The 143,627-nt window shown below is 48.7% G+C and overlaps 2 protein-coding genes, 1 long non-coding RNA gene and 1 other non-coding gene across 4 annotated transcripts; 3 read left to right on the forward strand and 1 right to left on the reverse strand.

Moving 5' to 3' along the window:
• Positions 1-7,883: 7,883 nt before the first annotated feature.
• Positions 7,884-65,523, reverse strand: UBE2QL1 (ubiquitin conjugating enzyme E2 Q family like 1). Its single transcript, XM_055554650.1, has 2 exons — positions 64,729-65,523; positions 7,884-9,326 (listed from the first exon to the last, which is right to left on the reverse strand). Exons 1-2 carry the CDS (start codon positions 65,521-65,523, stop codon positions 9,195-9,197), a joined length of 927 nt encoding a protein of 308 aa, XP_055410625.1. The 3' UTR covers positions 7,884-9,194.
• On the forward strand, positions 61,522-61,594 carry TRNAC-ACA (transfer RNA cysteine (anticodon ACA)). Its single transcript has one exon. It is a non-coding gene; the product is annotated as a tRNA-Cys (tRNA).
• A 19,297-nt stretch (positions 65,524-84,820) lies between the features above and the next one.
• LOC129632853 (uncharacterized) lies at positions 84,821-92,079 on the forward strand. Its single transcript, XR_008704697.1, has 4 exons — positions 84,821-85,024; positions 86,183-86,227; positions 86,428-86,582; positions 91,758-92,079. It is a non-coding gene; the product is annotated as an uncharacterized LOC129632853 (long non-coding RNA).
• Positions 92,080-133,106: 41,027 nt separating this feature from the next.
• Positions 133,107-141,737, forward strand: MED10 (mediator complex subunit 10). The gene is made up of 4 exons (XM_055554485.1): positions 133,107-133,327; positions 134,348-134,431; positions 138,545-138,647; positions 141,120-141,737. Exons 1-4 carry the CDS (start codon positions 133,206-133,208, stop codon positions 141,216-141,218), a joined length of 408 nt encoding a protein of 135 aa, XP_055410460.1. The 5' UTR covers positions 133,107-133,205; the 3' UTR covers positions 141,219-141,737.
• Positions 141,738-143,627: the final 1,890 nt, after the last annotated feature.

A 143,627-nucleotide genomic window follows, 5' to 3' on the forward strand; every position in this document is an offset into this window, starting at 1 on the left:
TGAGACATCAGGGAAGCACCAGATATATCTTTACATCTAGGAAAACATGACCAGAATAACCAGGCTCCCATCTCTGGTCCCAGCTTCTTAATGTATTGGATGAGAACCGTGGACTCTGAATTTAATTTAAAATGAGCTTCGCTGGTGGCTCAGATGGTAAAGCGTCTGCCTGCAATGCGGGAGACCTGGGTTCGATCCCTGGGCCAGGAAGATCCCCTGGACAAGGAAATGGCACCCCACTCCAGTATTCTTACTTGGAAAATCCCATGGACAGAGGAGCCTGTTAGGCTACAGTCCATGGGGTCACAGAGAGTTGGATATGACTGAGCAACTTCACTTTTTTTCTATGGCTAAGAAACATCCTTCTGAAAAGTGAGGTCTTTAGGTTACACTTCTTATGTTGCAGAGTCCTTTCATAATGAGAAGTCACTGGGACAGACTAGTTTCAAAACCCCCATGTGATGGGAACAGGCTCTAGGCTGAGGACTTCCCCTGGGGCAGACTGAACCAAATTAAATGACCGGGTCATTCATTTCCAGTGACCGCTGAGGCCCTTTCCAGTTTGTTTATTAAATAAACACTTGGCATGAAGATTTGAAGTCAGAGCCTTTGCTTTTATTTCCAACACTAACTTTCTGGAGTAAATTTGAGCAAGCTCCATGCGATCACTTGCTAAGAATGGTTTCTATTCCTACCATTTGAATGTGGGAAAGGTGGACCCTGGATGCTGTTGAAGTCCCGGGCTCTGAGGATGATGGAAAGAGGACACAAGCCCCCAGCAAGTGAGAAGGGAGACCCTGGGAGCCTCCAGGTCCTAGAAGAGATTATCTGTAAGAGATTATCTGCAAAATTATCTGTATTATTTAAAATTGGTAGACTTTGGACCATTGTAGCTAGAAGTATCCTTTGAAGTTAGAGATTTAAAAGGCATTTTAGGATCTACATAATGTAAAGCTTAAGTGACACAGGGCAATAATTGACCACGTTTAAGTGAAATCAGATTAGAAAAATCAATGAAGCTTTCAACTTCTGCTTTCTATCTTCAACCTCAGCATGGTACTGCTCATGAGTCCACCTCAAAACGCTGCTCATGGAGATGACATGAGAAAGTAGTTCTAAAAGGTCTTCAAGAAATTAAAAATGTTGCCAATGTGGACTAACAGGAAGAAAAAAAAAAAAAGGAATAGTTCCCTATGGGAAGGTTCATTCATGTTACTTACAGTTACGTGATTGGATTTGACAGAGGATGAGATGGTTGGATGGCATCACCAATTTAATGGGCAGGAATTTGAGCAAACTCTGGGAGATAGTGGAGGACAGAGGAGCCTGGTGTGCTGCAGTCCATGGGGTCGTGAAGAGTCCGACAGGACTTAGCGACCGAACAACAACAATCTTCAAAATACTTATTAAAAAACCTTTCATGACTCGAAAAAAAAATCTTTACCAAACTTCCCTGGGATAAATTTAAACAACAAAATATGCTTTGCTTTCAAAACTCACCGTGTTCTGACCCTGTTGCTTCTATAAGGACCAATCCCTGCCGGATTATACACAGTCCCTACACTTGGAGGCTGAGCAGACTAAACACAGTTTATTTAAACTTCATTTTTGCAAACAGATGGTGTACACATCTACCTCCATATCTCTACTTTATCCTTGTGTTTAAGTAAAAGTAACTTGTTTTGATTAACAGGAAACAGTTATTCTAGCATGGAAATAGAACTCAAGATAAACACCTAAGTGACAAACACAGCAGAGGCCCAGGGCGTGAATCTTACGTAGTCTTGATCCGTCCGGGTACAGACGTAGACCGCACGTCTTAGGTTAGGGGTCAGCTGCAGTCCCGTTGGGCCTTTAACTTTTGCCTTAAGGAAGAAATGTCCCCGGACACAGGCTACCCAGGCCACCGCATCAACTCCCCCACCAGCTGGACTTGGATACGCTTCAGGGAAGAGTGTAGGACTGGACCCACGTCCCTCTCCATCGCCTGAGAGAAAGGCAGAGCCAACGCCCAGCTGATGGAGGACCTTCCCTGCCTTTGCTCACAGGAAAGGGTGTGAGTTCACCTGGAAGGAAATGAACAGCTTAAAGTAGATTCTAACAGCCAAGTCAAGCTGTCAGCTTGACCATTCCAGGTCAGTCTCATTGTTATTTCCCCCAAATGCTCTGAGTGCCAGTTGCATGCCAGGGAGGGGGTGCCCTGCTCCCTGCTTAGTGCTGGTCTTGTTGCAGCAAACTCCACTGTAAATGGTCACTTCCTAACTTTCATTCAGAAAGTGGAGACCACGTCTGGGAGGCTAAATTCCTTATTCACATGTGATGAGAGGTAGAGGGGATTCAAGGCTGTTTAATTCCAAAGCCTTCGCCTGTTAATACGAAATCACATTTAGAGATTTTTTTTTTTTTTTAAGAAAAATGTGCTCTTGATTGGGAAACAGTCTCAAATACTGACACCAGGGCTGAGAAGCTTCTCTGATAAACAATTTAAAACTAAAAGCCAACTTATATACTGGTGTGAAAAGTTGGCTGAAGTATCTTTTAAATAAAGTGAGCTCGTGAGCTCAGTGGCTCAGTTGTTCGACTCTGTGACCCTGCGGCCTGTAGCCCACCATACTCTTCTGTCCTTGGGGTTTTCCAAGCAAGAATACTGGAGTGGGTTGCCATTTCCTCCTCCGGGGCATCTTCCCAATCCGTGGATCATCTCCTGTGTCTCCTGCAGTGACAGGCAGATTCTTTACAAAACTGAGCCACCAGGGAAGCGCCCAAAGTGAGCTCGTGTTACATGAAAACTGTCACTTTCCAGAATTACCACTCCATAAGAGTTTTCTAGAGACGTATCTCTGTGCTTTGGTATTAGTTTAGGCGACACTATTGTGCCAAGCACACAATGTCAATTATGTTGAGAAACTTTAATGGGGATCCTTGGCAAACCTGTTTATAATGCATATGACAACTGAAGGAGAAATGTAAATCACACAAATGCTTAGATTTGGTTCACATTTCATCGATTTTTATAGAGAATACCTGAGACATGCTTCAGAGTTTTCATTTGGCAAACCACAAATAAAGCACAAGAGCACCAGCAGACACTACACAACAGAGCTGCCCACAGCAGACCACAGAGGATAAGGTCCGTGGAAGTTCAGAGGAGTCCAGGCAAATGTGGATGCACAGCAAGTAAGGGCGCAGCAGACGTTCCACGGAGAGACATTTATTGATGTTAGAGTCTTTTCAGAATCACGATTTTCCCTCTTAGGACCTGGCCTCTAGACTATGTGACTCGGGCATTCAACCTCTTCTAACAGTCAACATTTCTTTCCTATTTATTTTATGGCACACGCAATTTCCCCTCTCTCATTTGCGGATCCCAGACTAGGACAACCTTGGAAGAAGTATACAGTGAAGCCTCAGCGTGCATCGTGATAATAGTCGGAAAGCGTCCAAGAGCCCACAGCTGTAGATGGCATTCTACCGTGGTCACCATAGTGACAGTGTTCAAGAGATAAAATGTCGTCAGTAAAAAGGACGAGCAGGACACGAAACCCAGCACTTCGGGCCACAGCAGCTCTAGTGTAGCTCTAGGCGTATCATCAGCAGTGATTCCCAAGACCTAGACGTACGAAGTGACTGTGTGTCTTAATTTACCTCCAGCAGAAGAAATGGGGAAGCGCCTCCTTGTTGGACCTCGGCAGGAAATAGTGGTGAGTCTGCAGTGAGAAGGGGTACAGCGTTTATCTCCTCACCACATACTGCCTTCCTGACCCACGAGGAGGGCCTTGGAGCCGCCTCCCCCTCCCCCGTCCACTCTCCTATTTACTTAGCCCTATTACGACCTGGTGATAAACACTGGTACTTTCGGATCTGCGTTCTCTTTAAACATTCTGCCTTGATCTTGTGTCTTTGGCCAGCACACTGGGCGCCTGTGTTTCTTCTGGAGCCGAGCTGACAGTGCTTACTGCCGGCCCTGATGACAACAGCGTGTGCGTGGCTGTCCCAGTTCATTGGTTGGTCATATCTTACAGGTCAGATGGGCCCTGGGATCCAGGGATACTCAATACTATGTAAACTGGAGGCGGCAAAAATCAAACAGATGAGTCAGACCATAGCGTCACAGCTGAAAGTTAAGGAGTGAAGCTGTCTATTATTTTAACGTCTTGGGAGGGGAAGAAAAGTACTGTGGCCGCGTGGACTGAGCTCCAAGCCCCTCACCACGGCTTCCCAAAACAGGAGGGAGTACAGACTGTCTTTTGCAGCAACTTGCTTTCAACGCAGAGTGGATGACTTTGGGTGATTTCCACCCAGCTCTGGAAGGTCTGTGGCTCTTTGGACCCAACAGTGAAATAAAAGGCGTGCTCTGGGATGGGGGTCGTGTGAACTGCCGAATGGTCTGTGGGAAGCACCATGGATCAGAAAGCACCACCAAGACAGTGGCCTCGGTGTCACCTCTGTGGTTGACTTGGAAAAGCCACGCTGGGCTTGGTGCCTCCACAGTAGGGTGTATCAAGCTAGACTTAAGTTCCTCCTAGATTCAGTGGATCCGCCCTCACTGCAGTTGGGATCAGCTCTGCTTCTCTAGCAAGCACATTCTGTGAAAATTCTGCATGCTTTTGGGAGGGTTCAGATGAAATGTGGGAATCCAGTTGTTAGGGAAGGGGGCAGCCCCAGAGGCCAATAGGCTGTCCTGCCTCCAGAAATCAGATCCACAGACAGGGTCCCTGCAGGGAGAAGGGACAAGTGGCTGCCCAGTGCCCCGTCCTGGGCCAGGGTGGATGGAGACCCTGCCCCATCCTGGCCTTCCCTCTTCCGCAGACATAGCTCAAGGCTGACTCACTCCGAAATCTTCCCCGGTGATTGGCCAGGACCCCTCTGAGCCACAAATGCTGCGATGCCGTGCAGCATTAGCTATCTGTGTGCTATTCTCGTCTGCTGAAGGCCTCCAGGAGGAGCCGCGTCTTTAACTTCTACTTTCCGTGTATCGAGTGGGTGCAGACATGCTCACTGAATGTGCTTGACTGACTTAAAGGAAGGGGCTGAGGACAGAAAGCCAGCGTAGGATTCCAAGCTGATTGCATCCGAGCCATTGTAACCGCTCAATCTGAGCCCACATCCAAGTGCCTTGTAATATACCTTTCCTCGCCTCCAGGAGGAGCCGCGTCTTTAACTTCTACTTTCCGTGTATCGAGTGGGTGCAGACATGCTCACTGAATGTGCTTGACTGACTTAAAGGAAGGGGCTGAGGACAGAAAGCCAGCGTAGGATTCCAAGCTGATTGCATCCGAGCCATTGTAACCGCTCAATCTGAGCCCACATCCAAGTGCCTTGTAATATACCTTTCCTCGTACTCTAAAAATGACACTTCAAGTTCAGGTGACAGTTTTTTGCTTCCCAAGCATTTTCCCTCATTGTTCACGTCCATTCTCATGCCAACCTGGTAGGAGGTTACAGCCCAGAAAACTGAGGCTCAAACAGGTGGTGTGACTCGCCAGTCACACAGACACTGTGGGCGTTTGTGTATCGGGTCTTTTTCATGAGGCCAAAGTTCCCTCTCATGGAATAAGGTTGTGTCAAATCACTCAGTCCTGTCCAACTCTTTGAGACCCCATGGACTGTAGCCCACCAGGCTCCTCTGTCCATGGAATTCTCCAGGCTAGAATACTGGCATGGGTAGCCTTTCCCTTCTCCAGGGGATCTTCCCAACCCAGGGATCAAACCCAGGTCTCCCGCACTGCAGGCGGGTTCTTTACCATCTGAGCCACCAGGGAAGCTCAAGAATACTGGAGTGGGTAGCCTACGCCTTCTCCACAGGATCTTCCCAACCCTATGATGGAGCTATGAGGGAAGCTGCAGCCCAGGGAACAGAGGCTCAAACAGCTGACGTGACTCGCCAGTCACACAGACACTGCAGGCGTTTGTCTTTCTGTTCCGGGCCTTTTTCATGAGACCCAAGTTTCCTCTCACGAAATAAGGTTGAATTGTGATAAATGGAATGAAGTTGGGGGCTGAAAAATTGAGGTCTAAACCCTGTTTTTTTTTTTTTCTGAGTAATGAATTTAAGAAATTGTTAGTCTTCCAGAGACTCTCTGTGTGTGTGGAACCTTACTGATCACAGAGAACTTACTGAAAGTAAAAGTGTTAGTCACTCAGTCACGTCTGGCTCTTTGTGACCCCATGGACTGTAACCCAGCAGGCTCCTCTGTCCATGGGATTGTCAAGGCAGGAATACTGGAGTGGGTGGCCATTCAATTTTTCAGGGGGTTCTTCCTGACCCGGGAATTGAATCTTGGTCTCCTGCATGGCAGACAGATTCTTTACCATCTGAGACACCACAGAAGCCAAAGAACTTCCTCAGCAGCAGTCGTTCTTGATCTTCAGAAAGACCGTAAGCTACACGCAGGTCCCACGCACAGCCCCTGGCCTGCTGTGGAGGGGACACCCAGGGGCTCGGGCAGTCAGTCCAGGAAAAGTGCTGGCTGGAAAGGAGGCACATGGGGGTTTGCTTTTTACTCCCTTGGTTCTGTGGGCACCGGCTGGATTCAAGTTCCTGTCCGTGAGCAGGGGTGTGGAGATGGCAGGCCTTGAACACGTGCTGGCCCGTCCAATTCCTGCCTGCTGTCCACCTGCAGAGGGATGAGCTTCTTGGCCCGTGTGGGAACGAGCCCTGCCAGCCCGACCCAGAGGGCAGGAAGGACCCACACGCAGGGTCATCACGGAACAGTCCCTCCGGCCTCTGCTGTTTGGCCAACTCTGCCATATTTCCCTCCAGCCCCCAGAAAGGGCAATTCTTGCTTCTAAGAGTCAAAGCAATAGTTGAGTTTTAAATTATTCCCTGCTGCTTTTTAAAATAAAAAAGTCTTCCCAATTTAAGTGAAGACTAGCATTTTTTTTTTAAACAAAGAGGTATTTCTTCTATAATTTCCGGTTTCTAACAAACCTAATGGAAACGCCATGCACAGGAAGTCTAGGATGTACAGGTTGGAATGGAGCCAAGCCAATGGTCTCCCTCCCCGTTGCTGTTGGCAGTTACCTTGCCCACCACCTGGCCGCACCTGAACCAACCGTGGCCAAGCTGTTCCATCAGTTAATGAGCAGCACTCAAGTGACCCAGGTTTGGGTCAAATATGTACCTACGTTCCTAGTAGAAAGTTACTTTTATTTTACAATTGGAAGAGAGGACTTCTGGAAAGAAAGAAACCGAGGTGCTCTCCCTGACCAGTGCTTCTGCCCTAGGCCCTCACTCTCCCACGTGTGATTCCATTATAGACTGGAGCCCAGGGGCCCAGGGACCGGAGGCTGGATGTCACGTTTCCAGGATGGAGAATTCTGCCGTGGAGGATCAGGTGAACGGATGCCTTAAGTTCACTGTCATCGAATTTCATGACTACTCTTACTCAGAGGGAACTTGAACAAGAGGTCAAGCATCTTAGCTGCACAGAACTGCGTGTGTATTCGGGGCCGTAAGAACATGGTTAAAATAATTAAAGTAGCAATAAAGAGTAGATTCGGGTAAGGACAAACCCTATTGGGAGGAGCTGGCCCTTGGCTTTAAGGTTTGGTGTCTGAGAGCTCTGACCAACTGGGACAGGTGCACGGGACGCCGAGCACCTGAAACTGCCTGAAGGATTTAACATAGTGAGCAGAGACGTTTCCTCTTCCTTCACGGTGCTAAACTGGGACTGGCAGCATCCGGGTTCGGCCAAATAACCCATCAGTCCTTCCAGCCAGTGTCCTATTGTCTTTCTGGCTGCTTCTGGGGACCGTTCCAATCCACTGGATTTTTGAAAAGACCATTGGTTCCTGAGACTCCTTTCCTGCAACTCGTGGCAGGAATGCCTTCCTGGCACGTGTAGTATCTGAACTATGAACCCAGGAATCGAACCTGTGCCTCTGGTGTCTCCTGCATTGGCAGGTGGATTCCTTACCACTAGCGCCACCTGGAAAGCCCGAAAATAAATACTTTCAGTGGAAGAAGAGCCCACAATGACCGGATTCAGGTATGCGTGATTTTATTTAAAATGTGTCCAATAAGATTTTTCCACTTGGAATGAACATTTTACCTCTTTTCCGCATATGATAAGAAACAGTGGTTTCCTCATTTCATGGAACTTCTTGGAAAGGTCTAAGTAACTTAACAGAAGAGAAAACTGAAATTGTGGGGAGATTAAATAACAGGAGTTTATATCCAAGTGAGGGTGCTCACGCATCGCGGCCTCGGGGACACACGAGTGACTACTGGGCCATGCAAATTGTCCTACCGTCACCTCCGAAGGCAGTTCTGGCATTCCCCGCCACGCGCACACAGGACACGGGTCAGGTGGCTTCAGCGGATGGGAGACTGTCTTTTGCTTTCGGCGGTGGGTCGACCAGCAGAGAGGAGACAGGAACAGGAACGTCGTAGGAGCGTCTGAGGATGTCGGAAGAGACCCCTTCCGCAACCCGACACCATTGCTCTGAGTGCCCCCCACCCCGGCGTCTGCACCTGTGTGCCCCGTGGTGGCCACAGCACCCCGCCTTCACCCACGGGCGTGGGCTGAGCTGCAGACCGCACATGCTTCAGCATCGGCCTTGGGAGCACGGTCTAGCCAAGAGGGCGGTTGCTGTTTTCCATCCCGAGAACCTGGCCACATTAAATTTTTTTTGTTCTCATGAACCAGCGGTCATAGAGCACAAACGAGGTCTACATGTCATGACACGGGGCCACAGAAAGATGTGTCTTCAAGTTACGATGTTGACCTGCCGGGGAGAGAAAGAGACACGGGGCACAGCATACGGGGACTGGACGGGGCGTGGCGTTCCTAGGGGCGTGTCAACGGGGCGAGCGAGGGGAGCTGAGTTTCCTGACTGCTCTTTGAAGCTGCTGTCAGGAGAAGAAGCTAGAGGCCCAGTGATGGGGTGGGGGCGGGGCGGGGAGGGCAGGCGGGCGGGGGAACATCACCATCTCGACGTGTGATCTAAAGTGACCTAGAGATGATCATTCATTCATCATCGAAATCTAATCCCGAACAGCGTTGGCTCCCCCTCCTTCTCTCTGTAAACACATCTGATCATAAATAACTTAAGCGTCTCCTTGGCATTCAGGATTCCGTTCCGAAGGCTGGAGTTATAAAAAGGATGAAGGGTGCTCAGCGTGGAGAGGAGATGTCAGGTGTGTGTGTGTGTGGAGAGGCAGCTTAAGCGTCTAGTGCACGGCGCGAACATCAGCCGTCAGAGACGGGCGGGGTGACCCAGCCGTACTTTTCATGAGTCTTCACCAAACTCTTAAAGGTGGCTTCGGCTTCCTTGCGACTGAAGGACTTTTTCGACTTGCCAGCTTTTCTACAGATCCGCCCCTGGGTGAGAGGGAAAAGATAAAAAGCAGGTTAGAGCCCAGCAGCGATCCCGATTACCGCCCTCTTTGTGAAGAACACTCACAGAGGCGGGGATTTCTGAAGTCTGCGATGAAAGGAGAGATAGGGAACATCACGGCTTTGGTAACCCAGCGGCAGGCAAACTTTTGGGGGAGGGAGAGACACGCATGCTGCTGGCGTCCTTGGAAGACGCTCATCCTTGGATGCAGGCAGGCGGTCTCTGGGAGGACCAGCTTTATCAAAAGAGCATCCATGCAGAACGCAGCGCCTTGCCCTGGAGGCAAAAATGCTATTCTAACTTCTCTTCCCTCCCACCTCAGGGTGCCTTTAATTACAACTTAGAGATAATGCGTTTATGTATAATCTGTGTATTTATACATTCACACACACATGCACACTTGAACACTCTGAATTTTCACATTCAAGCTCAGGAGTAATAATCGACTTTCTTGTATTTCATGCTGTGAGGGAACAAGCTCCTGAGAAGACAGAGGGGCCATTGACACGAGGGCAGAAGCCTGGCCCTGAGTGTTCCCAGGGAGGGGTTCAGGTGAGGCCAGCGCTTCCCCTACGCAGTCCCTGGTGGTGGGGAGCGAGGGGAGAGGTTTGCCCAGCTCTCAGTGCCCGGGCAGGCCGTGGTCTGAAGGACGGGGCATGTGGGGCTGCAGTGAATAGAGGGTCTGGTTCATCTCGGCATGGCCACAGGCTCTAGACCATGAGAAGGAACCAGGAAACCCCACCGAGTGGCCAGGACTCAGGCCATCACTCCCCTCGGGGAGCCCTAGGGAGGGGGTTTAACTTGGCGGTGGTGGGGATGGGCGGACGAAGGACCACAGGAGCGGGGCGGGGCCGGACTCCCCGTCAGATGAGCTGTTGCTGTTCTTACTGCCCCCGCTCAGCCAGTTCCCATGTGACAGCCCATCAGCGGAAACGCTGTGTGAGCCTCTCGGGCACACGTCCTTGCACCCGACCTCCCTTCGCTTGCCTGTCCTGGCAGATCCGCTTCTCATCCTGAGGATCTCACACACACGTTTTGTAGGTGGGATGCAAACACCCGCAATTTCACCCACTAGTGAACACACGCATGCTGTTCTCAACAGGCGAACCTTCACTAACGATGCGCTCTGGGCAGGCTCTCTGCATTCCTGACATGTGATGCACAACACGGGCGTGCACACCTGTGTAAGGGGACCCGGACGGAACCAGACTCACCCCCAGGGCCTCACCGCATACCTGTCCCCCCGCAAAGGCAGCCCCCTAGGTCTGTGTGGCTGGGTGCGTGACATCCCCCATCCGAGCTCTGATAACCCACTGACAAGTCTCCTGGGTAGACACCTGAATCCAAGGGGGAAATGGCACCGATCCCTACGAACTGAGAATGGGAGGGTGTGTCACACATTTAAATTCAGGGCTTCTAGTTCCTTTTCAACACGTGTTGTCTTTCCAACAGGGGAGACTCAGAGCCACGCCCAGCCGAGGAGTCAGCCACTGGAGCCCGTTTTGCTGTGTCTCCTCTGGCCATCTCTCTGGCTGAACTTTTCCCCCTGCCAGTCAAGGGCAAGACCACCTCTTCTAATTAGCTGCTTCGTGCTCACGCTCAGTCACTTCAGTCGTATCCGACTTTCTGCAACCCCATGGACCATGGCCCGCCAGGCTCCTCTGTCCATAGGATTCTCCAGGCAAGAATACTGGAGTGGGTTGCCGTTTCCTTCTCCAGTGATAAAGTATGAAGTGAATGAAGTGAACTCACTCAAGTCATGTCTGACTCTTTGCGACCCCATGGACTGTAGCCTAACAGGCTCCTCCGTCCACGGGATTTTCCAGGCAAGAGTCCTGGAGTGGGTGCCATTGCCTTCTCCAATTAGCTGTTTGGTCCACATCAAATAGGAGATCAAAGCAGTTGATCTCCTGCTAAAGGAAATCAACCCTGACTATTCATCGAAAGGGCTGATACTGAAACTCCAATACCTTGGCCACCTGATGCTGACTCAATGGAAAAGACCCTGATTCTGGGAAAGGCAAGAGGAGAAAGGGGCAAAAGAGGACGAGATGGTTGGATGGCATCACCGACTCAATAGACATGAGTCTGAGCAAACTCCAGGAGATGCTGAGACAGGGAAGCCTGGCGTGCTGCAGCCCATGGAGTCAAAAAGACTCAGACACGACAGGGTGACTGAACAACAGCCATGTCAAATAAGCTGCTAAATGATGAAGGAAAATGGGAAAAGAAGACAGGAAACCACCATTTACTGACTTCTAGAAATGTCCCCGTGCCTCTCTTGCTTTGCTTATGGGATGTAGTTATACTAGATACAAAGGGACCACGAGAAGCTAAGACATTTATAATCGTCACTGTGTGAGCCAAGATCAAAGTCCAGCATTATTTCATTAAACACAGGCAAATGTATCTTTGCAGGGATGTCAGTATCAATTTCTACATAAGTGGGAGCAAGTATCAAGAGCTAATTTCTTTTGCATAAAACACCACCAGTTCTAACCATGTCTATCATTCTTTTCTATGATACTGAAAATTTATGGTGTGACTTGAGAATTCTGAACTAAGAGCAGCCGGACAAATACCAGCTCACAATACCCTTGGAGTGTTCCTGTGCTCTTGGCATGAACGTATACTTGGCTCATTCTTTGTGAAAGTCCCAATTGTTACAGAAAATAACAGACAAAACCCTGAACAGACCAGTCTTTGTGGCCTCTTCTCCCCGAGAAGAATTATGAACATGGAACACCAGCACCCAGTCAATTCAGCAGCTGGGAGACAGAGCCTGTGGGAGACAGAGCGTGTGTGTGGCAGCCGGGGTCTCAGCATCTCCACTGCGCTCAGCTGGCCTCCAGCACCTCCCCTCTCGCCTCGCGCCGAGTTTGCAGCTAAGATATCTCTGCTTAGACCGCCTGTCCTCCTCTGATTGGCTACTTAAGCATCGCCCAGTAACACACTGGGCTTGAAAACCAGGGTGGCTGAGCTACGCTTGCTGAAATGTCCGTGAGGAGCCCACTGCGCCGGGAAGGTAAGGGGCACTCTGTCCACCCCGGGCCCCTTGATGGTCCAGGTCACTCAGACGTTGAACCAACTCCCATTCTTTTTTTTTTTTTTTGACAGTGCCATGTGGCTTGTGGGATCTTAGTTTTCCAAAAAGGGATTGAACCCAGGCCAAGGCAGTGACAGCAATGAGCCCTAACCACTAGACTGCCAGGGAACGTCTTTAGTTTTTTAATCGAAGTATAGCTGATTAACAACGCTGTATGAGTTTCAGGTGTACGCAAAGTGATTCAGTTACATATGCACATACACACATATATATGTGCACACACATTTATGCTAGTTCTCTGAATACATGCATTATGGACATATATTTTCCCATTTTATGTTATTACCAGATATTGAGTACAGTTCCCTGTGCTATGCAGTAGGTTCGTGTTTATTATGTATTTCATATATAGTAGCGTGTGTACGTGGAGAAGGTGAGGGCACCCACTCCAGTATTCTTGCCTGGAAAATTCCATGGATGGAGGAGCCTGGTGGGCTACAGTCCATGGGGTTGCAAAGAGTCAGACATGAGCGAAGTGCCTTAGCATGCACGCATGCACATATATTAATGTATATAATCTCCTTTATTCACTCACCTGTGCATGGAGACTTAGGTTGTCTCCATGTCTTGGCTACTGTGAACAGTGCTGCTATGAACATGGGAGTGCATGGATTAAAGAGTTTTTGAATTAGAGTTTGCTCCAGATATATGTCCAGGAATGAAATCGCTAGATCATATGGACGCTCAGTTTTTTAAGGAACCTCCTTACTGCTCCATGGGCTTCCCTGGTGGCTCAGACAGTAAAGAATCCACCTGCAATGTGGAAGACCTGGGTTTGATCCTTAGTTCGGGAACATCCCCTGGAGAACGGGCTACCCACTCCAGTATTCTGGCCTGGAGAATCCCATGGACTGCATATATAGCCCACGGGGTCGAAAAGAGTTGGATACGACTGACCTTCACTCACTCACTCACACTGCTCCATCGTGGCTGCGCCGGTTTGCATTCCCACCAGCAGTGTCTGAGGGCTCCCTTTTCCCCACACCCTCTCCAGCATTTGTTTGTAGACGCTCTCATGGTGGCCGTTGTGACCAGTGTGAGGTGACCCCTCACTGTGGTTTTGCTTTGTGTTTCTCTAACACTTGGTGATGCTGCGTCTCCCATTCTTCCTTCCAGGGAGCAGTCTCCTGGAGTCTGGACTCTGGGGAAAACTGCAGCCTAACTTCTCTGACCCTCTGTGTGTGCGTGCTTCGTCGCTTCAGGCGTGTCCAACTCTGTGCGACCCCATGGCCTGTAGCCCACCAGGCTCCCATCCATGGGACTTCCCAGGCAAGAAGACTGGGGTGGGTTGCCATTTCCTTCTCCCTGATCCTCTGTACTGCTGCTGCTGCTAAGTCGCTTCAGTCGTGTCCAACTCTGTGCAACCCCAGAGATGGCAGCCCACCAGGCTCCCCCGTCCCTGGGACTCTCCAGGCAAGAACACTGGAGTGGGTTGCCATTTCCTTCTCCAATGCAGGAAAGTGAAAAGTGAAAGTGAGGTCGCTCAGTCGTGTCCGACCCTCAGCGACCCCATGGACTGCAGCCTACCAGGCTCCTCCGTCCATGGGATTTTCCAGGCCAGTGTACTGGAGTGGGGTGCCATCGCCTTCTCTGTACCCTCTGTACGTCCCTCTATAAATCAGGGACAAAACCTACTTCACAGCAGCACTACGAACTTCAGATAAGATACTGAATTTCAAAACATGTTGAGAGTTTTAAGGTGTATACAACAAATTAAGAACAGTTTTTCTTATTTTCCTAACCTGATGGTTTCTCTTATCCGTTTCCATGTAACTAATACTCACAGTCTTTCCTGGAGATTTCCCTTCAAATAACTCTTGTTTTTCCCTAAAACACCTCCACTTTAATGCTAAAGGACCTGATCTGAGAGTTTACTCAGCCTACATGATAGCTCTGTGCTCTCACTAAGAGCTCAGAAAAGTACCCTCTCTCTCTTGATGACCATCAGCCTTGCTCCAGATTGTAAATGTACAGTTATACATAACCATAGGGTTCTGCCCCAATCACCTTAAAAAGCTCAAAATCTCACTGTAATATTGACACCAAGCAGTGCTTATAAGCACCCAGTTCCCTGGGGCTGCATCTGCCAAACATAGCCATTCGTTGGTGCTTGGTTTGATCTTTCTATTTTGCTCACGGATTTTTTTGTTTTGGGGGGTGTGTCAATCACAATGAACAACATGAGAACACTTCCACAGAGCTAATGAGTGACCCCAGCCTCATGTCCTTGCACCAGCTGTCGGGTCTGCTGCGGCTTCTGCTACCTGCAGCGTGCACGCTGGATTTCAGACTGTCTCCTACTCATCTCTCGTTCATTCATTCGCTCACTCAGTATGTTGAATCCTGGGTGTAGAAAGACAGGGACTGCGGCCCCTGCGGCAGGGCCTAAGATTCATCGCGGGGAGAGAACTGAAGTGTGTTGTCGGTGCTGAGACGGAAGGGGGTACGTCAGGGTTTCTCAGCCTCAGCACTAACTGACAATGTGGGCTGGGTGAGTCTTTGCTGGGGGGTGTCCCGTGCACAGGAGGATATTCAGCAGCGTCTGTGGAGATGCTAGCGGTATTACATGAGCTATGACATCCAAAGCGTCTCCAGATATCACCAGATGTCTCCTGAGAGATAAAATCACCCCCGAACGAGAGCCACTGGTGTATGGAATAAAGATGGCCCTGAGCAAGGGGAAGACGGTCCATCTCCATTCATTCAGCAAATGGTTGCCCCATGTCCTCCCGGAGTTACGAACTGGGCTGGTTACTGGGACTGCGTGCGTGTGTGCCAAGTCGCTTCAGTCGTGTCTGACTCTTTGTGATCCTGTGGAATGTAACCTGCCAGGCTCCTCTGTCCATGGGATTCTCCAGGCAAGAATACCGGAGTGGGTTGCCATTTCCTTCTGCAACTGGGACTGCAGGGTTTTCTAAATTGGAAACGCTTCTGATCCTCATGGAACTTATAGCTCAGCAGGGAGGGTGGGGTCTACCTTGGGGAGAGGGAAGGAGAAGAGGTAGGGTTCATTGTCTGTGGGTTCAGAAAGATTTCCACGTCTGAAGACACTTGAACTGAGCCTTGAAATACGGGTGGAAAGTGTTCGCCAGACCATGGTGGGTGAGGATAAGGGACCCCAAAGTGGAGGTTGAAAGACATGGCTGTATTCAGAAAAGGATGGGAAGACACTTGGTGAAGCTAGGGTGTGTGTATGTGTGTGTGTGTGTGTGTGTGTGTGTGTGTGTTCGTGCACGCGTATGCGCGCGCATGGTGAACAGGGGTGAAGAATTCAATACACCTGGCCTCAAAGCCCTGCTCCAATACCTCCTGGCTGTGTGACCTTGGATGTGTTAATTAACCTCTCTGAATTGCAACTTCCTCACCTGGAAAATAAGCATAATAACAGTACTATATGCCACTGAGGTTTTATAAGGACTTGCTGGTGGGCTGCCATCTATGGGGTCGCACAGAGTCGGACATGACTGAAGCGACTTAGCAGCAGCAGCGGCAGCAATGTATTAACAGGTGTAGGATGCTCAGCTCAGTGCCAGGCACAGGATGAACACAATAAATGGGGATTTTAATCTTTGAAATCATCACAGACGATCTTATCCCTATTCTTTGGCAAAGTTAGTTTCGTTCTGCCCTCCTGGAAAAAAAATGTGTGAATATTATGATGGCTTATCCGGTCACAAAAACATCTTCAGGCAAGTCCAGTATTTTGTATTTGTAGGGCTGCTTTCCTAGCCCTTTCAGTAACATCATTTTAACTGGTTGACATAAACATATTCATTTGACATTTCTCACTTGATTAGATTTTCTTCTATTTTTCTTCTTTGCAAACATACTTTCATGACATTTTCATGGTTCACTTGCCCATGAATTACAAGCTTTGCTCCTTTAAAACTAGAAGGAACTTACAGACTCTTCATGCAAAGTTTTGAGGCTCCTTCACTCATTTCGTGTGTTGAATTACAGAGAGGCTGTAATTTGTTTTTAAAGTCTTAGAACGTGTGACTGTTGGTCTAAAAGCACTCGCACACCCCAGCCCCTGATGTGGGTTTCAAGCGTGTGTAGTGCTCAGTGTAGACTCTCTCGAGGACGCCGCACGTGGAGGAGGTGCTCAGACCCGACCTGTGCTCGGCTTGAGGAAAACACAGGAACACGTGGATTTGGAAGGAGGTCCGCTTGGAAAGACGGCAGTGATCTCACCTCTCTTTGAAGCTCTGCCATTCAAAGCAGGTCGGCTTACAAGTTCTAGAGGACAGATAAGACTCTGCAGTGAACGAGACCACTTCAGAGCAATGCTTTCCCAAATTAAAGGGCGACTCTGAAACCGCTGACCAGCGAGGAAGGCACTCCTGCTGGATGTGGTCCAGTGAGGCATCAGGGAGAGGCTGATGTGGGCTGGAAACATGCCGAGTTGACTCCGCAGCCTTGACCATGGGTCTGAGAATGTGTGTGTGTGTGTGTGTATGCTACGTGTGCACGTGTACATGTACATACATATGCATGTATATACACGAACGCTCTCATGTGTGCTTGTATGTGCACATGTGTATGTGTGCGGCTACAGTGATGTTGTTTAAACTGCAGGAAGAGAAATGTGAAGGTCCCTGAGCTGATTGGAATCCAGGAGTCACCTGGAGGGAAACCTCAGGCCTCATACCTGGACTTGGAGGATGGTCAGTTTACAGGGGGAGCCCGCCGCCCGTCAGGGACCCCACCCAGCACCAGCCAAGGCAGGGGAGGGGGAGCAGAGGGGCTCAGAAGGGCAGGCAGTGAGGGGGCAGAATGATGCTGTGGGCACGTGCCGTGTGGCCACCTGAGCAGGTAACAAGCTGGTGCTGGAAATGGTTCTTTTTTTTCCCTTTGGCTGGACTGCATGGCTTGCAGGATCTTAGCTCCTGGACCAGGAATTGAACCTGAGCCCTTGGCAAAGAAAGCACGGAGTCCTAACCACTGGACTGCCAAGGTGTTGGGTTTTGACAGCCATGAAAGCCCCTGATTGCCCGTATGGCCCCTGTCCACAAGTGCAAAGGCATCCGCTCCGTGTCCGGCTCACGTCAGCTCCTGAGCTGCAGTGTTGGGGCCGCTTTCACACACTGCATCGCATTAACCCTCCAGACAACGCTTCACTTCAGCGTGGTGGTCAGGGCTGGTCAGTGGGCTTCCACTGACCGGCTGAACCTCCACCAGGCACAGCTGCTTCCCGCAGACCACCAGGTGAGGACCAGTGGGCCTGGGAGGGCATGGGACCAAGGGAGATGGCCCTGTGGCTGGGCCCGCGGGACATGCAGAGCCCGCCGGGAAAGGGCTTTGCCGGACCTGGGGGGCTCCCTCCCGGCAGCCAGCATGTCCGAGGACACAGAGGCTCAGCTCCCCTCCACGTCCTGTCCCTGTGCTGGGCATTCAGGTCCCTGTGCCCTCCTTTTGGGTTTTAACCAGAATTCATGCCCAGCATGGCTCCTGTCACATCATCCTCACACCCCACCCCAGCTATTTGTAATTTAGTCTCAGATCTTATTGGGAACATCTTTGGTGAGACACAAAAAACTAAAAATAGAACACTGTACAAATACACTCCTGGGTATTTATCAAAAAAAGAAAAAAAAACGCAAACCACTAATTCAAAAAGATACATGCACCCCAAAGTCCACAGCAGCGTTCCTCACAATTGCCAAGACGTGGAAACAATCTAAGTTTCCATCAACAGTTGAATGGATAAAGATGTGGTATACATAAACAATGGAATATTCAGTCAGTCAGTCACTTCAGTCGCTCAGTCGTGTCCTGCTCTTTGCGACCCCATGGACTGCAGCACGTCAGGCCTCCCTGTCCATCACCAACTCCCAGAGTTTACTTAAACTCACGTCCATTGGGTTGGTGATGCCATCCAAGCATCTCATCCTCTGTCATCCCCTTCTCCTCCCGCCTTCAATCTTTCCCAGCATCAGGGTCTTCAGCCATAAAAAGGAATGAAATTTTGCCATTTGCAGTAACATGGATGGACTTGGAAAACACTGTGCTAAGTGAAGTAAGTCAGACATAGAAAGATAAATACTGTATGGTATCACTTATGTGTGGAATCTAAAAAGCAAAACAAATTGGTATATTAAAAAAAAAACCAGACTCATAGATATAAGAGAACAAACCAGTGATTACCAGTGGGAAGAGAGGAGCGGGGGCAGTATAAGAGTGAAGGAGTAAGAGATACAAACTCCTAGGTATAAAATAAAGGAATACAGCCAATACTTTATAATAACTATAAATGAACTACACCTTCTAAAATTTGCAAATCACTATATTGTATGCCTATAACTTAAATAATATTTTACATCAAGTATACTTCAATTAAAAAATCAAGCCTCTATATCCTCATTGCAAAATACTATAAAGATTCTGCTGCTGCTAAGTTACTTTGGTCGTGTCTGACTCTTTGTGACCCCATGGACTGTAGCCTGCCAGGCTCCTCTGTCCATGGGATTCTCCAGGCAAGCATACTGGAGTGGGTTGCCATGCCCTCCTCCAGGGGATCTTCCCGACCCAGGGATCAAACCTGCATCTCTTATGTCTCTTGCATTAGCAGGCAGGTTCTTTACCATTAGTGCCACCTGGGAAGCCCATAAAAATTCTACGATATATTAAAGGTCTTATTTTTAAAATATAAACCACCAAAAAAAAAAAAAAAAAAAAAGACTGTAAGGCAGACTCTAGAAATGATCAACTCAAAACTTTCATCTCAGAAACAAAAAAGCTGTCTATTTTTGTGAAAGTTATGCCTTGAGGACACAAGGTCTGTCCTCTAATTCTGACGCTGGGTACTAATTCATAGTTAAGACACACAAAGCCTATTAGAAAAGCGCGTTTCACAGCAGGCCGCTAGACGATCCCGCTGGAACAGAGGACGCTGGGGGCAGTGCGCTCATGGTGCTGGACGGAATGGACCCGCCCTCAGTGGCTGTAGGTGGAAAGCCCAGGCTCCTCTGCTCAGGGAGCGGCATGAAGCTTTGTGTGGGTGCACTCGTGGCTACACCTTCCTCTGCAGAAAGGCGCTGTGGTCCCTCTACCGGAGACGTCCTCACAGAGCATCGCGGGGCTGCACGCGTCCACCTGAGGCAGGCAGAGCGCCAGCAGGTGATGCCGTGTCTAGGGAAGATAACCGGGCGAACTGGGGGACACCTGGGAGGAGGCCAGGGCTCTCTCCCCATCAGCACACAGCCTTTCACTGCACACACACCAGGAGCATCGCTCTTGCGGTCAACCCACCCTGAAAGACAGCAGTCCCCCACCTGTTTGGCACCAGGGACCAATTTCGGGGAAGACGATTTTCCCACGGACTGGGGTGGGGTACGGTTTCGGGATGCTTCAAGCGCATTCCATTTATTATGCCTTTTCTTTCTGTTATTAGGACATCAGTGCCACCTCAGACCATCAGGCATTAGATGCCGGACATTGAGAATCCCTGCTTAAAGACAGGCCTGGTCTATCAAAGTTGCTGATGTGCAAAGCAGTGTATTTCCCATAGATAAACTGTATTTCCCATAGATAAACAGAGCAGACCTTGTGCAGGTTGCTGGAGACACCAGGGAAGGGAGATGGCCAGGGCTTGGAACGGGCCTTGCGGGTGGCACACTGGGGATGTCTGGACAAGAGAATGCTCTGTGCTGTGCTTACTCGCTCAGTCGTGTCCAGCCCGCCAGGCTCCTCTGTCCATGGGATTCTCCAGGCAACAATACTGGAGTGGGTTGCCATGCCCTCCTCCAGGGGATCTTCCCCACCCAGGGATCGAACCCAGGTCTCCCACACTGCAGGCGGATTCTTTACTATCTGAGCCACCAGGGAAGCCCTGGAGGAGTGGATGCATGAATGCAATTGGCCAGACCCGCATGCCCTCCCTGGCAGGACCACAGGCCAGCTTTCCACAGCACTGACCCTCATCAGGGCCAAGGACGCGCGGCCACTGCCGTCAGGAAGGAAGGTTTTCTGGGCGGGAAGACTCTCCACTACAGTCTCTAAAGTGGTTTCCCAATTATTAAAAGACCAATGTTTTCAGATAGTCTCTCTTGATTTTTGTGAACTTCTCGGGATGACAAAGTCAGCATCACTTTTATATAAACCTGGATAATATTTAATAGAAATTAAAGTGAAGCCACGTTATTTAACCCAGTGGTGCCCCTTAGCTACTATTCCTCTTTCTGTGATTTCAGTTACCCTTATCAACTACAGTCCAAAAATACTAAATGGAAAATTCCAGAAATAAAACTTCACAAGTTTTAAATCACAGACTGTTCTGAACAGCAAGATAAAATCTCATGCCTGGGCAGATCTTGGATACACTGCAGGTTTGGTTCTAGGCCATTGAAATAAATCGAGTATCTTAAAGTGAGTCACACGAATATTCTGGTTTCCCAGTGCATAAAGGCTGTGTTTACACACCACTCTAGTAAATTAAGTGCACAATTGCATTGTGTGTAAAAAAACAATGGAAACATTTAAAAATCAGCATTAAGTGCAAAATGTTAGTCACTCAGTTGTGTCCGACTTTTTGTGACCCCATGGACTGTAGCCCCACAGTCTCCTCTGTCCATGGGATTCTCCAGGCAAGAACACAGGAGTGGGTCCCTATTTTCTTCTCCAGGGGATCTTCCCAACCCAGGGGTCGAACTCGGGTCTCCTGCATTGCAGGCAGATTCTTTACTGTCTGAGCCACCTGGGAAGCCCAAGTACAAAACAATGCTGTTGAAAAATTGGCACTGATAGACTTGCTTGATGAAAGGTTGCCATAACCTTGACTTTGTTAAAAAAAAAAAAAACAAAACCACATTATCTGCGGAGTACAGTGAAATGAGGTGTGCCTGACCATTGCCCGCAGTCCCACCCGGGCACCTGGGATGCGAACCCTCCCTGTCCAGCACTTCCACACAGAGAAGACACAGTGTAGTGTTCAGTACTATCCATGGTTTCCCGCGTCTGCTGGGGGGCTGAGTGTGTCCCCGCAGATAAGAAGGGACGACTCAATAACCGTTAAACCATCCTCAAGCCACTGGCAGCACCAAAGGCGCAGTTCATGGATATTTTTGATTCTTGCAAAACATAAGCATCTCTTTCTTCTACATTTTAAATAAAGTTCTAGCAATTATGGGATCTGTTTTAAGACAGATTGCATTTTCTTAGGAGAAGCAAACAGGGAAAAAGGAACGTGATGATCAGACTTTAAATTATGTAAGGTGATTGCTTCAGAATTATTTTTTTCCGGAGGCTCTGCCAATAGTTCTGCTTAAGCAACTGGGTCCCAGTGGGTTTCACCAGCTGTGTGGGACACAGGCAGTGGCAGCTGGACTTCACTCTTTAAAGGCAGTCATGGTGGCGGCGGCGGCTCGTCCCTGCTGTGCTGGGCACTGTCCTCAGGACCCGGCTTGCACAGACTCCTTAAGTGGGGTGGGGGGTGGTCCCCGGACCCCCACCAGGTGGGCTCTGCTATCGTCAGCCCATCAACCCTGATTCACAGGTGAGGAAACAGACACAGAGAAGCCAACCACATGCTCAAAATCACACCAGATCCCCCAGCTGAATGCCAGGCCAGGCCGGCTCTCAGAACACGGAACAGCTCCCAGGAGTCGGTGAGGGAGCCAGGTACTGACCCTTCGCTGCGCAGGACACTGGAGCCTGGCTGCTCTCGCTGGATGCAGGGTGCCGGGCTCCCTGAGCTCCTCCGTCCCCTCCCCTCTGCACCCTTCTTCCCACCTGGAGCTCACCCTACGTGCACGCTCTGAGCTGATCAGGGTGCCCAATCTGCCTTCGGCACCAAGCATCTGGCCCTCTGGCCACCGTTGTGGGGACCTCGGCTCCTGCCTGACTCTGGGGACCTTGGTCGGCCGGGCACCTTCACCCCCCAGGGGCCTTGTTCTCCGGGACGCCGGGCATCCGTGGTCTCCATCTGCTACACACAGGGCGTGGGAGGAGCTGCTGGCCACGGGCCAGTCGAGGACGGCGTGTTCCCGTCTCCAAGCTGGAGGGCCCGTTTAACACAGCACAGCTGCCGCTTCTGGGTCTGCTGCTTCTTAGTGGATCCTGGTGCCTGGAGAAGCTGGACAGCAGACTCTGCCCTGCTGGGAGATCCCTGCAGGGGATCTTCATCAGCTTGGTCACACTCCCCTTGACCTGGCTCCATCACAATAATCAGCCTTCTCACAGGGGCAGGTCCGCGTCCTGGTGAGTGAGTAGGGCTCGGGGGTGTTTTCCTACCCACCGGACCTCTCGGGTCAGGATCAGGCCAACCTTCTGCTCCTGCCCCCGACACATGACATCGCAAGATGAAGACTGTGGATTTCTTTATTCTTTACTCTATGTGTGTGTGTGCATGCTTAGTCACTTAGTCATGTCTGACTCTTTGCTACCCCAGGAACTCCAGCCCTCCAGGCTCCTCTGTCCATGGGATTGTCCAGGCAAGAATACCGGAGTGGGTTGCTATTTCCTCCTTCAGAGGATCTTCCCCACCCAGGGATCAAATCCAGGCTCCCACACGGCAGGTGGATGGATTCTTTACCATCTGAGCCATCAGGGAAGCCCAAGAATACTTCAGTGGGTGGCCTATCCCTTCTCCCGGGGATCTTCCCAACCTAGGAATTGAACTTGGGTCTCCTGCAAGGCAGGCAGATTCTCTACCACCTGAGCTACTCAGGAAGCCCTGTTCTTCACTACTTCACTGAATTTCAGGAAAGCGGTGGTGTTCCTACTGACGTGAAATTTCAATTCTGCCCACTGGAGAGACCCCACGCCTGCCTTTCACCTGCTTCCAGTGGGATGGGTCTGAGAAGGCAGGGTCTGCAGTCAGCTAGCTTCTCTTTCTCAAAGTGCTGGGTGAGGATGGAAGCCATCGAGATGGGGACATGATGAAGCCTCAGACAGCAGCCCAGAACACGGTTTGTCTTTGAAGAGCCACGCAGACTGCGTCTCCGTGCACACGTCCTGGTTCACACATCATGCCCTGAGCGAGAACCCTGGAGTCTGCAGCTCAGCCTCCCCCCGCCTCCCAGGTGCTGGCCACTTCCTGCTGGACACGGTCACCAGGGCGACCACTGCAGCCATTGCGTGGACACCGCGGGCATCCAACTTATCAACCTTCTGATCAGTTTTTCCATAACTTTCCCATTTTCTCTTAACTTTGTATTTCTACATAAGTTTAAAAGAATTTTTTATTGTTCATGCCATTTTAAAGGTTATTTTCCATTGATAGTTATTATGAAACATTGGCTATATTCCTTTCACAATACATTCCTGAGCTTATCTTACACCCAATAGTGTGTACCTCCCCACCTCCTATGTTGCACAAACCCCACCAACTTTCTGGTGCTTCTCTGGTGGCTCAGTCAGTAAAGAATCTGCCAGCAGTGAGAAGGCCTGAATTTGATCCCTGGAGAAGGGAATGACAACCCACTCCAGTGTTCTTGCCTGGGAAATACCATGGACAGAGGAACCTGCAGGGCTATGGTCTACGGGGTCATGAGTGTTGGACACGACTGAGGGACCAAACTACCAACTTTCTAGGCAGCTGTTTCTCAAAGTCTGGACCATCCCCCAAGAGTCCCTCGCTCAGCCAAGGAGGCCTGCTGGGCCAGCCCTTCTGGTTTTGAAGGTGGTGGGGGGGAGGTGAGTGGGGGCCAGGGCCCTCCTGTCCTGGGGGGAGAAAGTGGGGGATTCCTTGCAAGCTCCGCCCACCCCCCCCTCCCAGCCCAACACACCTGCAGGTCACCCCGAGTGAGGGCTGGGAGAAAGTGAAAATGGAGTCACTCAGTTCTGTCTGTCTCTACGACCCCATGGACTATAGCCCACCTGGCTCCTCCGTCCATGGGATTACCCAGGTAAGAATACTGGAGTGGGCTGCCATTTCCTTCTCCAGGGGATCTTCCTGACCCAGGGATGGAATCGGGTGGGTTTCCTGCATTGCAGGCAGATGTTTTACTGTCTGAGCCACCAGGGAAGCCCAGTGAGGGCTGGGAGCCGGGGCAGTGACCAAGAATCCCTAACAGGGCTGAAACCAGGAGCCCCTGAACTTGGCCTGGGATGCCGGCTCCCGCGACATTGCTTTGGCTTGGGGCAGGGGTCATGGCCTGAGTCGGGCTGTTTGTGAGGCTGCACTCTCCTGGAGGGTGCTCAGAGGTGGGGTGGTGGAGGGGAAGTCCAGGGGGTGGCAGAAGGAGACTCAGTCTGAGGCAGAAGGCTGTGGGGGCTGATCTGGGTCAGGGGCTGTGTGGGAGGGTCTGTCCTGCTGGCCCTGCCCCCTCATGAGACCATGGAGCTCCAGCACTGATGTGAGCTGGTGGTCCCCAGGCTCATAGGTAAGGCCACCCCTGAGGATGGGCATGGAGCGATTTCTGACCCCTCACCTCTCCCTACGCCAAGGCGGGTGGGGTGCTCCTGCCCCAGGAACGGCAACCATCATGGAGGCACCTAAGTCCAGTGAAGACAATGGTGCTTTGGTTTTAAAAACGGAAAATAAGGACACTCGTGGGCGGGTGGGCATCGCTAACAGGATGAGCCTTGAAACCCTGCTCCAGGTAACGGAAAGAGCCAGACAAGTGTCCCCAGGAACGCGTCACGCGCGGGGCACCTTTGCTTCTAGGCATGTCCGCACACACTGGCCGAGGTCTGGGCTGGGTTTTGCACCCTTTCAGGATGCACCTGTGTCTTTTTTGGGGGGTCCCAAGTTTCCGTTCCATCCCACAATGAGTCAACATGGGGGCCCTGGACAAACAGCCCTGTCCCACCTCCATGGCCTTAAAATGGGGTGTTTTGAAAATAGAGCCACAGACAGAAAACAAACTTATGTAGCCATAATTCAGATTCCACACATAAGCGATGTCACTTGGTATCTGTCTTTTTCTGACTTACCTCCCTCAGAAATGGACTTATCTACAAAATAGATACAGTTACAAATGGACTTATCTACAAAATACAGTTACAGATGTAGAAAATAAATTTATGGTTACTGGGGGGTAGGAGGGAGGGATAAACTGGGAGATTGGGACTGACATATACACCCTACTATACATAAAATATACAGCTAATAAAGACCTGCTGTAAAGCACAGGGAACTCTACTCAATTCTATGTAATGACCTAAATGGGAAAAGAATCTAAAAACGAGTGGATACAGGAATACGTACAACTGATTCACTTTGCTGTACACCTGAAACTAACACAACATCGTAAATCACCGACACTACACTAAAAACATCAAGAAAAACCAGTCTATGTTTACCAAAGGGGAAGGCAGGGTAGGGATAAATTAGGAGGATGGGATTAACAGATGCACACAACTGTATATAAAATAGATAACTAACAAGAGCCTATTGGATAGCACTCAGTATTTTGTAATAACCTATAAGGGGAAGAATCTGAAAAAGAATATATATATATAATTTACATATATATATATATATGAAATGTAGACTGCGTCACTGTGCGTACACCTGAATCTAACATTACATTGTAAATCAACCATATTTCAATATAAAAGAATGGGGAACTCTCTTTCCTGGGAAAAGTGGCCATCTATGTGTGAAAAACCTTGAGTAAGCAAGCAGCCTGTAGTAAACTTGAATCACGCCTGGTGTATTTGCCCGGAGAACTTGACCCTGACAGTTCTGTGTGCTGCTGATAATGAGGTGCTAATGAGGTGCAGTGCTGGAGGCAGAGGCAGAGGAAGGGAGGCTGGGAGGAAGGGAGGTGAGAGTGGGAGCAGCCCCCTGCCTTCCCTCCCCATCCAGACCCCCTCCCCGCTCCCCACCCAGACTGCAGACACCCCCCAGTACCCTACCGGGGCAGACATTTCCCCACCCTGACTTCCGAGGACCCCAGACTGTTCTGAGCCATGCCAGTGGTGCAAAGATATCCTAACATAGGAATCCTAGTGCACCTGACCTTAAAAACTAAGAGTGTTTCATCGGGTGTACTTTTTGGAGGGTCTTGGGGTGAAATACAGCACCCACCCGGGTGCAGCACCCATAGCCAGGGCAGGTGCTGCAAGCCTGTGCACTTCCGCCGGTGAGCGTCCATCGCAGGCCAGGGTCTCACTTCCACCGCCGGGGGCCTCTGCCCCTGCATTATGTCCTATGCCTCCCACCCCCCCCAGCCTGCCCCCCAGCTCCCTACACTGCCTTCCTCACGCTATTTTCTCATTAAATGAAGAAAGCACTAGGAGTATGAAGAGCCCTACTGCACAGCACTCAGTATTTTGGCCACGTGCTATGAACACCTGCATAAAGGTAAGGCTTGCAAACCATCAGGACTACATACTACCATCCAGCCATAGGCGGGTGTCACACAGGTGCTGGGTCCAGTGCGGGTGAAACCCAACACCTGCCTTTTCTGTTTGCAAGAAAATACAGGGCAAAAATAACAGATGAAATAGCTTACTCAGTGCTGAGAAGGAAGGGGTGGGCATCTTTCTAGAAAACACCATGTTCTGTCACCAGAAAACAGTCTCAAGATTGTAATCAAGAAAGGAAGTTGGTTCTAAACTCAAATTTCTAGTCTCTGCCTGAAAAGCTTAGGAAACTGACGGGCTGATTCTGGCTGACCTAATAAAAATTTAAAAAGTGATTTTCTATAAGCACCTGGGATGGCTATTATTGCTTTCAGGTCATTACTTCATTACTTTAGGGATGTTCTGATTTCAGCTCTTTATTTGTATAAGGGTGGTGCTACAGAATCTTTTCTTTTTGATTAAGTCAGAACTACAGTAAGTAGATAAATGAATTCAGTCAGTGATATTTATAAACATCACTGGGAATCTTCAACCAACACATGCTTTGTAATATAATAAGCATACAGATGCGAATACCAGACCACCTTACCTGGGTCCTGAGAAACCTGTATGCAGGACAAGAAGCAACAGTTAGAAGTGGACATGAAACAACAGACTGGTTCCAAACTGGAAAGGGAGTACCTAAAGGCGTGCACTGTCACCCTGCTTGTTTAGCATCTATGCAGATTACATCATGTGAAATGCTGGGCCAGATGACTCACAAGCTGGAATCAAGATTGCTGGGAGAATCATCAATAACCTCAGATATGCAGATGACACCACCCTTAGGGCAGAAAGTGAAGAGGAACCAAAAAGCCTTTTGATGAAAGTGAAAAAGGAGAGTGAAAAAGTTGGCTTAAAGCTCAACATTCAGAAAACTAAGATCATGGCATCCAGTCCTATTACTACATGACAAATAGATGGAGAAAAGTGGAAATAGTGTCAGATTTCATTTTCTTGGGCTCCAAAATCAATGAGGATGGTGACTGCAGCTACAAATATAAAAGACACTTGCTCCTTGGAAGGATCGCTATGATAAACCTAGACATTATTAAAAAGCAGAGACATCACTTTGCTGACGCTGGACTGGAAGAAACACAAGCTGGAATCAAGATTGCCGGGAGAAATATCAATAACCTCAGATATGCAAATGACACCACCCTTATGGCAGAAAGTGAAGAGGAACTAAAAAGCCTCTTGATGAAAGTGAAAGTGGAGAGTGAAAAAGTTGGTTTAAAGCTCAACATTCAGAAAACAAAGATCATGGCATCCTTTCCCACCACTTCATGGGAAATAGATGGGGAAACAGTGGAAACAGTGTCAGACTTTATTTTTCTGGGCTCCAAAATTACTACAGATGGTGACTGCAGCCATGAAATTAAAAGACACTTACTCCTTGGAAGCAAAGTTTTGACCAACCTAGATAGCATATTCAAAAGCAGAGACATTACTTTGCCAACAAAGTTCTGTCTAGTCAAAGCTATGGTTTTTCCTGTGGTCATGTATGGATGTGAGAGTTGGACTGTGAAAAAGGCTGAGTGCCGAAGAATTGATGCCTTTGAACTGTGGTGTTGGAGAAGACTCTTGAGAGTCCCTTGGACTGCAAGGAGATCCAACCAGTCCATTCTGAAGGAGATCAGCCCTGGGATTTCTTTGGAAGGAATGATGCTAAAGCTGAAACTCCAGTACTTTGGCTACCTCATGTGAAGAGTTGGCACATTGGAAAAGACTCTGATGCTGGGAGGGATTGGGGGCAGGAGGAGAAGGGGACGACAGAGGATGAGATGGCTGGATGGCATCACTGACTCGATGGATGTGAGTCTGGGTGAACTCCAGGAGTTGGTGATGGACAGGGGGACCTGGCGTGCTGCGATTCATGGGGTCGCAAAGAGTCAGACACGACTGAGCGACTGATCTGATCTGATCTGATCTGATGGTGTTTCCAGTAGTCATGTATGGAGTGTTGGACCATAAAGAAGGCTCAGCACTGAAGAATTGATGCTTTCAAACTGTGGTGTTGGAGAAGACTCTTGAGAGTCCCTTGTACTGCAAGGAGATCCAACCAGTCCTAAATCAACCAGGATTGGTCAACCCTGAATATTCATTGGAAGGACTGATGCTGAAGCTGAAGCTCCAATACTTTGGACACCTGATGCGAAAAGCTGACTCATTCAAAAACACTCAGATGCTGGGAAAGATTGAAGGCGGGAGGAGAAGAGGGTGGCAGAGGACAAGATGGTTGAATGGCATCACTGACTCGATGGACATGAGTTTGAGCAAACTCCAGGAGATGGTGGAGGACAGGGAAGCCTGGTGTGCTGCAGTTCATGGGTTGCAAAGAGTTGGGCATGACTGAGTGACTGAACAACGAACAACAACAACATAAAGCTTGGGCCGGTCACAGTTCTGACAGAGTGACATGGATCAACTCGCTTAATCCACACCATAGAGAGATCTCGATACCTGCCCTCATGAGGAGGAAATAGGCTCAGAGTTAAACAGCCTGTGGTCACACTGCAGGTGGAGCTGGAATCTGAATGCTCAGATGGTAACGAATCTTCCTGCAATGAGGGAGACCTGGGTTGGGTAGAGCCCCTGGAGGAGTAAATGGCAACCCACTCCAGTATTCCTGCCTGGAGAATCCCATGGACAGAGGAGCCTGGTGGGCTATGGTCCTTGGGGTTGCAGAGTCAGACATGACCGACTGGCTAACGTTCTCCCTTTCCCTGCCCACCATGGATCTGCTGTACCAGGTAGAGCAATCCTCACTGATGCAAACATAAAGACTGAGTGGCTCCCACCCACACATGCTGAGGTTATCAGCAGGTTTGCACAATATCGGTCCACTCTTTAATTGAGCAGTTTACAACTGTATTTAAATGTTAAATAGATTTCTAAAGGCAATAAACCCCGTTGCGCCAGTCCCTTTAACAGAAAGGATCGCTTTATTTCTTTATATCAGACTGTTGGATCCTTTCCTAGCCTCACACCCTCCTCTCACGGTAATCAGGGTTATACTTGTTTCCTTTCATTGTTTGCCCAAATTAATTTTCCTCTTTTGTACAAAGGGACTGAACTTTGGGGCCAGCGGAAGAAGTGTATCCCTCCCTCTAATCCCTCCCATGAGGACACGGGTCTGTTGTTACACATAGTGGGTAGGGGGCTTGTCTTTTCTCAAAACTTGTTGCAAGCTGAATCAGCAGACAAGGAACCTCCCCTCGCCTCCCCTCTAGGGACATGTGTGTATTATAAGCTGGCTGCCAGAGCATGCCGAAGGGCGGGCGTCGTGATGGAGACAGAGGTGCCAGGTTGACTGATGCCTGACCTGTGGGTACCTTCTACTTTATAATGTTGTGTAAACAAAACCTGTTCTACAAGTCGACAGCAATCCCTGCAAAGCCTACTATGGTTTCTACATCATTTTCAACCGACCTTTCTCATTTATGTCTTGCTCTTTGGCGTGGCAGAGACAACAACCATCACCTTCTACGGTAAAAGGTGGAAATGGATGCTGGTAGGTGGGGAGCCGGGCCACCCCGAAAGGAATGCAGAGTCACGACTGGAGCCGGGACCCCACTGATTTGTAAACATCCCTCCCGCATTATCTAAGTAAGCAGCAGCTTCCTAGATCTACCAAACCCCACAATGGGACCAAAAGGAGTCTCTGATTTATACATTATTAGTTACATAATCTCAATGTTAAGACTACACCATGGCAAGTCGAATTAATTTTGTTTTCTTTATAAAGATCAAGTTGGGTAACTATTTGGTCAATATAATTGTACACAATAACAATTGGTGTGGCCAAAAAAAAAAACCAAAAAACCAGAGGGAGCCACAGAGGGCAGAACACAATGGCACCCCACTCCAGTACTCTTGCCTGGAAAATCCCATGGATGGAGGAGCCTGGTGGGCTGCAGTCCATGGGGTCGCTAGGAGTCGGACACGACTGAGCGACTTCACTTTCACTTTTCACTTTCATGCATTGGAGAAGGAAATGGCAACCCACTCCAGTGTTCTTGCCTGGAGAATTCCAGGGACGGGGAAGCCTGGTGGGCTGCTGTCTATGGGGTCGCACAGAGTCGGACACGACTGAAGCAACTTAGCAGCAGCAGCAGCAGCATACAAACACAGTGGGCTTCCTGGGTGGCTCAGATAGTAAAGAAGCTGCCTGCAATGCAGGAGACTCGGGATCTATCCCTGGGTTGGGAAGATCCCCTGGAGAAGGGAATGGCTACCCACTCCAGTATTCTTGTCTGGAGAATTCCATGGATAGAGGAGACTGGCGGGCTATAGTCCATGGGGTGGTAAAGAGTTGGACATGACTGAGCCACTAACACTTTCATACTTTTCATAAAGACATAGCGTTTGAGGAAAAACAAATTCGACAGATAATGTTTGCACACCCAATGCAAACTGTGTTTTGCAGATACGTGAACTTTTTACTTGATAGACTTGCTATGAAGTCTAACAAAAACTATACAAATTGAACCCAAATATATTCTCAGGGCATCTAAAATGTAATACAAATTAAATAAGGTAATTCTTAAAGATTTCTGAGTAAACAACAGCATAATCAAATGTTCTGAAGAATCATCGTTTAAGTTTTTGGAACCAAGCAGGACCCGCCAAGAGTCGGACATGACTGAGCAACTGAACAAGATCAAGGACAGCGTGGGCCCCTCCCAGGGACAGGCTGTCTCCCACCCCTCTGGGTGTCCCCGCCTCTCGTCTGTAGAAAAACGTTAGTCTTCTTGGCCTTCTCAGAGTTCCAAAGAAGAAATTTAATCAGAGAAGTCAAACGATGAGGCCACAAAGGGAAACAGTCAAGTAAGACAGAACAATAATAGTTCAGCCATGAAACAGTCAAGGGCCTTGAGTTCCTCCCTGAGGATTGTAGAAAATATTCTGAGCTGTACCCTTGAGCTGTTTTTCAGATGCTAAACCCCCACCAGGTGGAAGAAGTTAACTGTACGCTTCCCACAAGCGTGGAGACCCTAGACCCACTGGAACCAGAAGGTTGATGAGGTTGACCCCCAATATTTGGTTATCTCACCAAGAGTCCGTTGGACAGCAAGGAGATCAAACCAGTCAATCCTGAAGGAAATCAGTCCTGAATATTCACTGGAAGGACTGATGCTGAAGCTGAAGCTCCAATCCTTTGGCCACCTGATGCGAAACCTGACTCATTAGAAAAGACCTTGATGCTGGGAAAGATTGAGGACAGGAGGAGAAGGGGATGACAGAGGATGAGATGGTTGGATGGCATCACTGACTCAATGGACATGAGTTTGAGCAAACTCTGGGAGACAGTGAAGGACAGGGAGGCCTGGCGTGCTGCAGTCCATGCGGTTGCAAAGAGCTGGGTACAACATAGCAACTGAACTACAACAACCACCTCACCACCAACCAATGAAAAAATAGGTTCATGAGCTGATCAGGCACCTTTGACCCTCATCCTAAACACTGTCTTTAAAACCCTTCCCTGAATGCCACTGGGGACTTTGGGTCTTTTGACCATGGGCTGCCCATTCTCCTTGCCCATGTTGGATGCCTCGCAAAAAGCACTGTGCTGTCCTTCACCACAACCTGGTGTCAGCAGACCGGCTTTACTCTTTGGTAACATTCGGTGGGAAGATGAGAAAGCCATGCTGGCTGTCAGGTGCTAGCGTACTGTAACTTAAGAGAATTGTATTTCCATTTTGGAAACTTAAGTTTCTAATGGGATTCTCTGGTGGCTGGGACCATAAAGAATCTTCCTGCAATGTGGGAGACCCCAGCTTCAGTGCCCAGGTTGGGAAGATCCCCTGGAGAAGGGAATGGCAACCCACTCCAGTATTCTTGTCTGGAGAATTCCATGGACAGAGGAGCCTGTTTATGTTTTGGCCACACCTCCCAGCATGTGGGATCTTAGTCCCATGACCAGGGATTGAACCCAGGGCTCCTGCAGTGGAAGCACAGAGCCTTAACCACTGGACCACCAGGGAAGTCCCCTGGATACCTAATTTAACCATAGATATAATGTATGGAGTTAGTCTGTATGGCAAGTTCAGGTCAGCTGTGATTATGTATTTTATGCCCACAGATATATTTTCATATACCTGTGAACACACAGCACAGACTGGAGGGGAACAAACCCCTTCTCACTGTGTGCTGGGAGGGACACGTGAGGCTGAGGCATCCCAGCTCACGGTCTCAGGTACCCAAGGCCTCCATGGAGGTATCACAGGACCATGTACCCAGTGCCCCGCTCATGGTCCAGCCACTTCCCGAGGGGGAAGCAGGGATCCGGGAGAGTCACCAGCACTGAAGCTGGTACAGGCTCCCTTGCGTCCCGGCCAGAACGCCAGAGCGAAGTGGGACGTGGGCTCCCCACGTGGCATCTCATACATCAGCTCATCTAATCCTCCCCTGGGAGGTGGACATGGTCGTAATTTTGCAAATGATCCCGTGGAGAATGAAGAGGCGAATCGCTTCTCTGTGTCAGCAGAGGTAGACAGGAGTTCGTCAGTGACCCAAAGGCTACAGTCCACGGGGTCGAAAAGGGGTGACCACCTGAGCAACTGAACATGCGCCCACAGCGACCCAAGCCAGCAGCTGGGATTAGACTCGGAGCTCACCGTGCCAAACGTGGCATCGTAGGACCCATGTGCGTCTCAGTTTTCACAAGAAATAGCACCGTATCATCAGCATAAGAAATTTAATGGCTCTGAGTAAGCCAGGATATACCAACCTTATCTGATGACAGAAGACCTTGTTCTCACCATACCACCCCCTGCCTGCTCTTGTCCTAAGTAACAGCCTAAGGACTAGTGCTCCTGCTGGAGGGGTCATCTCCATGGTGTCACAGATAGCGGTGGTGGACGGTCCCACCCAGACACTGTGAGCACAGACCAGCATCCTCTGAGCCCTGCAGTGAAGTGCTGGCCGCTCGGTCATGTCTGGCTTTTTGTGACCCCATGGACTTTAGCCCACCAGGCTCCTCTGTCCATGGGTTTCTCTAGACAAGAATACTGGAGTGGGTTGGCATTTCCTCCTCCAGGGGATCTTCCCAACCCAGGGATCGAACCCGGGTCTCCCTTATTGCAGGCAGATTCATTATTATCTGAGCCACCAGGGAAGCCCCTGAAGACTTAAAACCAACCAGCACACCAGTTCTGATCAGAGGTTTCCAATAAGCATCTTTAACAACGTCAACGCTTACAGAAGACAAATTTCTTCTTCCACTTTGACTGAAAATAGCTCATGCAATGGTTATGTTTACAGTCGACAATTTGGGATAGGGTTTATTTTGGAGGTGCTAATTAGATATCAAAGGGAGTGAAATAATTAAATTATCAAAACTGCCCTTTTCCTGGGAATGAGAAAGATAATCCCAGGTATGTTTTGCAGTGATATTTTAAATGTTACAGGGCAATTTTTCACAATTTCCTGGCTTTGTCATGTGATGTTCATGTTGGCTTGTGCTGTGATGCAAATATACAAAAATCAAGCTTGTTCGATCTTGATATTTGAAGTGGCAAAAAATGATCGTTTGGCTCCAGCTTTGTTTGCCTGCATCTCATGGTATTAAGAGTTTTTTCATGTCACTGGGATGCAATCACCTATTGACCTCGTTATTTGCAGATGATAGAATTGCCTACGCAGAAAATCCTAAAGGCTTAGCAATTTTTTTCAACCCCTGTGAGGCATGATTGACGGGCCAATGCAGTCTGTATTTAATGTGTACAACTTGCTGAGCCTGAGACGTGGCTGTTTTTGAGGAACTTGATGGGGTAGGCGGCATTCCTGCCCTGTGCTCCCCCACCTCTTGCACACTGAATGGTGGCCGTGTGGCTAGTTCTGGCCAGTGGACAGTGACAGGTTGGCACATCCATTGTGGGCGGGCCAGTAGGAGCTGCCATGCTCAGCCATCCTCGTCCTCCGTGGCTGGGAATCTGACAATGTGCCTGACATCCTCTCGATGGAGAAGACACACGGTGGGAAGTGGCGCCAGCCCCCATCAGACCATGTGCAGGAAATGCACACTCATCGTGGACACTGAGATTTCCAGGTGTGCTCTGTTGCAGCAATGAGAGCTCCCTACTGTGATAAAATTCTTGACAAACAGTTGAAAACAATTTACATGCAACATGAATGATCCACAGAGGGCTGAGAAGAGCAAAGAGGGGGTCTTGTCCTACCTGACGCTGGACAGAGTAGCAAGCTAGGAGGTTGTGTCCCTAAGACAGAATAATGTTCGTGCAGGAGCAGGGAGATGGGTGAGCAGAGCCCATGAGGACGCTATGTTTGTGGGGATTGTACATAATCATGAAGGCAAAAAAGTAAAGGGCAGTGGAGGACGGCCAGGTCCCTGCAGTACACAGAGAAGCTGGGCTTCTCATCACCCACAAAGCTGATGGACCACACGTGAAATGCAAAAGATAGACTTATGAAGCTACTGCAAGAGCACACGGGGGTGTATCCTGTGATGCAGGTGTGAGGAGACGGGTCTTCACACACAGTGCTTGCTGCGAAGAGACGAATGGACCGAACTGCTGCAACATCAGCATCTTTTCTTCAATAAAAGACGAGAGAGAGAAGGACGGGTGGGCCACGATTAACCCAATTCTCTCTGCCCGTGAGGCCAAAATAAAGAAGTCACAGTAAAAATGGGATGGAAATGGACATACATCTGTATGAATATATTATGGATATGTGAAAGTTTGACAGCTTTCCCATATGTCAACAATAACTGTTTAGAAAATGTAACGAAAACAAAGCCTTACTGACCAGATCAGCAAACATGGCCCATCCTGTAATGGGCAGCCTCTAGATCAGATCAGATCAGTCACTCAGTCGTGTCCGACTCTTTGAGACCCCATGAATAGCAGCACGCCAGGCCTCCCTGTCCATCACCAACTCCTGGAGTTCACCCAGACTCACATCCATCGAGTCAGTGATGCCATCCAGCCATCTCATCCTCTGTCGTCCCCTTCTCCTCTTGCCCCCAATCCCTCCCAGCATCAGAGTCTTTTCCAATGAGTCAGCTCTTTGCATGAAGTGGCCAAAGTACTGGAGTTTCAGCTTTAGCATCATTCCTTCCAAAGAAATCCCAGGGCTGATCTCCTTCAGAATGGACTGCTTGGATCTCCTTGCAGTCCAAGGGACTCTCAAGAGTCTTCTCCAACACCACAGTTCAAAAGCATCAATTCTTCGGTGCTCAGCCTTCTTCACAGTCCAAATCTCACATCCATACATGACCACAGGAAAAACCATAGCCTTGACTAGACGAACCTTTGTTGGCAAAGTAATGTCTCTGCTTTTGAATCTAGGTTGGTCATAACTTTGCTTCCAAGGAGTAAGTGTCTTTTAATTTCATGGCTGCAGTAACCATCTGTAGTGATTTTGGAGCCTCTAAGGTGGCCCCAAATCCCCGTTCCTGGGGTTCCCGCCCCTGGTGACCTGTGACATGAGTATGGCCAGGACCTGTCACTTGTCACATGAACAGATCACGGCAGAGCCGATGGGATGTCCCTTCTGGGACGGGGCCTCTGCTGTAGGCACACTCTCTTGCTCTCTCTCCAGTTCCCTCCAAGGGAGGCCAGATGCTCCCCAGAGAGCCCGGGGGATGGGGTGGCCCAGCCAGCAGCCGCCAGGGGCCAGAATGTAAGTGATCCAGGAAGCAGGTCCTTACCCCATCAGGTCTTCAGATCCTCAGCTGATCTCGGCCCTTATTTCTACTTAGAAATTTGGCCTTTAAAGTGGTAATTAAGGTTAATCAGGGCTTCCCTCATAGCTCAGTCGGTAAAGAGTCTGTCTGCAACACAAGAGACCCAGGTTTGATTCCTGGGTGGGGAAGATCCCTGGAGAAGGAAATGGCAACCCACCCCAGTATTCTTGCCTGGAGAATCCCATGGACAGAGGAGCCTGGCGGGCTACGGTCTACGGGGCCGCAAGAGTTGGACACGACTGAGCGACTAAGCACATGGCACGCACAAGGTTAATGAGGCCACTAGTGAGGTGTTAGGTGTTAGTCGCTCAGTGATGTCCAGCTCTCTGTGACCCCACGGGCTGTAGCCTGCCAGGCTCCTTTGTCCATGGGATTCTCCAGGCAAGAATACTGGAGTGGGTGCCATTTCCTTCTCCAGGGGATCTTCCTGACCCAGAGGTTGAACCTGCATCTCTTACATGTACCTGAATTGGCGGCAGGTTCTTTACCACTAGCACCACCTGGGGAGAATTGGCAAGTCCGAAGCAAGCCCTAGTCCTATAGGTCTGGGGTCCTTATAGGCAGAGGACATTAGGGTGCAGACAGGCACAGAGGGATGCCCACTTACAGGGAGAGACGCCTCAGCAGAAACTGACCCTGCCCACACCTTGATATTGAACTTGCAGCCTCCAGAACGATGGGAAAATAAATGCCGCCCAGTCTGTGGTACGTTGTTATGGCAGCCCTAGCAGACGAATACAGATGCTATACCTCAGTTTTACAAAAGAAATGTTTTTACAGGACCTAGAGATTTTCATACTTAATGAAGTCAGACAGAGAAAGACAAATATCATATAATATCCCTTAGATGTGGAAAAAAAAAAACAGATATCAATGAATGTATTTACAAAACAGAAATAGACTCACAGATATAGAAAAAGAATTATGGTTAGAAAAGGGGAAAAGGGAGAGTGGATAAATTAGGAGCTTGAGATGAACAAATACATACTTGATGCTGAAACTCCAACACTTTGGTCACGCGATGGGAAGAGCCTACTCATTGGAAAGGACCCTGATGCTTGGAAAGATTGAGGGCAGGAGGAGAAGGGGATGACGGAGGATAAGATGGTTGGATGGCATCACCGATTCCATGGATATGAGTTTGAGCAAACTCTGGGAGATAGTGAAGGATAGGAAAGTCTGGCGTGCTGCAGTCCACTGGGTGGAAAAGAGTTGGACACAACTGAGCAACAATATATAAAATAAACAACCAGGACCTAGTGTACAGCACAGGGGACTATATTCAATATTTTGCAATAGCCTATGAGGAAAAAGAACCTGAAAAGGAATGCACGTATGCATATATATGCAGAGCTGCATCCCTGTGCTATAACCTGAAACTAACACAGCATTGAAAATAAACCAGAACACGATTAAAAAAGACAAATACAGAGGCAGATAAACAAACAGGGAGGCAGTTCAGTGCAGGGTTTAAGAAACAACCAGATCTGTTTTGTCAGTGAGACCAGGAAGTACGCATTGGAATAACAAGCACAGGGGTGTGGAGAGGCGTCAAGCTCACGCTGTTGGTGGGATGCAGCCTAGAGTGGCCCTGATGACAGGCAATTTGACAACACTGTCCCATCCATACGTGTGCCCACCCCCTCGGATCCAGTGACCTGCTTCTGGGAGGGTCTTTCACGGTAACAGAAGCACAGGGGAGTGACTGTGATGCACAAGAACAATAAGAGAGAAGGCTGCTCTGTGGGCAGCTCCGGAGCCCACGACTCCACACCTGGGGTGCTTGGCAGCCTTGCAGAGCGACCTGCTCGGGCTCAGCGACCTAATGTTTAGACGTGCGTGGTGCACTGGTGAGAACAGACGTGCAGGCTTCAGACCATCACACACACAGCACGATGCCAGTACTGTGGAAGCTGTTACACTGGTGCAGCTGTGTGTGCGTGTGCGTGTGTGTGTGTGTGCATGTGTGTGAGCTCACGTGTGTATGTGTGGTGTGTGTGTGTGTAAAAAAATCATCATTTCTGGCAGGTAGAATTCTGGATCTGTTCATTCCCTATTTTGTACATTCTGCTATTGGATGGATTTTGTACAATAAGTATGTAATACTTTCTATAATCAGAAAAAAGCTCAGAATTTTACATGTTAGATAAAACAATGTATAACATTAAAATTTTGCGCATTATTGCAAAATCCATGCTTTTCCTGGCCCCTTCAGGAAATACTGAGCCCTTGATGTTCATGGTAAGAATAAAAAAAGAGATGATTAAAAACCGCAATAGCATCATATAAGTGTGCCATCAGAAGTCTTGCCTTGAGTGGACAAAGGCCACAGCTGGCCGCCCTCTGGGAAGGGCAGTCTTCTGAGAGGCCGTCTTTCAGGTAGGGGACAAAGGCATCAGGCTGTGTGCTACCTTGTAGGGACCTTCGAGCTTCTGGACTCAGCGCCGGGCACAGAAGCACGCCTGAGTCTTGGCTCCCCTTGGCAGCTTACTCACTGTTGACCTCTGATTGCCATGGACTGATTTGGGCTCTTGCCTGAGCATCATGAAACGTCTCCTGGAAGAAGGAACACACCTCTACTGTTGGTGGGATGCAAACCAGTGCAGCCGCTCTGGAGAACAGTCGGGGGTTCCTTAGAAACTAAAAAGGGGGTTCCTTAGAGGCTAAAAATGGAACTGCCATGCGATCCAGCAATACCGCTCTCTGGCACACACCCGGAAAAGAGGCAAACTCTAATGTGAAAAGATGCAAGCACCCCTATGCTCACAGAAGCACTGTTTATCACACCCAAGACATGGAAGCCACCTAAGTGCCCATCGGCAGATGAGTGGGTAAAGAAGAGGCTGTGCTGTGCAAGTCGCTTCAGTCGTGTCCGACTCTCTGTGACTGCATGGACTGTAGCCTGCCAGGCTCCTCTATCCACGGGATTCTCCAGGCAAGAACACTGGAATGGGTTGCCATGCCCTCCTCCAAAGGATCTGCCCAACTCAGGGATCGAACCCACATCTCTTATGTCTCCTCCATTGGCAGGTGGATTCTTTATCACTAGCACTGCCTGGGAAGCTTATTCATCCACAGGTGAATGGATAAAGAAAATGTGGCATGTATATACAATAAAATATTACTCGGCCATAAAAACAATAATGCCATTTGGAGTAACAAGGCTGGATCTAAAGATGGTCATACTAAATGAAGTAATTCAGACAGAGAATGACAAATACCATGATATCACCTATATGTGGGGTCTAAAGTGAAAGTCGCTCAGTTGTGTCCGACTCTTTGAGACACCATGGTCTGTATAGTCCATGGAATTCTCCAGGCCAGAATACTGGAGTGGGTAGTGTTTCCTTTTTCCAGGGGATCTTCCCAACCCAGGGATCAAACCCAGGTCTCCTGCATTACAGGCAGATTCTTTACCAGCTGAGCTACAAGGGAAGCCCAAGAACACTGGAGTGGGTAACCTATCCCTTCTCCAGTGTCTCTTCCCGACACAGAAACCCAACTGGGGTCTCCTGCATTGCAGGCGGGTTCTTTACTAACTGAGCTATCGGGGAAGCCCTATGGGATAAACACAACACAAATGAACTTATGTGTGAACCAGAAGCAGACTCACAGACAGAGAACAGACTTGTGGTTGAGAAAGGGGCGGAGGGGTGAGGGAGGGATGGGTTGGGGGATTGGGATTAGCAATTCAAACTAAAGTATGTATAGGGCGGATAAACAGCAAGGTCCTACGGTATCGCACAGGGAGCTATATTCAATGTCCTCTGATAAACCATAGAGGAAAGAATATGAAAAAGAATATACAAGCAGAATATATGTATATATATATGTAAATCACTGTGCTGTACAGCAGAAACTAGCACAACACTGTAAATCAACTATATTTCACTACAATAAATTAAAAATAAATTAAAAAAATAAAACATTCCCTGGTCCTACTTTAATCTCATAAGGGCATTTGACTCCAAGTCAATAACTGTTGTTAAATTGAACTGAATTAGAGCCATCTAACTTCTCTAATAAATCATGATATCATGGGGGAAGATCAAAGCCGGCTGCAACAGAGAACACCCATTTGTTGCTTTTCATTTAATTGGCTTTTTGTGGTTAACTGCATTAAGTGGAAGGAAAAAAAGCCCACAGATCATTTTAACTATGATCCTGTGAAAGTCAGCAATATCATTCCTAAATTAAAATGTAAATATCTAAGTGTATGCTGTTTGAGTAAGAAAATTACCGTAATACTTTAAACATGAATTTTTATTTTATAAGATGCCTTGGATTATATGTATTAAGGCTTCAGTCTCATGACATTTTGTTAGACTCTGATATTTGTTAAGTTTATGGAAAAATCCCTCTGCTTGTGTAACATCTGGGGTCAGTTGGTCTTGGCAATCAGTTGTGGAAAAGATGCTGCGTGTCCGTCATCTGCAAAGCATTTCATCTGGACACTCAGACGAACATAATTGTGATTGAGGAGATTCATTCAGGAAGAGTCTGTACAGTGTTCCTGACCTCTGTCAATGTTGGCCATGAAACCAAGCCCGCCTTGCCCTGCAGAGTTCCACATTCCAAGAGAACCAGAGATGGGAGGGCTTGTTTAGTCGGCCTGGAGCTGAACAAGGCATTCAGGACGCTGGAAGGAGAAGCATGGCTCTGTGTATAAATTATATTCACTTCTGCCAGGAGTTGTCACCAAGAAAGGCTGTCCTGGCCTGTTCTCAGGCTGGTAGAGATACTTGGGGATATTTTAATGAATTCCTCTACTTTTGAATAAAACAAGAATGCATTCATAGTGCAAATGGTTGGATAAACAGTTCTTCCTGATAAACCTTGCATCTGATGTATGCCCCCAAACTCTTAGGGGCTTGTTTCAGACACGATCAATAAATTTACCAATGAAGAATTGTTTTCTCATAGACTGAATGATATAATTACCATAAAAATGGAAATTAGGGTTTTCAGAAAGCATCCTACATCTAAGTTTGGTTAAGACATCTAGAACGATAAATATCGGTTTTAATTAAAAAAATGCAACAACTTGGGTGTATTAGCATAAAAATCAGTTTGATTAAAGCATACTCACTCTAATTTTGACCTCAATTGGTCCATTAATGTGGCCTTCCAGGATGGCTGACTCTCAAGCTGTAGTTTCAAATAAATTATCAGCCCATCAGCATCTCTCCCTTTTGGTCCACCCAGCATGTCCACACTGCCTTCCTGACAGCAAACCCTCTAGGGTCCTCTGCCTCTGCAGACCCCCCAACAGATGCACAGGGCACAGCACCCCTTTTCTGAGACACCTGCTTGCAGGGCTGATGGAGATGCTCAGAAGGAGAAGGAGGCACCTGGCCGAAGCGGAGGAGAGGAAACACCGACCCAGAGAGAAACAGAAGGGTGAGTGGCTGGTCCAGGGTGGATGGGGACATGGGAGGCAGTGATGGCTGGACAGCCAGGAGGGAGAAGCACATTCCAGTCAAGCAGGGACTAAGCAGAGGAGAGGGAGCCATGTGGGAGCAGGGGTGGGGAGATGTTCAAACGTCGTGGAAAGAAAAGGGGGGCAAAAGTCATGAGGTGAGGGAGAATAACAGGGGGCTGGGGTGAGCACCAGGGAGATGGCGGGCCCTCAATCCCTGGTTTGATAAAAAAGGGGGAGAAGGCCACAGCCCACAGGGCCAGAAAGAATCTTTCAGGAAGAGAAGAAAAGTATGAAAAAAAATCAAGGCAATTATAATCTTTAGGGAAAGCAAAAAAACAAGGCATTCTGAAAAAGCGAAGAAAACAGGAACCTCCTGCCAATGAGGAGGAACGTGTGCATGGGGTGCTGTGGGAGGAACAGGGCCTGTGAGACGAGAAACATCCAGACACTCGCTCCAGGGGCCTGGAGGCAGCCGTGGAGGAGGTGCTGGGGCCTCCGGACAACAACAGGAAGACGGGAAACCGGAAATCCAGGTCATGAGAGGAGAACAAGCGGCCAAAACCATACGGTGTGAAAGAAAGACTCTGTTACGGGCTCAGCCATGTCCCCCAACATTTGTATGTGGAAACCCTCACCCCTAGGATCTCAGAATGTGACTGTCTGCAGACAAGGTCTGTACAGAGGTAAGTAAGGTAAAGTGAGGTCATTGGAGGGGCCCTGATCCCACCTGACTGGTGTCCTGGTATTAGGTGGCTGCAAACGTAATCGCGGCTTTGCATTGCTGAACAGTGCCATTTGAAATTGGAATACATTCTTAAATAAACAGGGTTATGCCACAGAGGATGAGATGGCTGGATGGCATCACTGACTCAATGGACATGAGTTTGGGTAGACTCTGGGAGTTGGTGATGGACAGGGAGGCCTGGTGTGCTGCAGTCCATCGGGTCGACAAGAGTCGGACACGACTGAGCAACTGAACTGAACTGAACTGATGCCACTCCAGTATTCTTGGGCTTCCCTTGTGGCTCAGCTGGTAAAGAATCCACCTGCAATGTGGGAGATCTGGGTTCATATCCCTGGGTTGGGAAGATTCCCCTGGAGAAGGGAATGGCTACCCACTCCAGGATTCTGGCCTGGAGAATTCCAAGGACTGTATAGTCCATGGGGTCACAAAGAGTCGGATGTGACTGAGCGACTTTCCCTTTTCGTGCTGTATTACTAAGAGGAGGCGATCAGGACACACACAGGGACGGGCACGTGAGGACACTGAGGAGACGGCCATCTACACACTGAGAAGCGAAGCCTCCAAGGAGACCAGCCCTGTGGACACCGTGGTCTGACTTCCAGCCTCCAGGACTGTGGCAAATAAACGTCTGCTGCATAGCCACCCCGACTGTGGCGCTTGCTGGCTGCAGCAGCCCTCCCGTAATAATACAGCCCGGGGCAGGCTCGAGTCAGGAAAGTCACTGCTGAGAGGAAGGAGGGGGAGAGGACAGAATGAACTGATCTGGCCTCATCGAAACCCTAATCAGGCTAAGACCACAGAGAGACAGATGTTTACAGGGGAGCTCTTTCCCATTAAACTTACTTGACAAAATAAAGATCCAGCCCTCCGTGCAGACTGATCATCTGAGAACAGTGGACAGGACCCTCGCTCACTCTTTCCTGGACTGTAAATGCCAGCCTTCATGAGTGTCCCCGTGGTCTGTTTTCTGGCAAATTGAATGAGGACCCTTCAAGGGCACATGATTAAAAAGCTCATAAGAGGAATTCTCATTTACTAAGACACCAGGATCAGTACATTTGGTGTTTAGAGGAGAAACAAAAAATTCAGATCACCTGGGATGCTCACGTTGCAGGGGGTGAAATTATTTCAATACTCAGTGTCAACCAGAAACACCATCTTGATGGAGTGTCTGTTGCTAAAAATGTCCACTTTACTGACACTGTAATTACAGTGCACTCAACACCTTTAATCTTTCTTTGATGATTCACAGTGTTGGCTACTGGAAGGTTACGAGCTCAACTTCCTCCTATAATAGCTATGGGGTGTCTACTAGGCGGAAGGGCTGGTCTAGTCCCCATGGCCCCACAAGCCCCCTGGAAGCCGCACCAAAGTGCTCCCCCCGAGGGAAGGTACTCCTCCTCTAGGGAGATGCTCCCACTGCGGGGGTGCTAGTCTGACTCAGGGTGGCCTGAGGCTCGCGTGCACACTTGGGGCGGGGTCGCGCAGCCCAGCAGGAAGGCCTGCAAAGGCCGCCTTCGCTGACCCCAGAGCCTCCGAGCCCCCGGGGAGGGCTGGCAGGAGTTTGTTCTGACTTCCACATGACCAATCCTGTTCAGCTCTGACTAGGAAAGGCAGCCAGAATAGACAAGAACCCTCACATAGGAGACAGTGAAATCAGCTACTTCTGATAAAGGCCTTCGGAACCCTACAGACACATGAACAGTCTGCATGCTGAGCAGTCCTACAGGAACTGACCCTGGCGATTTCCCATTGAGGAGATGGCTCACCACCTTGACTTTGGAATTTCGTGAGATGCAGGATTTCGAGTCTCATAGCTTTAGCTCCTGTGCTTGTACCCTGTGCTTGGTTGTGTCTGACTCTTCGTGACCCCATGGACTGTAGCCCACCAGGCTCCTCTGTCCATGGGATTCTCCAGGCAAGAATACCGGAGTGGGCAGCCATTCCCTGCTCCACGGGATCTCCCCAAACCAGGGACTGAAGCTAGATCTCCTGCATGGCAGTTGAATTCTTTACCATCTGAGCCACCAGGGAAGCCCTTCAGTGTTCCCAGCACAGGACTTTAAACCATGCTATATTGGGGAGAGATTTGGTTGCATGCCAAGGAAATACCAAATGTCATCACAGCTCAGCAAGCGTCACTGAAATCTGGGTCTACAGGTGAATGTGTTTCCCCAGTTCTGCTTAATCCCGAGATTCCACAGAAAACTTAGAATCTTCTGGAACAAAATTTCAGTATAAAATCATAATACAAATGCTAACTAAGCCTACCTGGGTTTGAGGAGACCTTTGAATCGAGGCCTGGCACCCGGTTCCCCTGGCCGGGGCATGGCTTGAGACCAGTGCGGTGTCAGAACAGGTAACCCTGCAGTCCACACCAGCGCAAAGAGGGTTTCCAGGTGGCACTAGTGGCAAAAACCCCACGTGCCAATGCAGGACAGGTAACAGACACAGCTTCCATCCCTGGGTCGGGAAGATCCCCTGGAAGAGCAAATGGCAACCCACTCCGGTATTCTTGCCTGGAGAATCCCATGGACGGAGGAGTCTGGGGGGCTACAGTCCACAGGGTTGAAAAGAGTCAGACAGAACTGAGGCAACTTAGCGGCAACAGGCAGCATAAAGAACTGGAGGGGTGCCCCACCCAAGGCCCAGCATGGAGGAAACTCCACCCTCCTCTGCACTGGTGGTCTTTTCTCCTCTTCCAGTTGCTAGCAAACCCTTTCCCCAGACTGCTGCACATTCTTCTGGTTTGTACAACAGTAAAAGTTTTATTAAGTCAAAATAATACTGGAATCACTGTATGTTAAACTTAACATATGGCACCTGCTTAAGGTTTGCAAGGAATACGTTTTAAAGGGTTCAAAGGGTTCACTCAGCCAACCTCAGAGTGAAACCTTCTAGAGCATTCTGAAATATTTTCTAATATGCTGCTGTTGCTGCTAAGTCACTTCAGTCATGTCCGACTCTGTGCGACCCCATAGACGGCAGCCCACCAGGCTCCCCTGTCCCTGGGATTCTCCAGGCAAGAACACTGGAGTGGGTTGCCATTTCCCTCTCCAATGCATGAAAGTGAAAAGTGAAAGTGAAGTCACTCAGTCACGTCCAACTCTTAGCGACCCCATGGACTGCAGCCTTCCAGGCTCCTCCGTCCATGGGATTTTCCAGGCAAGAGTACTGGAGTGGGGTGCCATTGCTTTTTCCTTCTAATATGCTACCTCTCTGTAAATACTGTGACTTACTGACTTAAAAGCATCACTATGAACAAAGCTAGTGGAGGTGAGGGAATTCCAGTTGAGCTATTTCAAATCCTGAAAGATGATGCTGTGAAAGTGCTGCACTCAATATGCCAGCAAATTTGGAAAATTCAGCAGTGGCCGCAGGACTGGAAAAGGTCAGTTTTCATTCCAATCCCAAAGAAAGGCAATGCCAAAGAATGCTCAAACTACCACACAATTGCACTCATCTCACACGCTAGTTAAGTAATGCTCAAAATTCTCCAAGCTAGGCTTCAGCAATACGTGAACTGTGAACTTCCAGATGTTCAAGCTGGTTTTAGAAAAGGCAGAGGAATCAGAGATCAAATTGCCAACATCTGCTGGATCATGGAAAAAGCAAGAGAGTTCCAGAAAAACATCTATTTCTGCTTTATTGACCATCCCAAAGCCTTTGACTGTGTGGATCACAATAAACTGTGGAAAATTCTGAAAGAGATGGGAATACCAGACCACCTGACCTGCCTCTTGAGAAACCTATATGCAGGTCAGGAAGCAACAGTTAGAACTGGACATGGAGCAACAGACTGGTTCCAAATAGGAAAAGGAGTACGCCAAGGCTGTATATTGTCACCCTGCTTATTTAACTTATACGCAGAGTACATCATGAGAAATGCTGGGCTGGAAGAAGCACAAGCTGGAATCAAGATTGCCAGGAGAAACATCAATAACCTCAGATATGCAGATGACACCACCCTTATGGCAGAAAGTGAAGAGGAACTCAAAAGCCTCTTGATGAAAGTGAAAGAGGAGAGTGAAAAAGTTGGCTTAAAGTTCAACATTCAGAAAACGAAGATCATGGCATCTGGTTCCATCACTTCATGGGAAATAGATGAGGAAACAGTGGAAACAGTGTCAGACTTTATTTTGGGGGGCTCCAAAATCACTGCAGATGGTGATTGCAGCCATGAAATTAAAAGATGCTTACTCCTTGGAAGGAAAGTTATGACCAACCTAGATAGCATATTCAAAAGCAGAGATATTACTTTGCCAACAAAGGTCCGTCTAGTCAAGGCTACGGTTTTTCCTGTAGTCATGTTTGGATCTGAGAGTTTGACTGTGAAGAAAGCTGAGCACCGAAGAATTGATACTTTTGAACTGTGGTGCTGGAGAAGACTCTTGCAAGTTCCTTGGACTGCAAGGAGGTCCAGCCAGTCCATCCTAAAGGAGACCAGTCCTAGATGTTCATTGGAAGGACTGATGCTGAAGCTGAAACTCCAATACTTTGGCCACCTCATGCAAAGAGTTGACTCATTGGAAAAGACCCTGATGCTGGGAGGGATTGGGGGCAGGAGGAGAAGGGGACGACAGAGGATGAGATGGCTGGATGGCATCACCGACTCGATGTACATGAGTTTGGGTGAACTCTGGGAGTTGGTGATGGATAGGGAGACCTGGAGTGCTGCAATTCATGGGGTCGCAAAGAGTCGGACACAACTAAGTGACTGAACTGAACTGAACTGAACTGACTTAAAAGCCTGGCAGAGAGTAGTGGGATAAATGAGACTGGCAGGAAATGGGAAAAATGAAGATTGGGTACAATACACCAATATTCACTGTAATTATGTAGAGAAAATAACATGAAAAAGAAAGGAGCAAATAAATGGGTGATTTAGACATTCACACTTCTGAAAGATGACTTATGAAAAATTCTGTCACTCAAACTACACTTGACTTGTAAGATGAAAAATTCTATCACTCAAACTATGCTTGACTTGTAAGACTAGTTAATAACACTGCATTGTTCTTCTGAAGACCAAACAAATTATGAAATTCACCATAGGTTTAGAAAGCTGACATGTCAGAAGTGTTTCCTTGTGGCAAAAATCTTAAATTTTCCTTTAACTTTTTGGGTCGACTTAATTCAATGGCACAGAATGGAAGTTTCCATTAACTCCGGGGATTGCTCCACAGGAATTCTGGACAAGGCTTCTTCTGTCCTGAATGCACACTAGTAGGGTGGTCTTTTACCTCGAGGAGTCCTGTAACAAGTTCATTCTGTCCAGCCCTTCCTGGCAGACTGTCTTCTTCCTAATTGTTATTGTATTTGTTCAGTCACTAAGTTGTGTCTGACTCTTTGCAACCCGGTGGACTGCAGCACACCAGGCTTCCCTGTCCTCCACTGTCTCCCAGAATTTTCTCAAACTCATGTCCATCGAGTCAGTGATGCCATCCAACCATCTCATCCTCTGTTGTCCACTTCTCCTCCTGCCTTCAATCTTTCCCAGCATCAGTGTCACTTCCAATGAGTCAGCTCCTTGCATCAGGTGGCCAAAGGATTGGAGCTTCAGCTTCAGCATCAGTCCTTCCAGTGAATATTCAGGGTTGATTTCCTTTAGGATCGACTGGTTTGATCTCCTTGCAGTCCAAGGGACTCTCAAGAGTCTTCTCCAGCACCACAGGTCAAAAGCATCAATTCTTTGGTGCTCATCTTTCTTTATGGTCCAACTCATATCTGGATATGACTACTGGAAAACCCATAGCGTTGACTACATGAACCTTTGTAGGGAAAATGATGGCTCTGCTTTTTAATACGTTGTTTAGGTTTGTCACAGCTTGTTGGCCAAGAAGCAAGTGTGTTTTAATTGCATGGCTGCAGTCACAGCCTATAATGATTTTGGAGCCCAAGAAAATAAAATCTGTCACTGTTTCCACTTTTCCCTCACCTATTTGTTAAGAAGTGATCTTTCTAATTAGTAGCCCTCAAACTTGAATATTTGACAACACCTACTAAATGATGCTACAGAATGAGACAATAGGGAGAGAAAAATCCCTCTTGGAAATTATCACTAAGCCCCTAGTCCCCACTTGAGGAGTAATGGTCTGGTTCAATGACATTGCCCTTGGGAGCTCAATAAAACAGGCACTTACTGTACCCTTGGGTCTGTTAGTCTGCCCTGCTCCTTGGGCTGGCCTTCCTCTTATCTTGGATCCCCAGGAAGCCACAGGAGAAGTGCTCTGTCAGCAGCAATGCTGAATGCAAGCACTGCTCCAAGGTGGGGATCTGGCTTGTCCACGTCTATCAGAGCCCCTGCTGGCCAGCACGCTCACTCCTTCCTCCACGATCTGGCTTGTCCACTTCTATCAGAGCCACTGTTGGCCAGCACGCTCACTCCTTCCTCCACGATCTGGCTTGTCCACGTCTATCAGAGAGCCCTGCTGGCCAGCATGCTCACTCCTTCCTCCATGCAGACCTGTGGCTCTCACCTCCTGCCATTGGCTGCATCCTTCCTACACTTCCTTCCAGATTTGAGCTTAGAGTTCTGGGCTGTGGGTGTCTTTCTGGGTTGGGCGCTGATCAAGACCCAGCTCTGAAGACCCTGGGTTTCTCCTGGCCACAGAGATGGCATGAGACCATCTATCCCTTCTTCAAACACCCTGAAAAGGTTAAACAATGGTCATCTGTTCTTGTGAGGCATCCTAGCCCCAAGGGCAATCAAGTCAGGGGTTGCCCAACAGCTGCTAGGTGCCTCCTCATCTGAATGGGGTGATCAGCTGTCCTCTGAGACTTCTAAGTGGTACATGGTTGGGGCCAAGCTGCAGATTGAGGGCTATTGATATTTTTTCTTGGGGTGTGTGCTAAATTGCTTCAGTCATGTCCAATTCCTTGCAACCCTATGGACTGTAGCCCACCAGGCTCCTCTATCCATGGCATTCTCCAGGAAAGAATCCTGGAGTGGGTTTCCATTTCCTCCTCCAGGAGATGTCCCCAACCCAGGGACTGAACCCTCATCTCTTACATCTCCTGCATTGGCAGGCAGGTTCTTTACCACTAATGCCATCTGCGAAGCCTTTCTTAGGGTAGGGCAACTAAATGATCTCAACCAGAAGGTTCAATGACAGCCAAATAATGAGTTTACAGGAGGGGAAAAGAGACATAAATGCCTGTGAAATAAACAGTCTGAGCAGTGCTGGGTAGAACCATTTCTATTTGCTGACTACAGTGTTGAAAACATTACCAACCTACAGGGGTAGTTATGGCAACACCACCCAGGCCCACACACTGAGTTAGAGGTTGTTACAGACTCTCCTTCCACAAAGCAGCTCACACCCCTTCTTAGACTGATGCACCCTGCAAGCTGAGAGCCCCTGGGGATGGGAGGGGGCTTCATGTCTCTGGTGATCTCAGAGGTTGAATTTCAGATTTCAGTATTGCTAACCTTGTGGGAAACCAGTGGGAGTACAACAGAAACAACATAAACATCCTGGAGGACCAACGAACCATACACTATTCCCTCTCCTCGTGAGAATGCTGGTTCCATTCATCAGAGTCTTGAGAGCTGGAAAAAACCCCGAAGACATCTAGTCGCTCTTTTGTCAAATGCAGGACGCCTTACCCCAGTGTCCAGGCCAATGCTCAGAGCCTTAGCTGACTAAGCAATAAGAGAAGATTGGTGTTTGCTGTTTATTATCTTCCAATTATTGTAATATATTGTACACATAGGTAGGTTGAACATTTCAACTACACTTCTTATGAATTTCATTAAAGAAAGACTTTTCCTTGAGTTTGGGATTAGCATACATACCGCTACAACATATAAAACAGATAAAAAACAAGGATCTAACGTATAGCACAGGGAACTACAATCAATATTTTATAATAGCCAAAGAGGTACAAGAATGTATATACATGTGTGTGTGTATATATATATATACACCTATGTATACTTATTCATATATATATATAAATAAATATATATATACACAAATATACATGTATATACACTCTAAAAAAAAAAAAAGAAAGAAAGAAAAGACTTTCCCTAAAGGTTATCAGTCAGGCAAAGAACCACTAAGTGAAACTCTCTTTCAGTTGTACTGAGGCAATTTGTGTTCATTCTGTGTGATAACTACTGGAAACCACAGCATTTGAAAACATTTAAAATTTGATTTCTGACTCAGCTTTTCATCTTGAAACAAAATGGAAGCCCAAAAGTTTTCATGTGGACTTCAAATTCTGTAATAAAGAAAGCATCTCAACCAAGATGTGATTGAGAAGATAAATGTGTGAAATAATTATATTCTTCAATGTGATTTTCTAACTTAGCAGCAGAAGAAATTAAGGTAATTTAAATATACTGCTAACAAACAGGGTGCTTGGAGAGCAAGGCTGTAAAGCTGAAAAAGCTCTCAAATCTGTGCTTGGATAACATAATCATGGTTTGTATTAGAAATCAACTCTTAACAATATAAAATGACTTGATGATGGAGAGTCAGCAGGTGATGACAAGAGTCCACAAGGGTAGGTGACAGTTCTGAGAGAGCAAAGAGGGGGCTGCACTGTGGTTTTTGTGAATATTATAAAATTATGATCAAATAAAGAAAAATAATTGAACCAACTGAATGTCAGTATCACTCTGAAATACTAATACTTATGAAAGCAGATTGCTTCCTGTGATGGATATTGAATGGAAAACCAATTCTGGATCTTTGGTTGTACTTTTCTTATATATTTATTTCAATAAAATTCTACTTTTATAAGAAGGAGCATCTACTGATCACCTCCTGTATGCAAGGCACCTGCGGCCATCATTTCCTTTGAGCATCATAATACACCTGTGATGTGGGGTTATTTTCAGGTGAGGCAACTGAGGCTCAGGTGGAAAGCAGGCTTGGGAGGAGGGGTTGGGGTGCAGCCAGCCCCTGCTTGAGGTCCATGGCTTTATCCCAAGTCTACCCAACAAGACCATGACTGAGCTACATGCTGAGGTCCTGAACCTCATCCCCAGAGGTTCTGGCCATGAGCTGTGTGGTAAGACTTAAGTTCTTTCCCAAGACAGCTCTCAACACATAGAGCCATGGGCTCCAGGGGCCACGAATCCTCAAGGGAACATAAGCTTAGATGCAAAAGCTGTCTTTATTTTCATTAACTCCTAACTGCAGTTCAGCACTTCATTTAGTTGTGCTTGGAAGTAACAGAGCAGAGCAGATTTAGCATCGCTTTCATTTTGTTACCAAGAGAAATCCCAGACATTTAAAACTCACATCACAGTTGTAGATAGCTTGAAATGTCATCAGTTTCTATGTCCAGTTAGGACAGTAAATAGATTTCTTTTTAATATTTATTTTTATTTATTTTTTTGGCTGTGGAATCTAGCTCCCTGACCAGGGATGGAACTTGGGCCCCTGCATTGGGAGCATGGAGTCTTAGCCACTGGACCCCACTAACAAGGTCTTGATACTAAATGTGTCAATAAAGTCGTGCTTTTTAACTTCATGTTTTAGTTCATTTTAAAAAGGTGATAACTATATTTCTAAGTCTGTTTTCCTGTGAATTTTATTTTGTGTATTTGATGCATTGTTCTGAGGAGGGGTCTCCAGATGTCCACAGATGCTAAGGGTGGCCTTGTGGGATCTGAGGTTGTAGGAAGGGGCTCCTGGGGCCTCTGGTTCCTTCTCTGATCTGCAAGAATAACCAAAAGGCATCCATCTCTCTTGTCTATGAAAAGGCGGATGCCAGGATCTTTTAAATAAAATTACAGAAACAAAAATCACTGTAATTCAATCCAGTAGGGTTCAAAGTCACTTTTTATTAGATTAGTTTTAGTTATGAATTAAAATAATTTCCTTTACGCTTTATGTAATTTTACCAGTTGGCCCTTATAGAGAAACTTTGTCTTTTACTGGCTAAGATTACAATATTTCCTAATACGCATTATAAAAGTGATCAAAGGAAAAACAAGCAGTTCTGTGAGGGGAGGGACCACAAGGGCCACTACGGGCAGCTCATCTGTGTTAGCTTCAGGCATTCACGGGATGAAGGGCTTCCTGAGGACCCTAACCCACATATTTGCGGGGCTCTGCTGGAGAAGGCAATGGCACCCCACTCCAGTACTCTTGCCTGGAAAATCCCATGGATGGAGAAGTCTGGTGGGCTGCAGTCCATGGGGTTGCGAAGAGTCGGACACGACTGAGCGACTTCCCTTTCACTTTTCACTTTCATGCATTGGAGAAGGAAATGGCAACCCACTCCAGTGTTCTTGCCTGGAGAATCCCAGGGACGGGGAAGCCTGGAGGGCTGCCGTCTATGGGGTTGCACAGAGTCGGACACGACTGAAGTAACTTAGCAGCAGCAGCCTTCCCCAGGCCAAGCTGGAGGGGCTCCAACCTCAGGGGAGTGTGTCCCCTCACACGTGACCTACAGAGGAAGCTTCCCTGAGACTTAGTCCTCTTGTACAAACTGAGATTAAAGAAATCATGATTCATTTAGTATTCGGATGACTTTTAAAAGTTACATTGTAAAAGCGCATGTCATCTTGTTACAATTAATTTAAGCTTGTAACAAATTCAGTTTCAAGTTTCCTTCATGTTATTTCCACTGGCAGGGGAGCAGAGTAGGGTAGGGTATGCCTCTAATTGTGGAAGACCAACACAGGTTAATCCTCGCTGCAATGAAAGCTTATTTTGTACAGTTACATGCAATACCTAGCTGGTGTCTCTTGGGAAGCAAAACCGGCTCCCAGCCTGATAGTCAAAATCACTCTCATTCATATGTATTGGTAAGGAAAAGCAATTGTGTGTGTGTGTGCACAAAATGACCAATTTTGCAAAACAAGAATAGCTGCTTTTTATTATAATCACCATATAATAACATTTTGTAATTTCATATTCTGATGTTTGGAAATGTCTGATTTTCACCATCAAAAAATGGCAAGTACCCCCTTAACAATATTTTTCTGGGAAATTCCTCCTTCAATTCTCAAGTGAGCTGAATTGACTTTTAAAATGTAATCTGATCCACTAAAAGATAGGATTTCCTTCTCTCATCAAGAACTCTTAATAATAATAAAAAATCTTGGGGATACTTGCTAAATATTGATATGGAGAATTATTATTTTACAGAAACTATTTTTAAAATAGTAATTTCTTCAACCTGTGTGGCTTCACCAATGTAACCATTACCTTCAGAAAGCATTTCTTTCTCCAGGTATCTTCAGAATCTTTAAAATGTCTTTCCTTTTTGTGTATAGAAGAAATAATGCAGCAATAATTCTCTCTCTCCTATAGTTTGAAAGAATTAAAACTTTCTTCCATTTGACATAATTGATACAAGCTGCTGATGGTTGAATTTGGGCCAATACAGTTGTTCAAGTTTGTGGAAAATTCTGTACCATAAACTATGGAATTTTAGATTAGATTTGATGGCTACATCAAGTCCCACCCCTTGTGTATTAATTCTGAGTTGTAGCAAAATCAAGCATGTTATCCTTACAAAGCTATCCCTGAGGAGCGTGGGGACCCATGAGAACGACCAAGCTGCACGTGCTACGTGGTCAGGGTGGGGGGGGGGTGCCACCTGCCAATGTGACAGCCCACAGGACCAGGTGGCTCTGACAGACTGCCTGGTGACATCTCCGCTCTGCCCTTTTACCAGCCATCTGCCTCGGGCACAGATTCAACCTCAGCGAGCCTCAGTTTCCTCCTCTGTAAGATGGGGCTAACAACAGCACCTACCCCATAGGCTGTTGCAAAGATTTAATCAAATGACCCATTAAAGCATTTGCACAGCAGCCAGCCCACAGGAAGCACCTGGCAAATTCACAGTCTTACTTTATTTCAAATAGCTACGAGTGGAGGGGATGGAGTGTGTGCTCAGTTGAGCAAATTGGTAATGGACACATTTGTTCAGCACATATGATATGCTGGGTATTGGATGAGGGGAACATGAAACAGAGCTGCAGATAGGTAATGCAGTCTAGCAGGATGAGCGTAGAAATCAACATTGTCCAGACCACGTGGAGGTATTAGAGAATAGAGCCCTCGCGTTATTGGAGGAGTCATGGAGGAGTCTTCCTCGGGAGCTAAGGCATCTCGGCAGGGTTTTGGAGGATGGAAGGGGCTCAACTGATGAACAGGGGAGCTTTCCAGATCCAGATGTGCCTGTGAGCTCAGCAAAGGGGAAGACCTACGGTGTGCCCTGGGAGGGTGGGGCTGGTGGGAGAGGGACTTCCCGGGGGCCCTGGTGGGAAGAGCCACACCCCGGGTGGGTGCTGATTGGGGGTTTGGATGTATTCTATAATGGTCATGATCAAGGGCGTGAGAAGGCCAGGTGAGGGTTTAGAGGAACCAGAGCAATGCCAGCAGGGAGGATGGAAGGGGATGGAGCAGCTGGATGGGGCACCACAGGAAGCCAAGCAGGGACGACACACCTGTAGGGAGACAGCGGGGTGGGGCGGGGAGAAGCCAGGCTGGGAGGAGGAGGTAGACCATCCCAGACCCGCCAGGTGGGCAGCGGCACCTTCTGGCCACTTCCTCCCGCTCCCAGGTCCCACCCGGCCCTCCTCTCCTAACCAATGCCACCTGGTCGGTCCCAATTCTGTTTATTCCCCTGACGCTCTCCATCTGGGGTCCTTTGTCCAGTCCATCCTAAAGGAAAGCAGTCCTGAATATTCACTGGAAGGACTGATGCAGAAGCTGAAACTCCAATACTTTGGCCACCTGATGCAAAAAACTGACTCACTGGAAAAGACCCTGATTGAGAAAGATGGAGGGCAGGAGGAGAAGGGGGCAACAGAGGAGGATGAGATGGTTGGATGGCATCATGGACCTGATGGACATGAGTTTGAGCAAGCTCTGGGAGTTGGTGATGGACAGGGAAGCCTGGCATGCTGCAGTCCATGGGGTCACAAAGAGTTGGACACGACTGAGTGACTGAACCGAACTGAGCAGTGAAACAATACTCAGAAAAGCAGGCTAACCCTCAGTGTTACAGTCAGGTACCTGCAATAAGCGTTCCTGCTGGGATAGTCACGGAGAAGCTTGGAAAACCCTGCTGACCCCAGAACCCTGCCTCTCATAAGTCCCCAGTGCACACGCAGGCCATGGCCAGGTGTCCAGTCTGTACACACCAGTGAACGGGCCTTTTCTAAATACTAAGCAAGCAGTAACTGCAGGACTGCTGGACATATCATAGACACATGTGAGCGGGTTTCGCATCATCCCTACTAGATAATCATCTCTTTGCTGACAAAGGCCCATGTAGTCAAAGCTACAGTTTTTCCAGTAGTCATGTACAGACATGAGAGTAGGACCTTACAAAAGGCTCAGCACTGAAGAAGTGATGCTTTTAAACTGTGGTGCTGGAGAAGACTCTTGAGAGTCGCTTGGACAGCAAAGAGATCAAACCAGTCAATCCTTAAGGAAATAAACCCTGAATATTGATTGGAAGGACTGATGCTGAAGCTGAAACTCCAATACTTTGGCCACCTGAAGTAATGAGCCGACACATTGGAAAAGACCCTGATGCTGGGAAAGATTGAGGGCAGGAGGAGAAGAGGGTGGCAGAAGATGAGATGGTTGGATAGCACCTCCTTCTCAATGGACATGAGTTTGAGCAAACTCTGGGAGATAGTAAAGGACAGGGAAGCCTGGCATGCTGCAGTCCACATGGCTGCAAAGAGTCGGACATGATGGAGCAACTGAATAGCAATCACTAGATAGTTCTTTAGAGAAGGCGATGGCACCCCACTCCAGTACTCTTGCCTAGAAAATCCCATGGACAGAGGAGCCTGGTAGGCTGCAGTCCATGAGGTTGCTAGGAGTCGGACACGACTGAGCGACTTCACTTTCACTTTTCACTTTTATGCATTGGAGAAGGAAATGGCAACCCACTCCAGTGTTCTTGCCTGGAGAATCCTAGGGATGGGGGAGCCTGGTGGGCTGCCATCTATGGGGTCACACAGAGTCGGACACGACTGAGCGACTTCACTTTCACTTTTCACTTTCACGCATTGGAGAAGGAAATGGCAACCCACTCCAGTGTTCTCGCCTGGAGAATCCCAGGGACGGGGGAGCCTGGTGGGCTGCCGTCTATGGGGTCGCACAGAGTTGGACATGACTGAAGCAACTTAGCAGCAGCAGCAGCAGATAGTTCTTGGTGACCAGCACTTTCCACAAATTTTATTCCCTGTGTGCCCAGTGTGTGCCTGGCACAGAGGGCACTCAATGCCTACAGTGCATGAACCAGCTAGTTATCCACAGTTCTGGGTGATCCTGCACCTGAGCCCTTGGAGCTGTGTCTGATCTGAGGTGAGGACTCTTTTGACACTCACGCTCCCTTTTTGCAGCATTTTCACTCCTTAGTCCAGGGAGGCAGGCCTGGGTTATGTGACAGTCTCTTCTACACAAGCAGGGCTTCCAGAGGGCTGGTCAGGGTGGACACAGGACAGTGAGTTCAAGCAAGGTGGGAGGGGGGGCAGGTGAAGAGTTCATTACACCCACCACCGCCTGAAGCTCTGGCTGCTGGTGGGAGGAGGGACCACAGATGGTGGATGTGGAATAAATGAGCAGTTCTGGTCCAGCCCTGGTCATCCATTACAATCAAGTAGATTTTCCAGCAGGACTCTACTAGGGCCTGATCTTATCCATGAGAAATCTGAATCTTTGATGATGGGGACCTGGCATTGGAATAATGTGGGCTTCCCAAGTGGCACAGTGGTAAAGAATCTGCCTGCCAATGTAGGAGGTATGGGTTTGATCCCTGGGTTGGGAAGATGCCCTGGAGGAGCAAGTGGAAACCCATTCCAGTATTCTTGCCTGGGGAATTCCCATGGACGGAGGAGCCTGGTGGGCTACAGTCCATGGGGTTGCAAAGAGTCAGATACTACTCAGCAACTGAGCACACACGTGAGCACTGGAATAATTTAAAGGCTTCCCAGAGCATCTAATGGACCCAGGGCTGACCACCTCCAGCAGAGAGGATAGGAGTTACCCCTCCCCTATCCCATCCCATCTCCCCACTCCCTTGCATGCGTGGGTGTGCGAAGTCACCTCAGTCACGTTTGACTCTTTGCAACTCCATAGACTGTAGCCTGCCAGGGTTCTCCATCCATGGGATTCTCCAGGCAAGAGTACTGGAGTGGGTTGCCATGCCGTCCTCCAGGGGATCTTCCCCACCCAGGGATCGAACCTGTGTCACCTTCAGTTCCTGCATTGGCAGGCAGATTCTTTACCACTGAACCACCGGTGAAGCCCTTCCCACCATCTTATCCACCCAGTAAGAATCTAGGATTCAAGAGATTTGAAATGTGGCTCAGAGAACCCATTAGTAGTAGCTGTATTTTTTTTAAATTTTATCTTTTAAATGGACATGAAAGTCATTTGGTCCCTTTACTGCCCCCATAGAGGTACCACTGAGGCCGCTTTCCTTCTAAACCCGCACTCACACATGCCTGTTCCTGGGGGTGAGAAAGGGCAGGGCTCTGGGTTAAAACAAACTTCAACCTCTTAGTTGGTTTGGCATGTCCCACTGAAGACCAAAGAAAAGCCCCTAAACTCTCCTGACCCTGAAAACGGAAAGCAAACCTTTTACACCGTTTCCTATCAATCAGACAAGTAAACAGAAAGGCATTTGCATCCTCCTTCTGTATGTGCTGATCCTGAAAAGGCTACAACCAGGGTAAAGTGAATCACTACGGCTATGAACTGCACCGTCAGCCCGGGATGCGCAGCCTCGCTGCGGAGCCGGCGTGTGGGAGCTCGCCAAGTTGGCGTGGGACTATTTTAGGATGCAGAGGCCTGTCCGTGTCCTCCCGCCCGCCCTACTTGATAGCGGAACAAGCTATTTTTTCCTCCGAATCATCGAGCACACGGAGACCTAAAGCCGCAGAGTCATCAGGCATGGGTGATGACCTCTGTCACCTACACGTGGGCACAGGACACAATGGCAGAGTGACTCATAAGACACCCCCCACCCCCGCCCCGAAACACACAAATCTGCTCTCCTGGCTGAGTCACATGGCATGACCCACGCCCCGGCTGTCATTGTTTACACGCCTGCTTCTCTTAGCTTCCCTTTAAAGGGGCCACGGCCTCTGTTCCAAGCTGACCCCTCTGAGTGCGGTCCTGAGTGCACACAGGTGGGCTTCATTTATGTTACTCTGCAAACCAGCAACAGCCTCGAGAGAAAAGATGTTGAACTGGTTAAGAAATTCCTGTTTCGGCTCGTCATGGGGCTGTGCAGTGATCCCACTAAAACTCATAGCATGGAGTCCTACCCCCAAGCACCTCAGAAGGTAACTAACCATGTGTGGAGGGTCTTTGCAGAGGTGATCATGTCAAACTGAGGTCATTAGGGTGGGCCCTGATCCAGTAACAGAAGGGCTTCCCTCATAGCTCAGTTGGTAAAGAATCCGCCTGCAATGCTAGGAGACACCGGTTCAATTTCTGGGTCAGGAAGATCCCCTGGAGAAGGGATAGGCTACCCACTCCAGTATTCTTGGGCTTCCCTTGTGGCTCAGCTGGTAAAGAATCCGCCTGCAATGCAGGAGACCTGGGTTCGATCCCAGGGTTGGGAAGATCCCCTGGAGAAGGGAAAGGCTACCCACTCCAGTATTCTGGCCTGGAGAATTCCAGGGACTGTATAGTCCATGGGGTTACAAAGAGTCGGATGCGACTGGGCGACCTTCCCTTTCACTGACCCAGTAAGACCAGTGTCCTTACAAGAAGGGGAGGTGAGGACACAGAGACAGAAGGAAGGCCACGTGGGGACACAGAGAGCAGACGGCCGTCTACTAGCTGAGCAGGAGGCCTGAGAACATCCTCCTCCCCTCAGAAGAAGCCAAGCCTGCTGTCACCTTGGTCTCAGACTTCTGGCCTCCAGAAGGTGAGAAGTAAATGCCTGTTGTTTGAGCGCCCCAGACTGCGGTACTTTGGGTCAGAGACTTAGCAAACCCACACAGCGCTTTCAGAATGCTGTGTGAACTACAATAGCTCAGACGCCAGTATACTTTAGGAACCCACAGGGCTGTTCTTCGCTACTTTTTGAGATTGTGTTTGCTTGCTTCTAGTCGCCGAGTTGTGTTTGACTCATTTGCGACCCCCTGGACTGTAGCCCGCCAGGCTCATCTGTCCATGGGATTTCCCAGACAAGAATACTGGAGTGGGCTGCCATGCCCTCCTCCAGGGGATCTTTCCCACCCAGAGACTGAACCCGAGACTCCTGCACTGGCAGACGGGTTTTTTACAACTGAGCTACCTGGGAAGCCATGGAGATTGTGCAGTGACAAGTAAAAAGCTACTTCCAGGCCTAGTACTTTGGAAGAAATCCTGAAGATGGGCTGTGTGTGTGTGTGTGTGTGTGTGTGCCAGACTCAGGAACACGCATGACACAGAACCCTTGAAGCGCTAAAGCTGACCTCTGAGATGCACTTTATCATCAACCAAAGCTGATCTGCAGGGCTGCTCCTTCTTCATCATATGTTCACAAGCTTGGAAACCTGCCACTTTGCTGTGTTCCAAAATTCCAGAAAGGATTGCTGTCAGGAAACTCAACTGTCCCAGAATCGCTTACCTATTTCTAGTTCAAACACTGAGAACTGAAGGTGTTTCAGTCCGACTGTTCTCATTCTTCTCCTAACTGTGTCCCTGTCCTCTGTGGACACAAATGATGACCCCATAGGTCACCTGCAACCACCGGCTGGAGATAACAGGGTGGCTTGCGTGTGACTCTACCATCACGGACAACCACCACCACCATGGGCTGGTGCTCAGAGCCTCACAGTCATTGCTGGTATTAGCACACGAAGCTGCATTCACTTCCCCTGACGGCGTGGAGCTGAGGTTCCCTCACCTGTACAGTGACCACAGGAACAGCAGGGCCAGGTAAGCTGATCACCCTAATGCTCAGCTGCCCAGAGCTTGACACAGAGCCAACAGTACATGCTAGCGGCCACTGCTGCTAATGCATCCACCTCCTGCTGGGTTGAGTCCCGTGGTTGGCACCAAGGGGGCAGAGGAGGAGTAAGAAACTCTCTTTCAAGTGCCATCTGGTTCCCCTGCCCAGGGTGATATCTCACTAATTAAAAAGGAGACACTCAGGAGGCACACTGATGTGAAAATAGAACCCCGACTTAATGCACCCTCAAGCCACTATGACTCCTATACTGCTGAAGCTGAAGCTCCAATACTTTGGCCACTTGATGTGAAGAGCCAACTCGCTTGAAAAGACCCTGATGCTGGGAAAGATTGAGGGCAGGAGCAGAAAGGGATGACAGAGGATGAGACGGCTGGATGGCATCACTGACTCAATGGACATGAGGTTTAGTAAGCTCTGGGAGATGCTGAAGGACAGAGAAGTCTGATGTGCTGCATTCTATGGGGTCACAAAGAGTCGGACACAACTGAGCAACTGAACAACAGCAAGTCACTTTGGGGAGCCTTCTGCTCAGACAAGTGCAAGCAGAGGGCATCTGTAGAATCATCAATTATTCCGGGAGTGAGACCCAGTACGCACAGGGCATGGCCTAGGCAGGACCCTCCAAGGCATGGAGATTTCTCTTTTAATTTCACAAACGAAGAGTTAGCTAAAATGTCTCTTTGTATCCAGAAGAAGATTTGGTAATAAACAGGCAAGGTACGTATGTCACCATCTCTACACAGAATATATACAGAAGAAATATTTGGTAAGTTAATTTAAAACAGACAAAATTCCTAAAGTAGCACACCAGAGATGTTGATAACATGGGGCCCCCAAGAGTCAGGTAACGTGAAATGGCTGATCTGTCACACCGCAAGATAAACCCAAACATTTAATGCTCAACACAAAATGGTGAAGCAGATCTCTTCTTTATGTGACCATTTGATTAAGAAGACCAATCTCTTCTCAATATGACCCTTAAAAGTATTTTGTCTTCCCTGGTGGCTCAGATGGTAAAGCGTCTGCCTACAATGCAGGAGACCCAGGTTCAATCCCTGGGTCAGGAAGATCCCCTGGAGAAGGAAATGGAAACCCACTCCAGTATTCTTGCTTGGAAAATCCCAAGGATAGAGGAGCCTGGTAGGCTACAGTCCATGGAGTCGAAAAGAGTCGGACACGACAAGCGACTTCACTATGCTATGCTAAAAGTATTTTATGATGTGTCTAAAGGCAGAGAAACAAAATCAACTTTAGGGTATCCCCAATTCAGAAAGTTAAGCTTAGCAGTTGCGAAAGAGGAAATGGAGACTTTTCTAACTTTGTCGAGTAAGAAAAATGAATCCTAAAAAAAATGCCAACAGAGAGGGGAAGGTAACTAGAATGGAACCGTTCTGCCTTTTAAAGTAATTATTGGTTTGGTAGCATTCTTGGTTCTCTTTGAAAACCTCATCAGGTATTTTGATTGCTTTCCCAAAGCCTATTTATTACCTTTAACTATGGAAATAATTCGGTAACCAAGGTACGTGCGATGAACAACCTGTTAGGAAATTCACAAAAGCAGGAAAGGTGCCTAACACACAGGGCCCCCAAACTACCCGGACCCTGTCCCACACAGAAGCCTGAGACACTGGTGGGCGACCATTCCTCCGGTCCTTACCTGCATGTTGAGGGGTTTGTGTGTACCCTACACGGCTCTTTTGGATGCTGAAGTCAGCAGGAAAAGTGCAAAGGAACTGAATTGGTATTTTTAAAAATTTCTGAGTCCTCCTCTTCCTTTCAGATATTTCACATGCTAGACTTTAGAACAGGCTAAGTATAACACAATATGCTAGGTGGGGGAGGTGCTGAGTTCAACTAAGATTTTGAAACTAATAAATAAAAATGTTGATAATTACTTGCAACAATGAGGTCTCTATCTTGCCAACTGTATGAAGATTCTCAATTTGGAGTACGGAGAAAAGAAATATATACCCAAGGACTTGCCCAATTTAATAGAAGTGCCGAGGCACCAACAGAACGATCACTCACAGCACTGATGTGAACGTGGCAAATATTTATTAACAACTTACTAAGACAGATCTCTTCTTAGGGAAAAAAGTCCTTACTTGTCATTTGAAATCTTTATTTTCCTGCATCTTTCAAAATGCATGCTGAGGTCCATGTGACCTCTGGGATCGCTTCCAAACCTAAATGCTATGATTCTATGATTATAGGGCAGAATGATATTCCTTTGCCCCATGTCCTCAAAGTCATCCCCATGAAGGATAAAAGATGGTAAGAGAGTGTTCTAGAGAGTTCTGATTAGCAGAGCTGTCTGATACCAATAACAGATGCATTTCTGTAAAAAAGTCTTCCCCATCATTTGTACGAATCCTGATAATATAAACGGGACCCCCTCTGACCCCCGTGGCTTGTATTCCATCGCAGGCTCCCATCACATCAGAGCCAGCATGAAACCACAAGCTTCAGGGTGAATTTCTGATGTTAAAGCGTTAAACCTCGCCTTTCTAAAGCTGCCACATTCATGCTGTTTCGAACTGGAGAAACAAGCGGAAGCTAAACCCCAGGAAAGCTGGACTAGCAGGATAGTTACTTGGTGAAAACAGACCTCAGTCAAGAATTAAGTGCCAAGGCAATTGGCGTGGAATCCCAGGGGCTCCACCTCTAGTGAAACTGGCAGAACAAGCATTATTTGATTAGTGTGAAAGATCCTGAAGAGGCAGGTGACAGGGGACTGATGGCTTCTAAGATGCTGGCTGTAGAAAGATCACATCGAGGTCATTCGGGGTCTCCTAAACAAAACAGTGATTCTCCATAAACCTAAAACACACCCACATAAAACTATGTTGTTTTTTTTTTTTTTAAGTAATGCTCAATAGAACCACTCCAGTGTTCTTGCCTGGAGAATCCCAGGGACAGGGGAGCCTGGTGGGCTGCCGTCTCAGGGGTCGCACAGAGTCAGACACGACTGAAGCGACTTAGCAGCGGCAGCAGTAGCAGCAATGCTCAATAGAGATTTAGGAAAACATCAACCAACCTGAACATGATCAAGAGCATATAGCTTGGGAAGAGAAAAACCATCACACCTCTGCCTGCAGCTGCTGCTGCTGCTGCTGCTTCTAAGTCACTTCAGTCGTGTCCGACTCTGTGTGACCCCGTAGACGGCAGCCCACCAGGCTCCCCCGTCCCTGGGATTAGGGGAAGGGATTTCAGAAGATTCATTCATTCTCCCCTGTCAGGTTTTCTGGGGGTTCTTTACAGTAAAGCTGCCATCTGGGGCAGGAGGCGAGAAGACTCAGACATCAATCTTGCCCCTGATTTTAGTCGTCAAAAATCTTTAACCCTGATGATGGATTTAAGCCCTGGGGGCATGAGGAAACTGAAGGAAGTTCACAGGTCTGAGAGAGAGCTAGATCTCCCAGGAGCCGATGGTCCTGGTGAGAGGCAGGTCCCAGGCGTTTCCTGGGGGAGTCTGGCCTTGTCACTTACAGAACGACTCACACCACACCTCTGCCTCTCCAGTGAAATTTGTCAAGAGCAGAATTTTCACCTTGCACTAGATGCCCGTCAGGACGAAGCAGGGCCAGCGAGCAGATTCGGCAGCAGGCAGCTGGCCTCTGCAGAGACAACCCCCCCCCCCCCAACTCGCAGGGCATCCCTGAGCTATTTGGGGGTGGGGTAAACCTTTGTGTGTGTGGCGGGCGAGGGGGCGATAAACTGGGCTGCACATTTAGAAGATGAGATCCATATAAAGTTTCACCTTCGGGGAGATTATGGCTACAGGAGATGGGGAGGCCACGGAGGAGACCTGGGAGGGGGCGGGGGCGGGATGGGACGGGAGGGGAGGAGAGAGGGGGATTAGGGGGCAAAGAGGGAGGGAGGAGGCGGAGATGGTGGAGGGGCAAGGGGGAAAAAGGCATGAGCGGATGGAGGCAGCGGGTTTGAGGCGAGGACCGGAGGTGGACAGGCAGAGCCGGAGGGTCGATCGGCGAGAAGGACAGAGGAGGAGAGACAGGAGGGTGTGCGGGAGGGAGAACCCGAATTCTGGAGAGGCGGAGACCCGGAGCGACGGGATGGGAAAGCGGGCAAGGGAGAAAACGCTCAGGCAAGTCGAGCGGAGGCGCCCGGGGGACGTCTCCCCGTTGGAGGCAGGTTTCAAGGGCGCCCCGCGCGCCCCCCGAGCCGCCCGCCCGCCCGCTTACCTGGCCCTTGACCAGGCTGGCGGCGAACTGGCGCATGACGGCCTCCACCGTGTAGGCGCTGGACCAGCCGCGCGGCGTGAGCAGCTCCATGCAGATGGCGCCGCCGTCCAGCACGTAGCCGTTCTCTAGGCGCGGGCTGAGCACCCGCATGAAGGGCGGCGAGAAGGGGAAGTTGTCGGGGAAGGTGAGGTTGAGCAAAATGAACTCTGTGTTGGTCTCCTTCATGTCCTGCCACAGCACCGAGTCCTTGTCCACCTGGTGCAGCTTCACGTTCCAGTCGAACAGGCTCTCGTCCACCAGCTCCACGGAGATGAAGCGGTCGCTGAGGCGCGCGATGTCCCGCAGCTCCTTCATGAGGCGCCGGCTGCGCACCTGCGCGCAGTGCTGCTGGCGCGCCGCGGGCACCAGGCTGCCGCCCGCCGCCGCCGCCGCCGCCGCCGCCGGGCCCGGCCCCGCCCTGGCGCCCGCCGCCCGCTCTCGGGGGCCCCCGGCGCCCGGCGCCCCCGCCGCCACCGCCGCCGGCGGCGGCGCCTTGTCGCGCGGGGCCAGCTCCGCCGCGCGCTTGCCTTTGCCCTTGCCGGGCCCGGGGCTGGCGTCGCCCGCGCCCCCGGCCGGGTGCGGCTGCTGCAGGGGCTTGTGGCCGCCGCTCTTGGCGCCGCCCTTGCCGCGCAGCGCCGCGCTCTGCGGGCCGCCGCCGCCGCCGCCGGCGCGGTGGTTGTTGTGGTGGTGCTTGGGGTCCTCGGTGTCCCGGTTGTGCAGGCGGATGAGCCCGATTTTGCGGAGCAGCGTGGCCATCTTAGGCTCGGCGCGGGCGGGGGTCTCCCCTGGGCTCCTGCGCCCGGAGCCCGAGGGGCGCGCGGGGCGGCGACCGGCGACCACTCAGCGGGGCGCGGCGCAGGCCACCCCCGGCGCCGGCGGCCGTGGCGCAGGCGAGTGGGCAGCACGCGCTCTCGCCGGCCGCTGGGTCGCCGCTGTCATATGACGGGGCCGGCTCGGGCTAGGGCTCGGGCTCCGGCCGCCGGGGAAGCGGAGGCGTGGAGGGCGCGCGGCGCGGTGGTCCGTCCCCCCCGGCCGGTCCCCGGAGCCCGGCGTCCGCGGTCCTTTGTGCGCGGCCGCAGCCGGGGCTGGCTTCGAGTCCGAGCGCCGCGCCGGGGCGCGCAGAGCCGGCCGCCGCGCCCCGGAGGCAGCGAGGGGGGCCGCGGGCTCGGGCCGTGCGCGCCCGCCGGGCCGTGCAGTGCTGCGCGGGCAGCTACCGCGGGGCCCCGGCCGCTGCCGCTCGCGTCTCCGCCGCCGCCGCCGCCGCCGCTGCGGCTGCTGACATTGCAGAGGCGGCTGCTCCGTCTGAGCCGCGCGCGGCGCGGAGGGGGCGGTCCTGCCGGTCCGGGCGGGGGGGCGCGGGGCGGGGCCGTGGGCCTGCCTGCGCCGAGCCTCTCCGCTCCCCACCAGCCGCCCGCCCGGGTCGGGCGGCTATAAGCGCACGGCCGCTGGGGGGAGACAACGGCTCGCGCCGGCCACACCGGGAGCCCGGCTGCGGGGGCGCCGCGCGCGGAGCCCGGCAGACGCGAAACGAGGATGCGAAGTAGGGAGACAAGGGGCGTGTGTGGGCGCGCACTCGGGGTCTCGGAGGCCCCCAGCTTTTCCGCCCCGGGATCCAGGCTTGGCCGCCGGCCGGTGACCTACCTCCGACCTCGCTTCCCCTGGTTCGAACAATCCCGAGGGGAAGGGGACGTCGGGGAAAGGATGGAAAGCAACCTGTTTACTGATTCCCTCGTCCCAGATGGAGCCTGGAGTCCCACACGGCAATCCGGGACCTGGGTCTGCGGAACCAGCGCTTTCCCAAAGACCAATCAAAGAATCGGGGACTGGGAAGTAGGACTCAGGGAGCGAGAGCGCCGCAAGCCCTAAAGAATAGCCCCCGCCCCCCCGCCCCCACCACGCCTCGAGTCAGGACTTTAGAAGATGACCGTTTCATGAATTGACCCCTGCGTCCCGGCCCGGCTCCTCTCGTCCCCTCCACGCCACAGGGGTCCTGCGTTCCGAAAGGGGAAGGAAGGGACCTCTGAGCACTGGCTTTTGCGTCCGACGCTGGCGCCCGCGGGTGCTCGGGGCGGGCCCCGGACTCCGGTACCCGCGGGTGACCTCGGGACCGGCAGCGGAAAGGGTGAGAAGCCTCCCTCAACTTGGGCGCTTTCATCCCTCCCCCCTCTTTCTGCTTCGAACCCATTGACAAGTATTTTTATCTGGTGAAATTTCAAGCAAAAAGCCCCCAAAGCTGGACCAACCAGAGAAGCCGTGGAGGCAATGTTTGCAGCGATGGCGCTGCCCCGCGGGCCGGGTCTGGTGTGCGTGGCCCGGCTGCGCAATCGGGAACCGGGTGGGGCGGTGATGAGCACCGCGGTGTAGGAGGTGTGTGTGCGCCTAGTCGCTCCGTCGTGCCCAACTCTTGCCCGCCAGGCTCCTCTGTCCATGGGATTCTCCAGGCAAGGATACTGGAATGGGTTGCCATTTCCTGCTCCAGGGGATCTTCCCGACCCAGGAATCAAATCCATGTCTCCTGCATTACAGGCAGTCTCTTTACCGACTGAGCTATGAAAGTAGGAGGACTCCCCCCGAAAACCCAGATGGCTCAGGGCTGACTCCAGACTTCTCTGCTGTTTCTGGTTTGGCTTTCATCTATCTCGAGGACCCTCTAAATTCATCTGCCCAGCGTGTTCATTCTAATGTCATCATGATGATTGTTTCTAAATGACTCTACCATTTTCACTTTTTCCAAATTGTTAAAAATTTTCACTGTGAAAAGTAACTTTTCAGACCACCCCGGGACTAAGTACAGATCTGATGGTCTGCGGTTGGGTTTTCTGGGGTTGTCTCCAGCAGAGCAGGGTGCTGGCCAGTCCTCGCTGGCTTGTGGCAAGTGCATGCACCCTGGGACATGGTCCCTGGATCGGGGACGAGGTACAAAGGTGCGTCTCCGTGGAGGCTGTTTTTTCAGTGGATGGGACTGGGCAGAGCTTCTGCCCAAGCGAGATCAGTGGCTGGTGACCAAGTCTCGCTGTAACTGACTGCGATGTAGTTGTCCAGGTCTCCTGGACATTTTTGTGACCCCCATTCTATCCAGCTTTGATTTTTGAAGAGAAGTGGAGCAGGAAGATGACAGGGTCTGTCTGTAAATATGCTGAGTTCATTTAACCTGTGGGAAGATGGAATGTTAGAAGATCTGGTGGCGATGCTGGTGGGGACAGGCGAGCATTACATGTTTTATCATTTTACGGCCAGAGACGCCATCTCAGGCTTTATCTGACCCATTTTATTGATGAAGAAGCTGTTTCAAAGAAGCTGAGCAGCTGGCCCAGCTCAGCCCTGTGCTGGGCCTTGCACCCCGACCCCATGTCCCCGAGGCCTGTGCTGGGGTTGACCAGCTGCCCCAGACTGTATCTTGCACTACAAGGTTTCTGCTTGGGTTGAGTATTGGTCCTGCTCTGGAGCTGGAGGTGAGAAAGCTTCTGTAGATGTGACTGTCATCCCCACAGACTAGCGGGCCTTGGGGGAGGCCTCAGAGAAATGTTTCTTACCTGAATCAGGGGTGTCATCCCATGTGGTTTGGGAATGGTTTAACTGAAATCCCAGGCAGCTGTCTGTAAGGTCTTTATTTCTGGTTGGGAAGATTATTAGAGTGACCATATAATTTATTCTCTGAATGCAGCTTTTTTTGTTTTTGTTTTTAAGTAAAAGTTAAAATGAAAGAAAGTGAAGTCATTCAGTCATGTCCTCTGACTCTTTGTGACCCCATGGAGTGTAGCCCATCAGCTTCCTCCGGCCATGGGATTTCCCAGGCAATAATACTGGAGTGGGTTGCCATTTCCTTCTCCAGGAGATTTTCCAGACCCAGGGATTGAACCCAGGTCTCCCACACTGTAGGCAGACGCTTTACCATCTGAGCTACCTGGGATCTCATTTAATACTGATGCTGAAGCAAGAAGCCAAAGCAGGACTGACCAGCAGGTGAGACTGTGGTCATCTTACCTATTATACCTAATCCACTTGAGAGAATAGTATGCAGCAATAACCTTATAGCTATGGAGATTATATGGCAAAATGAAAATATTTATGATGAACTTAATAATTTCAAGTAAGAAAGCAGAGTGAAAAGGTATATCCACACTATAGCTACAGCTACATAAAGCTATGTGTAGGAAGAATGACTGAAGGAGGAAAATTGAAATAACAATTATTACATTAGTACAGGTAGGTATTCTCAATTTACTCTCCCCTCAACCCTCCAGTCCATGGACCCGGAGACTTGCTTCAGTGACTGCATGGTAAAGGCAGGAATGGGAAGAAGGACCTTTCCTTCTTATCCCAGGAGATTCTAGAAAGTTCTGTCTGAGAAGATTGACTGGGTAACTACCCAGCCTAGCAGTGTGTATAGGTTACACTTCGTGTTAAAATTTTTCTTGTTTATTTGATTTTCCAACACTCTGAAAAGGAATATGTTGCAGTTACAATGGAAAAAAAAGTTAACAAGTTTTTAAAAATTACCTTATTAGAGATTAAGTTTACACCATTAGGACAGTTGAATTATGAGCATTTCGCAAAAGAAAATAATCTCTAAGGACAACTGCGGGTCCTGAGTTCCTTCTCCCTTCGCAAGCAGTGATGGGATGGGGAGGAGGACAGCTAGGGAATCTCTGCAGAGAGAGCCGAGGCCTGTCTGCCTCGAAGGGAAGAAAGGGAGACAGGAAGGGAAGCTGGTTATCACCACCGTCATCAGTCGTCTGGGAAGTGCGCTGTACCCGCCAATGACACTCCCATGAGCATTCGAATCAGTGATGTCGGGGCCAGCTCTCTCCAGTGGCAGTTTTTATAAAGAGATGCAGAACTGGGTTTGACCATTTATTTTTTTTTTGTCTCAAAGGGCTGTATCGATTTTTTCCAGCTGGTCCTATTTCTTTTGGAGTCCAGTCTCAAAAAGGCATCAACCAGACCAGCTCAGAATGTCAGCGCCCGAATCGTGCACATTGTTTATTCCCTTCAACAGAGGTGTTGAGATCATGACCAAAATTCAAAGACATTTTTTCACTAAAAGAATTCACTGCAAGGCAGCATAGTGTTGATCTCTGATGTCACTAGGCACATGACCTATAATGGCCTTCGTTTTTCCACCAATCATCGAAGCCAACACTCACATGGCAATTCGTAGCTTGTGTCATCCCAAGCACTATGTGATCTGAATCTTAATTCACTTAATCTTCAGCTCAGTTCAGTTTGCTCAGTCGTGTCTGACTGTTTGTGACCACATGGACTGCAGGACGCCAGGCCTCCCTGTCCATCACCAACTCCTGAAGCTTACTCAAACTCATGTCCATCGATTTGGTGATGCCATCCAACCATCTCATCCTCTGTTATTCCCATCTCCTCCCACCTTCAATCCTTCCCAGCATTAGAGTCTTATCCAGTGAGTCAGTTCTTTGCATCGGGTGGCCAAAGTATTGGAGTTTCAGCTTCTGCATCAGTCCTTCCAGTGAATATTCAGGACTGATTTCCTTTAGAATGGACTAGTTGGATCTCCTTGCAGTCCAAGGGACTCTCAAGAGTCTTCTCCAACACCATAGTTCAAAGGCATCAATTCTTCGACATTCAGCTTTCTTTATAGTCCAACTCTCACATCCATACATAACTACTGGAAAAACCATAGCTTTGACTAGACGGACCTTTGTTGGCAAAGTAATGTCTCTGCTTTTTTTAATATGCTATCTAGCTTGGTCATAACTTTTCTTCCAAGGAGCAAGCATCTTTTAATTTCATGGCTGAAGTCACCATCTGCAGTGATTTTGGAGCCCAAGAAAGTAAAGTCACTCACTGTTTCCATTGTTTCCCCATCTATTTGCCATGAAGTGATGGGACCTAACACCTCTTAAGTAGGCAGCATGTTTAGCCTTACTTTATAGAGAAATTAAGTACCTGGTCCAAAATGACGCAGTGAACGGTCAGTGAAGCCAAGGTTCAAACCTGGACGAATGGTGCCGCCCCGTCGCTCTATGCGCACCTGCTTCATGCAGTCGCTGCGGAGACCAGAGTGCGGGAGTCCTGCCCTCCTGGAGCCGGGGTTCTGGGGAGGACGTCTTTATCACCCTCTGAGCGCTCCCTGGAAAGTTGCTCTAGAAAGCGCTAAAGTAAAGAGCATGAGGGCATCAGGGAATATTCCATACAGTGTTCTGCACTTACCAAAGACCCACGGTGGATGCAGAAGGATTTATTATTTAATTGAAAACTCGGCTTTCCATTTTACAGCACAGACGTCTGAAGTCACAGCAGTGAGGCTCTTGCCCAGACTCACAGGAGGTGGTGGCGAGGGAGCCTGGACCCCCAGGCCTGATGCCTTATCCAGATGCCTCATCCACATGCTGTAGGTTGTGCCATAACAGGGCAGGGCTTTGCTGCTTTCTCCCAGGGTCCAGGCTCTCTCCTCTTGGATCAGACCTGACACTTGCTCCCTTGGGGTGAGCTGGGCTCTGGTTTGGGGGCAGGGAGGAGTGGCAGGTGAGTGTTGGGGAGGACTTCCTTGGGTATGATTAGCATGGGGCCGCCAGGCATAGAATGGCTTCCCTGGTGGCTCAGATGGTAAAGGATCTACCTCCCAATACAGGAGACCTGGGTTTGATACCTGGGTTGGGAAGATCCCCTGGAGAAGGGAATGGCGACCCACTCCAGTATTCTTGCCTGGAGAATCCCATGGACAGAGGAGCCCAGCAGGCTACAGTCCACGGGGTCGAAAAGAGTTGAACATGACTGAACAACTAACATTTTTCCAGGTGTAGGAGCTAGTATCCTTATTCAGGTGTGGTGAAACTCCCTCGGCAGGCAAGGGCAGTTAGGGTTCTAGGTTCTCAAAGGTTTCAGAGTCACCTAGATGGGCCAGTCTCAGTCATCTGGGTTCTGTTTCTTCCCAATCCATGACCAGGCTCTCACATCTGAGTGCTGGCAAAGCTGTGAATTCAGTGTCCTTTATGATTCTGCAGCCTCAAGAAGCAGCTTTGGGGACTGGTTTCAGCTGCTCCAGTGCTGCAGTTCTAAGCGTTATGACGGTCTTTTAGGGCCATGGTGGAGTGTCCTGCCGGCTCTGACTCTTCTTGAGCTGAGCGTTCTGATCTCTGAACCTGTTTTCCTTCCACCAGCTCTCTCCCCACTGTGCAGAGCCCCCCATCTTCTGCCTTTCCACTGTCATCAGTGTCTCTACCATCAGGGCCAAGTGCAACAGCTGTGTGCTCTCCCCAAACCTTCCTTTCAAGTGCATCCTGCATCTCAGGCAGCACAGGTGCTGAACACGACAGAGCTGCTGCTGCTGCTTTGCACTGACTACCAGTTCGCCATTTTCCACCAGCGCTGATTCCATCATTGTGCTCAAGTCAAAGCCGTTAGCTGGTCTTCTCAGTTTTTGGACTCACTCCTGGTGCTAATCCTGTAATAGTCCACGTCCAATCAGGATCACACAAGCTGGAATCAAGAGCACCAATCTCAGATATGCAGATGACACCACCCTAATGGCAGAAAGTGGAGAGGAACTAAAGAGGCTCTTGATGAAGGGGAAAAAAGAAAGTGAAAAATCTGGCTTAAAACTCAACGTTCGAAAACTAAGATTATGGCATTCAGTCCCATCACTTCATGGCAAATAGGAGGGGGGAAAGTGGAAACAGTGACAGACTTTATTTTCTTGGGCTCCAAAATCACTGTGGACAGTGACTGCAGCCATGAAATTAAAAGATGCTTGATTCTTGGAAGAAAAAAATGACAAACCTAGACAACAGATTAAGAAACAGAGACATCACTTTGCTGACAAAGGTCCGTCTAGTTAAAGCTATGGTTTTTCCAGTAGTAGTGTATGGATGTGAGAGTTGGACCATAAAGAAGGCTGAGCACCGAAGAATTGATGCTTTTGAACTGTAGTGTTGGAGAAGACTCTTGAGAGTCCCTTGGACTGCAAGGAGATCAAACCAGTCCATCCTAAAGGAGATCAGTCCTGGGTGTTCATTGGAAGGGCTGATGCTGAAACTCCGATACTTTGGTCACCTGATGCGAAGAGCTGACTCATTGGAAAAGACCCTGATGCTGGGAAGGATTGAGGGCAGGAGGAGAAGGGGACGACAAAGGATGAGATGGTTGGATGGCATCATTGGCTCAGTGGACATGAGTTTGAGCAAACTTCAGGAGATAGTAAAGGACAGGGAAGGCTGGCATTTTATGGGGTCTCAAAGAGTTGGACATGACTTAGCTACTGAATAACAACAACAACAAATCAGCAACACAGAGATATGCCAAGTGTTTCAACAGGAGATATTTAACCTAGAAAATTGATGACAAAGGTACTGAGGTGTTTGAGAAACAAAAGAAGAAACAGGGGTGATGAGGAAGCCAAAACAGGGGAATCGCCCTTGGGTTTTAGCTGCTCGCCGCCCAGAGCTGCATGAGTGCTGGAATGGCTGCAGAGGGCTCCCCGTTGCGGTCCACAGCTGCCTCCCCTCTGCCCTCACTGTGGCGTCTTTCAGGAGTTGGCAGAACATCCCTACGCTGTTCCTTCATGACCTCCAAAGGTCAGGTGGTCCAGTCCAGAGGGGGTCAGCGTGGGGACCGCCTAGAAGACCCCGTGAACCATCACCACGATGGTCGCTGAAGGCTTCCTCTTGGGCTATACTTAGCTTTTTGAGCAGAGAAGAAAGAGCTTGAGATGGCTTTTGTGATTACGGAATTTAGATTTTTCTCTTGGCAGTTGAGGCATGCTTGACTGATGAAATGAGTCATGCATTCTTTTCTGAAGAAGCTGCTTGGTCCTGGAGAGGTTTCCAGAGATAATCATCTCATTCTTCCTGCCCTTTTTATCTCTGCTAGAGGCAAAGACAGTTCCTCTCTGGTTGTATGGAAGTATAAAATGACAGCTGATATTGTGTGTCAAGGTGGCGTGTGTCTCTATTCACTGTTACCTTAAATATTAGCTCTAAATATGGGTCCAAATATAGTATTCTGAGAAAGTCAGTCCTGCTTCCTGACACAGCTGAGGGGTGGTGAGTGAAATATTGTAATTAGCTGAAACTGAGAGCATGTATTATATTTATCTTACGCATTTTCAAAGCATTAGAATATAATGGAATCTTCTGAAACTTTTTTGCTGTTTATCTTCCCAGCAGTGCGGGACAATAAATGTGTTAGTGCTCTCATGTCAGCTTTGAAAAAAATAATTAAAAATAAACTCTGCAAATTTGGTACTCAAAAATAGTATCTTATTTTCAAACTTTTTAAAGTAGAGGTTCATTTGCATTCAGTGAAGTGCACAGATTTTCATTGCACGACTGAGTGGGTTTTCAAGCATGTATGCACTTGTGTAGCTTCAGTTCAGTTCAGTTCAGTTGCTCAGTCGTGTCCGAGTTTTTGCAACCCCATGAATCGCAGCACACCAGGCCTCCCTGTCTATCACCAACTCCCAGAGTTCACCCAAACTCATGTCCATTGAGTCGGTGATGCCATCCAACCATCTCATCCTCTGTCATCCCCTTCTCCTCCCCCGCCTTCAATCTTTCCAAGCATCAGGGTCTTTTCAAATGAATCAGCTCTTTGCATCAGGTGGCCAAAGTATTGGAGTTTCAGCTTCAGCATCAGTCCTTCCAATGAATATTCAGGACTGATTTCCTTTGGATGGACTGGTTGGATCTTCTTGCAGTCCAAGGAACTCTCAAGAGTCTTCTCCAACCCCACAGTTCAAAAACATCAATTCTTAGGCGCTCAACTTTCTTTATAGTCCAGCTCTCACATCCATACATGAGTACTGGAAAAACCATAGCCTTGACTAGACGGACCTTTGTGCAGCTTAGACTTCAGTTACGATATGGACTATTTCCTTCACTCCATGATGTGTCAAGCCCGCCCTAAGCCTCCACCAAAGGCACCCTTTGTTCTGGTATCTATTACCATAAAGTGGCTTTGCTTATTTTTGAGCTTTTTTATGAATGGAATTATACAGTAGGTCCTCTTTTGTGTCTGACATCTGCCAACCGATATATAATCAATATATGGTCTCAAGGTGAGATTCATCCATGTCGTGCATGTATCAGTATTTTGTTTTATTGATCAATAGTATTCATCGCACTGACTCAGTGGACATGGGTTTGAGCAAACTCTGGGAGACAGTGAAGGACAGAGGCACCTGGCATGCTGCAGGTCATGGGGTCTCAAAGAGTGGGACACGACTGAGCAACTGAATAACAGTATTCATGGTATGAATATGCCACAATATGTTTATCTATTTTCCTGTCGAAGGACTCTGGGGTTGTTTCCAGTTTTGGATATTGTGTATATAGCCTCTGTGCCCACCGAGATGCAAGTCTTTTTAAATGTATGTTTTCACTTCTTTCAGGTTATGACAAAGAGCACGTCAAAGGCTAGGTCTATGTTTAATTCTGCAAGAAACTGCTAAACTCTTTTCCAAGTTGGTTGCACTGTGTTCCACTCCCACCAGCATAACTGCTAGAAAATAAGAAACAGGACCCTCAGTGGACCTGAAATGCAGAGGCATTCCTGAAAGACAAGAGCAGAGACTGAAGCAGATTGTCAGGGAAAGCAGTTCAATGAATCCATGACACAAACGTTCTGCCACAGAGGCTGATCAAGAATGCCAAAGAATGCTCAAACTACCACACAGCTGCACTCATCTCACAGGCTAGTAAAGTAATGCTCAAAATTCTCCAAGCCAGGCTTCAACAGGACGTGAACAGTGAACTTCCAGATGTTCAAGATGGTTTTAGAAAAGGCAGAGGAACCAGAGATCAAATTGCCAACATCTGCTGGATCATCGAAAAAGCAAGAGAGTTCCAGAAAAACATCTATTTCTTCTTTATTGACTATGCCAAAGTCTTGACTATGTGAATCACAACAAACTGGAAAATTCTGAAAGAGATGGAAATACCAGACCACCTGACCTGCCTCCCGAGAAATCTGTGTGCAGGTCGGGAAGCAACAGTTAGAACTGGACATGGAACAACAGACTGGTTCCAAATAAGAAAAGGAGTACGTCAAGACTGTATATTGTCACCCTGCTTATTTAACTTACACACAGAGTACATCATGAGAAATGCTGGGCTGGAAGAAGCACAAGCTGGAATCAAGATTGCTGGGAGAAATATGAATAACCTCAGATATTTAGATGACACCACCCTTATGGCAGAAAGTGAAGAACTAAAGAGCCTCTTGACGAAAGTGAAAGAAGAGAGTGAAAAAGTTGGCTTAAAGCTCAACATTCAGAAAATGAAGATCATGGCATCCGGTCCCATCACTTCATGGGAAATAGATGGGGAAACAGTGGAAACAGTGGCTGACTTTATTTTGGGGGGCTCCAAAATGACTGCAGATGGTGACTGCAGCCATGAAATTAAAAGATGCTTACTCCTTGGAAGGAAAGTTATGACCAACCTAGATAGCATATTCAAAAGCAGAGACATTACTTTGCCAACAAAGGTCCATCTAGTCAAGGCTATGGTTTTTCCTGTAGTCATGTATGGATGTGAGAGTTGGACTATAAAGAAAGCTGAATGCCAAAGAATTGATGCCTTTGAACTGTGGTATTGGAGAAGACTCCTGAGAGTCCCTTGGACTGCAAGGAGATCCAACCAGTCCATCCTAAAGGAGATCAGCCCTGGGTGTTCATTGGAAGGACTGATGCTGAAGCTGAAACTCCAATACTTTGGCCACCTGATGTGAAGAGTTGACTCATTGGAAAAGACCCTGATGCTGGGAGGGATTGGGGGCAGGAGGAGAAGGGGATGACAGAGGATGAGATGGTTGGATGGCATCACCAACTCAATGGACATGAGTTTGGGTGAACTCGGAGTTGGTGATGGACAGGGAGGCCTGGCGTGCTGCAGTCCATGAGGTCACAAAGAGTTGGACACGACTGAGTGACTGAACTGAACTGAAGATAAAGAATAGGATGGGGACTCCAGACAGTCACCAAGGTGATCCTTGCTGGGTCACAACAGGCAGCGTTGGAAGATGCACCCAAAGTTCGGAGGAAGCATGGGAGCTACTGGATATCTCAGGGTGAATTAGAAGCTGCTTATCTGGACAAATAGACTTCCCCTGTGGCTCGGACAGTCGAGAATCAGCCTACAATGCAGAAGACCTGGTTTTGATCCATGGGTCAGGAAGATCCCCTGAAGGAGGAGATGGCTACCCACTCCTGTTTTCTTGCCTGGAGAATTCCATGGACAGAAGAGCCTGGTGGGCTACAGTCTACGGGGTTGCAAAGATTTGGACCCGAATGAGTGACTAACACTATCTGATGACCAGTGCCAGTTTGCTCCTCTGTTCATGTCCCTCACCCACAGTCATGGAAGACAGCAAATTCAGCCTCAGCCTTCCCCGGGGAATGAGCAGGGGTTCCTGAGCAATCCCATATGCAGAGAATGAAACACCACCAAAGGCTGGAGGAAAAAACCACCTAGAGAACCACCATCTGAGGAAACAAAGCTCAAAGAACAGCAAAAGAGATTTTAAGATATATAACAGATATCTTCAGAAGCAATGTGAAATAAAATTTGTCCTGCTCTCTTTCAGGGGATGGCATTTCTGAACATTGTTTTTTATTGAATAATTGTATACATGCCTAAATGAATTAATCCAGTAATGAATATTTAAATAGAAAAGCCTATATTTTTAAATATTTTTTAACATGACCAATTCCTGTGGTCATGTATGGATGTTAGAGTTGGACTGTGAAGAAGGCTGAGCACCAAAGAATTGATGCTTTTGAACTGTAGTGTTGGAGAAGACTCTTGAGAGTCCCTTGGACTGCAAGGAGATCCAACCAGTCCATTCTAAAGGAGATCAGCCCTGGGATTTCTTTGGAAGGAATGATGCTAAAGCTGAAACTCCAGTACTTTGGCCACCTCATGTGAAGAGTTGACTCATTGGAAAAGACTCTGATGCTGGGAGGGATTGGGGGCAAGAGGAGAAGGGGACAACAGAGGATGAGATGGCTGGTTGGCATCACTGACTCAATGGACGTGAGTCTGAGTGAACTCCGGGAGTTGGTGATGGACAGGGAGGCCTGGCGTGCTGCGATTCATGGGGTCGCAAAGAGTTGGACACGACTGAGCGACTGATCTGATATTTTTAAACTTTATTTTTAAGTGGAGGATAATTACTTTTCAATGTTGTGTTGGTTTCTGCTGTCCAGCAGCGTGGATCAGCTGTGTGTACACATGTCCCTGCCCTCTTGAGCCTGCCTCTCATCCTCCGTCATCCCCCACCTGTAGGTCGCCTCAGAGCCCTGGGCTGAGCTCCCCATGTTAGACAGTAGGTTCACACCAGCTAGTTCTTTCGCACGTGGTAGAGCATATACGTCAGCTCTCCTATTTCAATTTGTCCCACCTTCTCCTTCCCCCGATGTGTCCTCAAGTCTGCTCTCTACACTTGCGCCTTTATTCCTGCCTTGCAGATAGGTTCATCAGTACCATTTCTCTAGATTCCAGATATATGAAAAGCCCACGGTTTGATCAAAGCCATCCCCACCTGTGAGGCTGCCTGCCCGGAGATGTTTGTGCAGTGGTCCCCGTGTTCAGGCAGCATGGACTGGGAGGGGTGACAGTCTCGTGGGAGGAGTCGTTTTGTTGTTCCAGTGATATATGGTCCCCATCTGCTTTTGAAGCAGGGGATAGTGTCTCCGGCCAGGCAGCCTGCCCCAGAGGAATCCCATATTTCTTTAAGGGATGGGACCACACGAACAGCCAGGCAACGCGGGAAGGAGACACTGACTGCCCTGCACTGGAGTGAGTCGTGACTGCTGCTTGGCAGCTGAAACCATGGCGATGACACGGGGTCTCTGAACTCAGATGTTTTCCCAGAATTCCTGGCACAGAATTTAGGGGAAGGTTTTATCCTAAGGTCTGTGGTAAGAGCCCCTTCAACAGACGAATCAGATGACGAGAGAGCCCTGGCAGAGAACTCTTTCAAACACATAGAAAAGGCTGGGGACAGAGAACAAAAAAAAAAAACCTATATACTAGCTTAATTTAGAGCGAGCGTGAACTGGGGAAAAAAAGGTGGGAAAAGCCACGGTCAAAGGTCATGGTTCTGATGGAAAACAGAGGCCGTAATTAAGATGTGTGGCTGTGACTGTCTCTTCATGGATTTAGAAGCTACGAGTGTCCCAGAGTGCGAGAATGTTTCTTTAACCCAATGAAAGCAAGATATTGAGGGGCTGCTGCTGGTGGTTTGAGTCATCAAATGTTTATCTCTGAAGCAAATGATGTTTATTTTCGTTTTATTCGCTTCTTTTTGGCGACGCTGGGTGTTGGTTGCTGCCTGCAGGTTTCCTTGAGTCGCGGAGAGCAGGGGTTACTCTCGAGTTGTGGTGGTCTGGCTTCTCCTTGCGGGGGCCTCTCTCATTGTGGACCATGGGCTCCATGGTGCATGGGCTTCAAGAGTCGCGGCTCTCAGGCTTTGTTGCCCCGAGGCATGTGGAATCTTCCCAGACCAGGGATCAAACCCCTGTCCCATGCATTGGCAGGCAGATTCTTCACCGCTGGACCAGAGGTGAAGTCTGTGAATGATATTTCTGAATTGCCCCGGCTGACTCTGAGATGCCGCTCTACCTCTGTAAGTCTACGTTTGGGTTTCATTTTGTCCTTAACTTGTTAAAAATGTAAGATTTAATTATGAATATTTCTGCAAGAAATTGATGTGTTTTGGACACACGGTGTGTGAGTGGGCTGGAGCATATACACAAGCATTGATGGGAAGAATCACTAGCAAGTTCATGAACTCTTTTTGAAGTAACATGAACTCTTTTGGAAAACATTTCAAATGTCCTGTTTTCCTACTTGAGAGGGTTTTATGTTTTAGCCCTCGTGGATATTGTGAGCAGCACTTTTCTCTTTGCCCCAGACTTGGATCTCTGTTGACACTGGCTCACGAGCCAACAAACAAAAGACAGATTGGCCTGTTTGTTGTTCTAAAGCAGAGACGGTGCACGTTTCCGTCTGACCATGGTTGCTCTGTCTCATGGAACTTTCTGGTTCTTGCTCCCGAGGTCACCTTCCAGCAATTCCATGCTTTTGGTCTCAGCATAAATGGCTCCGGGGCAGCATGAGCCCCACTGCCCGGAAAGCAGGTGACTCTCCCAGAGTAAATTATTATTTAGCCCTGGGAGGGTCCAACGTTTGTACAACCATGCTTATCCTTCCTATGTACAAGGCCCTGGGATTTTTTCTTATTTGTCCTGTTTTAATCCAGGCTAGTCTATTTCTGTGATTTTCTTTGTGTGTGTGTGTGTGTGTGCGCGCGCGCGCGCGTGTGCGCGTGCTCGCTCAGTGTGACCGCATGGACTGTAGCCCACCAGGCTCCTCTGATCATGGGATTTCCCAGGCAAGCATAGTGGAGTGGGTTGCCATTTCCTCCTCCAGGGGACCTTCCCAACCCAGGGATCGAGTCTGAGTCTTTTGCATCTCTTGCAAAACAGTTGGATCCTTTTTTTAAAAGATTACTTATTTGTTTGGCTGCCCCAGGTCTTAGCTGTGGAACGGGGGATCTTTAGTTGCAGCATGCGAACAGTTAGCTGCAACACATGGGATCTGGTTCCCTGACCAGGGATTGAACCCAGGCCCCCTGCACTGGGAGTCCAGAGCCTTAGCCATTGGACCACTGACCTGGGAAGCCATGATTTTCTTTTACAGATGATGCTGAATTGACTTCTCTCTTTTCCAATAGGCTTTGCTCTGCTGTGTTAAAATTGTGTCCTACACCATCTCCTGCTTGTATGATGTAACTGCCACCCCCTCAACACACCATAAAGCATTTGTTGCCCAGAAACATCTTATAGGGAGGAAAGCATTATCTCCATCTATGGCTGGACCACTTGATGTCAAGTCACTGTTGAAGAAAGAAGACGGTTATCTGTGACCCTTGGGGAAATCAACATTGGATTACTCCTAAAATGCCTGCAGCTCCCCCACCCCCTTCCTGGGGTCTGGATGAGCCCAGAGGCCACCCCCATCCCAACCTGCCCATGTGTCTGAGCCCGAGCATCTGAACAGCCTAAAACCTCCTTGCTGCTGTTTGCATTCACTTTAGCTGGGGAGCAAAAGTTTATGACACCTCCCTCTGAATCGATCACTTTGCAATCTCATCTTTTCTGAGAAAATATTCTATAGTTTTAGTGCTGCTGTTTCATCTAGACAGCAATATTTTCTTGAAAAGAGATTTTATTCTGAGCGAGCCTCTGCAGAATAAGAAATTAGGCAATTTAAGAAGATAGATATTACTTCCTCCAAAACAGATAGCTTAAGCAGATAAGCCACAAGTCTTGCACACATATATATATTTTTTGAAAGCAATTACCATCTGCCTGATGAAGAAGAAAAACTCTGCTGGAATTGGGGTTTATTGTGCAGCTTTATAATTAGGAAGCCTCTGAACAGAATAATATCCTTATCAGAATTCATGAAGAAGGGCTTCTAATATTTTTCTTTTATTTTCAAACTCATTATATGAACAACGTTTGGGGTTTTGGATAGAAGAGCTTATACGTATATGTCTTGCAGGGCAGAGCATTTTTGTGACTATATTTTTCGAGAAGGGGAGGAGCCCCTGCAGCTGAGGATCCTTCTTGGTTGCTCGGACATTTCTCTCACATCAAATGTGTGTGCTGAACTGTTGGCCTCGATCGCCCAGCAGGGCTGGTTCTGGGCTAAGAAGGAGAGGTGGAATCCAGCTCTTATGTCCACCCTGTGGTCTCGTGATGGTCCCCTTCCTCTAGCAAATTCCTCCATGTGCCAGGTTCGCCCAGTCCCTCATCCCTGCCCTACTCCGCTTCTGTCCTCTGTGCCTGAAAATGCCCCCCACCCCAGAGGCTCACAGCTCCTTGAGACCCCTCAGCTCCCCTTTCTTGGTTACCTGTGCCGCACGGGGTGCCAATTATTTGAATTAGCCAGAAATGTCTACTTGAGCATGGCTGGGGGGTGGGGAGAAGCCCGTATCCTCCCTGAGAGATGGAGGGTTTCCTGCCACGTCAATAAACAAGCAGGTCACAGTCATCAGCCTCCAGGGCGTGCAGGAAGGAGAGCAGTACCTGCCACACTGGCCCTGGTAGCTGAGAGGCACAGGAAAGGACGATTTTAGCGGGCTCAGCCTCCTGCCTCTTGCCTTACATGGACAAGCACTAAATTCCTTACCTTGAGATGTCTGGTTTTCATTCATTCGCAAAAACACTTTTGATGTTCAGACTACCTGCCCTTTGTTGCAAACTTCTATGTAACCTGACTCCTCCCTGCCCTCCCCCAGCCTTGGAGCAGTTTTCTCAGAATTACTTGAGTTGCTGTCTCCTGGGCTTAAAGTCCTAAAAATTCCCACTGAATAAAACATTGTTGTTGTCCAGTTGCTAAGTCGTGTCTAACTCTTTGCGACTCAAACTATGTCCATTGAGTCAGTGATGCCACCCAACCATCTCATCCTTTGTCACCCCCTTTTCCTCCTGTCTTTAATCTTTCCCAACATCAGCGTTTTTTTTTTTTTCCAATGAGTCAGCTCTTCCCATCAGGTGGCCAAAGGGTTAGAGCTTCAGCTTCAGCATCAGTCCTTCCAATGGATATTCAGAACTGATTTCCTCTAGGATGGACTGGTTGGATCTCCTTGCAGTCCAAGGGACTCTCAAAAGTCTTCTCCAACACCTCAGTTCAAAAGCATTGATTCTTCGGTGCTCAGCTTTCTTTATGGTCCAACTCTTACACCCATACATGACTACTGGAAAAACCATAGCTTTGACTGTTCAGACCTTTGTCAGCAAAGTGATGTCTCTGCTTTTTAATACACTGTCTAGGTTGGTCATCTCTTTTCTTCCAAGGAGCAAGCATCTTTTAATTTCATGGCTGTGGTCACCACTCACAGTGATTTTGGAGCCCAAGAAAATAAAATCTGCCAGTGTTTCCATTTTTAATCCATCCATTTGCCATGAAGTGATGGGACCGGATGCCATGATCTTAGCTTTCTGAATGTTGGTATCTCTCAACTTTAGGTTGTTGTTGTTCAGTCACTAAGTCATGTCTGGCTCTTTGTGACCCCAGGGGCTGCAGCAAGCCTGGCTTCCTTGTCCTTCACCATCTCCTGGAGCTTGCTCAAACTCACGTCCATTGAGTTGGTGATGCCATCCAACTATCTAATGCTCTGTCATCCCCTGTAGTGACTATGTTTTAAGTCAACATTCCCTTACCCCAAGACATCCATTCACAATTTTTACCTGTTACAGGCGGAATCGGGTCCTGTAACCCTCTGCTTCATGTGTTAAAGTTCTAACCCCCAGTACCTCAGAAGGGCCTTTTTGGAGGCAATTGAAGTAAAATGAGGTTATGAGGGTGGAGCCTGATCCAACAGGCCTGGTGGCCTTAGAAGAAGAGGAGATGAGAACACAGACCCGAGGCACCCAGGGAGGACCGTGGGAGGACTCTGGGAGAAGACGGCTGTCTGCAAGCCCAGGAGGGAGGCATTAGGAAACACCAACCCTGCTGATCCCTTCAGCGTGGATTTCTAGCCTCTAGAACTGTGACCACGTGGTACTCTGTTGGGGCCGCCCTGCTGCTGCTGCTAAGTCGCTTCAGTCGTGTCCGACTCTGTGAGACCCCATGGACGGCAGCCTACCAAGCTCCTCTGTCCATGGGATTTTCCAGGCAAGAGTATTGGAGTGGGGTGCCATTGAATATACCCACCCCCACCTTTGCAGCAGTGTGTTGGCCTGATGAGCCTCCACGCTGCCTTGCACAGGGCTGGGGTCCTGGCGCACAGAGTCCTGGCCTGCTCCACATGGGCCTGGCTTCTAGTTCCAACCTTCTCCAGCTAGTTTGTGAAGCACTGGATCGCCAAGGCTCACATTTAAGTCGGCTGGAGCGCACATTTCATTTGTCCCTAAAACACTGTTCTGTGCGGTGATTTCGTGCCCAGACTGCCGCACAGTGGCGCTGGGACTCTTAATGTGCTTGGGGCATGCTTAGTCGCCTCTGACGCTTTTTGACCCCATAGACTGTAGCCTGCCCGTCTCCTCTGTCCATGGGGATTCTCCAGGCCCGAATACTGGAGTGGGTTGCCATGCCCTCCTCCAGGGGATCTTCCCAACCCAGAGATTGAACCCAGGTCTCCCACGTTGCAGGCAGATTCTTTACTGTCTGAGCCACCAGGGAAGCCCAAGAATACTAGAGTGGGTAGTCTATTCTTTCTCCAGGGGACCTTCCCCACCCAGGAATTGAATCGGGCTCTTCTGCATTGCAGGTGGATTCTTTACCAGCTGAGCTACCCGGGAAGCCCTTGGAGCCTTAATATGTGAAACGATTTCCTGGCCATTCGTTCTGTCTTTCCTGACAACCCTCAGGCAGACACATGGAGGGCTCACGTTTTCCCTTTTCCTGGGACTACTGAAGCTTCCCCTGGGTTTGTCCCAGAAAGTGGTGCTGGGGCTCTGGGACCACCCAGGTGGGATCTGGGACAGATGGGATGGGAGGGGGCGCTGAGTCATGCTCCCTTCATCCTGCTATGGAGATTCATGTCACTGTAACAGAGGCTTCTGCCTGTTTCAGGGGGGTGATGAACCGACTGCCTGTGAGCTGGGGCCTCACCTTCTCCTCTGCAGCCCTCAATGCCCAGCAGAGTACCTGGCACCTGAGGGTGTGCCTGGAACCCAGGGAGTGTGCAGATGGAAGCATGTTCTCAGGGAGGGAGTGGAGGGCAGAGGGGACCATCTGTCCTCTTGTCTCCTAATGTGGGCGGTCACACCCAGTGCTCTTTTCTCTTCTGTGCCCATGCTCTATTGTTGAAGGGGGGAAGGGTCAGGTCTCAGGGGCCCTGTAGGGAATTGATGCTTCCAAACTGTGGTGCTGGAGGACTCTTGAGAGTCGCTTGGACTGCAACAAGATCCTACCAGTCAACCCTAAAGAAAATCAGCCCTGAATATTCATTGGAAGGACTGACGCTGAAGCTCCAAAACTTTGGCCACCTGATGTGAAGAACTGACTCATTGGAAAAGACCCTGATATAAGGAAAGATTGAGGTTGGGAGGAGAAGCGGGTAACAGAGGATGAGATGGTTGGATGGCACCACTGACTCAATGGACATGAATCTGAGCAAACTCTGGAAGATAGTGAAGGACAGGGGAGCCTGGTGTGCTGCAGTCCATGCAGTCGGAAAGAGTGGGACACGACTGAGTGACTGAACAGCAACAAGAGAAGGAAGGGCGCAGAGATGCACAGGCAGAGGAGTGGCCTGCTGACCCGAGGTTAGCACCTGTGGGGGAGGGGGCTGGAGCCACGGGGGAGGGGGGCTGGGACCCATGGGGGAGAGGGACTGGGACCGTGGGGGAGGGAGGCTGGGACCCTTGGGGGAGGCTGGCACCATGGGGGAGGGGGGTTGGCGCCACGGGGGAGGGGGCTGGGACTCGTAGGGGAGGGGGGCTGGGACCCTTGGGGGAGGGGAGGCTGGGACTCTTGGGGGAGGGGAGGCTGAGACTCTTGGGGGAGGGGAGGCTGGCACCATGGGGGAGGGGGCTGGCACCATGGGGGAGGGGGGCTGGGACTCGTAGGGGAGGGGGGCTGGGACCCTTGGGGGAGGGGAGGCTGGGACTCTTGGGGGAGGGGAGGCTGAGACTCTTGGGGGAGGGGAGGCTGGCACCATGGGGGAGGGGGCTGGCACCATGGGGGAGGGGAGGCTGGCACCATGGGGAAGGGGAGGTTGGCACCTGAGGGATAGGGGCGTCAGCTTCCTGGGCCAGGAGCTGCTTGCTCCCCCATCTCCCAGTGGATGAGCCCTAGGCTGCAGGAGACTCTGGAGCCCAGCCCAGCCCTGCCGGGGCCCCAGCCTGGGAACCTCTCCAAGGCAATGCAGAAGCAAGGACAAACAGCCCAGGCATGCAACCAGAGTGAGCTATTTTAAAAAGTAACACGCAAGAGCTGTGTCTGTGACGTAGAAGCAGTCTACCTGCAAAGTGGAATAATGATGCATCTGCTGATGATCTGCAGACGTCACTGACTCTGAGGTCACGGGGGCATGTGCAAACTGCCTTGTTAAAAGTCTAGGGTTTGCTGAATTTTGTAATAGGAAAATGTAAAAATATTCAGGCTCGGGACTGACATTAAATTATTCAGATAGGAAAGTAGTGTTAAACTAGAAATATGTAAATAGAGAAAGCCTTGAAGTCATCCTGAAGATATTACCCTGTCTCCAAGGAGAGTTCCCCAGGGTGGTAGCTGAAACAAGGTTATGTGTTTCTCAGTGTAGTTGCCCCGGGGCTGCTCATTTCCTAAGCTGAATTCATCTGTTTGTTTGTTTTTTTCAACTTTTAATTTTATATTGGAGAATAGTTAATAAACAATGTGGTGTTAGTTTCAGGTGTACATATCCATGTATCTATTCTTTCTCAAATTTTTTTCCCATTTAGGTTGTTACGAGCAGAGTTACCGAGCAGAGTTCCCTGTGCTTTACAGTAGGTGCTTGTTGATGATCAATTTTAAATGCAGCAGTGTGTACATATCAGTCCCAAATTCTCTTACTATACACCCTCCCATCCTTCCCCTCTGGTAACTATAAGTTCTTATCTAAGTCTGTGAGTTTGTTTCTGTTTTGTAAATATGGGTCAAAAGGATACATGCTCCCCAGTGTTCACTGCAGCCCTGTTCACAATAGCTGAAACGCGGAAGCGACCTGAATGTCCACTGACAGGAGAATAGATAAAGACGTGGTGCGTATATGCAGTGGAATATGATCCAGCCATGAAAAAGAATGAAATCACACCATTTGCAGCAACATGGATGGACCTGGGGACTATCATACTGAGTGAAGTAAGTCAGACAGAGAAGAAGAAGGATTTTATGATATTGCTTATATGTGGAGTCTTAAAAAAATGATACAAATGAACTTATTTATAAAATAATGCATTTGCTTTTAACAACAACCTATCTAAAAAGGAAAGTTCAAAGAGACTTTAGGGTCTCCAATATGGTATATATTTACAGATTTAATATATACATACAAAATTATTATGGTTATTAATACTAATTAAACATAATGGAAATCATTATATTTAAGTGTAAATAGTTATAATATGTAACATATAGAATGTTTATATTCAGTTCAGTTCCGTCTCTTAGTAATGTCTGACTCTGTGACCCCATGGACTGCAGCACTCCAGGCTTCCCCATGCATCACCAGCTCCTGGAGCCTACTCAAGCTCACGTCCATTGAGGTGGTGATGCCATCCAACTATCTCATCCCCTGTCATTCCCTTCTCCTCTCCCCTTCAATCTTTCCCAGCATCAGGGTCTTTTCAAATGAGTCAACTCTTTGCATGAGGTGGCCAAAGTATTGGAGTTTCAGCTTCAGTATCAGTCCTTCTGATGAATATTTAGGATTGATTTCCTTTAGGATTGACTGGTGATCTCCGTGCAGTCCAAGGGACTCTCAAGAGTCTTCTCCAATACCACAGTTCAAAAGCACCAGTTCTTCGGTGCTCAGCTTTCTTTATAGTCCAACTCTTACATTCATACATGACTACTGGAAAAACCATAGCTTTGACTAGACAGACCTTTGTTGGCAAAGTAATGTCTCTGCTTTTTAATATGCTGTCTAGGTTGGTCATAACTTTTCTTCCAAGGAGCAAGCAAGCATCTTTTAAGTTCATGGCTGCAGTGATTTTGGAGCCCCCAAATATAAAGTCTGTCACTGTTTCCATTGTTTTCCCATCTATTTGCCAAGAAGTGATGGGACTGGATGCCATGATCTTAGTTTTCTGAATGTTGAGTTTAAAGCCAGCATTTTCACTCTCCTCTTTCATATTCATCAAGAGGCTCTTTAGTTCTTCGTTTTCTGTCATAAATGTGTCATCTGCATATCTGAGGTTATTGATATTTCTTCGGGCAATCTTGGTTCCAGCTTGTGCTTCTTCCAGCCCAGCATTTCTCATGATGTACTCTGTGTATAAGTTAAATAAGCAGGGTGACAATATACAGCCTTGATGTACTCCTTTTCCTACTTGGAACCAGTCTGTTGTTCCATGTCCAGTTCTGACTGTTGCTTCCTGACCTGCCTACAGGTTTCTCGAGAGGCAGGTCAGGTGGTCTGGTATTCCCATCTCTTTCAGAATTTTCCACAGTTTATTGTGATCCACACAGTCAAAGGCTTTGGCATAGTCAATAAAGAAGAAATAGATGTTTTTCTGGAACTCTCTTGCTTTTTCCATGATCCAGCTGTTGTTGGCAATTTGATCTCTGATTCCTCTGCTTTTTCTAAATCCAGCTTGAACATCTGGAAGTTCATGGTTCAGGTATTGCTGAAGCCTGGCTTGGAGAATTTTGAGCATTACTTTGCTAGCGTGTGAGATGAGTGCAATTGTGCAGTAGTTTGAGCATTCTTTGGCATTGCCTTTCTTTGGGATTGGAGTGAAAACTGACCTTTTCCAGTCCTGTGGCCACTGCTGAGTTTTCCAAATTTGCTGGCATATTGAGTGCAGCACTTTCACAGCATCATCTTTCAGGATTTGAAATAGCTCAACTGGAATTCCCTCACCTCCACTAGCTTTGTTCATATATTATACAGTACTATTTGTATATATTATATATACATGTGGGCTTCCTTGGTGGCTCAGACAGTAAAGAATCTGCCTGCAATGTGGGAGGCCTGGATTCAATCCCTGGGTTGGGGAGCTCCCCTGGAGGAGGGCATGGCAGCCCCCTCCAGTATTCTTGCCTGGAGAATCCCATGGGTAGAGGAGCCTGGCGGGCTATGGTCCTCCGGGTCGCAGAGAGTTGGACGCGACAGCAGTAAAGGTATGCATGCATACCTGTGGCGCCTGTGCTCCACAGTGTCCGACTCCTCATGAACCCGTGGACCACAGCCCTCCAGGCTGCCCTGTCCGTGGGATTCTCCAGGCAAGAATACTGGAGCGGGTTACTAGTTCCTTCTCCAGGGGATTTTCCCGACCCAGGGATTTAACTTGCATCTCCTGTGGTTCCTGCATTGCAGGTAGATTCTTTACCTGCTTTTATGTTATTATAAATGATATGATTAGTGGAAGATACTCCAGACGTATGCTCTGCAGTAAAATGGCATTAGGCGTAGGGTTTGCATATGGAGGTCAGGAGAAAGAAGACATCTTTCCTGTTCTCAAGGTCATGTTAATCCAGAAGAGCGCAGCATATGAATTAACATAGCATCTTTTTAAGAAAAACGTAGCTTAACCCAGGAACAGAGGAGCCTGGTGGGCTGCCATCTACGGGGTCGCACAGAGTCGGACACGACTGAAGCGACTTAGCAGCAGCAGCAGCAGCAGAAAGGTGAGAACCTTATTAAATATATATTTTCTTATGAAGTAAAAAAAAATGACTTAGTAAATCGGAGGCTGTTATTACTACTTTCCTTTGCAAATATATTTGCCCATGTTCTTCCAGTCAGTGATTTCTTTGTGCTGAGCCTCTGTTTATGCGTTTATAATGCCCTCGTTTCTGTGTATCACTGGAAGTTTTTGCTAGCTATCATTCCATGAGGATCTGGGGACTCCTGCGTTGGGCTGCTGCTACTTTTCTTCATTGGCCTTCCCAGGTGGCTCAGTGGTAAAGAAATAGCTGCCAAGACAGGAGACGAGAAAATGCAGGTCCGATCCCTGAGTGGGGAAGATCCCCTGGAAGAGGCAATGACAACCACTCCAATATTCTTGCCTGGATAAATCCCATGGACAAAGGAGCCTCTCGGGCTACAGTCCATGGGGTTGCAAAGAGTCAGACACAACTTAACTGCTAAGAACACACACACACACACACACAAACACATGACTTTCCTTCATTACTTACATAATTTCAAAATTATTTCTCAATCTCTTGATTTTCTGAAAGATTGCTTTTCCTATTGTGTAAATGTTTGAGCCAAGAGTTGAATTTAATGAGATGTTGTTTGTTTGACGCTCGATAAATAAGACGTCATTTAACCAGGGCTTTTGCTGTACAAAGAATGAGAAAATTTAACGAGTTCCAGCACGGCCCTGGCAGCTCACTGCCCCCGTCACACTTGCAAATGGTTTATTAGAAACTCCTTTTACTCATCAATTTCCATTTGCTTCCATTTTCTAAGTTGTGGCTCATGTCTGCAACTCTCCATATTTAATCTAATTCCAAAGTCAAATTACTCTTGGTTTATTTGGGTTAAACAAGGTCTGCTGTGAGGCAATTTTGCAGGTGTGAAAAACTTATTATTCACTTTTCATAGAGCATTGCCCTTTTCCTGCCAAATAACAAATTCTACTGAATCACTGTTGAGCGGGAAAGTAACCTTCATCTTTATGTCTCAGAATTGGCAGATCACTTTTAAAACTCTTCTTCCCCTATATGTGAGACAGCAAAAGAGACACAGATGTATAGAACAGTCTTTTGGACTCTGTGGGAGAAGGCAAGGGTGGGATGATCTGAGAGAATAGCATTGAAACATGTATATTACCATATGTGAAACAGATCGCCAGTCGAGGTTCAATGCATGAGACAGGGTGCTCAGGGCTGGTGCACTGGGATGACCCTGAGGGATGGGATGGGGAGGGAGGTGGGAGGGGGGTTCAGGATGGGGAACACATGTACACCCGTGGCTGATTCATGTCAAAGTATGGCAAAAACCACCACAATATTGTAAAGTAATTAGCCTCCAATTAAAATAAATAAATTAAAAAACAATTAAAACTCTCCTTCCAAACCTGAGGAGGTCAGATAAGGTTTCATTTGTTCATTCATTCATTCATGCATTCAAGGAGTATTTGTTAAATGTGGTAGACTAGGCTAGGCTTTTATAGTTAAAAGAATAGTATAGACTGCAACTCTGGTGTGGCAGGGGTTAATATTCTAGTTCAGCCATCTCAACATGGCTACATACAGGCTCACGGGGGTGGGTGCATGGGGCTATCTTGGGATAAACTGATACCCACTTCCCCAGGGCCAATTACACAGAGCCTCCTGGGTGAGGCTCAGATCTGGGCAATTGGACTGCTTTCCCAGCATCACCTCTAGCCAGGTTGGGCTTGCTGGTTTGGTGAGATAGGCAGGAAACCATCGCCCTCTGTGCCATGGGCAGTGATTTAAATGGCCAGTGTGGCTGGTTGAGCAGCTAGAGCCAATGTGGCCCCACATGGACAGAGTTCTCCCCCAGGGCTGCACCCTGGGTCTGGAAGCCCAGAGGCCAGTTGCTGGGCCCAGGGCAGGTTCTGAGAGGGGTGGTCTGAGTCACCTGACACATTGGTCCTGTACAGGCAGGCCACTGCTGGTGTGTTCTCCAGGCCTCGCTGGTAAGCCAGACACAGTGCTTCCAGAGGGTGTAGAGGGTCTCCCACGGGACTCACATGCCCAGCTGGGACAGAGCAACAAGCTGCTTATCACTGCCCCGGTAACCATGTACTTGAGATGGGAATTCCACCGAGAAGAAGAGCTGGGGAGATGGCAGCCTGGTCACTGTTAGCAACTTCTTTGTTCAGTCGCTCAGTCCTGTCTGGCTCTTTGAGACCGCATGGACTGCAGTACGCCAGGCCTCCCTGTCCATTACCATCTCCCAGAGCTCGCTCAGACTCATGTCCATTGAGTCCATTGGTTGGTGATGCCATCCAACCATCCCAACCTCTGTCATCCCCTTCTCCTTTTGCCCTCAATCTTTGCCACAGTCTTTCCCTGTCTTGAGTTGGCCCTTCCCATCAGGTGGCCAAAGTATTGGAGCTTCAGCTTCATCACCAGTCCTTCCAATGAATATTCAGAAGCTTCTTAGGAACAGAAGTAATCAGAACTCCCTCCCTCACTTGTTTTGTCCTCTAGATTGAAACTGTGGGCAATTAATGGCCATTATTAAAGAAGATGGATAGCTACACATGTGCTGTGTAGAACCAAGCCTTCTTAGCATCAGGGGTCCAGGGAGGGATGGAGAAGCACTGCCATAGATATTACAGGTCTTGCCTGTTTTCCGTTTGATCTTCCCTTTGTCCCTCCTTGATCCTCCAGGTCGGAGTCCATAATCATTTTCATGGCCCACAGAGCCTCTCCCTGGTGAGCACTTTTTCTTAATGGATGAAGCTGAGCCAGGCCGGTTGGCAGTAACTCAGCAAAGCGCTGAAGGAGAGAAGGGGCCTCTGGCTGGCTGGTGATAAAGGTGCCCTCGGACCCTGTCCCACTGAGGATCCGGCAGCAGTCTGCCTGCTGCTGGTCTGTGCCGGTGACCCAGGTGCCCTTTGGAGACTCTGCCACCCCAAGCACGAGCTCATGACAAGTCCCAGCTCCCGACAAAGCGGCCGGACAGGAAGTGCTGGGGACATTGTGTTCTGCCCATAAAACAGAAATCATTCGGTTTTGCATGCACGCACGGTCTGTCCTGTCTGAATCTTTGCAACCCCCTGGACTATAGCCCTCCAGGCTCCTCTGGCTGTGGGATTTCCCAGGCCAGAATACTGGGGTGGGTTGCCATTTCTTCCTCTAGGGGATCTTCCTGACCCGGGGATCGAACCCAGCTCCCCAACATTGGCAGGAAGATTCTTTACTGTCTGAGCCACTTGGGAAGCCCTGTTCAATTTTAAAGGAGGTTTTTCGTTTGTGTGCTTTTGTTTGAAATGAAGTCAACCTTTTACCGCTAGGAGAAGTTCTCGGATGAATTTATTTAAGCCATCTGAAACTGCCCTGGACACTGACTGGCTCATAACAGGTGAGGTCTTTGGCTGCTGGAAGGAATATAATGTCCGGCGGTGCCTGTGATGAAGGACCACCAACTGGGTGGCTTAGAACCACGGGAGTTTCTTCTCTCCTGGCTCTGGGGGAGCAGACGTAGGAGACCAAGGTGTTGACAGGCTTGAGCTCCCTCTGATCCTCTAGGTCAACCCTTCCTCACCTCCTTCTGGCTTCTGCCGGCTCCCGGAAATCCTTGGGGCTCCGAGGTTTGCAGCTGCCTCTGTCCCCACAGGGAGACCTCCCTGTGTGTGTCTGTGTGTTCACATGTCTTCTCTTCTTCTAAGGACCCTGCTCTTTGGGCTTGGGCTCACCCTAATGGCTTCTTCCTAACTTGATTACAGCTATAAGGAAGCCTATAATGCACGAGGGCACGTTCACAGGTCCTAGGGGTTGTCGTTGGTGTTGGCATTCAGTCGCTCAGTCGTGTCCGACTCTTCGCGACCCCATGGACTGCAGCATGCCAGGCTTCCCTGTCCTGCTCTGAGGACTGCACTTATCTTTTCTGGGGCACAACTTAATCTATAACAGAAGATGAGAAAAAATAACACAGCATGCTTGTGTGGGAGGTGGCGAACAATGAAGGAGGAGTAAGGAGGAGATGGGGATGATGGCGGACAGAACCTTGGGGGCTGGGGAGGGGGCGCTTTGTTATATGAACGTGCCGATCATCACAAGTCCTCTGCCAGCTATGTCTGTCCCAGGAAATACATCTAGCTCACAGGACAGCGAGTTTCCATTCGTCAGTATGATGTTACATTGTGTGTGTGTGTGTGTGTGCGCACGCACGCTTAGTCACTCAGTCGTGTCCAACTCTTTGCGACCCCATGGACTGTAGTCTGCCAGGCTCGTCTGTCCATGGGGATTCTCCAGGCAAGAATACTTCCTGGAGTGGGTTGCCCTCCTCCAGGGGATCTTCCCAACCCAGGGATCGAATCCAGGTCTCCCGCATTGCAGGTGGATTCTTTACCAGCTGAGCTCCTAGGGAATCCCAAGGATACTAGAGTGGGTAGCCTATCCCTTCTCCAGGGGATCTTCCTGACCCAGGAATCGAACCTGGGTCTCCTTCATTACATCATGGGCATGATTTAAATCGGGAGGTGAATATCTTGGTTTGTGGAGCAAAGTACACAATCTGTCTTTCAAGTCACGTTTAGGCTGGACTGGGCTGTGGGGCGGGCGGAAGACAGGCGAGCCTGTGGATGCGAGGAAGGAAGAAGCGATGACGTCATGCTGAATCCTGACCTCAGTCCAGGTCCGGGGGGCCATCTGTCCAATGCCCCTGTGACGGTGCCCACTGACCTGGGAGCTGGCCTCACTGCCATTACAGTATGAACTGACCCCCTAGAGCTGGGCAGAGCTGCCTTCTGCTTCAAAAAAACGGAAAACAAATAATCAGTTGTCAGCTCTCTGATACCCTGCTGACAAGACTTAGAAAAATCACGCAAAGCTGGAAGGCTGAAGTTGTCCCCTTTGTTGAAAATATAGAATCATGGAATCGAATTTCCTGGTGACACATGAGTGACACAAGGGATTTCTCTAGGGGCTCCGAAGGCCCTCAGATCCTTAGAAGAGCTAAATTAAACCTGGTTCATCTCAACTACCAGGATGAAGAGAAACTGTTGGGAGCAGCAGGTTGGACTGGGAAAGGGCGTGGCCTTTAGCGTTGGTCAGACATTGTTCTTAAGCCTGAGTGTACAATGCCCAGCTGTGATAGTGGATCCCATTTAAGTGTCCGCTTTGTACAAGTGGGAGTAAATTCAACCCACCCTTGGGTTGTGGAGGGATTCACTCTGAGAACGTGTATGAAGGACTTTGCTCAAGGCCTGCATTCTGCAGCCCCTCAACAAGCATGACACCCAGAGCACGTTTCTCAAGGAACAAACCGATGCAAGCAGGGCCTCCGAATGTGAGCTTACCTGCAGGTGGAGTCTTTAGAAAAGAAAGAAGGTGAAAGTGCTAGTCCACCATTCGTGTCCGACTCTTTGTGACCTCATGGACTGTAGCTGGCCAGGCTCTTCTGTTCATGGGATTCTGCAGGGATGAATACTGGAGTGGGTTGCCATTTCCTCTTCCAGGGAATCTTCCCGACCCAGGGGTTGAACCAGGTCTCCTGCATTGGCAGGTGGATTCTTTACCAACCACTAACATCACCTGGGAAGTCCTCTTGTAGGGGCACTGATCCCATTTGTGAGGGCTCCATGATGGTGATCTAATCACCTTCTGAAGGTTCCACCTCCTAATGCCATCATACTGGGGACTAAAGCTTCAACATATCAGTTTAGGGGCAAACATTCAGTCCACAGGAGAAGACTCTTGAGAGTCCCTTGGATTGCAAGGGGATCAAACCAGTCCATCCTGAAGAAAATCAACCCTGAATATTCATTGGAAAGATTGATGCTGAAGCTGAAACTCTAATACTTAGGCCACCTGATGGGAAGAACCGACTCATTGGAAAAGACCCTGATGCTGGGAAAGATTGAAGGCAGGAGAAGGGGACAACAGAGGATGAGATTGTCTGATGGCATCACTGACTCAATGGACATGAGCTTGAGCAAGCTTCAGGAGCTGGTGAAGGACAGGGAAGCCTGGCATGCTGCAGTCCGTGTGTGCATTTATGTGTGTGTGCATAAAGAGTTGGACGTGACTTAGAGACTGAAAACATTCAGTCCATAGCAACGGTTATTAGAGTGAGTTCCAATCCAATATGACTGGAGTCCTCATAAAAGGGGGACGTTCAGATGCTGAGAAGAGCATACACAGAGGCCACTGTGGGCATTTACCAGTCCTGGGGAGAAGCCTGGAGCAGGCTAGCACTTTCGGAGCGAATGTGGCCCTGCCATACTTTGATCTAGGACTTTTGGCCTCCAGCCCTGTGAGCAATGCATTTCTTCCGTTTGAGCCTCCGCAGTTGCTGGTATTTTGCTACGACAGCCCCAGGAAGCTCACAGACAGCGGTTGGGGCACCACAAAAGCAGGAGTCAGTCCTCTGATCTGCCAGATGTTACCCAAGGTGGGGACCATTTCCACTGTACCAGCCACACGATGCCCAGGGCAAGGCCAGTGTCACCTCCGTAAGCGCCGCGGCGCTCAGTCACCATGAGGACCCAGACAGTCCCAGTAAAGAGGCCCCTTTAGCAGCTGCCATGCTATTTCTTTCTCTGTTTTTATTAGTGAGATCTATAAAAAGATTTGAACATCTTGGAGACTGGGAACGCGTTTGGGTGCAGCACAGGCATGGAAAATCCCCCCAAGAAGAGTTCTGAGTGTTGGTGACATCACGTGCTGTAACAATGTCTAATTATATGAGAAATTATTATATTATAAAACGTGAAGCTGGGAAAGTGAACTCAGCCTCCTGCAGGTATAATGACATGCCTCTCTATCGTCTGACATTGGATTCACAGGGCGAATGTCATACAGGCTCCGGCCACCGTTCTGAACATGAGCCTCATCAGGAAACATGCCAAGGTGATAAAGCCAGTGAAAAAGGAACCCTCTTCTTATTTGGCCTCTGATATTTTATTTGCACTGTGATGTAATAAGACTGATTGTTTAAGGTTAATCAATGCCAACTGGAAAGTTAATCTTGACTTATTTGCTTGCTTTTTATTTTCTTCCACAACTTTGTTTTGGTTTCATAATTATTTACATTCTTCCACTGATGATGACTGGTTTGGATGAATGAATGTGGGATCTGAAAACACTGACAACTTAGAATCGGAGTCTGGACGGGGTGTGCAAGCAGGCTTCTCAGCACGATCGTCCCTGGGGTGGGCTTGTTCTTTGGTGGCCTTCCCTGTATAGCAGGGGGTTTAGCAGCCTTCTGGTTCTATAGCTACTGGATGTCTACAGAAACCCCCTCCCTTGTGAGGACCAGAAGTGTCTCCAGATACTGCCAAGTGACCTTGTGGAGGGACACCATTGCCCCCCATGGCAAACCTCTGGGTTACAGAAAGAGGGTAAAGGATTTGGCAAGGACAGAAGACCTAGGGCCGTATGCGAGTGAACTCTGAGCTGCCGACACCCAAGGTCTCCTGCTGGAGTACTGAGGACGCCAAGCACGCCTTTCGCCTCTGGACGGTTCCACCTTCCAAAACCAGTCATCTTGTTTATTTTCCCAGGTTTACATGATGAAATCAAACACAGAGTTCTTGATAAAGCAGAAATGAATGATGCTGTATCAGTTTGCTAGGGCTCTCCTAACCAAAAAAAAAAAAAAAAAAAATCACAGACAGGGCAGCTGAAACAACAGGAATTTATTTTCTCAATGTTCTAGAGTCTGGAAGTCTGAGGTCAAGGCTGGGTGTGGTGGGACCGCCTTCCTCAGCTTGCAGATGGCTCCTTCCTGCTGCGTCCTCACGTAGCCATTTCTCTATGAGTTCAGAGGGAGATGGGGGAAGGGAGAGAGGTCTCCCACCTGCGTGTCTCCTTTCTTTCATAAAGAACGCCCTGGATCAGGCTCACACCCTCCAATCTCTTTGACCTTCCTCACCTCCTTAGAAGCCCCGCCTCCAAATACAGTCACTTGGAGGGCTGGGGCTTCAACCTGTGAGGTTTGGAGGACACAATTCAGTCCAGGACAAATGCTGGAATTGTAGCTCTGACAGAGATTCCCGGGACACAGTCAGTCCCAGGGAATCAGGAGGAGGAGCCTCCACTTTGAATCACATCTGCCCTTCTCCAGGGCCCCCCTCGGCGTGGTAGCATTTATTAATGTCTCGCTCGGGGCTCTCTGATCTCCCGATTTGTGGCGTGTCTCCTGCTCTGTGTTTGCTCACCTGGAGCGATAGCGAGCCAGGATGGAATAAACCAGACCGAGCGGCCCTGCTGGGCTTTGCAGCTGGCCCTGCTGAAGTGGCAGGATCTGTCCTGCTCCTGGTGCTAAGTTTCCCTGCCGGGTGATGAACTTCCTGAATCCCTCCTGATTTTGAGTGCTGGGCAACTCGACTGTTTAGAGGAGGCTGCAAGATGAGAGAAAGAGCACAGGCTCATTGGAGTCCAAGGAAGAGCTCTCTGTTTACCTGCACCAGCCACTGGACGCACCAGCCACTGGGCCAGGCACCACGGGTGCAAGACAGAGCCACCCAGAGGGCTGCATCCTTGGCAGATGGAGGGGTCAATCAGCTGGGGATTAATGGCTGGGGACGCTGAGTGACAGGGAGAAAGGTCCACAGAGTCAGGAAGCCCTGGAGCAGGGGCTTTGTCTACTTTGGGGGTAAGTCACAGAGGGCTTCCTGGAGGAAGCAGCAGCTGAGTCAAGATGATTTTATGTAGGAATCTGCACACTTGTTTTAGAAATTTAAATGGAGGCTAGGATATTTTCTCTGGGAGATTTGATTCACATCTTCCAGGGCATTTTAGTTACTTTGAAACTGGTTATGTTAAAATGAAATTTGGGATTATTTATTTAAAAGATTTTAATCAAATTGCCCTAATTAAGGATGTTCCTTAAATTAAAGGGGAAGAGATGCATCTTTTTCATTTCTTTACAGAAGCAGGAATGCCTGGAAGGAAAGAGCTTTGCTACGAGGCAGCCCAGGAAGCTGAGATCCTAGAAGGTGTTGCTCAGACATCTCTGATGTGCCCGGGTCCCAAGACAGGTGCAGGAACCCAGGGCCCATCTAAAATGTCACTCAGGAGGGTGGGCTTGTGAACAACTAGGAGCCAAATGGTGCCAAACTACTGCGGAGAGTAAACAGCACTCTATTTCTTAATGGAGAGGGACTTGAATGAGTGCATATTGAGCAATCTCCTTTAGCAATATATGTGTTTAAAGGAGACTGTGCGGAGCTCACAGGTCTTATGTTTTCGATTTGTATTTTGTCTAGATCTGACCCCCTTCCTTTCCCAGTTTCCTCCTGTTCTGACGGTGGTTTGGGTTCCAAGCAGCCTGCTGTGTTCTGGCAGGAGTTCCCACCTGACCCTTCTGACTCCGCCCGCAGGTGTGGAGCGCCCTGCTCCACCACGCAAGCAGTTCTGTGTTACCAGCTGGGGGTCCCGCCACCCCCACCTGGAGACAGAGTCCAGTCCCCCAGACTAAGGGCTCATTCCTACAGGACCCACCCCCCTCCCTTTACCACTTCCAAGGCCCGCTCACCTGTGCTTCCGACCTACCTAGGTTATAGGTCCAGTGATTCCCCCCACTTCCTCGGTTTTGACTAATTTGCTAGAGCGGTTCACAGAGCTGCAACACCTTACTTCCTGGCTCTCCTGCGTATTATAAAAGGAGAGACCTCGGGAAGAGGCAGACGGCAGAGACCCGGAGCACAAGGCGTGGGGGAGGGGCTGGGAGCACCGGCCATTGGAGCACCAGAGTCCCTGGATTTTCTCCTGTTCAAAGCCCAGAAGCCCTCCCACCCCAGGCTTCTTATGGGGGCTTCACTACAGAGGAAGGATTGGTTGCGTCCTTCAGTCTCCAGCCTCTGATCCCGCGAGTCGGGTGTGGGACCGAAAGATCCACCGTCTAAAGCACTCTGAAAGGTTGAGTCCCTGCCCACCCGCCCTCCTCCTTGCTGCCTTCCAAAATCATCTCGTTAACAGAACGCTAGACACAGGACTCGCCAAGGGTTCTGGGAGCTCTGTGCCAGAACCGGGGCTCAAGTATCTTGTTCTTTCTTTTCTTTTTATTGATGTATAGTTGATTCACAAGTCGTGCTCCTTTCAGGGGTACAGCACCGTGAATCAGTTATGTATATTTACATAAACGTTTGTAGATTCTTTCCCGTATAGGTCATTACAGAGGAATGAGTTGAGCTCCCTGTTCTGTACTGCAGGTTCTCATTCGTGATCTATTTGATGTGTAGTAATGCGTATATGTCAGTCCCAGGTGGGAAGATCCCCTGGAGAAGGAAATGGCAACCCACTCCAGTATTCTTGCCTAGAGAATTCCATGGACAGAGGAGCCTGGCAGGCTAAGTCCTTGGAGTCGCAAAGAGTCGGACACGACTGAAGTGACTGAGTGCTACCATCACCTCATATGTCAATCCCAACCTCCCAGCTTATCCCTTATAAAGCAGAGTATCACATCGCCAAGCCCGTTTCTGAGATGACTCAGCGTCTTGTTGGGAAAGGAGAAATCCTTCCAGATGAGGATGTAGGATACCTCTGTAACCCTTGAGTCTTAACCTTGGTTGCACAATAGAATGACCTCATAAATAGTAATTTAAAAACAATTAAATGAAAATCTCTGTAACTTCCTCTGAAGATTCTGACATGCAGGAGAAGAATAAGCCCTGTTCTAGAACAACCTTGGGAGAAAAGGAATATTTTGGCTCTGGAAGACATTTGTAGGATTCCCACGATGCGTATGTGGGGGCAGGACGTGGACGCAGATCTGCTGGGTTGTTCCTGACCAGTAGTCCCTAGCTTTGCTGCCCTTCTGAATCACTGGAGCAGTTTTGAAAACCTGTGTCCATCCCATGTGCCATATCAATGAACCGTAAGCTCCACAGACACATCAGTTTATTATTATTATTATTATTTAATGTTCAGCCAGGTTTGAGAACCAGGGTTGTAGACCAGGTGTCCTCACCCATGAAGGTGCATCCGAGTGACCCCAAGGGTGTGCTAACTCACAGGTCACTGTCCCTTTTCTACCCCAATTCCTGATTCAGCCAGTGCGCCTCTAACACACCAGGTGATGCAAATGCTCCAGGCACGCCCTTGTAGAACCTCCTTCTAGGTCAAGCTAAGTCTCTTGGACTTCATCCTGGATGCAGGCTAGTTCTGCAGCCCCTACAAGGGAGACCAGTATGTCCAAGTAAACAAGTGTCCAAAGTGCTCTGGACCAGGTAGATATACACTCTGTTCCTTGAGGAACAGTCACAGGCTCACTGTTGCTACAGAGGAAGCACTCCCATGGCTCCTATCTTTGATCCTCGATGGCTTCAATCTATCTTGGGAATTTGGCCATGGGCTGTCACTGTTGAATGGCCAAAGCCAACAGGACATTCAAAGAGATGACTGCATTCCAGCCATTGATGATCCCTTCCCCCAATCCTTTCGTGATGCCGAAGAAAATTAAGCAAGGATTAATTTAGTCAAAGCTATGGTCTTTCTAGTAGTCATGTATGGGTTGTGAGAGTTGGACCATGAAGAAGGCTGAGCACTAAAGAATTTCGAATTGTGGTATCAGATAAAACTCTTGAGAGTCCCTTGGACTGAAAGGAGATCAAACCAGTCAATCCTAAGGGAAATCAACCGTGAATATTCATTGGAAGGACTGATGCTGAAGCTGGAGCTCCAATACTTTGGCCACCTGATGTGAAGAACTGACTGCTTAGAAAAGACCCTGATGCTGGGAAAGATTGAAGGCAGGAGGAGAAGGGGATGACAGAGGATGAGATGGTTGGAAGGCATCACTAACTCAGTGGATAGAAATCTGAGCAAACTCCAGGAGATGGAGCAGGACAGGGAAGCCTGCTGTGCTGCCATCCGTGGGGTTGCAAAGAGTCGCACGCGCCTTAGCGACTGAACAATACAAGTTATTCAGGATAAGGTGAGATAAATTATTCAGCAGTTAGCTTGACATTTAGAAAGCTATTTATAAAAATGATCATTTCTCAAGAAAATAAAAATAGTGAGAAAACTAAAAATTGGCAGTTCTAGCAGCATAAGATAATGCTATACAGAAGGCATTTTCAGGATTTCCTTAAAACATATTTTGGGTTTATTCAGGGTTCTTTCTCCTCGCTGACATTCAGCTATTCCTCCGGCAAGATTCTCCAGTCTTCCTTTTTTTTTTTCTTTCAACATTGTCAGTTTTAAAACTGCTTAGCTGTTCATTGTTTTACCAACATCCACATCATCGGTGTCATCTTCCGGGGGTGGGTCAGCTCCTCTCGGTCCTCCCTGGCACCGGGCAGTGGAGGAGGAAGAACTGGAATCTGTGTTCCATGAGTGGGTGTTTGGTGGCATCACACAGGAAGTTCCGTGATGCCACACACGAGAGAACGTTTTTTAAACTCTCAATTCAAGTAGGAGGTGATGCTCTTCCCTGTGAGAATTTACATCTCCTCTCTCTCTCCCTCCATCCTGCTCACTCCTGGCTGGGAACTATCAAGGGCACAGCTGATGAAAGGTACCCTGTTCAGAGGGACCATACCACAGGAGCGTGGGACAGACTCGGAGTGCTATGTGGGTCCCTGTTAGGCTCCCTAAGTGAAGGCTGAGACCAGACATGGCCAACTGTCATGGGTCCGCCATGTAATAGCACCACTCAAGCAGCCCAGATCACATGTGGGAAGAATAACACGGGTGGTCTCAGAAGTCTGGATCCACTGGGATGGTATCCATCCTGATTTGGGGCTGGAGTTAATTCTTGAGGAGTCTTATCAGAATCCACCAAATATCATGCCCAGTTGGCTATGAGCTGTAAGTATAGCCCACTGACATGCTTTTCATGGCGTGGGGCCAACATTCTCAACAGATCCCTTGGGTTTATAAAGCTCCAAGTCCAGGTGTCTTTTTGGGTGTCGTTAAACACAGCTATGTACCTGGGGGACCCCTGCAGGGTTATTATCATTCGCTGTGTGCTGTGTGTGCGCAGCTGCTCAGTCGTGTCTGACTCTTTGCAACCCCGTGGACTGTAGTCCACCAGGCTCCCCCGTCCATGGGACTCTCCAGGCAAGAATACTGAGGGGTGAGAGCGTTGCCATTCCCTTCTCCAGGGTGTCTTCCCCACCTGGTGATCGAACCCGCGTCTCCTGCATTGTAGGCGGATTCTTTACCCACTGAGCCACTTGAAAAGTCTGGGTATTGTTAGAATGTCCCTCAATTTATCTTCTTGGAGGTTTTCTTTCATGTCGATACACAGGATGATTGGGGGAGGAAGGGGAGGTCTTCTGTAGCCCATCACATCGGGGCACCCAATTTGGACATGACATCCCTGGGCAGGATAACCTGAGAGAGTCATTTCCTAGGCAGGTTGATAGGAAATCTAGGGGTCCCCAAGGAGAGAGGGGTCTCCAAATGGAGGAAATAGCCTGCAAGTGTCAGACATTTTTATTTCTCTTAAGCGGCAGGAGGAAACAAACTAACAATATTTTCTTCCTTCTCTATACAAATTTAAAGGGAGGTTTCTCTTAAAATACTGTGTTGCCTTAATGACACCAGGTTTCGCCTGAAGTTAGCTATTCTTGAGCCTAGAGATAACCAATGCCTTTTTCTTATGGAAATGTTTGTCTTAAGCTATGCTAATGTACTATGCCTTTACCCCAAACTCTGTCTCCAAGTTGGTTCCACCTCTTGGCCCAGAACCTACTTGACAAACCAGTATGTTATACTCAGATATTGTTCCCCTAATCTATGTAAATGAAACTATTTGTATGGTGGTCTGCCCTTCTTTAAGATTCAAGTTAATCATTTTATGGCCCAGGATAAACCATTTGGTGCCAAGATTATCCCAAAATGCATCTTATGGGCGAGGGGCCTAGTGCCATTCTGAATTTTAAGACATTCCTTTCTTTCATTAACAGACTGCTAGTGACTATATAACATCCAGCTGAAGACTAGCAGGGGGGTACTCTTTCTGCCCCCTTCTGATGCCTATGTCAGAAGCTTTCTCTATCTCCTTTATACTTTAATAAAACTTTATTACACAAAAGCTCTGAGCAATCAAGCCTCATCTCTGGCCCCGGATAGAATTCTTCTCCTCCGGGGGCCAAAAATCCTGGTGTATTCGCATGATTCAACAACAACCTTTCAAACCCTGGTCATGTGGAGTGGAGATTCCCAGATTTCTCCACCATAACGTTATTCCCTCCCCTTGCCATATTCTGTCTTTTGGAATCAAGTGTCATGGAATTGAGCCCACAGGCAAGAATGATGTTACATTCTACCGGCTAGACGGGGGAGTAGTTACACAGACCTTCTGGATTCGTTCCTGAGCAGGGCTTTTATGAGAGGTGGATCCAGGTGTTCCCAGACCTTATCCCTTTGCAGACAACAGGTGATGAAAACATCAGTGACTCAAACAGCTCTTGTTCAGTGATGACCATGACAGACACTGGTGCTTGGTTCCCAGGGGGCTCATGCCGTGGCTTTCATGCCGAAAGGGACTTCTTGTCAAAGGCATGGGTGAGCTACGTGAGTCCGAGTGGATGGCCCGTCCATTGCACCCTCTTTTGGAGAGTTGCACTGATCACCCCAGCCTGAGACCTACCGCAAGGCTGGGAAATGAGGAGGAGCCTCCCTGACAACAGGTGAAAGTGAAAGTCGACTGTGTCCGACTCTTTGCAACCCCATGGACTATATAGTCCACGGAATTCTCCAGGCCAGAATACTGGAGTGGGTAGCCTTTCCCTTTTGCAGGGGATCTTCCCAACCCAGGGATCGAATCCAGGTCTCCCAAACCCAGATTTCCCGCATTGCGGGCAGATTCTTTACCAGCTGAGCCACAAGGGAAGCCCAAGAATACTGGAGTGGGTAACCTATCCCTTCTCCAGAGGATCTTCCTGACCCAGGAATCGAACTGGGGTCTCCTGCATTGCAGGCAGATTCTTTACCATCTGAGCCACCCAGGAAGCCTGACAACAGGTAGACAGTCTTAATTAACAGAGGCATCACAAGACAGTTTCCTGAATGAGGTGGAACTGACAACCTCCTCTCTCAAAGCTGTAATTAAAGAAACAGTGGAGGAATGTTATCTTCTCCAATTCTGCACATTCAAACTCACCTGTCACAAACTATTGTTAAACTCCCTCTTCGGTGTCAAAAGGCTGCGTGTCGAGATCATTTACACTTGAGTGCGTTTGCTAACAGAGGTTTACTTCTTTAAAAGGCTCGCCAGGTCTGGGGGGCTGGGCTGTGACAGCTCAGATCCACTTTCTGTCCATCAGTTATTTCAGTTACTCATGCTGGGAACAGTCTTGTTGAAAATCTAACCTTTTTAGGTGCATTTTTTTTTCCTATTAGGTTTTTGCATGGGATGTCAACCGTGTTATCAAAAAGAGATTGGGGTCTGGAAGCTATTAATTGAGCTCTTCCCAGGGAACTTTGGATTTTTCTCTGATGTAAAATCTCCCAACTTCTCACTAGCTATCCATTTTACACATGATAGTGTATATAAGTTGATGCTACCCTCTCCATTCGTCCTGTCCTCTCCTTCCGCTACTATGTCCACGAGTCCACTCTCAACATCTTTGTCTCCATCCAGTTCAGTTCAGTTCAGTCGCTCAGTCTGTCCAACCCTATGGACTGCAGCATGCCAGGCCTCCCTGTCCATCACCAACTCCTGGAGTTCACTCAAACTCATGTCCATTGAGTCAGTGATGCCATCCAACCATCTCATCCTCTGTCGTCCCCTTCTCCTCCTGCCCTCAATCTTTCCTAGCATCAGAGTCTTTTCTAATGAGTCAGTTCTTTGCATCAGGTGGCCAAAGTATTGGAGTTTCAGCTTCAGCATCAGTTTTTCTAATGAACACTTAGGACTGATTTCCTTTAGGATGGACTGCTTGGATCTCCTTGCAGTCCAAGGGACTCTCAAGAGTCTTCTCCAAAACCACAGTTCAAAAGCATCAATTCTTCGGCACTCAGCTTTCTTCACAGTCCAACTCTCACATCCATACATGACCACTGGAAAAACCATAGCCTTGACTAGACGGACCTTTGTTGGCAAAGTAATGACTTTGCTTTTTAATATGCTGTCTAGCTTTGTCATAGCTTTCTCTCCAAGGAGCAAGTGTCTTTTAATTTCATGTCTCCATTGCTGCCCTACAAATAGGTTCATCAATACCATTTTTCTAGATTCCATACATATGCATTGATAGACAGTACTTGTTTTTCTCTTTCTGACTTACCTCACTCTGTATAACAAGCTCTAGGTTCATTCACCTCACTAGAACCGACTCAAATTCGTTCTTTTTTATGGCTGAGTAATTACTCTGTTGTCTAGACGTACCACAGCTTCTTTACTGATTCATCAGTTGATGGACATCCAGCTTGCTTCCATGTCCTGGCTGTTGTAAATAGTGTTGCTGTGAACATCGGGGTACATGTGTCTTTCAGAATGATGGTTTTCTCAGGGTATACACCCACCCCCCTGAGAAAACTAAAATCAAAACCCCCAATGCAGCAGTTTTTATTCGTGATACTGACTTACTGATGAGTCAGGAGAGGAAGCACCATTTACCCCCATGGGATCCACAAGGCCTTGCTCTCTTGGAGGCAGAAAAGGAAACAAGGCTGGTACTCAGGTGGGAGGGTCAGCCCGGGGCTTGTGCTGAGGTGGTGGTGTCCTTGGTGAGGAGGCAGCATGTGTGTGTGGACGGTACTCAGAGCTGGTGACGCTGTGGGCATCCTACTGTCTTATCACAGTCACAGAGACCACGGTCTGCACCCACTTCTGCTTGATCAGTCCCAAGAGTCTGGTCTGATTTTTTTTTTTTCTCAAGTCTGCTTGCTCTGGAATTGGACTATTGAGAGGGATCCATTCTAGACACACCCATGTGAAATCCTCACAGAGGCCACTGGATGGGGATGTGGGGGGAAGAAATGAACTTCTCTGTAAGATCGGCTAAGGATCTGAAATTAGATGGCCTGGGTGGTTGACTTATTCCCTCTGCAGAATCCTTTTTATCAAGGAGCTTGCCTGCCCCTCTGCCCACCATACCACTGCTTTGTTTTGGCCTCAACGTGCTGGGGGCGGAAGGTGCAGAGTACCCCAACTCTGCTGACCTGCAGCTCTAGAGAAGGCTCAGAAGACCTGTGCTTGGAACGGTGCATTCTGAGACATGGAGGGTTTCCTGCTACATCAGTAAACAAGGATGTCACAGTCATCGGGGATTCCAGCCCTCTGATGTGAACCAGTGAGCCCTGAGGACATTCAGGAAGAAGAATACCTGCCATCTAGCAGCCATCAGACTGCAGCCACTCCCTCGGGTGAGCATAGTAAAAGCTGAGGTCTTTCCAGTAGTCATGTACGGGTGTGAGAGTTGGACCATAGAGAAGGCTGAGTGCCAAAGAATTGATGCTTTTGAACTGTGGTGTTGGAGAAGACTCTTGAGAGTCCCTTGGACAGCAAGGGAATCAAACCAGTCCATCCTAAAGGAAATCAACTCTGAATATTCATTGGAAGGACTGATGCTAAAGCTGAAGCTCCAATCCTTTGACCACCTGATGCAAAGAACCAACTCACTGAAAAGACCCTGATGCTGGGAAAGATTGAGGGCAGGAGGAAAAGGGGGCAACAGAGGAAGAGATGGTTGGATGGCATCACCGACTGGATGGACATGAGTTTGAATAAGCTCCAGGATATAGTGAAGGACAGGGAAGCCTGGCGTGCTGCAGTCCATGGGGTTGCAAAGAGTGGGACACGACTGGGTGACTGAACAACAACAAGAGCAAAGGAAGCTGAGGATTGAAAAACGCAGGAAGCTGGCTCCGCGTAGCTGAGACACCTGTGAAAGGAAAGATTTCAGTGAGCCCAGACTCCCGCATCTTCCACTCGATACATGGTTTGCTTTAATTACCAATAATCTTTTGATATTCAGGCTCCCTGTCCTTTGTTGCAAAAATTCTCTATAAGCTGGCTCCTCCCCTCGCCTCCCTAGAGCCGTTCTCTCGTGATCACTTGAGATGCTGCCTCCCAGGCCTGAGTCCTAAAAATTCCCACCAAAGAAAACAGAACTCTCAGCCTTTAGATTGCGTGTACTTTTTTCAGCCTACAATTCCTTCATTTGAAAACACACATCTTTCTTTCTTATGACCGCCAGCTCATTCCCAAGAGTTTCCTGGGTTGACATTTAAATAAATCCTCTGTTCTTTTTAGACTCGATTGCCTTTATTAAAAGAGGACCCTGTGAACACAGAACAAAATTAAAGGCGGGGAGAGTGACAGGGGGAAGAGAAAGAATGGAAGCCAGGGCCCTGTGCTCACCGCCGGCTCCTGTCTGACCTTGCCTTTGGTCATCCTGCTGAATCAGGTTGCTGCCCACAGAGCAGCTGGCTCTGCTGTAAACCTGTGTTTTTCCAGGGAAGCTCTTGGCTTGGAACAGGCATTCCTGGGGCTGCTGAAATCGAGAAGGGGCAGGAGGCCAGAGACTAGACGGCCTCTCTGAGAGGGACCTGGCCGACCAGACGAGGTGACCACAGCTATGTAACCTCTGGGGCAGACGCCCAGCCCTGGCCGTCATGAGTCAGGAGTTATATCGCTGTACTTTCGTAACTCCACCGTCGTGCCGTTGACCTTGAGGGGGAGGAAGGCAGGCAGCCTATTGAATGGGACTTGGTCAAAGAGGAATGGGCTTCATGGCCAAGATTTCCTGCTCACTGGTGCTTGTGCCAGGAGAGTAAGTCACCATATCAATTTCAAAGCACTGATAGGAGCGTCTGTGGAGGCTTTTAATCAAGCTTGCTCATTTAAACAAGATCGTCCACCTGCATTACGTAACCAGACAGGTATATTCACACGTCTGGTGCCTGGAGAATCCCAGGGACGGCGGAGGCTGGTGGGCGGCCGTCTATGGATCACACAGAGTCAGACACGACTGAAGCGACTCAGCAGCAGCAGCGGTGTCTAAAATTCAGTGTCGATGTCATAATTCAAGATAAAATAGGTCCCTCAGCTGGAGAAGCACTGAAGTGAACGTGACTGCTTTTAAAGACATTTTTAAAGCGTTTCTCACCAAGGCATGCTGAAGTTGGAACTTCTGTGCTACCTGGAATGAGTCAAAAACTCCACAGGCTTCAGTGACTAAACTCTGCCGCCAGATCAGAGAAGCCACCGAAGGGGCTTATGCTGGCAGTAGGTTCCGCAGGGAGAAAGTTTTTATTTTTATTTGTGATAAGAAACTTGGTGCTGGGATAGCCCCCGGGGGTCTTTGTCCCCCGAGCCTCGTCTCACAGACGAGCGAGCTGAAGCCCGGAGGAGGATGAGGGACCCCTGGAGGCGGCCACCAGGGAGGGTGGGGCAGCGCAGACATCGTCACCGCTTGGTCAGGGGAGAGCAGGCCTCCGCTGGCCTCAGACACAGTGTCTCGGGTGGCTTGGACTGCCCACCCACCCCTCAACCCCATGTTCTCAAAGCTTCTTTTCTTCTATCTTGACATTTCCCTCCCAGGATTTGACCGTAACCACCTACTTCCTAAGAACGCAGAAATCATCAGACAGGACGGTCAGGTGACCCGTGGTCAGGAGCAGCCCAGGTCATCACCCATAGCTGATTAGGTCCTGCTCTGAAACCCCCTGGGCAAAATCAGGACATGGGAGGGCCCAGATGGATAAAAGAGGACCGTGTGTGTGCCAATTGGTCCAGGAAACAAATATTTTCCACTGGGATTCTGGATGCTTATGGGCATTTATTTAGAAATTAACTAGGGGGGAGGGATGGATTGGGAGATTGGGATTGACAAATACACACTGCTATGTATAAAAAGCACACTGCTACATATAAAATGCACACAGCTATGTATAAAATGCACACTGCTATGTATAAAATGCACACTGCTATGTATAAAATGCACACTACTACGTATAAAGTACACACTGCTAGGTATAAAATGCACACTACTATATATAAAACAGCAACCCACTTCAGCATTCTTGCCTGGAGAATCCCATGGACAGAGGAGCCTGGCGGGCTACAGTCCATAGGGTCTCAAAGAGTTGGACACAACTGAAGTGACTTAGCACACACAGCCACATATATAAAATAGATAACTAATAAGGACTGCATGTATACGAGACCACCTTACCTGCCTGCTGAGAAATCTCTATGCAGGTCAAGAAGCAACAGTTAGAACTGGACATGGAACAACAGACTTGGTTCCAAATCGGGAAATGAGTGTGTCAAGGCTGTATATTGTCACCCTACTTATTTAGCCTATATGCAGAGTACATCATATGAAATGCTGAGCTGGATGAAGCACAATCTGGAATCAAGATTTCTGGGAGAAATATCTATAACCTCAGATACGCAGATGACACCACCCTTATGGCAGAAAGTGAAGAAAAACTAGAGTCTCTTGATGAAAGTGAAAGTGGAGAGTGAAAAAGTTGGCTTAAAACTCATAAGCTTATGCCATCTGGTCCCATCACTTCATGGAGAAACAGATGGGGAAACAATGGAAACAGTGAGAGACTTTATTTTCTTGGGCTCCAAAATCACTGCAGATGGTGACTGTAGGCATGAAATGAAAAGATGCTTGCTCCTTGGAAGAAAACTATGACCAACTTAGACAGCATATTAAAAAGCAGAGACATTACTTTGCTGAAAAAGGTCTGTCTAGTCAAAGCTGTGGTTTTTCAAGTAATCATGTATGGATATGAGAGTTGGACTATAAAGAAGGCTGAGCACTGAAGAATTGATGCTTTTGAACTGTGGTGTTAAAGACTCTTGAGAGTCCCTTGGACTACAAGGAAACCCAACCAGTCCATCCTAAAGGAAATCAGTCCTGAATAGTCATTGGAAGGACTGATGATGAAGCTGAAATTCCAATACTTTGGCCACCTGATGCCAAGAACTGACTCATTGAAAAAGGCCCTGATGCTGGGAAAGATTGAAGGCAGGAAGAGAAGGGGATGACAGAGGATAAGATGGTTGGATGGCATCACCAATTCGATGGACATGAGTTTGACTAAGCTCTGGGAGTTGGTGATGGACAGGGAAGCCTGGAGTGCTGCAGTCCAGAGGGTCAAAAACAGCTGGACATGACTAGTGCCTGGAGAATCCCAGGGACGGGGGAGCCTGGTGGGCCGCCGTCTATGGGGTCGCACAGAGTGGGACACGACTGAAGTGACTTAGCAGTAGTGACTAAACTGAGTATAGCATAGGGAACTGTAGTCAATACTGTGTAATGGTTTATAAGAGAAAAGAATCTAAAAAATGGTGTATATATATGTATATATATATACCATTATATATACCCTATATATATATATATATATATGATTCACTTTGCTGTACCTGAAACTGATCAGTTCAGTTCAGTTCAGTCACTCAGGCATGTCCGAATCTTTGCAACCCCATGAATCCCAGCACGCCAGGCCTCCCTGTCCATCACCAACTCCCGGAGTTCACTCAAACTTACGTCCATCGAGTCAGTGATGCCATTCAGCCATCTCATCCTCTGTCATCCCCTTCTCCTCTTGCCCCCAATCCCTCCCAGCATCAGAGTCTTTTCCAATGAGTCAACTCTTCACATGAGGTAGCCAAAGTACTGGAGTTTCAGCTTTAGCATCATTCCTTCCAAAGAAATCCCAGGGCTGATCTCCTTCAGAATGGACTGGTTGGATCTCCTTGCAGTCCAAGGGACTCTCAAGAGTCTTCTCCAACACCACAGTTCAAAATCATCAATTCTTCGGTGCTCAGCTTTCTTCACAGTCCAACTCTCACATCCATACATGACCACTGGAAAAACCATAGCCTTGACTAGACGCGGAGAAGACAATGGCACCCCACTCCAGTACTCTTGTCTGGAAAATCCCATGGACAGAGGACCCCGGTAGGCTGCATTTGGCAACGTAATGTCTCTGCTTTTGAATATGCTATCTAGGTTGGTCATAACTTTCCTTCCAAGGAGTAAGCATCTTTTAATTTCATGGCTGCAGTCACCATCTGCAGTGATTTTGGAGCCCCCAAAAATAAAGTCTGACACTGTTTCCACTGTTTCCACATCTATATGCCATGAAGTGATGGGACCAGATGCCATGATCTTCGTCTTCTGAATGTTGAGCTTTAAGCCAACTTTTTCACTCTCTTCTTTCACTTTCATCAAGAGGCTTTTGAGTTCCTCTTCACTTTCTGCCATAAGGGTGGTGTCATCTGCATATCTGAGGTTATTGATATTTCTCCTGGCAATCTTGATTCCAGCTTGTGCTTCTTCCAGCCCAGTGTTTCTCATGATGTACTCTGCATAGAAGTTAAACAAGCAGGGTGACAATATACAGCCTTCACGTACTCCTTTTCCTATTTGGAACCAGTCTGTTGTTCCTTGTCCAGTTCTAACTGTTGCTTCCTGACCTGCATATAGGTTTCTCAAGAGGCAGGTCAGGTGGTCTGGTATTCCCATCTCTTTCAGAATTTTCCACAGTTTATTGTGATCCACACAGTCAAAGGCTTTGGCATAGTCAATAAAGAAGAAATAGATGTTTTTCTGGAACTCTCTTGCTTTTTCCATGATCCAGCGGATGTTGGCAATTTGATCTCTGGCTCCTCTGCCTTTTCTAAAACCAGATTGAACATCTGGAAGTTCACAGTTCATGTATTGCTGAAGCCTAGCTTGGAGAATTTTGAGCATTACTTTACTAGCATGTGAGATGAGTGCAATTGTGTGGTAGTTTGAGCATTCTTTGGCATTGCCTTTCTTTGGGATTGGAATGAAAACTGACCTTTTCCAGTCCTGTGGCCACTGCCAAGTTTTCCAAATTTGCTGGCATATTGAGTGTAGCACTTTCACAGCATCATCTTTCAGGATTTGAAATAGTTCAACTGGAATTCCATCACCTGCACTAGCCTTGTTCATAGTGATGCTTCCTAAGGCCCACTTGACTTCACATTCCAGGATGTCTGGCTCTAGGTGAGTGATCACACCATCGTAATTATCTTGGTCATGAAGATCTTTTTTGTACAGTTCTTCTGTGTATTCCTGCCATGTCTTCTTAATATTTTCTGCTTCTGTTAGGTCCATACCATTTCTGTCCTTTATCTAGCCCATCTTTGCATGAAACGTTCCCTTGGTATCTCTAATTTTCTTGAGATCTCTAGTCTTTCCCATTCTGTTGCTTTCCTCTATTTCTTTGCATTGATTGCTGAAGAAGGCTTTCTTTTCTCTTCTTGCTATTCTTTGGAACTCTGCATTCAGATGCTTATATCTTTCCTTTTCTCCTTTGCTTTTTGCTTCTCTTCTTTTCACAGCTATTTGTAAGGCCTCCTCAGACAGCCATTTTGCTTTTTTGCATTTCTTTTTCATGGGGATGGTCTTGATCCCTGTCTCCTGTACAATGTCACGAACCTCCGTCCTGAAATTGATACAACATTGTAAATCAACTATACTTCAATAAAAATTTAAAAGGAGAAATTAAAAGGAATTTAAATGTCCATGTAAATATATTATATAGCACTAAACACTATTGTATACAAATGAGAGACTTCCCTGGTGGCTCAGATGGTAGAGAATCTGTCTGCAGTGCAGGACACCCCAGTTCAATCCATGGGTTGGGAAGATCCACTGGAGAAGGGACTGGCTACTCCCTCCAGTATTCTTGTCTAGGGAATCCCATGGACAGAGGAGCCTGGCAGGCTACAGTCTATGAGGTCAAAAAGAGTCAGACATGGCTCACTGACTGACATTTTCACTTTCATATACTAAATAAATGCTAAATAATACTAAAACTCATCAACTAGGATCTAGCCACATGTCTCTTATATGATGTTAATCACCCAGAGATTACCTTTACCAATCATGGTTTCCTGACTTGTTTTTTAATTGTCCATGTATCTCTGGAGGGAACAGTCTTAGAGAACGTGTTGGTGAGTATTTATCCACACATCCAACATTCCTGTGGCTTGCAGCTCCTCCAGCCTCTGTTGTTTAACTTGTTGTGTGATTTGGTCAAATTGCTTATAAGTTCTGTTCTTCCCCTGAACAGGGAAGGCATCAGAGTGTATCACCTGATTCTTCAAATCTCTGACCCCTCTTCAGATCCTTCTCCATTGCTTCTGAGAGCTCCATGAAGAATATCGGAGAACAATCTAGTTTCTGAAAATTCACCTGCACCTTCAAACAATAATGTTTAGAATGGATTTGAGCGAATGTCTAGGGTCTTCCCTGTCCTTTAAATTAAGGCATCTGGAATGCTCATACTATACTTCTCAGATAATTTTTATATTTTTCAGAGTCTGTTGGGAACTAGAACACCCCAGATTTCTGTTACCAGGATTCATGTTCACATATTAACTAACTGGAAGCACATCCCAGGCAATGTGGCCAGTTCAAACTAGGAAACCGATCCAAACCCAAGTCTTCCCTTCTTAACCCCATGTCTCTTCCATTTTATATAATTTTTTTGATTTATTTTTGGTGAGTCTTCGTTGCTGTGCAGGCTTTTCTCTAGTTGTGGTGCACAGGCTTCTCATCGTAGTAACATCCCCCATTGTGGAGCATGGGCTCTAGGGTGTGTGGGCTTCAGTAGTTGTGGCTCCCAGGCTCTAGAGCTCAGGCTCAATAGCTGTGGTCCACAGTCTCATGTGACATGTGGCACCGTCCCGACCCAGGGATCAGACCTGTGTCTCCTGCATTGGCAGGTGGATTCCTTATCACTGAACCACCAGGGAAGCACCCCCACCCCCACCGTGTCCCTTCTTCTATCGCCTCCCACGGGATTTAGTTTCTTTGTCTCTAAAATTAGAACCAAAACTAGGTGACCACTACAACATTCTCAATTTTAAGATTCATGCTTGCAAGCAAGGCTATCTGGTTTCATACATCATTTGAGAAGTATGCCACTAAAGAAGCAAGGGAAATCTGTGAATAGCAGAAACATACATTTGAGAATAGACCACATCCTCGTTTTGACATGATGAAAGAGTTCTATTTCATTGGCCTGCAAATCATCATACTTTGATTTTTGTTCTCATTGGGGATGTCTTAGAAATTGCCTCTTCATCTTGACCCAAGAAAACCAGATCAATTTTCAGTTGGGGTTTGGTTCCACCAATTTTGGTGTCACATAAATATATGATTTGATTCCCCTGTTCTTTATACTTAGAGGATTTTGACATGGTTGCAGGAGATGCTGTGTTTTTTCTAAGGATCAAACACTCCTCCATCTCTCAGGAAGACCATTCCATGCCTGGAAATTTATTTCCTAGCAAAAACATGGTCTCAGTTGGTAAAGAGTCTACCTGCAATGCAGGAGACCCGGGTTTGACCCCTGGGTCAGGAAGATCCTCTGGAGAAGGAAATGGCAACCCATTCCAGTGTGCTTGCCTGGGAAATCCCGTGGACGGAGGAGCCTGGTGGGTACAGTCCATGGGGTTGCAGAGAGTCAGACACGACTGAGTCACTGAGCGCACACACAGGAGGACTCAGAGGACTCAGCATATGGCCACAGTCACAACTGTGATTCATGTGGGCACAGTCCATAGGGCCGAAAGAGTCAGACCTGACTGAATGACTAAGCCTACCTAAAACAGCAACAGTGACATCCAACAGCCAGCACAAACAATCCCTATTACCTCATCCACCTCCCTTCCCTGAAAGTAGAATTATTTTCTGAAGACATTCAGTGAAATGTCTTGGGAGAATTCAGGCAGCTAGCCGTGGGAACTGGTTTTCCGAGCGGCGTCCTCCCCGTGTTGCATTTAGGGCCCTGAAACATGCTGGTTGTCCCCACCATCCCCAGCTGGGCCGAGTGAAAGCGCTCCACCCACACACACGCAGCCCACAAGCAGCTGAGCTCTTGCTTTGCACTTCATCAGCAATGGGTAAGCAGGGACCAACTGAGGAGAAAAGTGCTCGCAGTGACTGCCAAGCCCTGTTAGCTGCAAGAAAAGAAAGAAAAAGGAGAAGAAACAGAGCAAAGCAAATGGAACTAATACAGGGAACAAGAGAGCCCTTTACTGGGTGTGAAAAGACATCCCCCCACACTATTTAGTGTTCTCAGAGATTTAAGACATAACACTTCTACTAAATAAGAAAGAGAACAATCGGAGAATAAGAGAATGCTTTTTTGAAATAAAAGATAATTGCTGGGATAAAAAAATTGAAAAGTTGGAAAATTAAATAGAGAAAATCTTCCAGACAGCAGAATAACAGCAAAAGAGACTGCATATATACGCATAAACTTCAATCGTGTCTGACTCTTTGAGACACTATGGACTATAGCCCACCAGCTCCTCTGTCCATGGGATTCTCCAGGCAAGAATACTAGAGTGGGTTTCTTCTCCAGGGGATCCTCCTGACCCAGGGATCAAACCCACATCTGTTGTGTGTCTTATGTCTCCTGCTTTGACAGGTGGGTTCTTTACCACTAGGGACACCTGGGAAGCAATAGGGTAGAGTACGAGAAAAAAAACAAAAGGCCTGAAGGAAAAATGTATGAGGCCTGATATGTGACTAATAGGAGTAAATTAAAGAAAGCAGAGGGAAGGAATAATATATAACAGAGATTGAGGACTTTCCAGAATTAAGGGACAAAAGTGTTCAGATTAAAACAGTCCACTGAGTTATTAGTGCCATGACTGAGACCCACCCCCCCAGCCCTGACACATTCCTGGGGGGATTTCAGAAAACCAAGGGTTCAGAAAGGCTCTTTGTGTAAATAAACATTGGTTTGAAATAAGATCTCTTGTTACCTACATTGGATGCTAAAAGATAATGGAGTGGTCTTTCAGGTTCTAAAGGAAAATGACTTGGAACTAAGATTTCTCTACCCAGCCAAAGTATAAACTATGAAGGCAGGATGAACACTTTTCAGATGTGTGAAGATTCAGAAATTGCATCTACCAGTGTTCTCTTATCAAAGGTTACTTAAATTTTGTTTTATATTTTCCAGGTCTCGTGTGAATGAGCTATCATACTTCCATAATTAAAGAATATATATTAAAAAAAATTACTTCCCTGTTAGCTCAGCTGGTGAAAAATCCACCTGCAATGCGGGAGATCCTGGTTCAATCCCTGGGTCAGGAAGATCCCTTGGAGCAGGGATAGGCTACCCACTCCAGTTTTCTTGGGCTTCCCTGGTGGCTCAGATAGTAAATAATCCTCCTGCAACATGGGAGACCTGGTTTTGATCCCTGGGTTGGGAAGATCCCCTGAGAAAGGAACAGCTACCCACTCCAGTATTCTTGCCTGAAGAATTCCATGGACAGAGGAGCCTGGCGGGCTACAGTCCATGGGGTTGCAAAGAGTCAGACACGACTGTGCAACTTTCACTTTCACTTACGTTTATACTTGAGAAAGGCAAACAAGAGGAAGATGTGGGGTCCAGGAGACGGTGAGCCACACTCAGTAGGAGAGAAGCTCCAAGATGTCAGTGATGTGGCCTGGAAAGTGGATCCAGGCTAGGAGGGTGAGGATGGGGAACTCCTGCAGGTCATTCCAGCAGGAGGAGGATTTGACTGGATAGAACAGATACTGGAGAAGGTAGTGGTGGGGAAGATGTGAACAAGGCCAATCCTTAAAAGACATGAGAAAAACAATGAACAGTACAATAAAAGGAACAGATTCAAAACACAGCATTTGGTTCTCAAAAAATGGCATAGTCTCAGGAAGGTATCACTGTTGGCCGCTTTGTAATGTGTGGAATCAGCCCTACAGATGAAGCCCTGAAGAGCTCATTCAGATCATTGTTAGGGGTCTAAGTTGCTTATACATTTGAGGGATGTGTGATTTATACTGATGGAGTTAAGAGATGAGAGAGCATTACTAAAATTACTAAGGAATCAATAGGAAAATTAAAAATAGGGATGTACTTGTTGGGACCAGGGCTGGGGCACAGTAAAGACTTCACATGTCAAAGGATGAGATCAATATGTAATTGACAGGTTGAGTAATGTTAACTGTTGTTATTCAGTCACTCAGTCCTGTCTGACTCTTTGCTACCCATGGACTGCAGCACACCGAGCTTCCTTTTCTTTCGCCATCTCCTGCAGTTTGCTCAAACTCATGTCCGTTGAGGCGGTGATAGCTTCCAACCATCTAGTCCTCTGTCATCCCCTTCTCCTGCCTTCAATCTTTCCCAGCATCAGGCTTTTTAACAAGCACATTTTGTAGAGATATGCTCAGAACCACTGGAAGAGGAAACAGCAGGGAAAAGAGGGCATTTGGGAAGCAAGGGGCCCAGGACAGCTGCTCTTTGTAAGTCCTCCTGTATGTTTTGAGTTTTTTATTCATGTAGTGCATAGAAGTTGGAAAAGGTATACAATATATTAAAAAACAAACAACAAACAAACCAACCACAAAGGGACTTTCACTAGGGTGCCTCGGGCTGGGCAGGAAGCAACTATGGAAACTTCTGCTCTGTATACTGGAGATCCTGTTCTGGTGTGAGTTCTGGGTTCCCAGTTCCACACCCTTGCTGTCCCTACCCTCCCCCACCCCAGGAGATTCCCTGCTTTTCCTGCCCTCTCCTCCAAAGGATGCAGGCTGCCCTCGGCTTGGAAGAGACCATGAATACCTCGCTTCGATTTCCAGATGTCCAAGGGGCTTATCAATTGGTTGTTGAGTGAAGATAAAACTTTGAAGTTAAAACATCATCTCTCACCAGGTGTTTATGGCTGTCTCTCTCCTCTGAACACCCCCGCATCAGCCTACACAGTTGCACACCTTACAGGCACACTCACTCACACACACTCACATGTGCCGAGCATCCCCGGATCATCCAGCACATGACCTGAGGGGACTTTTCAGAGCAATAACTGACTCCTGTCAGAGGAAGGTGACCGGGGGTGGGGTGTTCACTGGGGTACCTGTAGCAGGAATTAATCAGCTGTGAGTCTTACAACCTCAGCACACCCCAGAGAGTTCTGGAAAATCTGTGGAAAAACCACTGTTTCTACCCAAAGGGCTCCCATAAAGAAATAGCCTATAACAGAGAAAAGAGAAATGAGGGAGACCAAGGAGCTGCACCGAGAAGTAATACAGGAAAAATGAAATTCTAAAGTTAATTACAGTAACATATGTAAAAGTGCTTGAAATGGAGTGGTTCTCCCTGTCCCCAATTTAACTTCTATAAATAGTACTAAGTTTTGAGACGTGTTAATTCACCCTCTCAAGGAATGAGAACTCATATGCTATTTGGAAAATATGGAATTTAAACTCTAACAATTATTGTAGAAGGATAAATGGCTCAGCAGTAAAGAATCTGCCTGCAGTGCAGGAAACACAGGAGATGCAGGTTCCATCCCTGGGTCAGGAAGAGACTTTGGAGGAGGAAATGGTACCCCATTCCAGTGTTCTTGCCTGGAGAATTCCCGGGACAGAAGAGCCAGGCGGGTTATGGTCCATGGGATCTCACACGGCTAAAGTGACTGAGCATGCAAAGTATAATAAAATATATAGCTGGGATAAAATATATACCTTAGAGAGATTATTTATCTTAGTGGTTTTTGTGTTAAGTACAAAAGTCCTTTGACAATTTAGAGGCTGGACGTTTTTTAATTTACTGTTATGATTATGCAAAAAAGTTATTTATGCTTTTAATCAGAACCAGAGCTGGATAATTTCTTCTGTGATTATGTTTGTGAAATATGTTATCCTCAGATCGACAGAATGGAGATTAACATGAAAGAATGAAAGCTAAGAAAACACAGCTCTTGGGATGGTGATATTCTGGCTGTGGGTACACATACATAATTCAGCAGAGCAGACCCCATGAATAGACCTGTGACACTCTCAGTGTGACAGTTTCTTAGCAATTTTACACGTCTAACAAGTCATTAGACCTTTATCCAAGGGTTGGAAAAGGCATGGTATTGAAATGAATGAATATCCAACTCGTAACTCCCAGGATAACTACGTGGGCCCGCGTGAAGGGCGTTAGGGGGCTGTGCTGTCAGGGTGGGGAGGGGCTGCGGAGACCGGCCTTGGCACCTTGGGTACATTTCAAGTCCCAGGCGTGGGAGGCAGGCCGTGGAGGACAATTAGCAGGCGGAGGCTGGATGAGTCGTCTCCCACTGTGTGGCAGAGAATTATTTCTGATGGTGAGAATGGGTTTAAGTATTGGAGTAAAAGTCGTATAATACAGGACTTCCCTGGTGATCCAGTGGTTAAGAATCTGCCTGCCAATGCGGGGAACAGGGGTTTGATCCCTGGTCTGGCATGATGCCACATGCCATGGAGCAACTAAGCCCGGGGGCCACAACTCCTGAGCCCCCACCTACAGCTGGTGCTCCGCAGCAAGAGAAGCCATTGCGATGAGAGGCCCAGGCACTCCAACAAGGAGTAGCCCCCCACTAGCCAAAATTAGAGAAAGCCCATATCAGTGACAAAGACCCAGCACAGCCAAAAGTAAATAAATAAAATTAAAGGATCAGACTTAAATAAAAAGTTGTGTACTACAAAAAAAATTTAATAAGCATTTGAACCTGAGCAAATTCCATTCTGGGTCATATAGCCTTGCTCTTCTTGCCAACAGGCAAGTTAGTGCAAAAGCCCATCTCACCTGAGTTCATAAATCTGACTGCTGTGGGTGCCACATTAGGTGCCCCAAAGTCTGAGAAAGACATTCCGAGTTGAGTGTTTCAGGGTGAAGTTCCTGTGGCTCATGGAATTTTCAAATACTTCCTGGAGATGCTACTTGCTAGGATTCCAGGTGTGGTAATGGGAACAGGAATGCCTATGTCTCAGGGTTAGCAGGGAGTGAACTCAGGACAGACTCCAGAACGTCCTCTGTGATTTGATAAGAGTGTATTAGCTTCTTACTGCCTCTGCAACAAGTTGCCACAAATTTGATGGCTCAATACAACAGTAATTTATTTTCTCTAGGTGTGAAAACTCATTGGGAGGACGGATACTGAAGCTGAAGCTCCAATACTTTGGCCGCCTGATGTAAAGAGTCAACTCACTGAAAAAGACCCTGATGCTGGGAAAGATTGAAGGCAGGAGGAGAAGGGGACGACAGAGGATGAGGTGGTTGGATGGCATCACTGACGCGATGGACATGAGTTTGAGTAAACTCTGGGAGTTGGTGATGGACAGGGAAGCCTGGCGTGCTGCAGTCCATGGGGTTGCAAAGATTCGGACACGACTGAGCGACTGAACAACAACAGAAGGGTCTCCTCACCTCCAAATCCTTAATTTAATTACACATGAAGAGGCCTTTTTTTTTTTTTTTTTTTGGCCAAATTAGGCCACATTCCTAGGTTCCAGGGGCTGGGCCAATGGACATGTCTCTTAGGGGCCACTGTTCAATCTTCTACAAAGATTAACCAAGTGACACAGGAAACCCGTCGGGTGGAATCTCTTGACCAGCTGCTCCTCCTGTGCCCAGCAGCCCTGCTGTCTTAGAAACCTGTTCTCTGGAGCTTGCTGCCTGTGTTCAATCCTGGCCTGGCCTCCACCGGCCACACAGCTTCAGGGAAGCTGCTTAGCCTCCATCTGCCTCTGTCCTGTATCTGACAGAGAACAGTAGCATCTATAGAATACACTCTGTGTTGTAAGGTTGCTGAGAGGATTGTGTGCATGGCATGTGTGCTAAGTTGCTTCAGTCGCGGCCAATTCTGTACGACCCTGTGGACTGCAGCCCGCCAGGTTCGTCTGTCCATGGGGATTCTCCAGGCAAGAATACTGAAGTGGGTTGCCATTTACTCCTCCAGGGGATCTTCCCAACCCAGGGATCAAACCCAGGTCTCCTGCATTGGCCGTCCCCCTCTTTACTACTAGCGCCACCTGTGGTGAGGATTGAAAGTGAAAGTACCTGAGTTCTGTCCGACTTTTGTGACCTCATGGACTACACAGTCCATGGAATTCTCCAGGCCAGAATACTGGAGTGGGTAGCCTTTCCCTTTTGCAGGGGATCTTCCCGACCCAGGGATCGAACCTGGGTCTCTTGCATTGCAGGCAGATTCTTTACCAGCTGAGCCACAAGGGAAGCAGAGTTAAAATGTGTGAGGTGATTATGAGCAGCCTGGCTCATGCTGCCTCTTTAGAAGGGCTGGTTTCACTTGCAACCACCCAGGATGCGAGCGTCTGCTGCGGCCCTCGTCCATAGTCCAAAACCGCCACAGGACCACACTCTAAAACCAGCAAGCTGCATCACCCTTCAGGCAGGTCCCTGCTCACATGATGCTGGAAGAGACTCCCCACATGCCCCTCCAGAGCCTCGCTTTCTGCTAACCATGGGTGCATTTCCTACTCACCTTCCCTGTGGTCACTTGTCCCTGTGTCCAGCTCCCATCTGAGTCGCTGCTCCATCTTGCCTTCCAGGTCCTTACACCCCACATCACCTTGAACCTTCCAAGGTCCCTTCTCTCCCCACCTTGATGGGTTTCTTTCCAGCCTCTGCTGTGCACTGCAGAGCCCTGGATGACCACCCTGAGCCCTTCGAGTCTCACCCCACACGCTCTCCCTGAACCTTCTCAGCCCATACCTGGCATCCGTAACCTGTGGTCCTGGGTCCCCTTCACCCCTCCTACCATGGCCATGACATGACCTTGACACTGAGCACCCAGGGCATCTTCACAACGGTCTGCTGGGTATTTCCACTGGGAACCCCCCGCAAGCAGCTTGGCCTCCACGTGGCTGGGACCAACTCCATGCCCCTTGATTCCTTCCTCTGGATTCTCTTCATCCTCGCCTTCCTGCTGGAACACAGAGCCACACGTGGTTCTTCCCTCGGTCTCTCCTTTAGCCGAGTTCACTTGAGTGTCCCCACAGACACCCCTCCTCTCTACTCAGGCTTCCTGTCTTACACGGACTTGTATGGAAGCCAGGACCACTGAGAATGGTGGCCAAGCCCACGCTCACTCAGCTCTCACCCCCAAAGGCTCCTGTGGATCGGCCCCCACCCAACAGCATTCACTCCCTGAGACCTTGTGTTCCCGCTGGACAGACCCACGGTTCTTGTGGGTGCTTCTTCAGAACCCCAACAGTGGCCCCGGACCTGGGTAGGCATTCAATTTTTCAGATTTCAGAAAGTAGTATGGGTGTGACAGTTGATTGCATTTCTCAACATGGCTGGGCTAAGGGGCCTCCCCATAGCTAGGAAAACATGGTTTCTGGGTGTGTCTGGAGGGTGTTTCCAGAAGGGATTAGCATTCAACTCAGCAGAGCAAACAAAGACCCCCCTTCACCTGTGGAGGGACTGAGCAGATCAGAAAAGCTGAGGAAAGACGAATTTGCCCTGCTTGAGTGGAGACATCCATGTCCAACCCGTGGACGTCATCATTCCTGATTCTTGGGGTTTTACACTCAGATCAGAACTTAGGTTTTCAGCTCCTCTGGTTTTCAGGCCTTCATGCTGGTATTGAATATTCCCTGGAAGGACTGATGCTGAAGCTGAGGCTCCAAATCCTTTGGCCCCTGGATGCGAAGAGTCAACTCATTGGAAAAGACCCTGATGCTGGGAAAGATTGAAGGCAGGAGAAGGTGGTGGGTGGGCAACAGAGGATGAGATGGTTGGATGGCATCATTGACACAATGGACTTGAGTTTGAGCAAACTCCGAAAGATAATGAAGGCCAGGCAAGCCTGGCGTGCTGCAGTCCATGGGGTCACAAAGAGTCAGACGTGGCTGAGCAACTGGACAACAACAATAGATCTACATATATATCAATAAGTTACATATCTTACTGGTTCTGTTTCTCTGGAGAGCCATGGCTGGCTGATCACCACCCTCAGGCTCGCTGCCTGATGGGTGTGCAGGTGGGTCTCTAGCTACTGCCACTGGCCAGCTCTTCCCTGGTCCTGCCCTGACTACAGGGAGGACTGCACACCCTCCCCTTCCACCAGCACCTGAACAGAGATTCCTGGCCAGGCTCCCCGCTTAGGAAAAGTTACCTGTGGGAGTTGGGGCACCGTGCTGCCTCTGCCAAGGCCCTTAGATCCCAGCCTCAGGTCTTCAGGTCTCCACCTGTCCCCAGCACCTCTCGGGGACACACACTTGATAAACTGGAATTGATGAGAGTGATCCGGAAGGTGTCCTCTGCCAACAGCCCACAGGAGTGAGTCATCCTGGCCAGCCTTTGTGCTCAGGGAAGGCTGCATAGTAACCTTTCTGTGAGGGTTGGAAGGGCTATTTCCCTGGGGAGGCTCTGGGTGGTGGGGACAGAGAACCCTTGTTTGGGCTGCTATTGGACGTCCAAGGGAAGGCTCAGAAGCAGCAATTCGACAGCTAAGGTATTGGGTTTCCAGGCAAACGAATACTAGAGGAGTTACTTATCTATTCATTCATTCAATAAACAGTTTTTAGCATCTTCACTGTGCTCATCACTGAAGAACAAGAAAATTAACGACAGTCTCTACCCTGGAGCAGAGGAATAATTCAACAACTGTCTATACTATAATACGATATGTTCTATAATAATAGTTACAGATTATGGTAACTATTGGGCTTCCCAGGTGGCACTAGTGGTAAAGAACCTACCTGCCAATACAGGAAACATAAGAGACATGGGTTTAATCCCTGGGTTGCGAAGTGTGCAGTGATGAGAGCTGAGGCACAGGACATTAAGCAACTTGCTCAAGGTCACACAGATGTTAAGCGGCAGAGCTAACTAAGTGGAATTGGAACGGACAAAGTGACCCCTGCCGGTCATTGCCATAACCACCCAGCCACACTATACTAATACTGACTTCTCCCGACTCGCAACAGTTTTGAGTTAAGTGGTCCATACTGGTGGGTAAGTCTGCTCTGCCAGGCATCCCAAGACCCACATTCTGTCCATGTCTTTATTCCTCCATCCCCAAGGATGCCAGTGTCTGATACAGTATCCACTGCTGACAAGGCTCTTCTACAATTAAAATGTGATTCCTCAGCTGCCCTAGCCACACTTTAAATGTCCAGGGGCTACCACCTTGGACAGCATAGGCTAGAAGATTTCCATCATCTCAGGAAGGTCTACTGGACCATCATTGCCTTGTCCAGGTCCAGGCAGAGACATGAGGGGAGTGGTCGTGGGGAAAACCCAGCAGATGCATTAAGTCCCAGACCCAAATCTGGCCACATCACTTCTGCTTGAATTTCTCAGTGTCAAGGCCATGCATGCGTGGGAAATGTGGCCCAGACAGGCAGTCATGGGCCTGACTTCACTTCCATTTCTATGGAAGAAGGAAGTTCAGTTCAGTTGCTCAGTCATGTCCAACTCTTTGCATCCCCATGGATTGCAGCATGCCAGGCCTCCCTGTCCATTACTAGCTCCCAGAGCTTACTCAAACTCATGTCCATTAAGTCGGTGATGCCATCCAACCATCTCATCCTCTGTCATCCCCTTCTCCTCCCACCTTCAGTCTTTCCCAGCATCAGGGTCTTTTCCAATGAGTCAGTTCTTCACATCAGGTGGCCAAAATATTGGAGTTTCAGCTTCAGCATCAGTCCTTCCAATGAACACTCAGGACTGATCACCTCTAGGATGGACTGGTTGGATCTCCTTGCAGTCCAGGGGACTCTCAAGAGTCTTCCCCAACACCACAGTTCAAAAGCATCAATTCTTGGGCGCTCAGCTTTCTTTATAGTCCAACTCTCACATCCATACATGACTATGGAAAAACCACAGCTTTGACTAGATGGACCTTTGTTGGCAATGTAATGTCTCTGCTTTTTAATATGCTATCTAGGTTGGTTATAACTTTTCTTCCAAGGAGCAAGAGTCTTCTAATTTCATGGAAGAAGGAAGGATGGGCTTTATTTGGATTCTGTAGTCTCCACCACACTCACGTGCCTATAGGTGGGGTCTCTGGTTTTAGCCTCTAGTTGATCCACTGCCTTCACAGGATAGAACAGGTTCCAACATGCCAGAGCTCTGACCAGAGAATTACAATTCTGTCTGAGTCAGTGAGTGAAAACATTCTGAAATGGACAAGAGAGTTCCCCAAGTATGGGACAAAAGCGTGAAAGGGCACTTCCACATAGAGGGAGGAACCAAACAGAGGCAGGAGACAAGGGCCACCAGGGGCCAGCCAGGCCCTGGGGTGGCAAGTACTTGGAGTTCATTCTTTTTTTTTTTTAATTATAAAATTTATTTTTTTGGCCATGCCCTATGGCATATGGGATCTTAGTTCCCTGACCAGGGATTGAACCCACGTCCCCTGCCTTGGATGCATGGAGTTTTAACCACTGGACCACCAGGGAAGTCCCTTGGGATTCCTCTTGAGGCCTGGAAACTCTCAAAGGGGAGATGAGGGCTGCAGCCCAAGTTGCTGGAGGATGAGAATTTTCAGACTACACAGTCTACTCCTCTGAATGTCTCATGTCGTTGTTCAGGGAGGTGCACCTGCTTGCCTCCTCCAGCCCACCCACAGAACTGGGGTAACAGAGCAGAGCAAGGGTGTGTGGATGGCGTTACACAGAGAGTGTAAAAATCTACAGCAGATTATTAGTATTATAAGTAATTATATTAAATATATAATTGATATTATTATTAGTTATTATTAGTTAATATTAATAGTTAATGTTAACTGGAGAGTTAGTTTGTGGTACAAGAAGAACAGCTTGACTTTGTGCATGTTTGGTAGAAGCTCATAGAAGGGGACCACGTTTGTCCAAGGCCTGTCACATGCTGGGTGCCATGCTGGATGTTTTACGTGTTTATAGACATGACTTTGATTCTAGGAGGAGACCGATGATGACCAAGGTAATTCTTACAGTCATGTAGCAAGGAAGTATTAGGACTTTGTCCCTTGCTGGCCACACCCGAGCTCCATCTGTAGACAGTCAGGCGGACTCAAGGAATGCCATTTGGAATCATCTAGGGCCCAGGGCTGTGAGGAGTCATTTGCTGGAAAGTGTGAGGGTGTCGCTCTCACATCTTGTCACTTGTGAATTATGCAGAACACATGCAGCATTGTGTGTTCAGTCACTCAGTCGTGTCTGACGCTTTTCGACCCCAAGGACTGTAGCCCGCCAGGCTCCTCTGTCCATGGGATTCTCCAGGCAAGAACGCTGGAGTGGGTTGCCATTTCCTCCTCCAGGAGATCTTCCTGACCCAGGGATTGAACCTGTGACTTGCTTGTCTCCTGCATTGCAGGAGGATTCTTTACTGCTGAGCCACCAGGGAAGCCCCATATTCAGCATTTTTTATATTTAAAAAAACACTTTTTTTTTTTCTTAGCTTACGTTCAGGGGAGTCAGTATGTCTTGTTGCAGAAGTGAAAGTCCTCTGATCTATTTGTTGTGGGAAGAATATGACTCAGGATCCATTGTCGCCTCTGCATCAACCACTTGTGTAGTCTTGGAAAGCGTCTTACCCTTCCAAGCTTCAGCTTCCTCGCTGAAATTGGGGAGCAAATGTACCTCGCTTGGAGGGCTGCTTGAAAATTATACTTAACATATGTAAAACACCTAGTGTAATGCTTGTCTCTGAGCAGCCTGTCGGTGAACGGCCACAGTCATGATTGTGGTTTTGATTGTTACTTGACCTGATGTGGTGCCTGCAGAAAAGCAGCTCTCAGATCCCTAAGTGCAGTGGCCAGAATGGACCAGAGGCCCCAGTGCTCTGCTCGGAAACGTATTGGTTTTTGCTCCCAGGGACGGCTTCCAGCCAGTGACTCGGTGAGGCAGGAATACTAAGTCATGTTCATCCTGAGAGATATGGGACTCTGCTAGTGAGGGATTTAGGTTTGAAGACTTCATAGTGGTCTTCCCTAACTCTCCCTAGAACTGCCCTGCCGTCTAAGATGCTTCTAGCCTGCCAGCTCACCCTGTTCCTTCCTCTCTCCTCCCCTCACGCCTTCCCTCCCTCCCTGCATCCTTCTTTCTCTCCTTTTCTTGGAATCAGAACTGCACTTTGGTCTGATGGTTCTCCCAGTCTTCTCTGATTCTTTCCCAATTTTCTTTTACCAATATTTCTTTTAAAAGTATCTTGGATACTCAATCCCATCTTGGAATCTGCTTCTCACAGGAGCCATACTAGCACAACTAAAGTCATTTTCCAGAAGGTTAGGAGGTTGACACTAGTTCTGGTGTCCCTTGTAACCAAAGTTGTGCAGACCTTGATCACAGCCCCTCTCAGCTTCCGTCTTCCAGACTGAAGGGTTTTGATATATTTTCCTTAGTCTTCTGACACAAGCTGCTTCTTGTTTGCTTATTTCGCGTGCTCTTTGCTGGTAGCGTCCCGGTTCTCTTGATTAGAACCAGAAGCAGGTGTTCTCCACCCATGGGCACAATGATTTTCTGCAAGGTAAGGATTTGCTTTCTGGATCGTCACAATTAGAAGAGCTTACTTACACCAAATGCATTTCTCTTCCTAGTGTTTAAGACAAACTTAGAGTTCTGCTGAATGTCACCAGTTTTTACGCTAGTGTTTGAGATCTCAGGACCTCAGCAACGTACTGAAGGAGCTAACAGGGTGAAAACTGGCATGAAGTCTAAAAGGTTTATATTTCTGTGTTTGTGTGTATAACTGGCTAAAGAGTTAGATGTCTCAGCTTTTCGCTCTTTCCATAATGCTTCCCCTGTCTCCTCTTGAACTTGTGGCAAAACTCTTCATCAAAACTTAATGGTGAGTGTCAATTGCATACTTCCATCTTCTGATTGGCTTGCATGAGAATCTGTGGGCGACAGCAGTATAGTCTCGTCACAGGTTCATCACGAAGAATTTCAGGTGAACAACAGATGTTTCATGTCAAAGGAAGTGGAAGAGAAATCTTACTGCCTCTCAATAATTACTAGTGTGAAACCAAGACACAATTTATTATTTTTATGGCACAAATCTCGCACTTTCACTGGCATGTGACCCTAATAGAATAAGTGGTAAATCTGATTTACTTGAACACTCATGTGTCAATGAGCTACTTATGGAAAAATGCTTTCAGCATCCTTCAACAGTTGGAATTATTCTGCCTCTCAATTCTGTATTTAGGGAAGCTTTTCTGGCTTCCATTTGACCATCTATGGTGCACATTATAGAAGCTTCCTCTTAGGGTTACGAAGAATAAATGAGATAATCCATATAAAGGGCTCAGCAAAATGCTAGATACTGGCCTCAGTGTGATCATGATCGTCATCATCATCACCATCACCATCACCATGATCGTCATCAAAGCAACAGAGCTGCAAATATTCCCTCCTGCTAGAACTGCTAATGTGGGGAAAAGTCACAAAGAGGAAGGCAGAAACCAGCTGTTTTGCCCTCTTGGTAGAATAGCTGCAGTTTTTTTTTAAACTTAAGCTGAATCTGGTTCTCAGTATAAATGAGAATGTATGGCAAAAATGTTCCAAATGGCATCCCTAAAGGCCACGAGTACTGATCGAGCAAGAAGAATGCAAATGGAAAAGAAAGAAAGTGCCTCCAGATTCCAAGGTCACAAAGTATTAGAACCCTGGAAATTTCTGCGGGGCAGACCATGCTGACCTCAGAGGGGAACGGAAGCAACACCCTCAGGTCAGCAGAGCCCTGCGGGTTTCTGCGTGCAGAGCCCCACCCAGTGCGCCTCCAAATCGCTGGGATTTCCCAGCCTAATTCTATTTGCTCTTGGAGCCTGGGGTGTTTACATCTTAAACCATTCCTTACAAACAAATCAACAATATTTACCATGCTCAGTAAAAAGAAAGCAGCCACAGCTTAGCTGCTTAGAGAGGAAAAGCAAGAATTTTCCTGTTGGTCTCAGTGGACTTGAACGGCTTTTGGTTTCATCAGAGAACAATAGTCAATGGAACAGTGAGTTAGGACAATGAGGAGACAAGTGATTTCGAGATTCTTGCAAACTCCAGGCATCTCAGTGGATCTCAATGGCTCTCCTTGGGATGGTTTCAAAAGTCAGACTTGAAAACCTCCCATTCTTATTCTCACGCTCACCAATGGAAATGGGAGAAGAGAGGAAAGAGAACACTTATGTGAACGAAAACGGGAGCTGATGGCTAATCACAGATCACAAGAATGTAAAAAATGAGACCATGATTGTACTCATTGTGACCTGGCCTGAATTAAATGTCCCACGAAGGCGATGGCGCCCCACTCCAGTGCTCTCGCCTGGAAAGTCCCACGGACGGAGGAGCCTGGTGGGCTGCAGTCCATGGGGTCGAGAAGAGTCGGACACAACTGAGTGACTTCCCTTTCACTTTTCAGTTTCATGGATTGGAGAAGGAAATGGCAACCCACTCCAGTGTTCTTGCCTGGAGAATCCCAGGGATGGGGCAACCTGGTGGGCTGCCCGTCTATGGGGTCGCACAGAGTCGGACATGACTGAAGTGACTTACAGCAGCAGCAGCAGCGGTCACAATACACAGAATGAGGGATACATTCCCGAACAGAAGAGGTGGGTGTTACAGGTTCAGCTGTATCCCCTCCAAAAACACACATTGGAATTCTAACTCCCTGTCCCTAAGAATGTGACTGTACTTGGAAACAGAGTCTTTGCAGATGTAACTGAGTTAAAATGAAGTCACTAAGGTGGGCGATAATCCCATACAGCTGATGTCCTTATAAAAAAGGGGAAATTTGGACAGAGACACGCACACAGGGAGAACGCTGTCAACGTGAAGGCAGAGAGCAGGTTGATGCATTTACAAGCTAAGGCGCAGGAAGGACTGCCAGCAAACCCCTGGAAGCTAGGAGAGAGGCTGGAGCAGATTGTCTCAGAAGGAATCGGCCCAGCGGACACTTGGGTCTCAGACTTTGGGGCTCCAGGCCTGTGAGACCACACATTTCTATCCTGTAAGTCCCTCTGTCTGTGGTATTTTGTTGCAGCAACCCTAGGGAACTGATACAATGGGCAACAGGATCCCAGACCAGCTGACTATGGGCAGAAGCAGCAGCGCAGAGCATCTCCATGCAACCTTGTCCACGGCCACGGCTGCTCTTAGAGACTGGTCCATGATGAGCTAGGGATGCAAGTATAGGAGGCAGCAGCAACAACTTGCTCAGTTCAGTTGCTCAGTTTTGTCTGACTCTTTGCGACCCCATGGGCTGCAGCACGCCAGGCCTCCCTGTCCATCACCAACTCCCGGAGATTACTCAAACTCATGTCCATTGAGTCAGTGATGCCATCCAACCATCTCATCCTCTGTCGTCCCCTTCTCCTCCCACCTTCAATCTTTCCCAGCATCAGGGTCTTTTCCAGTGAGTCAGCTCTTTGCATCAGGTGGCCAAACAACTTGCTAAGTGCTGAAAAAGACAGAGGGAGGGGGAGCACAGATGGGGCTGTAAGTCTAAACCTCAGAAGTACCCATTTCTCTTAATTATATGGAGAGCAAATTGCCCCCAGGGTCTACTTGACAGAAAAGGATGGCTTCCCGGGGAGTTACACCCAAGGTGAAAAAGCAGGCATTTGGGTTCTGTCTGTTGCTTCCTTTGTTTTTTCCCCGGTGGCCTTCACATAATCAAAAACTGTTTAGTGAGCTAGTTTGCATACATCTGGGACTCTGGAGGATGTCTAAGTTTGGCTTCCTGTCCTCAGAATTCCTAAAACACAGCTGGGAAGCTAAGGTATAAGATATGGGAAGTACGCAGAGGTTCAGGGTCAAAAGAGGCAGACCACAGGGAGGACAGGAGTGACAGCCCAGTGCTGCTCCCGTGGCTGTTGAGTATTCCCAAAGTTCTATCATTAAGTCAAATGCCCTCTCTAAGGTTATAGTATCTACCCGCTATTAGGACCAGGAAGTCTCTATTAGTTTTCTCAGAGGTTTCTTTGTTAAAAAAAAAAAACAAAAAACTAACCCATCAATCAAGACCCTGATGCTGGAAAAGACTGAAGGCAGGGGGAGGAGACGACAGAGGATGAGATGGTTGGATGGTATCACCGATTCAACAGATATGAGTTTGAGCAAACTCCGGGAGATGGTGAAGGACAGGGAAGCCTGGTGTGCTGCAGTGCATGGGTTCACAAAAAACCGGACACAACTGAGCAACTGAACAACAGCAACAAATCAAGTTGAATTTTATCGTGTCTATTTAAAGAATCTATCTGAGAGGTTTCTCTGCTTTAATCCTCAATGGACTTAAATACATAAAAGATTTCATAATATTCACTATTCTTGAAGTCCTAGGAAGAGCCCAACAGATAATTTTTTTCCCCAATGTGACGTGTGACAGACTGAATTTTCCAAAAATGTCTTAGAAAGATCTCGACTTCACTTGTTCTTCCAACAACCAGCTTCTCATTTCTTCCGTTGAGAGACCGGGGTTTTGTTCCTCCCTGGGAAGCCATCTGTGTGACAGCGATGGTGGGAGAGATGCTCGTGGACTCTGGAGGCAAGGCCATAAAAGGCAGTGCAGCTTCTACCTACTTCTCTTGAGCTATGTGCTCCTGGAACCCAGCCACCATGAAGCAATGATGCCCCTCTTCAGAGACTTATGCGGAGGTCTGTGGTTTCTAGCCTACGGTCTAGCTGGGCTCCCAGCTAACATCCATTATCAATGTGATGGCTATGGGAGTGAGCCATCTTGAAAGCAGATCCACCAGACCCAGCCAAGCCATCCAGCTAGTGTGACACGGAGCAGGGGGCAAGTTATGAATGTCATACACAGTCCACGTTTCAAATTTGTGAGCAAAATAGAGGCAGATAGTTGTTTCAAGTCACTAAATTTTGAGGAGGCTTGTTTATGTAGCAGTTAATAGTTCATACAGGATAATTGATTCAATTTGCTAATATTTTGTGACTTTTACATCTGCTTCCAGAAGGAAGATTGGCCCATATTTTCTTCCTTTTTTTGGACTGTCCTTGTCTGCATTTCCTATCAAAGTTACATAACTCTTTAAAACTGAGCTGGAATGTATTTCTTCTTTTTCTAGTCTCTGAAAACATCTAAGATTGAAATTCTTTTCCTGATGGTTCAGTGGGTAAAGAATCTGCCTGCAATGCAGGAGACACAGGAGACATAGATTCAGTCCTGGGGTCAGGAAAATCCGCCAGAGGAGGAAATGGCAACCCACTCCATTATTCTTGCCTGGAGAGTCTCATGGACAGAGGAGCCTGGTGGGCTACAGTCCAGGGGGTTGCAAAGAGTCCAACCTGGCTGAACAGGAACATGATACATGTTAAAAAAAAAAAAAAAAAGAACAAACTAGTGTTAAAAACAGTCAGAGCTTGATGTCTTTGGTTTCTTTGAGATTTTTGTCTCCTGGGCCAGTTTTTTGGAAGGTTAGGATCTATTGATTTTGGGTTTTTATTTTTAGGTTAACTTTTGGGAGTTTCCTAGAAGATTGTCCACATTCTTCAAGTTTTCAAAATATGAATACAGGTTTCACTGTTACTGATTTATGTTCCCTCATTCATCTATAATATCGTTTATTTTCTCTCTGTTTTCCTGATGGACTTGCTGAATTGACTCATCTTTTCAACAATCTGCTTTTCTTTACTGTTCATCATCTAGTTTCTCATGAAAGCAGAGAGAAAACTAATGAAATTTTCAATTATTTACAAACAGTAATTAACCTGTAATTTGTATTATAGTCGGTAAAGAATCTGCCTGCAGTGAAGGAGGCCTGGGTTCGATCCCTGGGTTGGAAAGATCCCCTGGAGAAGGACATGGCAACCCACTCTAGTATTCTTGCCTGGAAAATCCCATGGACAGAGGAGCCTGGCGCGCTACAGCCCCACGGGTCACAAGAGTCGGACACGACTTAGCGACTAAACCACCACCACCTGTAATTCGCATACTCAGGCAAAAAAAAAAAAAAAAAAAGTCTTTTCATCGTGGAGTAAAGCTACTCTTTCCAAGTACGGCCCGCTGGGCTTCAGCCTTCTCGGCATTTTCTCTTCTAACAAACTTCAGGTAACGGTCAGGTCTCGTTTATCCCGATTTTACGGATGAGAACAAGAGGCTCAGAGGCTAGCGAACTTGCTCAGGGCCAGGGGAGACAGAGCGGGAACCCAGAGTTCCCCACCGCTGGCTCTGTGTGTCCCTCAGCCACGCCTGCAGGTCCTGAGGACCAACACCTGGCGGGCCTAGGGATGCTGGGGCGGGACCAAGCTGACTCCGCCCCGCCCCACGGTCAAGCCCCGCCCCGGCGGCCCCGCCTAACGCCCCGCCCCGCAACCAAACCACGCCCCATGACCCACCCCGGCCGCCCCGCCCCACTACCCAGGCCCCGCCCCATCCGGCCCCCAGAGGAAGCGGAAATGGTGGCGGGCCCGGACGGAAGCAGGAAGCGGTGGGGCAGGACCACGCCCGCGGCGGTGTGCGGGCTGCGCGGCGATGGCGGAGAAGTTCGACCACCTGGAGGAGCACCTGGAGAAGTTCGTGGAGAACATCCGGCAGCTTGGCATTATCGTCAGCGACTTCCAGCCCAGCAGCCAGGCCGGGCTCAACCAGAAGCTGTGAGTGGCAGGCGGGGCGGTGTCTGCCTGGGCCGGAGTGGGAAGCCGGGTCCGGCCGCGAGCCTCTGCCTATCCCCAACTCTTGCTCGGGGGCCTGTCCCTCCTGGTCCGGGCTGTGCGCAGGGGCGCTCGCCGCTGCCTTCTTCCCGCCTTGCCCTGGCTGGGACCTTCCCTTCAGGCCCCATTTGGAGAAGTCATCAGGGCCAGATAACAGTTTACCGTTTCTGGAGGAATCGCATGACGGTGGTTGCTGGGGGGCTGAGAGGGGCCACGGAACGCTTATGAAATAGTTTTTCTGGCAACAGCCTTGTGCAGGCCCTGGTGCTAGGCCCCTGGGGTGGACCAAAGGCGGAGTCAAATGCTGTGGATAAGGGCTCGCAGCTTTATGGAGGTTCAAACATAACAGCCGTGTTTGCAACCCCACCTTCGTACGCAGTGCTGTGGGACCAGCCCGGTGTTCTAGGAGGACTCCCGAGCCGAACTGAAATTAAACTAGGCTTGGTGGCTTTCTTCCCTCAGACTCGGAGGATGGACTCTTGAAGGCCAGTCCACTGCGCCTCCAGTCCCCCCACCACCTCCCTTGTTGTCTCAAAGGGTACACAAAATCTCAGAGGCTCCCGCCCTTATTCCTGTTGGTTTCTGACCCTTCAGTATTGGTAATTCCTTGTTCAAAAAGAAAATCGAGGGATATGTGAGCATATTGTATAATTCCAGAGCTTTCCGGGGAATCCTGAGCTAACCAAAGAGCCGAGAGCTGCGTGTCACCTGTTCCTGGGTAAGGAACAGGCCTCTAGAGCCCTCCTCGGCTCGGTGTGGGTGCTGCCCAGTGTGGTCATCTAAGCTAACCTGCTGCTGCTGCTGCTAAGTCGCTTCAGGCATGTCCGACTCTGTGCGACCCCATAGACGCAAGCCCACCAGGCTCCCCCATCCCTGGGATTCTCCAGGCAAGAGTACTGGAGTGGGGTGCCATTGCCTTCTCCAAAACTAACCTAATGTTCTCTTTTATTGCTTTTCCCCCAGGAATTTTATTGTTACTGGCTTACAGGATATTGATAAATGCAGACAGCAGCTTCATGATATCACGGTCCCTTTAGAAGTATTTGAGTAAGTACCGTACTTGATATTCTGGTTCTTGTTTGGTTTTCCTGTAATGATTTCCTTATCATAGGGCTTTTCTGGTGGCTCAGATGGTAAGGAATTTGCCTGCAATGCAGGAGACCTGGGTTTGATCCCTGGGATGGGAAGATCCCCTGGAGAAGGGAATGGCAACCCACTCCAGTATTCTTGCCTGGAGAATTCCACGGACAGAGGAGCCTGGTGGGCTACAGTCCATGTGGTCACAAAGAGTCAGACACAACTGAGCAACTAACACTTTTCCTTGACCACCAGTGTTTAAGTGTCTGCTCTGTGGCAGGGACGGTCTGGGTGCTGGGCATATGCCAGGGAAGGAAGCAGAGAAAAATACCTGCCTTCATGGAGCTTCAGGGATTCACTGGTGGCTCAGATGGTAAAGAGTCTGTCTGTAATGCAGGAGACCTGGGTTTGATCCCTGAGTCAGGAAGATCCCCAGGAGAAGGAAATGGCAACCCAGTCCAGTATTCTTGCCTGGAAAATCCCATGGACGGAGGAGCCTGGCCAACTACAGTCCATGGGTCGCAGAGTTGGACACGACTGAGCGACTTCACTTTCACTTTCATGGAGCTTATATTCTAATGGAACTAAACAATTAAAAAAAAAAGATCTCAGTATAGTATTGTTGGAAAAGAGTTACAGGTGAATAATGGCTCTTGAAATATTTGAAAGACATCATAGACTTTCAAGATCCTACTTAGCTGAAAGGTCAGCCCCATGACTTCCTGACCTCTGTTTTTTTTCTTGAGAATGAGAAAGTCTTATGTGGCTATATTATAAAAAAATAAAAATTAAAGGCAGAAACAACCCGAGAAGTATGAATTTGGTGTCTCCCAGACTGCCCTGGCAGTAATAGTTCTAGGAGATGATAATATGTGCTTCATTGGGGGGAAAAAAAAAAGTTCTTCCAAGAGTGATGTTTGGGAAGGATGTTTACTGTTTGCTGCGAGAGAGTCAGCTGCACCCGGGTATAGTCATGGCCTGGAGAGCGCCTCTGGGAAATGAACTCTTTTAGGTTTTATTAATCCAGGTTTTAGTGCCCTGATTCTGCAGGTGAAAGAACTGTTAGGTAACTGCACTGTCTTGCTGGCTAGTCAGTGTCGGAGTGGAGGCTAAACTTCTGGGCTTGTTAAAATTTTACTCTATTGAATATTGAAGTATAGTTGATATACAATGTTTTAATTTCTGCTCTGTAGCAAAATGATTTAGTTACATATGTATTTTTCTCGTGTTCTTTTCCATTATGATTTCTCATGGGTGCTGCCTGTGGTTCCCTGTGCTGTACAGTAGGATCTTGCTGTGCGGGTTGGATCCGATATGGTTTGCCTCTGCTGATGCCAAGCTCCCATCCCTCCTTTGCCCATCCTCTTCCCCCTTGGCAACCACAAGGCTGTTTTCTACGTCGTGAGTCTGTCTCTGATTCAGAGATAGTTCGTTTGTGCCGTATTTTGGATTCCACATGTAGGTGACAGATTTATATCTGTCTCTGTCTTTCTGACTTCACTTGGTGTGATGATCTCTAGGTCCATCCATGTTGCTGCAGATGGCATTATTTCCTTTCTTTTTTAAAGGCAGAGGAGTATTGAACTATACACCACATCATCTTTACCCGTTGATCTCTGGTGGCGCTTGTGTTGTCTCCACGTCTGGGCTGTTGTAGACAGTGCTGCTGTGAACACAGGGCCGCACGTATCTTGGTGAATTTTAGTTTTGTCTGGATATATGCCCAGGAGTGGGATTCCTGGATTATGTGGCAACTCTGTTTTTAGTTTAAAAATCCTGGACTTGTGTTGTCCTTGACCAGGGCCAATTCTCTGGGCTAAGCAGCCTTCCTCCCAGAGCTGGCTTGGAACAGCAAGAGAATTCTGGGGCTTTCTCCAGTAAAACTGAAGATGTGAATCACTGGAGTTCCTTGCACAGTAGAGGGAAAAGTTCTCATTATACGTCCCCAAGTGTCAGAGATAGAAGTCCTAGTCACAGCACAGCTCAGCAGCTGTGCACCAGTCAGCACGCACAGGCTGCACTTTTCAGGGTCTCAGCTCTGTCCCGTCCTGCGGGCCGGCGGGCGTGGTGCCCAGGGGCGGGCGTGGTGCCCAGGGGCGGGCGTTACAGCTCTAGACTCCTGCGGGCGAGGCGCGGGAAGTGGAGCCCGATTCCCCTTTCCGGAAGAGTCCTCATCAGAGCCGTCCTGGCCCTCAGTGTGTGGGATGAATAGATTGACGGACGCCGAGGACCACTCCCGGCTTCTGAAGTGGAGCAGAGGAGGGCGAAACCCCTGAAGGGGTGGCGATGGCGAGGCTCTGCCATTGCAGCTGCAGCCACAGCTGGCCGCAGGGCCGGCTGGGACCCCCGTGGGCTGAGATGAGGTGGCCTCCGGACGCCCAGCGGGCGGCAGTGCGCACTTGCGGTCGCTCTGTGCCGGTGGAGGAGGGTGTCCGCAGGGACTGCGCCAGAGCTGACAGCGTGAAGCTCGGCCCTCCTGGCGGGAACTCGGGGTCGGGGAGTTGGCAGACGTGGGATTCAACCCTTGGTCTCCAAAGAAGCATCTAATCTAGGTGACGTCACTGTCGAAAGGGTGGTTTATTTTGGACACTTGGGCCAGTCAGGTTTCTCCCCCCAGAAATGGATGGATTTTGCTTAGAATTAATCATAATTTTGGCTTTTTTCATTCCATCATTTCAAATACATCCCAGTAACATGGGATTTCTAGAACTTTTGATTTATTAATATTTTGCTATGTCGTAATTAAAGGTCAATTTTTATGCCATCAATAGTAACTTAATGTCTTTAATCTGAAATGAAAATTTTTTTTTTTAACTGGAGCATAAAAATGGGACTTGGTTGTCGTGGTTTTGTTTCTTTGTTAATAATTCTGTTTAGCCGAGTGACGTGCAGGTCTTCATGCAGACATGTGGCCTGACCCGGGTAAAATGTGGATGTTCATCTAGGCGTGTGCTCAGTGAAGTCTTTGGGTGATTGGGGACAAGGTGAAATTTCAAGAAATCATTTTATATTGTTAAGAAATAATTGGAGAGAATCTGTCTTAGTCCAAATCCAGGTACTTAGGAAAGGATCAGTAGACGTGTATATACTGCTGTATTTAAAATGGAAAACCAGCAGGGATCTACTGTACAGCACAGGAGCTCTGACAGTGTTATGTGGCAGCCTGTCTGGGAGGGGAGTTTGGGGAGAATGGATACACGTATATATATGGCTGAGTGCCTTTGCTGTCTGTCTGGAAACTACCAACGTTGTTAATTGGCTGCGTGGTGGTGATTTATTCACTAAGTCGGGTCCAACTCTTGCGACCCCGTAGACTGTAGCCCGCCAGGCTCCTCTGTGCCTGGAGATTCTCCAGGCAAGAATACTGGAGTGGGTTGGCATTCCCTTCTCCAGGGGATCTTCCCATTCCAGGGATCGAACCCAGGTCTCCTGCATTGCAGGCAAATTCTTTACCATCTGAGCCACCAGGGAAGCTCATACCCCATACTGCTCATACCCCACCGGCTATACCCCAGTACAAAATAAAAAGTTAAAAAAGAAAGTAGTATATCAGCCCCGTCTCTCCCCAGTCTGTGAACCGATCTCAGGATGGGCAGGGCCTGCTCTCCTGCTCGGGGCTCTCCTCTCTCGCGTCCGCTCCAGGACTGGGTGCACCCGGAACACGGCTGCTTCTCGGCAGGCTCCTTGTGGTGCCCAGGCCCGAGGCTCCGGCTCACACTTGGTTCTCTCTTGTGAAGAGCTGCCTGACCTTACAGGCTGTCATGAGGATGGAAAGGTGGTGAAACCTTTTGAAAAACACGAATGCTGAGAAATGTGTGAACTGGTGTGGCCATGGAGCTTGCTTGGGTTATAAGTGATCATCACTTGACTTCATGAGTTATTCATACGATTAGAAGTAACATGAGCGCGAGTGACCCCTACGTGTATAGTGAAGGAACCCTGACTCAGCCAGTTCCTGGACACAGTTCCCTCTAAATAGGGCTGTGTGAGCTTACAAGCTCTGCCGTTGTCTTTTCCCCTGTAAGGAAACTGAGAGGAGGTGTCAGCCGTGAGGATGTTAATGGCGATGTTTCCTGTTTCCAGGTACATAGATCAAGGGCGAAACCCCCAGCTCTACACCAAAGAGTGCCTGGAGAGGGCTCTGGCGAAGAATGAGCAAGTTAAAGGCAAGATTGACACAATGAAGGTAAGGTTCTTATAAATGGAAAGTGATGTCAGAGCAGCAAGAAGTGCTCACAAAGCCAGTTAGGCTGATAGACCCTGTGAGGTGTCAGCTGTTTGACCGCATTACACGGTTGGAGACTTCTGAATTGTGTAGCAGGTTGTTGCTCAGTCGTTGTTTAGTCACTAAGTCAGGTCTGACTCTTTGCGACCCCGTGGACTGCAGCACGCAAGGCTTCCCTGTCCTCCACTCTCTCCCTCAGTTTGCTCAGACTCCTTGTCCATTGAGTTGGCTCTGCTGCTTTCTTCTCCTTTTGCCCTTCATCTTTCCCAGCATTAGGGTCTTTTCCAGTGAGTTGGCTCTTCACCTCAGGTGGCCAAAGGATTGGAGTTTCAGCTTCAGCATCAGTCCTTCCAATGGATATTCAGGGCTGATTTCCTTTAGGACTGACTGGTTGGATCTCCTTGCAGTCCAAGGGACTCTCGAGAGTCTTCTCCAACAACCACAGTTCAAAAGCATCAGTTCTCCAGCACTCAGCTTTCTTTATGGTCCAACTTTCACATTTGTACATGACTACTGGAAAAACCATAGCTTTGACTGTATATGGACCTTTGTAGGCAAAGTGATGTCTCTGCTTTTTGATTTGCTGTCTAGGTTTGTCAGAGCCTTCCTTCCAAGGAAATAGGTAATAAAATTAAATACCTTGGAGACGTGTCGTAGCATAAAAAAATGAAACGATGTGGCAGTCTTTCAGGAAAGTCCCAGGTAATTTTTGTAGTGTTAGCTGTCGCTGACTTCACTGTGCTGGGTTCATTTGTAAGGTTTTAGTGTCTGCAGCTTGCACGGGGTGCTCTCTGCGTCCCTTGGTCAGTCCCGTCCCTGCCACTGCAGGTCGTGGGCCTGGAGGCTTCTGTACCTTCCTCCTCTCCTCCTCGGGGATCCTTGCCAGCAGCCAGCTCACGTCCCCTGTACCCGATTCCCTGTTCTGCACGGAGGCCCTGCTCTTTCCACGACTCTTGGTGTTGATGAAGTCCAGAAAGCTTGGCATCTTGAGCATGATGCCTGGAATTGTTACCTTACACTGAGTTGCCCATGATTCAGATTGTGGGGTGGGTGTTGCCACCCCTTCCCGTTGGCCTCCGACAAGGAACCCTCCACCCGGGTCTTCATTCCGGCCGGCCTGGCTGACCTCGAGCCCCTCCTCCATGGTCACTCCCCTGCCGTCTCCTCTGCTGGGACCCCCGCACGTCCTCTATGCCCTGCCCACCCTCCAGGGTCAGCATCTCTGCCCCTTTGAGAGGCCTTGTGGGCCAGCCTTCTCTCCATCCCTGCCCTGTGTTCCCCGCGGCCCGAGCCCCAGGAGACCAGGAGCACGAGGCGTGTGTTGCCACTGCCCCCGGGTGCAGCGTGCCGCATGGTGTCTGGCGTGCTACGGGATGGCTGCGTGGGGACCGCAGTGACGGCCATCCTGTGCTCAGGGCAGGGGCCCTGCCCCAGGCGTGGCTGTGTCGTGTTGGCTCGTGTGGCGCCCATGGCCCCCCTTCTGCTTTGTCAGCTGGAGCCCCAGCTGCTCTTGAACTGGGCATCATCCCCGTGAGCTGGGGTGGTTTCGACCGCCGTGTGGCTGAGCTGTGTCGTCCAGCAGGGGCCACCACTCAGGAGCAGGGTCGCGGCCCCTGGGGGTGTGCTCCCGGGTCCCTGCGCTCCCGTCCTCTCCGCCGTCGGGAAGGTCGCCCACCCGCCCGCCGGCAGTGAGGCTAGCGGCTGTCCGTGCGGTTTGCGTTCCTTTCTCTGCCTCTTGGTGTCATTTCCTGTCACCGTGAACGCCTCACGGGACAGCTCGTGTGCCTGGTGGGCCGTGTGCTGAAGCCTGCTCGAGCTCTGTCTTCCTGGAGTGTTGGTGTGCAGCCTCCTTTGAGGATGTCTTCCTGTCTTCACCTAAGGGCGGTCTCTGTTTATCCCTGCGGTACAGCTTTACTGTACAGCTCGTTAGAAAAGGCTTTGAGATGCTGGCCGGTATTAGCTGCATCTGAGGTCGGATTAAAACAAATACGCTAATAGCAAGGCTCAAGGAGCCCCAGCATTTGGGGAAGACTGGTTTCCGGGTTCTCCGAAAGCCTCGCTCAGGCTGTGTGCACACAGTGGCCTGGATGCGGTTTGAGTTAATAATTGCTCAGTTAAATATTCCATGACGATTCCTGTGCTGTGTGTCATGTGCAGAAACCCTCTCTGCCCGTGCAGCTGGCTCTTTGTCGTCAGAGGCAGGAGCAAAGAAATGGCGTTTGAGTGAAGCTTATTTTCCAGGCAGCTGCCGTACCCGCCGCGGTCTCGGGCAGTTACCCGCTGCTGTGGGCCCGGGGTCGCCTCCGGGGCCGAGCACACAGCCCCACGAGGGCACGGTGTCTCCTGAGCTTGAGGCTCGGCGGGCTTCTGCTTTAACTCGGGTGGCGGGTCCCCAGCAAAAGCATGCTGACCGTGTGTGTTTTTCCTCTTTAGAAATTTAAAAGCCTGTTGATTCAAGAACTTTCTAAAGTATTTCCAGAAGACATGGCTAAGTACCGAAGCATCCGAGGGGAGGACCACCCTCCCTCCTAACTGCACCCGCCCTCTGTCTGAAGACCCTCCTCGTCCTGCAGAGTTGGTCGTGGCCCTCAGGCCGCTGTGACTGAGCGCGTCGCCCGTCCCCTCGTCCCCGCTGCGGGCCTCTGGGGGTGGGGCCTGCGGCCGTGCAGGCAGTGCCCCCAGCCTGCCCTCCCCGGCGCTCCGTGTGGTCCTCACCCCTCAGACAGCTGGCGATCGCACAGCTTTGAGCGCGAGGCATCTGCGTCTCCACGGCCAAGCAGCCTTGGAAATAATGTGACAGGTAAACCAAACGTTTTTAAAAACCCGCGCTGGCAGTTTTCTTTTAATGTACTCTTTGTTCCTTTTTTTTTTTTAATGTCAAAACTGAAAAAAAAAATGGGAAAAATTGGTTTAATATGAGAAGTACTTTAAGTTGGTTTGAAGTACTTTAAATTGTATATTTTTGAGTGTGGTGCATAAAGAATGCGTTCAGTGGAACTGTGTTTCCAAGGACTTCAGTTTGTCTAACGTAATAAAGTCTTTAAATACTTACTTGCTCCATGGAATTGTGTTTATAACATTTTTATAATTTAGTACTGTGTGTCTTATAAACCATGATCACTTCGCTCAAGTGTGAGGAATATTGGTAAAATGTGTCCTGTGGGCATTGGAACAGGAGAAGCAAAAGCAGAAGGCAGAACTTGATGCCCCGAAGCCTGTCTCACAGGGGCCCTCGCGGCTGTAGTGACCACAGTTCAGGAGCGTTCCTCCCCCGCCGCCGCGGGGCCCCGTGTGTCAGCCTGGGGGGCTGCCTGGGGTTACTGTGCCCTCTGACCTGCAGGGCCGGGCGGGCAGCGGGAGGCAGTGTGGCTGCTAAACTTGGGCAATGCTGTTGCTGCATCCGTGGGCTGGCTCAGAGCCGCCGGCCCAGGGCAGTGGTTCTCAAGGGTCTCACAGACCACCGGCCCCAGAATGTCCTGGACTCGTTTATTGGGAAGGTGGACCTATTGGGTCAGGGGCTCTGGGCTTGGGCCCCCAGAACTGCCTTGCTGGTTTCCCGCCCCCAGAGACTCCGGACCCCCCAGGATCGAGAGCCATGCTGGGGACTTCAGTCTCACGGGGAGGTGGGCGTGGACAGGGGCACCCGCCCCAGTGACTCCGGACCCCCGGGATTGGGACCCTTCAGTCTCACGGGGTCTGGGCGTGGACAGGGGCACCCGCCCCAGTGACTCCGGACCCCCGGGATTGGGACCCTTCAGTCTCACGGGGTCTGGGCGTGGACAGGGGCACCCGCCCCAGTGACTCCGGACCCCCGGGATTGGGACCCTTCAGTCACACGGGGTCTGGGCGTGGACAGGGGCACCCGCCCCAGTGACTCCGGACCCCCGGGATTGGGACCCTTCAGTCACACGGGGTCTGGGCGTGGACAGGGGCACCCGCCCCAGTGACTCCGGACCCCCGGGATTGGGACCCTTCAGCCTCACGGGGTCTGGGCGTAGTGCGGGCTGTAGTGTCAGGTGAGTCCAGCTGTTGGCTCTCAGCCTCCCCTTCCTCGGGCATGGGGGCTCCTGTGTGCCCTCGCTCCCCAAGGGGTCTTGTGTTGGCGAGGAGTCGGGGCCAGGCCCCTAAGGAAGTTGCTACCTCCTCGTCAGTGGTTCGTCCTCTCCTGAACGTCACCGGGAAAGGCCTCGCCTCCTGACCTGGTTTCTGCCGGATGAAGACTGCCTGTCCGGTAGGCCTGGGCCCTGGGTCCTCCTGCACTGGCCCTGCCGCCTCCGGCCGCCCTGTCAGCGCCTGTGGGCACTGGGAGGCCCAGCTCCCACGAGTCCACTCGGTCCCCAGCACAGTCCTTGAGCTGCAGGAGGTGGTCCCCATCACGGCCCGGAGCAGCACGGGTCCCGCAGCCCAGGCTCACGGCAGGCGTGTAGAGAGCGCATGTGGCGTGCAGCCCGCCTGTCCAGCGCGGGTTCCGGTGCACACGGTTCCACTTTCTTCTGCACTTGACACAGCGACCTGACCGCAGCAGACCCTCCCCGTCCTCTGGAAGCATCTCACGATCTGGATGTGGGCTTCCCGAACCCCCAGCCTTGGAAGGGGTGTTTGCACCCCTCTGCTTGGCTGCCCAGCAGGTCCACAGGCATCCTCGATTCCCATCTGGGTTCCGGAACTCGCAGGACATAGCTGGCAAAGGGGGCTGTTTTGCCTGCTCTGGGCCTGAGGATCAGGCAGCCTTCGGCCATTTACTGTGGATCCTTGAGAGGATGAATGGAGATGCTCAGAGCCATCAGTGATGATGCAGAGCCCCAGGGTGGGGTCCGCTGACCCTGGCCCAGCAGGGCAGGGCTCGCATAGCAGGTGTCCCTCTGGAATGGTCTCCTATCTCCTTTTCAGTACAAGTTTGGGTGCACGGTCAGCCTTGGGACTTGATAGCATGTTTCACGG

Source organism: Bubalus kerabau, chromosome 18 (assembly GCF_029407905.1).
Source record: "Bubalus kerabau isolate K-KA32 ecotype Philippines breed swamp buffalo chromosome 18, PCC_UOA_SB_1v2, whole genome shotgun sequence".
NCBI lineage: Eukaryota > Metazoa > Chordata > Mammalia > Artiodactyla > Bovidae > Bubalus > Bubalus kerabau.

Coding starts and splice junctions, on each gene's coding strand:
- MED10 (XM_055554485.1), top strand. CDS start 133,206: ATGGCGGAGAAGTTCGACCACCTGGAGGAGCACCTGGAGAAGTTCGTG. Junction 134,432..138,544: donor GTCCCTTTAGAAGTATTTGA/GTAAGTACCGTA, acceptor TCCTGTTTCCAG/GTACATAGATCAAGGGCGAA. Junction 138,648..141,119: donor GCAAGATTGACACAATGAAG/GTAAGGTTCTTA, acceptor TTTCCTCTTTAG/AAATTTAAAAGCCTGTTGAT.
- UBE2QL1 (XM_055554650.1), bottom strand. CDS start 65,523: ATGGCCACGCTGCTCCGCAAAATCGGGCTCATCCGCCTGCACAACCGG. Junction 9,327..64,728: donor CCAGCCTGGTCAAGGGCCAG/GTAAGCGGGCGG, acceptor CCTCTCACCCAG/GGGCGGATCTGTAGAAAAGC.